The sequence below is a fragment of the Pelodiscus sinensis genome, chromosome 31 (genome assembly GCF_052426305.1).
Source record: "Pelodiscus sinensis isolate ZL-2025 chromosome 31, ASM5242630v1, whole genome shotgun sequence".
Taxonomy (NCBI): Eukaryota; Metazoa; Chordata; order Testudines; family Trionychidae; genus Pelodiscus; species Pelodiscus sinensis.
The window spans coordinates 14191306-14322419 of record NC_143082.1 but is presented as its reverse complement, the minus strand read 5'-3'; the positions used below and the strand labels follow the sequence as shown (position 1 = coordinate 14322419).

The 131114-nt window shown below is 53.5% G+C and overlaps 4 protein-coding genes across 13 annotated transcripts; 2 read left to right on the top strand and 2 right to left on the bottom strand.

Moving 5' to 3' along the window:
- The first annotated feature begins 27862 nt into the window (after positions 1 to 27862).
- On the top strand, positions 27863 to 100774 carry CTDSP2 (CTD small phosphatase 2). Of its 8 annotated transcripts, XM_075901716.2 has the most exons (11): positions 27863 to 28139; positions 54457 to 54594; positions 55188 to 55357; positions 71283 to 71480; positions 92927 to 93075; positions 94145 to 94183; positions 94863 to 94964; positions 95988 to 96044; positions 96510 to 96602; positions 96822 to 97007; positions 98124 to 100774. In XM_075901716.2, the coding sequence occupies exons 4-11, from the start codon at positions 71468 to 71470 to the stop codon at positions 98247 to 98249; spliced, it is 765 nt and encodes a 254-aa protein (XP_075757831.1). In that variant the 5' UTR covers positions 27863 to 28139; positions 54457 to 54594; positions 55188 to 55357; positions 71283 to 71467; the 3' UTR covers positions 98250 to 100774. The 8 variants fall into 8 exon arrangements, with proteins under 8 accessions (XP_075757831.1, XP_075757832.1, XP_075757827.1 ...); XM_075901717.2 differs by lacking the exon at positions 54457 to 54594; XM_075901712.2 differs by lacking the exons at positions 27863 to 28139; positions 54457 to 54594; positions 55188 to 55357; positions 71283 to 71480 and adding an exon at positions 74381 to 74659 and having other exon boundaries at positions 92837 to 93075.
- Positions 100775 to 103584: 2810 nt separating this feature from the next.
- AVIL (advillin) lies at positions 103585 to 117609 on the top strand. 2 transcript variants are annotated; one of them, XM_075901720.2, is made up of 20 exons: positions 103585 to 103803; positions 105590 to 105669; positions 106300 to 106374; positions 107023 to 107219; positions 107479 to 107587; positions 108337 to 108447; positions 108726 to 108931; positions 109248 to 109326; positions 109825 to 109923; positions 110041 to 110194; positions 110367 to 110467; positions 111448 to 111585; positions 111693 to 111851; positions 112451 to 112630; positions 112748 to 112893; positions 112969 to 113113; positions 113618 to 113806; positions 115527 to 115595; positions 116343 to 116474; positions 116836 to 117609. In XM_075901720.2, exons 2-20 carry the CDS (start codon positions 105604 to 105606, stop codon positions 116947 to 116949), a joined length of 2469 nt encoding a protein of 822 aa, XP_075757835.1. In that variant the 5' UTR covers positions 103585 to 103803; positions 105590 to 105603; the 3' UTR covers positions 116950 to 117609. The 2 variants fall into 2 exon arrangements, with proteins under 2 accessions (XP_075757835.1, XP_075757834.1); XM_075901719.2 differs by lacking the exon at positions 103585 to 103803 and adding an exon at positions 104249 to 104407.
- A 1833-nt stretch (positions 117610 to 119442) lies between these two features.
- Positions 119443 to 126117, bottom strand: TSFM (Ts translation elongation factor, mitochondrial). The gene is made up of 6 exons (XM_075901721.2): positions 125962 to 126117; positions 125355 to 125507; positions 122414 to 122542; positions 121877 to 121999; positions 121047 to 121131; positions 119443 to 120072 (listed from the first exon to the last, which is right to left on the bottom strand). The coding sequence occupies exons 1-6, from the start codon at positions 126013 to 126015 to the stop codon at positions 119630 to 119632; spliced, it is 987 nt and encodes a 328-aa protein (XP_075757836.2). The 5' UTR covers positions 126016 to 126117; the 3' UTR covers positions 119443 to 119629.
- Positions 126118 to 126807: 690 nt separating this feature from the next.
- EEF1AKMT3 (EEF1A lysine methyltransferase 3) lies at positions 126808 to 130098 on the bottom strand. Of its 2 annotated transcripts, none has more exons than XM_075901722.2 (3): positions 129835 to 130098; positions 129096 to 129207; positions 126808 to 127700 (listed from the first exon to the last, which is right to left on the bottom strand). In XM_075901722.2, the coding sequence occupies exons 1-3, from the start codon at positions 130066 to 130068 to the stop codon at positions 127309 to 127311; spliced, it is 738 nt and encodes a 245-aa protein (XP_075757837.1). In that variant the 5' UTR covers positions 130069 to 130098; the 3' UTR covers positions 126808 to 127308. The 2 variants fall into 2 exon arrangements, with proteins under 2 accessions (XP_075757837.1, XP_089630801.1); XM_089774675.1 differs by having other exon boundaries at positions 129096 to 129174.
- Positions 130099 to 131114: the final 1016 nt, after the last annotated feature.

Sequence of the window (131114 nt, the reverse complement as noted above, 5' to 3'; positions counted from 1 at the left end):
CGGGAGCGGAAAAGAGGCACAGAGGAGAAAGAGGCAGGGGGAAGGAGCCTGGAGGGGGGAAGGGCGTTGAGGACCGCAAACGCCTTGAAGGAACCCCAGGAGGGCAAGGAGTCTGGTGAGACGGGGGGGGGAGGAAGCGACCCAGGGCAGTGAGGGGGGGGGGGAGTCAGACACATTCATTTAGCATTTTAGGGGGTCGTGGTATCACAAAGTTTGAGAACCCCATGGTTACTTGACTAGTCTATAATCCGTGGGGGGCAGGGCCAGCAGCCCGTGCGATCCGGCCCCACTCCCGAGGAGCTCCCGGTCACTTTGCGCTGCTGCCTCTGTATTCGTGGCAGCAGGGCGGGGTGCCAGGCGGGAGCCAGTCCACAAGGGGAGTCAGTTTAAAAACCTGCTCCCCTCGTGGACCAGCTGTCCCTTGCCCATCACTACTGCTTTGGATACAGAGGCAGCAGCTCCTGTGCACGGGGCTGTCTGAGATCCCAAACCCAGTGCAAGCCAGAACTGAGCCTGGCTCCTAATATACTTTAAATGCAGAGCCAGAGCAGGGGTAGGTCCCAGACCTGGCACAAGCCAGGACTGAGCCAGGCTGCTGATCAGCCTGCTAAAAAATTTAGTGAGTGGGTGGGAATGTGTGTAGTCTATAGCCTTAACCTATAAGCTTTTGCTTATTGGTTAATCTGTTAATAGACTATATTATTACATCCCTAGTGCAGAGCCAGCAGCCTGTAACTGCAAGGGGGGGGGGGGGGGCGGGTTGTCCGAAGTACCTCCACATTATGCACATGCATATTCATAAGCCAATTTCATAATGCATATGGGGCCTGTCATACTCCTGAGAGCAGTGCTTGAAATGAGCCTCATACCCTATAATTTGTGTGTGTCTGTTATTTTGTGTTGTGTGTTCCCTGTAATGTGTGTGTTATTTTGTATGTGGGGGGGATGTGCACTCTGTGGGAAGAAGGTACTTTTGTGGCTCCCACATGGCATCACTGAGAAATAACTAAATATGTCAGCGTGCGAGTGGCTGGAGCATCCTGCCATCAGGCAGAAAACATCGGCCTGGCAAAGGTAAGTGACTTTCAAAAATTGGTTAGGTTTTTGGGAGGATGGGTGGTTTGTGTTTGCGGGAGAGGAATAAAAATTACAGGAGGAAAGAAAATGTTTGAGCTGACTGCATTCCTGTTGTGTGGGGCTGCTAATTATGAGGGGCTGTTTTGTTGGGCCAAATAAACCATTTCATGGGGTGCAAATCTTTAAGGAAAGGGAAGCCCAGCTCTCAAAATGACATAGCAGAGAGCTTGAAATGATCTGTGATGGGCCCAGGGGTACTCAAGCTCTCAGCTATCCCATTCAGAATGGGGTATCAGCCCTGAGCAACTACTGCAGTAGGTTATGTGGGAAAAGTAAAATGAGGAAAATATCGTGGTGTAGTTTATATCTTTAATGCGATGCATTGTTTTGCATTTGGTTTTGGTTTTTTTAAATCACATGTCAGGTTTTAGCTCTACACTTCTCCTTTTCTCTCTCTTCTGGTACCTGACCTGTGGTTCTCTGTCTTCAGGTCCCTTTCTTTTCCACTCCTCTGTACCAACTACCTGGTTCCCTTCTGCTTTGAACATGCCTACCCATTGGCAACTCTAGTTCCTCTCCTGATGGTAGCTGGCTCCCCTTTCATCTCATTTTGCTCCAATGTAACAGCATCTCCTGACAGAGATGGCTCCTCTTTGTGTCCAGCTGCATTGGCAAGCATTCAGGCCATGAGAAAGGAAGAAAAATCATCCTGTGACGCACCGAATTACTTTATTTCAGGGGTTCTCAAACTTCCTTGCACCAAGATCCCTTTCAGACAACAAAAATTACTTCACAGCCCCAGGAAGGGGAAAGGAAACCTCAGCCTGCCTGAACCTCACTGCCCCAGGTGTGGGGCCAGAGCCAAACCTGTTTGGCTTAAATGTAGATTTAGACCATACTTCGCTGTCACTAATGATCCAAATTGTTGTTAAGGATAAATGTGGTTGTTTCAGTGTGAGTGTACCTCCAACAGGACACACCTCAGTCACCAAAGAAAGACCCATTCACAGTGCTGTTGCAGCAGCTGGTACTTAAATGCCTGAATGATATATTTAAAACATTAACATGAACAAGATGGCAGCAGTACAAGGAACAGTTTGCTGTTAGTGATGATGGGGATAACTAGCAATAACTCAGCCACCGTGAAGCAAAAAAAAAGACTCCTGAATTTATTTTATTAAAAAGGCCTGAAAATGTTACCTCTTCTAAAATATATATCTACTAGAAGATTTATCTGGCATTGCTCATGTCTTTAATTATTTTTTGTTTGTCTTCATTTCAATCAGTGCTCTGGGGTGGGGCTGGAGATGCGGGGTTCAGTATGCAGGCTGCCCTTGGAAGAGAAGACAACCCCAGCCCTCATGCAATGCAGCAACTTGGGGCCAGGTGAGAAGTGCCTTTCCATGGCCATTGCAGCTCAGTAGGCGCTGCTGGGGCAGGGTGCATGTCCCCCAGCTGGGGCAGGTCCAGGGTTATCTTCACTGCCCAGCCAGAGTGAGGAATGCAGCAAACTGTGCACTTGTCCCTCGTTCCCTAAGTAAGGAGGACAGCCAACCACCTAGGGGGTGGGAGAGTTGGGGTTGGTGCAGTCCTAGATGGGGGAGAGCGTGCTCCCCAGCCAGCCTCTTTCACCTGCTTGGTGATTCTCTTTTCTGTATGGTTTTATGAGAAGCAATCCCTTTCCAGGCACATTCTATTTTCCTGGAACAAACAAACCCTTACTTTTTTTTAAGTTATGATAAAAGGAAGCTACATATTAAATTTGATGGTCCTAGCTCTTGCCATTTAGGAGCTCTTGGAGAAATGGATGGACAGACAGACAGACAAACACTCTCAAACATATAGTCGATAATTGATATAAAATAAATATATTCAAGAACATTCACTGAACTAGGAAAAACAAGTTTCTCTGATGCTTTTGGGAGTTTTCCAATTTAAGTGCTACGCTAGCTATATCCAATTGCAACAGCTGAAAGCATAGAAGTTACCCAGGCTTTACAAAGATAAAGATATTGGAGGAAGGAGGATATCCAGGAGGGGGAGCAGTTGCCAAAGGGGAGTGAGGAGAACATGCAGAGACTCCCCACCTAAGATTAATGAAGTATTTATTCTGTGCCTGTGAACCATATGCTCACACAGCTTCATCCTCCGAAAGCAGTGGAATTTGGGCATGCAGATACCTACAGGAGCTCTCACTGTTGCTATGATTTCCTAGAAAGTATTTCTGGCATAGCAAAACACCTGCTGCTATAACATCCTGTGAATTTGTCTGCTCTTCCAAGCGTTATCTTTTTCAAGGACAATGTAGCAGGAAGTGGAAGTAGTGACTGAATAGGTGTCAGTCTTCTGAGTGAGTACTGACCCAAAGTCTCACCAGGATGTTAGGGGGCAATTCACCGCTGGATGTGTTATTTTGAATATGGTAAGTATACCCAAACCCCTGACCATTTGTCATTATTAAAGATGACAGAGCCTTTTGTCCTTTGCAAGAACAGGTGTATGAAACTTGGTGTCTTGTCTAAATTCCAGTGCAGCTAATTAAGAACAGAAGAATGGCCATACTGTATTAGACCAAAGGTCCATCTAGCCCAGTATCCTGTCTTCCAACTGTGCCCATGCCAGGTGCTTCAGAGAGAATGAACAGAACAGGGAATCATCAAGTGGTCCATCCCTGGTCACCCATTCCCAGCTTCTGTCAAAGAAGCTAGGGACACCATCTTTGCACATCCTAACAGTTACATCCTGGCTAATCTAAAGATAGTAGAATCAAGTTAATGGCACATTCATGAATGACAAGAAACTGCAAAAACAATGAGTAAGCCTGTGGCACCTTAGATACTAACAAAAATATATATAGGTTCATAAGCTTTTGTGGGTAAAACCCACTTCTTCAGATAAGTTGGAGTGGAAACAACAGATTTCTATATATATATATATATATGTGGGCTGGAGATGTCCCATTCATAGCTTTTGAAGTAAAAATGTGAATGTCAAAGGGAGGGGAAATTGGTTTATAGTGTGTTAACTAGTTAATATCTTTATTCAAGCCCAGGGTGATAGTGTCAAATTTGTAGATGAATTTCAGTTCAGCAGTCTTTCTGTAGCTTGGTTGTAAAATTCCTTTGTAGAAGAATGGCTACTTTTAAATCCATGATTGAGTGTCCAGGCAGGTTAAAATGTTCCCCTACAGGTTTATGTGTGTTACCATTCCTAATGTCTGATTTATATCCTTTGTCATAGAGATTGTCCAGTTTGGCTAATATACATGGTATTGCTGGCACTTGGTGGCATATAACAATCAGAGGGTGTGCAGTTGTAAAACTATGCCAGCCACATGGTCACACACATTTTCTTTCATCAAGTGTATGTTGTATTCTGATGCCAATAGATTTGGACTCCAAATATCTGAACAATGAGGAGAATCAGTTGCTGGATGCCAAATATCTGAACCATGTGGTGGGGTTTAGAGGGATGTGTCATTTTCCATGGGAACTAAATATGGTCAGGCAAGAAACACTGCATTGTACGGCTAGCAGGACTGAACCTGTGATCACAGATGGAAGTTTCTGTAGCGTTTGAAGACGCGAAACTATGAGTAGTCATAATTTTAGAGATAAATATGTGAAAGCTGCCAGACAGGTTAGAGACAGGTAAGGGACAGAGTGGAAATTATTTGAATTCCCCTTTTTACAAATTTTACAGCCGGTACCCAGCAGGTGGCATCATCTCCTCAAACTGACAGTTAACAAAATGGAATGTCGATGTACTCTATTTACCCAAATGCTGCTTTGTCGGTGGTTTTTTATGTAATTCCCTTTGCATGCTAATAAACTGGTTAATGAGAAGAGAAAAGTAATGGTTCTGGATCTTTAGGTTGTTATCCAGAGAATGCGTAGCCAAGGATTATTGAAGCAGGCAACACACAATTAAAAGACAAGTGTAAAAAATAAAACCTTAGAGCAATCTAATTTCTTTAGCTTCATATTTTGATCCAAAAGAAAATATATAATCATTTTTGTAATAGCTGAGAGTGACACCTCCCAGAAGCCACAACACACATCTAAACAGGTAAGGCACAGATTCAACCCCCAAGACTCCCAGGAACAAACAAAAAAAAAGACCGTCATTCCAGATTGCTGGCATGGCCCCTCTTGGACTTTTATCCCTATTGCAACACCACCAGATTGATGTGCTGTATTTGGCAGCCTCTCTGCAAGAGAGGCCCAGGGCGGGAAGGGTAGAAATGTTGCAAATCGGGAGGAGAGGGAGCTCAGAAACCATTAAATGCCGTTTCTGCCTGATCTGCATCAAACCATACCAAATGCAGTTTAATTGTAGTCGAATTGGTTCCTCACCTTCCTTGTATCTCTCATACCAAATACAACAGTCAGGCCAATACTTCTTTGAGCCCTAACATAAACAAAAAGAAGCTCAAGGACAGACAAGAGGAAAGGAGGGCAGTTTGAGAAACCTTTAACATCCTTCTTATTAGCTGTATACTGAGATTTTTTTTTTCAACAATTGGACTAAAATTTGGAACAGACAGGTAAATCTGAATGAGACAGAAATTCAAAACTGATTACTTGATTTATTTAAGTTTTGGAAACATCCGGGAACTGCAACTAAGATGGGGACCCCTTGATGCAAGGTATCCTAGCAACACCTGAGGTCAGAGTTCCCTTTCCAAAAAGCTAACAATGTTAAAAAAATCCCTAGCCAAATAAGAAGGAAGAGAGGGATACAGTCAGATAGCTACAAAATGAACTACAGGTTGAACCTCTCTAATCCGGCATTCTCTGGTCCAGCAACATCCATGGTCCAGCATGATTTTAGTTAGTCAGATGTCCACTTATCATGGACACTAACAAAGAAGGTCGAAGCTATGATGAGCTTTTGTGGGCACAACCCACTTTATCTGAAGAAGTGGATTGTGCCCACAAAAGCTCATCATACTATCAACGTTTTTGTTAGTGTCTAAGGTGCTGCAGAACTATTTGTTGTTTAAGTTTTTTCACTTATCATGGGTGTGGCCAAGTTTCCCACAGTTCCATACAGTTTGTTTACAGCCACCTGCTGTGGCTCTTAGTGTTCTGTGCTGTTATTTAGCTCTAATTTACCCCTACATGTCCCAGTAAGCAGTGGAAGTGCTGGTAATGTTGCTAGACAATACTGATCTCCTGTGGTCCGGCAAATTCTCTGGTTTGGCACCTGTATTTGATTTGATTTTGACAGCAAGTCTTTGTGGTGTTGGTGAGGTTTTTTTTAAGATATTGTAAAGCAGGGGTGGGGAACCTAAGGTCCAGCTCTGGCTCCCGAGACTCAGGCTCCTCCCCCAGTATTGGGGAACCCATGCTGGTGTGTCATCCCCACGCCTCTCCCCATAGCTCCCCCCGTGGGTCTGATTCACTAACACCAGCTCCTCAATGTGGGGAAGGTGGGGGGAGCTCCGAGACTTGTGGGCCAGAAGTCAGGCAAGCCAGATCCGATCCCCAGGCTCTGCCTAGAGGGTTCCCTCCTAAAAAAAATCTACTAGCCTGGCCCCCCCAGGCTCTGGTGTGAGGGGGTGTGTGTCTTTCTGCTTCTCAGTCAGGGGCCCCTGCTGTAGAAGTATGGAAGAGCCAGAATTTCCCACATCTATTGTTTCTGTCTATCAGCAGTCTATTCTAATTAAGGTCTTATTACCTTGTATCTGAGTACTTATTCATAATATGCATATCATTATTTTATTCAAAATAAGTATGTCAATGCTTATTAAAAACTCCATGCCAGCATTCCAGCACAAAAAGCAGTCCCCCAATAAAAAGGGGGCATATCCCAGCACTCCTGAGTTACCTTCCAGCAGCCCAACATTTAAACAACCCTACAAGAAGCAAACCGGTTTGTGGACCACAAGTGCTTATCATGCAGTAACAAATCCCTTATGCAGCTAAAAGACGTGTCTGTAAAGAAGGGCTTCTGTTCCAGATGCGCAGGAATTGTTATAAATGAGGAACATTTATTTAAAATTATGAACAGTGACATGATTGTGCCCTTTCGATATGGCAGTGTCAACTATACAGCTGTACGTGTGTCCTCTAAACTAGCATACATGCACACAAGAAGATTGGCCAAATCAAAAATAAGTCCAGCAGTTCAAAAAATGCCAGGTAATGAAGGAAGACAGGAGGGAAATGGCTGATCTGTTAAAAAAAATTGTGATCGCCTGGTTCATGAAGGAGTTAATGAACAGACAGACACACAGACGGACAACCTCTCAAATATATGGTAGATTTGGCAGGTTAAACACAGCTGCTGAAGACTAACGTAAGGCCATGTTGCTTCAGCGACATGCACTGATAAAGGCAAAGCAGAATCAACTGCCACTTGCATACTGCCAATCATTGTCATTGTGAGGCACAGCTCCACTTCCATCCACCCGAAGCCCTGCCATCCCAGAATAAACAAGTCTCTGCACACTCGTATTCCTGCCCATTTGTGTGTGCATGGGCACACAACCCCTCCCTCCCCAACACACACACTGTCTCTACCACAGACACACATCATTCCCACTGCACTCACAGGCACCACACACATGCTTGCCTTCCCTCACACATAGCAACACAATCATTTCCCCTGTATAGATGCATGGGCTATTTCCCATTTCTTTCCCCCTGAAAACCCACATCTTCTCTGTTGTGATCGCTGCCCACATAAGTGCACATAAAATCACTTGCTATTATTTGAATTGATAGTGATGTGTCTAATCCTTCCCTGAGAAAAAAATTTATACCCTACCCCATCCAAATACGTACCAAGATTTATCTACAGATTCAAAGGCATGGCAGTAAATTACTGTATTTACTGGGATTGCCCTATTCTCTTCTAGCGTGACTCAGCTGAGTTAAGGCATTACACCAGAGAAGAATTTGGACCAAGGTGCGATTTGATTTATTTTTGCTAGCATGAGATTCATCACAGGTCATTTTTATATCCAACAACAATGTATGTGTTTGGGTCAGTTCTGACCTTGTGGCTGTGTCTAATGCTTGTAGGACCCAGTATTCTTTCTGTGGATGCGACACTTGTGAAATGAAGCCACTTACTCCTCGCATGCCCAGCACGCAGCTACGGTGGTGGCTGGCACCTCTAAAATGGACAAGATACTGTGTTCACAACGGATAGCCACTCTTGCATGCTGGGGGAGATGGTGGTTGCTTAGGAACAGCAAAATATTTGGTGACTTTGTTTCAGAGGATTGTAAGCGGATGAACTCCTTCGGTGTGCATATGGAAAACAAACAAAAACAACCAAGCTGTTCATAGCTTTCCAAAGACGTTTGTTCTAGGATGTGTGGCATTAGAAAGTTAATTCCATCCCGAATTAAAATTTTGGTGTCTTCCAGAAGATGTCTTCACATGTGCCAATGACATCTGTCTGAGTGAACTACTAATCCATCAAAGTGGTCATGCAGCAGACTCTTTCAGAGACCTACCCCTGTCAATGTGTGTGCACCTGATAGTGCTTTTCACCAACCAACAGGAAGTTTCACCTTGTAGGAGCAGCATATCTTCTGTGACAAATACTGATGCTATTAGGGGTAGAGATCTGAGTCCACTCAGCTCCAGAGTAGGCACGTGTTATTTCAGTGAAGCCAGTGGAGTATTCTTACTTCAGGGCTGATCTAGCCCAGAATTTTTGTCTGCTACAGGTTGAACCTCTGTAGGCTGGCACTCTGGTCTGGCAACATCCATGGTCTGGCATACCAGATGTCCACTTATCATACATGTTTTCCGCAGTCCCATAAAGTTTGTTTACAGCCCCCAGTCTTGGCTTTCAGTGTTCTGTGCTGTTATTTAGCTCTAATTTACTCCTACATGTCTTCTCAGAGCCCAGTAAGCTGTGGAAGTGTTAGTAATGCTGCTAGACAGTATTGGCCTCCTGTGGTTTGGCAAATTCTCTGGTTTGGCACTGGTCAGGTCCTGGGGGTGCTGGACTAGAGAGGTTCAACCTGTATTTGGAAGATGATGTAAAAAAGAAGAAAAGAGTAAATAATTGGGGGAGGAAAGGGCTTTATATCCCATGTGTTAGACTGTTAACGACTTTTATAGCAGAGGAAGGCTCTTAGCGATTTGAAAATTCCTGTGTTTTCTCTTCCCTTTTCAGCTTACCGATCCCCCCCAAATACAACGCTCTGTGAAAGCTGTGTGCAACACCTTCAGCCCTAGGGTTGCCAGGTGTCCAGTTTTCTACTGGACAGTCTGGTATTTGCACCATCTGTCTGGTAGAAAAATTCAGAAAATACCGGACATGTGCAATGTCTGGTATTTTCTGAATTCCCGGCTGGGCGCCAGACGGAACGCTGGCGGGGGCGGGAGAGTGACTGGGAGGCGGGGCCACGATTGGCACTAGGAGCCTCTGGTCACGTGCAAAAGCTGGGGGTGTCGGGGGCTGGAACTCCCCCCGCCCAGCTTCTGCACACAACCAGAGGCTCCCAGCTGGGAGGAGGGGCCGCAATTGGTGCTGGGAGCCTCTGGTTGCGTGCAGAAGCCAGGCGGGGGGGAGTGGCTCCCAGCCCCTCCCCCCACCCCGCCCGGCTTCTACGAGCAACTCGAGGTAGTGCCTGCCGAGGCACAGCCCATTGGACTCTGGCTGTGGCCAGTGGCTGCACGCCCCCCCCCCCCCCGCCAGCTCTGCTTCCTACCCCCCTTCCTCCGGGTTCCCCCCTCCTCCCGTCCAGCCCCGTGGTCCCCGACCCTCCCCAGCTCTGCTTCCCAGCCACCCTTCCTCCCAGCCCTCCCCCCGTTCCTGCCGGCCAGCCCTGCGCCCCCCCCCCCCGTTCCTCATGGCTAGCCCCGTGGCCCCTGGACACACACCCCCGCCAGCTCTGCTTCCTGGCCGGCCCCGCCCCCCTCCCAGCCGATCCCTCCACCCCCCCACCCATGATCAAGTATGTCCGTTTTTTTAGCGGGGTCTACCTGGTAACCCTATTCAGCCCTGCTGCTTCAATATTAGTGTCACACATTGTGAAGTGTTGCGTGAAATGATTCATTGTCTCAAGCTCCTCACTGTTCCTCGTTTTCATTCAGTACAGCTACAAATTATATGCACTCACCCTGAATTTCTATATGGTGACAAAGTGGAGGGGTTCGAAGGGGCTGCATGCAGAGGGGGTGACAGTGGCCCTGGGGGCTACTGGTGAAAGACTTGAGTGGAAGGAGCATTTGTTATTACAGGGACCAGCACGGAATTTGGGACCCTGTGCTGAGGCCTGGAGAATGGAGACCAGGAGACCCAGCTTAGACAGCACAGCCAGTTCTGGCCAGTGGGAGGATAATTGGCTGTGAGGAGAGAACCTAAGTGACCTGGCCATCTGGTTCCACCCAGGGGGGAATAAAGCACAGAGGAGAAGAGAGGGGCTCAGGTGACCCTGTTTATCTGGACAGAAGACAATGGATGGAGGCTCTGCTGGAAGAAGGGGGCTTCTGGACTAGGCAGAGGGAGCAGGCAGAACCCACCTGCCTGCAGGGGAGACAAGCGTACTGTACTGGGCCCTGAGGATTCCTGTGCTGGGTTCAGATGCTCAATAAACTCTCCAGTTTTATGTTTGCCGAGAGTCACTCCAATCTAGAGAACAGGGCTGTGTTATTCCCTCTGGGAGCTGTGAGTGGATTCCTGGGGCGGGGGGACACAGCAAGAGACAGCAGTGCTGGTGGCTCAAAGAAATGTGGTCCCAGGAGGTGGAGGGGCTTAATCCCCAAGAGAGAATGGACCCCTGAGAAGGGCTGTCTCGCTGAAAGCCCCTGCAGACTGTCTGCAGAGCGCTTACGCGTCGTATTATTTGTGACAAGGCAGCAATCACTGGAAATCAGAGGCGGCCCGTGAGCCTAGGCAAACTAGGCAGTTGCCTAGGGCGCCGCTGGCCCGGGCGCCCCATGATTATGTCACGGCCATTGACGGCCATGCAGGCAGGGGTGCCAATCGCGGCTTCTGCCTGGGGCGCCAGCTGCCGCAGCCGGCCTCAGGCTGCTCCTGCTGGAAATGCACACGACAAAGGGAGAAACAGCCTTCTGTCACCCTGGGGTGACCTCTTCCGAAGCGTGTCCCCTCCTCTACAGGTCTGCATTAAGGATGTTGAATATCGGTTAATCGAGTAGTCAAATTAACCTCGTGAATTCTTATCGGTTAGTCGACTGTTCTATAGTCCCCGGGTAGCCCCGGTTCAGGGGGGAGGGGTTTGAACACCCAGACCTGGCACGAGCCGGAACTGAGCCGAGCTGCCTGCCTGACTCCTAATACACTTTAAATGCAGAGCCGCAGTGGGGGTAGGTCCCAGACCCGCCGCAAGCCGGGACTGAGCTAGGCTGCTGGCCAACCTGCTAAAAATTTACTGGCAAGGAGTGTGGGGGGGGGGGGGGGGAAATGCATGTAGTTTATAGCATTAACCTATAAACTTTTGCTTATCAGTTAATCGTCTAATCGACTACACTGTTGCATCCCTAGTCGGCATAGGATGGGAAGGGATCTGAGCACAAGTGGAGGTGTGTCAGACAGAATGAAGATTAGTTGGAAAGCTTACGGAAGGACAAGAGTCAGAGATTCAATGTCTTCTAAAACAGCCTCTGGAGACTTGAAATAAACATCATAGCAGATACTCTTTGCTCTTTAGCACAAAGGCTAAGAATTCTTAGTGTATCATTTTAGGTTCCTTTTCAAAATGCCATCCAGCCAGCAAGCCAGCCAACTCCGCCTATAGAATTCTTATTTGCATCCACTTAGGTTTTACTTTTGTAGATAATAGCTTTCTGGCTTTGCTATCTGAGACAACGTCCTGTTTCCTCTTAATAGTTTCTTTAACAGTGGAAGCTGAATGTAACCCACAGGAGGAATGAAACCATCAGATTTGATCTATCTTCTCCTCTCTGGCTGGACTGACTCACCCTTTCTTTCTCCCCTGGCAGATAAATATTGAGTTTCATGCTCTTTCACTATCCATGTATCTCAAAAACCAAGGCGTTGTCTTCTTTCTATTGACTTTAAGATCCTGGGGTGCTTTCTTAGAAGGAAAATGGTTTCCCTTGATTGCCAACATTTCCCCGGCTAGGTAGTGAGCAGCCTGTTCACCTAGCTGTCATAATTCATCACAGATGTGGCTGCATTTCAATGAAGTTGTCTATGGAGAGCTCATGGCATGCCCAGAATGACTGTGTTCTCTCAAACTTATTCTAATACTAATAAAAAGAACATAAAAACGGCCATATTGGTCCAGACCAAAGGTCCATCTAGCCTGTCTGCCGACAGTAGCCAATGCCAGGCACCCCACCCCCAAAGGAAATGAACAGAATAGGGAACATCAAGTGATCCATCTACCATCGCCAATTCCCAATTTCTGACAGAGGCAAGGGACAGCTATTGAGGGCTCTGTCCTCCATGAATCTATACAGCTCTTTTTTGAACCCTGCTAAAGTCCTGGCCTTCACAACATCCTCTGGCAAGGAGTTCCACAGGTTGACTGTGCTTTGCGTGAAGTACTTCCTTTTATTTCTTTTAAACCTTCTCCTATTCATTTCATTTGGTGACCCCTAGTTCTTATGTTAAGGAAACAAGTACATAACTTTTCCTTATTTACTCTTTCCATACCTGTCATGATTTTATAGACCTCTATCAAATCCCCCCTTAGTCTCCTCTTTTCTAAGCTGAAAAGTCCCAGTCTTTTTAATCTCTCTTCATATGGCAGCCGTTCCAAACCCCTCGTCATTTTTGTTGCCCTTTTCTGAACTTTTTCCAATGACAAGATAGTTTTTTTGAGATGAGGCAACTACATCTGCATGCAGTATTCAAGATGTGGGCGTACCATGGTTTTATATAGAGGCAATAAGATAGTCTCTGTCTTATTCTCTATCCTTTTTTAAACGATTCCTAAAAGATGTCACGGACATCTCTCCCTGGATGTGTGTGTGTGACACCAGAAATGAGGCCTGACTTTGAAATGGCTGACGGAAAAAGAGACCCTGTACCTTTAAATCCTCAGCAAAGGGAGAAAAACAAGCTGTGATTTATATAAGCTGGGTAATCATGTGATTTGCAGGAAAGCTCTCTCCCTCTGCTCCCTCCCCACACTGGCCTCCAACTGGCATGCAGCTCAGTTCCAAGAAAGAGGCACCAGCGTTGAGGCCTGGGCAGGGGGCGGAAAGCAGGATGGGAGGGAAGGGGGGTTCATTCAGAAAGAGAGAAAGCAAAACAACCAGAAGCGAGGCGGGAAAAGAGAAGGAGGGGAGGGAGGGGCCTCCGCATTGTTTTCATTTCTGCAATTCTTTGCCCTCCATAGCGCTACAATAATCAGAAAAGCTGGTTTTCTGTCTCTCACACACTTACCACAACTCCTAGCTCAGTTCACAAACCGATCTCGCCAGCAGGTTATTTATATTCATGCTAGCAGGGGTAAAAAAAAAAAAAAATCTCAGACTGTTTCCAGAATTCTGGTGGTATCCAGTACCCATGCAATGCAAAATCAGCCAGGAAGAAAGGAGCGATATCTTCATGTCTTCTGCATTCATGTGTGTGTGCATATATAGCTCATATTTACCCTTTGATTAATTTTATTCATGAGGCCCCGGAGGTATTTTATTCATTTAGTAATGATTAAAAAACCCACAACTCCATGGCTATGTTATTAGTGTTATTTTGGAATAACTGATGATATTCTGAAATAACAAAAAACGGGTCTACACTGCAAGCCATTATTTCAAAATAATGTCAAGCTGGAGGACTCCTGGTAATCCTCATTTTATGAGGAGTAAGGGAAGTTGAAGAAAGAGTGCTCTTCCTTCAACTTCTCGCTGTGTAGACAGCACCAAAAGCCGAGTTAAGCTACTTCGACTTAAGCTACGCAATTGACGTAGCTCAAGTTGTGTAGCTTATTTTGACTTTAGACCTGCTGTGTACCCCATATGACCAGGAGCAGAAGCAAATAGTAGATAATTTTTTACTGAAAAGTAGGAAGAAGGAGCCATTTATAGAGCAGAAAAGATCTTCTTCTTCTTTATGATTAGCACATAGGTTTTTTGCTTCTAGTGAGTTGAGCATGGCCTTTTAGGTCAGTGCCAAAAACAACAAAAACTCAGCTTTGGAGATGCCATTACCGAACTATAAACACCAGCAGATATTTCTTTAAAATATCATGGGGTGGAAGTAGTGAACAGAATTGAATTTGTTTTACTCCAGCTGTTCTGGTTGGGCAGAATAAAATCTAAATATTCCCTGCGACAATTTAGCTCACCCCTTCCAGACTTTGGGCTTTTGTTTTTAACTTTGCCTCCTTCCCCATAACTCTCTAGGTGATGAGAATGTAATTTAGGGCAATGACTTTATGAGGTAACGCTGGGTGATACACTATCAGGAGATGCTATACCCTCTAAGTGTCTGAGTCTTTTTACCCATTGGCAACACAAACTCCAGTGGGATAATGAAATGTTGGTGAAATTTACAGCAGTATTGCCACATTTGCAAAGGGCATGTCAATGTAGCATCAGGAAATTCACATTTGCTGGGCATCATGAGGAGTGAGTATTATTGCTAGTTTCTCAGTTCTTGAGGGAGAGAGAAAGTGTCTTTTTCCTTTTTGTTTGGTTCTGTAAACATGGTGGGAAACAAAAGAAAACTGAGTAAGGGGGAAGTCCCTTACCACCGAAAAAATGAGTTGCTGATTGCTTATCAGAGACATTTTGCAGGGCTCACTCATCGGCTTCAGTCTGTTAGGTCCTTACATTCTGTTCTGTCCTTCAGCCCCGCGGGGCAGCCACATTATAGATTTCTTTCCCTCTTTCACTCCAGGGGCCATTTTTCACTCCTCTTGGAGTTCGTGGCTGCATATGTTTGTTGTGTTCTGCCAAGAGCTGTCCTGCCAGTTTGCTTTGTCCTGCCAGAAGTTCCATCCCTCAAACTGCTATTTTTCATAGGTGTAAGCAGCATGTCTGAAGACCCAGCATGGGTGATATTTTTTGGGAGGAGGGGAAATAAAAGCTCGTAGAAAATGAGCTTTATGGCTCAGAAATAACAGGGGGTGGGGCTTGAGGCCCGGAGACACAGCGCCTCCCCCTTTTTATCTTTCTACCCATGTTACAGGAGGAAGCATAATCCAAAATTAGCCTTCAGTAACCTACATTTGAAAAGCAACAGTCAGAGCACAGCCATTCTGTGATCCATAAGCAGACTCTTCTAGGAGCAGTTGAACTGAGAATCTCATGGCAGGGTATGAGGCCATAAGAAAGTTCCAGATGAGCGGTTCTTTGCCCTTCCTATCCCCTAGTGTTTGTGACAATTAAGGGTCTTTCCTCCGCCTTGTAACTAACTTCAAAGAAATAGCGGCAGCTGCTTTTCCTGTCGCATGGCTCAGAGATTTGCAAAGGCCACGAGACCTTGGTCGGTATATGGCATACACATCAGAGGGCTACAGACAGTTCAGTAATGTAAAACATAGACAACTGGAACACTGCTTAAAAAGTCTCAGAAGGATATCCGTGCTAGTCTGTAGCTTTAAAAACAATGTGTGGTCCTGGGGCACCTTAGAGGCTAACCAAAATATAGAATCATGAGCTTTTGTGGGCACAACTCACTTGAAGAATCCTAGAATCCTAGAACTGAAAGAGACCTTGAGAGGTCATCAAAGACAGTCCCCTGCCCTTAGGGCAGGACAAAACACCATCTAGATCATCCTTGGCAGGTGTCTGTCTAACCTGCTCTTAAATATCTCCAATGATGGAGATTCCACACACCCCCCTAGGCAATTTATTCCAGTGTTTAAGCACCCTGACAGGAAGTTTTTCTTAATGTCCAACCTAAACCTCCCTTGCTGCAATTTAAGCCCATTGCTTCTTGACCTATCAGAAGTCAATTGGAGTGGATGCTACTTGGAGAAATCACAGATGAATTGGGGTGCATCCTGCCTGGGGAGATCCCCAATGAATTGGAGCGGATACTGCTTGTGAGAGATCACATTTTCTTATGGCTATGGGGCACTGCCACATGAAATTGGAGCAGGTACGCCAACGAAAATATTGCCCGGCTGTGAATCATGTTAGCAGCTTGCCAGGAGCTTGAGGACCCCACCTAAGTGGTATATTTATAGAGGAGGAGATCCGCAAACCCCAGGAAAACTGGTGACATCAGGCACATAGAAAGGAGTTGCCTTATTGAATCAGACCAACTGGCCCACCTCCTTTGTTATCCTGTCTTCTGCATTGGATTGTGCCTGATGCTTCTGAGGACAGAGAACCCTCCAGAATATGTTATTTGTTTAGTGTTATACGTGGGAGGTGGAGGAATGTAAATTCATTCCTGCTCCTTGAAGGTGATTAGCTGATGTCCTTGAAGTGGGATAGTTGATGGCTCTTTTCATTCTTTTAGCATGCACATTTATAAATTCTCAGAGGGGTCCTCTGTTAGTCTGGCACCTTAGAGATTAACAAATTATATATATATATAGTATCATGAACTTTCACGGGAAAAACCCACTTCTTCAGATCCATCTGAGGAATTGGGTTTTGCCCATGAAAGTTCATGATACTATATATATATTTGTTAGTCTGTTGGGCTGTGTCTACACTGGGGCACTTATTCCGGAAAAGCAGCCACTTTTTCGGAATAACTTGCCAGCTGTCTACACTGCCCGCTTGCTTTTCCGGAAAAGCAATGACGATCTCCTGTAAAATTGTCAGTGTTTTTCCGGAAAAACTATGCTGCTCCCATTCAGGCAAAAGTCCTCTTCTGGAAAAACTGTTCCGAAAAAGGGCCAGTGTAGACAGCACAGTAGTCTTTTCTGCAAAAAAGCCCCGATTGCGAAAATGACGATTGGGGTTTTTTTCTGGAAAAGCACGTCTACATTGGCCACGGACGCGTTTCCGGAAAAAATGCTTTTCTGGAAAAGCATCCTGCCAATGTAGACGCGCTTTTTCCGGAAATACTTATAATGGAAAACTGTTCCGTTTTAAGCATTTCCGGAATAAGTGGCCAGTGTAGACACAGCCTAGGGGCATGTCTATACTAGGAAACTATTCTGAAATAACTAAAATTGATTTCAGAACTCCTGAAATAACAAAATTGAAATAGTGTGTCCTCACTATAGGGAAGCCTTGAAATTAGTCCAAGGCAGGCTCCGTTAATGTGAACACTCTACCTTGACTTAGAGCCCCACGAAGCACTGGCAAGTAATTAGTTTGAATGACTCTGGGGAGTAGTTACTTCGAAATAGCAGTAGCGGAGCGTCCACACTACTGCTATTTCAAAATAACTATTTTTAAATTAGTGTTATTCCTCGAGGAAAGCAGGAGTACAGATTTCAAAATAAGCGGCTCATTATTTTGAAATAACGGGCTTGGTAGTGTGGATGATCCGCTTATTAATTCAACCTAAGAGGAGTTATTTCAAAATAAAGCCCTAGTGTAAACCAGGACTAAGGTGCCATAGGACTACTTGTTACATTTATAATTGTTATTAATGCCCATCCAATTATCCAGCCCTAATCTAAAGTTAGAGAAAATAGAAGCCCCCCTTCCTCCATCCTCTACTCCCATCTCTTGCTGCTGCTCCGGTGAATGCATTCTCCCAAATGGAGAAATGATTTCTTCTGCCACAGAAAATGTGTTTCATCTGGAATACACTCCTGCTCTGTGGGGAATTTGCAAAGACGAGACAATGAACAAGTTCAGACCAGGCTTTCGTTCAATGACAGGCGTGTGTTTGGTCAAAACAACAAAGAGAAATAGAAAAGTGTGCAAAAAGGTTGAGCTAGCAAAGCACAGTGGATCCAGGTGTCTAGTTGTACCCCCCACACCTGCTGGGCGTGGTACTGTCCCACTCATTGGCACTGAGATTACTGACTTAGAGAGAATAATGAATCTACTCTATGGCTACATCTATACTGTGCATTGTTGCACGAGAAGATATGCAAATAAGGCACGGAGTGAATATCGCCTCATTTGCATACCTAATGCACCGCCATTTTTGCCGAAGGGGGTTTTGCGCAAGGAGCTGTCTACACTGCTCTTTCTTGCGCAAAAAACCCCTCTTGCGCAGGAATCATTCTTCCTGAAAATAAGCAGCAAAACGGCTCCTATGCAAGAGAGGTTTTTTGCACAAGAAGAAGCGGTGTAGACAGCTCATTCTTGCGCAAAACCCCCTTCCGCAAAATGGCATCTCATAAGGCATGCAAATAAGGCATGACGATATTCATTCCCGTGCTTCATTTGCATATCATCTTGTGCAGCAATGTGCACTACAGAAGTAGCCTACAGCATTAGGTAAGGGGCAGCTGGCTTTTAGCTCATGTGGAGGCTCTGTCACAGGTCGTGCGCACGCTTGGCCCCTCGGTCTCTGGGGAGGACCCCCCCTCTTCAGTGCGGCAGCCCTTTCTTGGGGCGCCCACTCCAGTCCAGCGGCAGCGAGACAGCCCTTTCTCAGGGATGCCCACTCGAGTACAGTGGAAGTGGGACAGCCCTTTCTCAGGGAGTGACCCTCTCTTGGGATGACCCCCCCTCATCTGGGGGGTCCGCCCCTCCACCTCCGGGATGGCGCCTCTGAGGGCCTTCAGCCGCCTGCCTCTGCTGTGAGCTGCCTCGGGGGGGTCCCCTCCCTCTGGACCCCCCCAGGGCCTCCACTCCCAGAGGGAACAGCGCCCCCCTGTTCCCCAGCTCTGACTCCCAGCCAGCACCAAACAGGAGGGTTTATTGAGCTTTGAACGCAGCAAAGGATCCCTCAGGCCCATAGGTCTGGACCCTCCGCCCTGCACGTCAGTCTCCCCTGCGGCCCGCTGAGCTCGGCCTGCTCTGCTCCCTGTCCTGAACTGCCCAACAGTCTCCCAGCAGAGCCTCCAATATCCCCCAGCAACAGCCCCTCCCCTGTCCAGTGTCTCTCTCCAGGTAAGAGGGTCGCCTGGGCCCCTCTCTTCTCTGCCTCCCCTCTCCTCTGTCCAATGTTTTCCCCTCGTTGGGACCAGCTGGGCCAGTCGCTGGAGTCTCCCCTCTGCCGCCCATTGTCTGTCATCTGACCGGAACCGGCTGTGTCCTCTGAGTGGGATCGGCCGGTCACCAGGGCACCAGATGCCAGGGCTTCAGTTCTGGGCTGTTCTTTGCAAGGACAACATCCCTCTCCTCTTATCACATGAAACCAGTAACATGCGGGCACTGAGCCCCCCTCTGCATGAGCCCCCAAAACTCCCCACTTCCTCACAGGCTCATGCCCTAAGCTCCAAAGATCACAGGTTTGATCCCACCAGTCAGCTTTACATAATGACATGTATGGTGTCAGGCAACTTCACAGAGCTTGTCTTTTTCTTGCTCCTTTACTTTTATATTTTACAGTTTCTTTTATCCTTGATTCCTTAGCTTTCATTTTCCTCTTTTCCCAGACAGCCATGGCAAAGGCAGGCTAGGATGCTGGAACTAAATGGCACAAGGAAATTGTTGACGCTCGGGAGTTTTGCCTTTCTGGGGACCTCTCACATTTGAATGGGGTCACAACTGAGATAAGCTTAGGGATCCTCCATTAAATCCCTAGATTTGAGTTAAAAAAAAAACTTTGCACAAAAAGCACAGTTAGAAAGGTCTCGGGGGATTTTATCAATTTCCTAAAAATACCAGGAAATAGTTCCTATGCTTTGTCTGTTTGCTGCACAGATCCTTTTCAGCTGGACTCCACAACACATACCCAGCCAAATGAAATACTCCTAAATCCAACATTAAAAAAACCAAAAAAGCTAATGTTAGCAACCCATCTCCAATGTTTGGTAGCTCATATAATCATTAGTGCAAAAAATTATGAGGGATAGTCATAGGCGATGGGTGCCTGCTGAGGATGGAGTACAGGGAAGGCCACCCACAGGAACAGGAAGGGATACCCCTTTTAGCAATTAAAATGTTGGCAGGGGCATTGAATAGCCTTGCATTCGCACACCTCCCAAGTCCTGCCACAAGTCGCCTCTGGGGATAGTAACGTTGGGAACTATGTTTAAAGCATCCTTTTGTGGTTTGGTTTGTGTCTCTTTCCCCTCCTCCCATGCATTATTTTCTTAATCTTCATCTCTCTTTCTCCACTTGACTGGAAAGAAACAAGCAGCTGCACATTTTAGCCAGCTCCCATCGTGGGCAGATCCCAGTTTACTAGTTTTGGCCATTTGATTTAGGGTTAAGAATGGGACAAGAAGTCATTCTGTTTACACCCATCTTTCCCTTTCTCACTCTTCTCTCTTGTGGCACCTCTCCGTGTTCACCTAGGGTGTGTCTAAACTACATGGCTCCATTGATGGAGCCATGTAGATTAGGCTGATCGGCAAAGGGGAATGAAGCTGCGATTTAAATAATCGCAGCTTCATTTAAATTTACATGGCTCAGCGCGCTAGTCTGGATGCTCCCGCGCCGACCTGAAAGCCCTTTATCGACCTCCCCGTTATGCCTCGTAGGATGAAGTTTACCAGGGAGGTCGATAAAGGGCTTTCATGTCAGCAGGGGAGTGTCCAGACTGCCCCGATCTGCTGACAAATAGCTGATCGGCAGAGTGGGGCAGCCATTTAAATTTAAATGAAGCCGCGATTATTTAAATCGCGGCTTCATTTCCCTTTGCCAAACAAACAAATCTACATGGCTCTGTTGATGGAGCCATGTAGTCTAGACGTACCCTAAATGTTTAAACCTTCCTCCTGGTCTGGAATCTCACCCCCCAAGCCTCAAGTGTGACATGACATAGAAGTTTCAGGCAGTGGCCATCTTAGTCTGGGACACCTTAGGGCATGTTGACACTACGTGGAAGATCAACGCTGCCGTGATCAATCTTCTAGGGTTTGATTTAGCGGGTCTAGAATCTGGGGGGAGGGGTCTGTCGGCACCGATACACTTGTTCCTCGTGAGGATTAAGGGAAGCCGATGGGAACATTTGTTCCAATTGGCCTCCCGCTGTGTGGACAGCACGGAAAAATGATGCAATTTACATAGCAATGTAATGTGTGTAACTGGAGTTGCGTATCTTACCTTCCAGTGTAGTGTAGACCAGGCCTCAGAGACTAACAGATTTATTAGGGCATAAGCTTTCGTGGGTACAGATGAGTTGGAGTGGATGTTACAGAAGCAAGGGGCTATATAAGGAAGAAGTTGCTTGTGTTAATGAAGCTAATCAAGTCAGGGTGGAAGTGACGCATTCACTGACTTGGGGGTGGAGATGTGACTGACCAGAGAGAGGACCTTGCCTTTGGAATGCCTGAACCAGCTGAGATCCTTATTCAACCTAAAAGAGGAAAATGCCCACAATGTTGTGGATTATTTTCACCAGTGAAAACCTGAGTCCCAATTGCACAAGGAGCCCTCGGGAGCAGGGGTGGCCCGTGACTATAGGCCGATTCAGCTGTCGCCTAGGGTGCCACCTTCAACGGGGCGCCCGGGGTGCCCGATGATGATGTCTCAGGACACCCGGGGTCCCCGATGATGACGTCACTCCATTGGCTGTGCTGGCGGGGGCGCCGATCGCACGTTCTGCCTGGGTCGCCAGCTGCCACAGCCCGTCTCAGGCTGTTCCTGCTCGGGAGCACAGTCTGGCTGAAGCAGTGCTGTTTGTGCACTCATTATCAAGCTTCTCATCGTATACCTTGTGAGTGCAAATCTGGAGTCCTGGCTTTGAAAGCTTGGTGCAATGTGGAGAGCAGATTCCTTTCACCGTTGAAGTCCTTTAGCCTTTTTAGCCACAGGAAAAGAAAGTGCATGAGAATATCATTAGTCATAGAGCACTAGAACTGGAAGGGGCCTCGAGAGGTCATCAAGTCCAGTCACCTGCCCTCACAGCAGGACCAAGCACCATCTTGACCATCCCTAATAGACGTCTGTAAAACCTGCTCTTAAATATCTCCAGTGATAGAGATTCCACAACATCTCTAGGCAATTTATTCCAGTGTTTAACCACCCTGAAAGTTAGGAAGTTTTTCCTAATGTCCAACCTCAAACTCCCTTGCTGTAGTTTAAGCCCATTGCTTCTTGTCCTATCATCAGACATTAAGGAAAATAATTTTTCTCCCTCCTCCTTGTAACATGCTTTTAGGTACTTGAAAGTTGCTATCATGTCCCCTCTCAGTCTTCTCTTTTCCAAATCAAACAAACTAATTCTTTCATTTTCCCCTCTTCGCTCATGTTCTCTAGACCTTTCATTATTTTTGTTGCTCTTCTCTGGACCTGCTCTAATTTCTCCACATCTTCTTTGAAATACGGTATGCAGAACTGGACTCAATACTCCAGTTTAGGCCTAATCAGCACAGAGTAGAGCGGAATAATTGCTTCTCGTGTCTTGCTCACAACTCTCCTGTTCATGCATTCCAGAATCAAGTACAACAGCTATTGCTTCCATAATTCTCTGAAAGGTAATAGGGATGTGAAAGGTTAACGAGTTAATCAGTAGGGGTTGGAGCAGTTCCCCACCACTTGCTACAGGCAGGGGCTGCTCTGGCCATCCGGCAGGAGTGACCCCCCTGCGCTCCTTAAATCGGTTAACTGGTTAAACATTACATTTAACTGGTTAACCAATCAAAAGTAACCCAAAGTCACTCCAAAATTAATGGCACCCCAAGCATCGACCATTCAACAGTGCAACACTTCACTTGGGTGCACAGTAGTCCTACAACATATAAAAGGGAAGGAGGACCAGCATTCGCTCTAATTGTTTCCATCTGTGGGTGGAATAAATTTTGTTATGTGCACAGAAGCATGTGCAGTTGTGCACCACCAGCAGAAACACATGCTGCTGGCTCTGGGAGCTGTGGGTACTCTGCTAATCAGCTAGGCGGCACCTGACTCTCTCCTGGGCTGCTCAAGAGCTCAGTTTACAGGATACACCGGAGAAGACGTGCAATTCTATTTAACAACGTACCTTTGTTTGGGAAACAAAGCACTTGAGTCTATTTTAAAGCTACTGACAGCTTAGGGTCAATGTCTGCTCACCTAACTGTGCTGCACAATTGCTTTGAGTATTAGAAGGAGCCAGTAAGTTTAGGTAATACAGACCTTCAAAGGCAAACCAGCAATGCTTATGTAGTCAGGGAGATTATGTAGATTGTAAATATACTAAAGACTCCGTGTGCCAACTAGCACTGATGGAGCAGCCTAGTTCAGAAATGAGACACCATCCATTAGAAAAACAGGCTTTAACATCTTTACAATTCTGCTGGTTTAATTACCTTCCCTTATTCCCTCCCTGCACCCCGTCCAAACAACTTAATGCCACTCCTGGACAGTGGACAGACAAATTTTGGTTTGGTAGGATGAGGCTAATTCCTCTGAAGGTTGCTAGTGGGAAAGGCTATTTAACCACAGTGCTGTCTAAAATTTCTCCTTGTTTTCCCCCTTCCCTGTGTAAAAGTAAAACGTGTGGTAATTCCAGAGCTTCGAGAGATGAAACTAAACATCTGACTCCCTGGTAGCAAAGGGGCCCTCAAGAGGTAAAGCTGCAGCAGACTCAGGACAGAGAATCACTTACTAATTCCCAGGGAAAATATTCTTGTTTCACAGCAACCCCTGAAGAATTTCCAAAGCTTTGAACCAGAAGAATCGTGGATCTAGTATCTGCCAATCTTCTCCACTGCACCAAGAAAGCCTCTCATTATTGGTGTTTGGGGACTTCAGAATGCATCCTTTCTCTCCCCCGTCCAATGTTCCTTTCTGGATAAGCAGTAAGGAGAGGACACACCACAAGTGAGGATTTTGGCTGAATCCAAACGCTGGATGACAAATTCGATTTAAGATATGCAACTCCAGCTACAAGACTTGGGTAGCTGGAGTCGATGCACCTTAAATCAAATTTCTCCAGCGTCCCAACTGCAGGAGGCTGATGGGAGAAACTCTCCTGTTGACTTCACACACTCCTCATGACCCCATGGAGTCATGCACGGACGTACGGACAAGTCTTTGTAATTATTTCATCTTCATTAGCCACCTTGAGGGAGGAAAGAAACATGATCTCTTAGGGTATGTCTACACTAGCCCCCTAGTTCGAACTAGGGAGGCTAATGAGGGTGACTGAAATTGCAATGAAGCGCGGGATTTAAATATCCCACGCTTCATTAGCATGTTCCCGGGCGGTCGCCATTTTGGAAATTGACTAGCCCGGAATAACTGCCCACGTCTACACGCGGCAGTGAAACGGGAGTTTGAAGTAAAGCCCTTAATTTGAATTAGCTGTTAAACCTCATTCCAGGAGGAATAACAGCTAATTCGAGTTAAGGCTTTACTTCAAACTCTCGTTTCACTGCCGCGTGTAGACGCGGGCAGTTATTCTGGGCTAGTCAATTTCCAAAATGGCAACCGCCCGGGAACATGCTAATGAAGCATGGGATAGTTAAATCCCGCGCTTTATTTGCAATTTTGGTCACCCTCATTAGCCTCCCTAGTTCGAACTAGGGGGCTAGTGTAGATATATCCTTAGATCTCTTCTATCTCTAGTTTCTATGATTTGATTAGTTGATTTCAGCTTACAACTTTAGACAGGCAAGTAATGCTTAACTAGTTTTAACATACATCTCTGCAGTGCCAAATTCAACATAAACTTTGCTCAGCTTCTCTGCAAATTCTAGCTGGTTCTTCAGCAGGACAGAAGTCTGACTCAACATGCCCACATGTTCCTGAGAATTAGAAATACAAGGGCTGATAAAAATTATACGTCTGCTATGTACTTGAGAGAGTTTGTCTGTCTGTGCCTCTGTGTGTGAGTCAGTCTGTTTATTATAAAACTCCTCCTAAATGTTAAGAGGTAGGACTGCCAAATGTGGTAGGCAGCTTCCTCGTATCATAACTTAAAGCAAGGTCGGGGTTTGGTTTTACCAGGACAATGGGATGTGCTTGGAATGGATTGCTTTTCAGAAAACCATCCAGAAAAGAGACAGGATCACCAGACAGGTGACAGGGGCAGGCTGGGGGCATGCCCCACCCCATCCAGGACTGCCCCAGCCCTGAGCTTCCTACCTCCCAGGCACCCTTTAGGGAAGGTGGGGGAGGCTGAAACTCCCCCTTCTCCTCCACACATACACCCTAACATTTGTACAGGAACATTGCTGGCTGTTCCCATAGGAGAAAGTGCAGCGTTTGCCGCATGCCTCACTCTAGCTGGGGAGTGCAGGTACCCCTCCCCCAGCTGTGGCTGGTGGAACCACAGCAGCCATGGAGAGACGCGTCTCACCTGCCCCCAACCTGCTGTGGTGAGAGAGGGGTGGGGGGTGTCCTCTCTTCCCAGAGCAGCCTGAACCCCTCCTCCCCAGCTCCACCCCAGAGAAATGATTCAAATGAAGCCTGGACATTTTCCTTTTATTTCCCCCCACAAAAAAATTACTTGAGTTAAGGACCCGAGCAATGCCGGGTAAATCTTCTAGTACATAAATAAATGAAGACACCGATCTTCAAACTGAGATTCTATTAAAGAGTTTTGCCCCCCAGATGTGCAGAGAAGGAGCATGGCCAGTAGATCTAGAGCAGTGATTGTTCCCCATTATTCAGCACTGGCGAGGTCTCATCAGGAGTATTGTGTCCGATTCTGGGGCCCCCATTACAGAAAGGAAGTGGACACATTGGAGAGGGTCCAGCAGAGAGCAACAAAAATGATTCGGGGGCTGGAGCACATGACCTACGAGGAGAGGCTGAGGGATTTGGGTTTGTTTAGTCTGCAGAAGAGAAGAGTGAGGGGGGATTTGAGAGCAGCCTGCAGCTACCTGAAGGGGGGTTCCAAAGAGGATGGAGAGAGGCTGTTCTCAGTAGTCACAGATGACAGAATGAAGAGCCATGGTCTCAAGTTGCAGCGGGGGAGGTCTAGGTTGGATATTAGGAGAAACTCTTTCCCTAGGCGGGGGTGAAGTGCTGGGCTGGGTTCCCTAGGGAGGGGGTGGAATCTCCATCCCTAGAGGTTTTTAGTCCCGGCTTGACAAAGCCCTGGCTGGGATGATTTCGTTGGGGTTGGTCCTGCTCTTAGCAGAGGTTTGGACTCGATGACTTCCTGAGACCTCTTCCGGCCCTAGGATTCGATGATGCTGTGCTCAGACCGTCATAACTCAGGTATGAGCGAGCGGAAAAATCAAAGCATTCCTCAGATAGTTTGCCCCTGGGCAGCTCGTCCAGCCAAACCCTTCCTACTCCCGCACACGCTAACAAGCACCCCACACCGGGGTGAGTCCTGGGCATCGGCACGATCCCTGCACACCATGGCAAGCCCCGCCCACTCAGTCAGGCCCTGTATAATTGGCCAATTTCCAGAGACCCTGCAAGCCCTCCCCACAAGATTTTTCCTTAGACTGCAGCGGGTAGGATGATGACTAAGCCCACACAATATGTTTTACATGAGAGCGGCAATGCAAGATTTGTGTTTGATTCTTCCGGAAGCTGGCAGTCTGCCATTTTTTCCCAAGTACATGTACAGTTGCTTAATGATCCCCTTTTGTACAGTCGACATGCAAGAAGGTGAGAAAAGGGAGGGACAGAGGGAAGGGACTTTCATTGTCCTTTGAAGGATTAGGTAAAGAAATATTTTAAGGGCATCAAATTTTCTTTGTGTCGTTTCCTCCTCTCCAGAGGCGGAAGGCATGGATGTCAGGGCTGCATGTGATACAGAGGGTACGTCTAGACTACAGGGTTTTGTCGACAGAAGTTTTGTCGACAAAGCTTCTGTCGACAAAGAGCGTCTACACTACATTCAGTTCTGTCGACAAAGCAAGCTGCTTTGTCGACATGGCAGTGTAGACGCAAGGACAGTTTACATGCAATAACGCTTTCTGTCAACAGAACTCTGTCGACAGAAGGCGTTAGGCCTCGTGAAATGAGGTTTACCAGCGTTGACAAAACTGCTGAGTTCTGTCGACGTTATGTCGACAGAACTCAGCGGTAGTGTGGACGCAGGTATAGTTTTGTCGACAAAAGTCCACTTTTGTTGACAAAACCCTGTAGTCTAGACACATCCAGATAGTCTTACTGTCTCTGATAGAACCAGGCCAAATACACAACCCTCACATCATGTTCTTCTCTGTCTGTCGCATCTTCCTGTGTTCCTGGAGCGGATTAAAATTGGATGTGTCATTACAGGGTAATCAGAAGAAATGCTGAGTTCACTACAGGTGGGTTGGGATACCCACTGAGCCCTGTTCCATGTGGACCACAGAGTCTGGCAAACTGCGACCGTCTAGGGAGGAGCCCTGCAGAAAGGGATTTTGGGGTCAGAGCGGACCACAAGCTAAATACAAGTCCACAGTGGGACACTGTTGCAAAAAAAGCAAACAGGATTCTGGGCTGCATTCACAGGTATGTTGTGAGCAAGACCCGAGACGTCATTCTTCTGCTCCGCTCTGCTCTGCACTGACTGTCCCAGCGTGGAGGACAAACCTCTTGCATGACGTTCCTGCCGGTGCTTTCTGGGGCGTCCTCTGAATACTGAACTTCATCAGTGTGGTCTAGCAGAGAGAGGACTTACTGGAACTCAAGCAAACTGTGCTACTCCTGTCTCTGCCACTGTCCTGCTGGGTCACCTTGAGTGAGTCACTCCCTCTCCCCCTTTGTGTGCCTCAGTTTCCCAGCTGTAAAATGGGGATAATGCCACTGACCTCACTTCATAAATCACTTTGTGATTTATGGTAGACAACCTCCTCTCTGAGAGCTAGGGGGTGATGTTTATCACTATTCCTTGGGACTTTTACAATGATGAATCTACAAGTTTAGAGTTAGGGATTTCAGCACTAGCTCAGGATTGAAACGGCCATGCTAGACATTGTCTCAAGCTTAAGGGGTTTTTCCTTTGCGATTACTGACAATAATTGCTTTTTAATAAGGACTTTCTCCATTACTGTGTAAGATCTGCAGAGGGCGACTCCCAGCTGAGACAAGCGACATGGAATTCTTACCAGCATGTTGACAGAACTCAGCACAACACGGACGGACTCAGCCCGGGAGGGGATTCCCAAGAAAGGCCAGTTAAACACCGCGCCGTCCTGTTCTGCTAGAGGTGTGTGACTCCCAGCTGAACGCAAGGCCCGTGGGAGATGACTTCCAGAGGAGACTAGCCTAGTCCAGCTTCTGTCAGCTCAAGCCAGGGTAAGCTGCCTTCTCAATGACTTCATAAATCTGCTCCATACCACGGTCCCAGTTTGAGTCTGGGCTGCGGGAACACGAACGCCTCCATCCTCCAAGTCCTTGTGGGGGTCTGCAAAGTTGGGTGTGAGCAGAGGCTATGCATAAGTACAGGTCAGGTGAGGCGCTAAGGTGAGGTCCCCCATGCACCCACTCCCTTAGCATGGGCGGTGGGTAATGCAGGCAAGGGAAGGGAATGCCTTCCCAAAACTGCCTATGCTGCCCAGCCGCCCAGGCTGGGGGGGACTGGAATGGCAGCACATAGCAGCCCAGTGGCCCGGAGAGGTTGTTTCCTGCCGATGACCCAAACACACTGTCTTCCCCCGCGCCCGCCCTGCATGCGCGTGCACACACACACATACACTCTTCCTGTCACACTCTCCCTCTCCCCCGCACTTCAGTAGAAAAGCAGCTGTCAATGGAGCAGGATGACCATGGAGCACTGGGATCGGGAAACCTGCATCCAGTGACACTGCCTGCTCCATGGGGCACTGCAAACTCTTCCCGCAATGCACTGCTCTAGGGGGCATTGCAAGAGCTGCTCACGGGGTATGCTCCCCCCGCGTCCCCAAGAGCACAGAGTGGACACACAACAGCACAACAGCAGTGCTGCAGTGCTCTGTGAGCAGCACTAACTCCTGGCACTTTCCATCTGCCAGTATAGACAGAGCCTAAAACATAGCCCTTGTCTGCACAGCTTCCAGCATTCAACAGGGTCAAATGCAACTGATGGAGCAGGCTGTAATTGGGTGGGGAAGGAAGAGGGCGAGGATGGTGGTAACTGGAACACAAGATCTCACCAGTCTTCCCAGCATCATGGCTCTGCTTTTCCAGCAATTACTTTTGCAAAAGATAACTGATGCTGTTAGCCCTCATCAGCTGCGCCATCTGTAGTAGACATGCCATTGGCAGTGTTCCCTGTAAGCGGGGTGCTTGTGCAGCCACTCAGGAGAGATTCCAGTGCTGCCCGGCAGACTAGCAGAGCACCCACAGCTGGATTTGTGTGTTCACTGGTGATGCACATGACTTGGCACATAAAATTTATTCCACACGTGGATGGAAAAGATGAGCGGAAACATTGGTCATCGGCTATTGGAACCACTTCAAAACAAGTTATGGTGCGGATACTTTCCTTAAGACCTGTTGAAGCAATAGCTGCATGTGAATAAATGTATACAGGCGCCTGATAAGGCTTAAATGGACACCAGCTTTGTAGAGCGGGATTCTGTTAGTATCATCCACCCCTGGGGATAAATACAGTTCCTTACAGTCTGCTGAGGGGAAGCCAAAAGACAAGGAGATGACAGAACACAACTTTAAATGTTCTCTGAGAAGGTATAAATATAATAATGAGTCATTGGTGAAGCAAAGTTTCAGCTTGAAGAAAGGAAGCTGTTATAGAATCATAGAACACGAGAACTGGAAGGGACCTCAAGAGGTCATCGAGTCCAGTCCCCCGCCCTCAGGACTAAGCACAGGCTAGACCGTCCCTGATAGATGTCCGTCTAACCTGCTCTTAAATACCTCCAGGGATGGAGATTCCACACCTGTTCTTCAGGCTTACATGTTCTGAGGTTCTTTGCCAAAAATGCAAAGTATTGGGGATTTGAAAGAGATTCCAAATCTGCTCTTTGAATCAAGTCCTGCAAGCTCCACACAATCATTTACCTGTCTCTATTTTTGTGTCCGATTGGCTTCAGTGGGAACTTCAGTGTAGCTGAGCGTATATTTTAGCTCTGGGTTTCTTGACTTTCTTTATTAAATATTTGCATCGGGAAGTGTTGCCATTTCTAGAAGTAGAGAGACACAAGGCAGGGGCAGATTCTCAGGGAAGATGTGGACAAATTGGAGAAAGTCCAGAGAAGAGCAACAAACATGATTAAAGCCCTAGAAAACATGACATGACTGATGAGGGAAGATTGAAAAAATTGGATTTGCTTAGTCTGGAAAAGGGAGGATTGGGAGGGGACATGTTAACCATCTTCAAGTACATAAAAGGTTGTTACAAGGAAGAGGGAGAAGAATTGTTCTCCTTAACTTCTGAGGACAGGACAAGAAGCAATGGGCTTAAATTGCAGCAAGGGAGATTTAAGTTGAGCATTAGGAAAAACTTCCCATCAGGGTGGTTGAGCACTGGAATAAATTGCCTAGGGAGGTTGTGGAATCTCCATTATTGGAAATTTTTAAGAGCGAGTTAGAAAAACACCTGTCAGGGATGGTCTACATAATACTTAGTCTTGCCTTGAGTGCAGTGGACTGGACTAGATGACTTCTCAAGGTGTCTTCCAATCTTATGGCTCTATGAAATATTAGACACAGAGCAAAGCCCAGGATAAATATAAAGTATTGCTCTCCTGGGATGTTAATGAGAAGTTGAAATTCTCTGGACTAGGGATATAAAAAGGGTTAAAAATACTATCCATGTAACTGATAACAATTTAATCGGATACAGGTTTAAATGCCAGTATTTTTTAACCTGATCGCAGCCTGCCTTGTGGGGTCCTAGTAGTTGCTGGCTCCCATGGAAATTCTATTTAAGGGATGGGAGGCAATCAACAATCATCTGCAGCTGCCTTTTGAAAACTGCCTCCCCTCCCTAAGAGGACACAGAAGGAGCTGTTAGACCCAGGTCAGAGAAAAGATCAGCTCAGACTTGAAGGATATTACCTGAAATAAGGACTAGGGTGAGAAATACGATCTGTAACCATCTCTCTTAGTGTATGACGCTGAGCTGGCCTGTTTTGTTTATTTTAGATTAGTAACTTGCTTTGATCTGTCTGTTTCCACTTGCGATCACCTAAATCCTACTTGTTATCAAACCCCAGTGTAAATAATTGTTACTTGGGAGGGGGAGCAACAACAGTGCATATTTCTCTTTCATTGATAATGAGAGTGAACATCTTCAGGAGCTTTCTTGGTGTAAGACTTTCATGCAGAGTAGAATGGATTTGTTTGGGGTTCTAGAACTATTTGGGGCTGTGTTCCTGGGTGCTGTCAAGTCCCTATAGTTCAATGGTTCTCAAAGTGTGGTGTGTGGGTGTCAGATAGAGGGGCCGCAGGCTCGGGGCTTGCCACCTCCTGCCATGGGGAGCCTGTGCTGGTGCTCCAGGGCCCTCCCCCTCCACATGAGGATGAAAGTGCTAGTACCAGCTTCCCACTGTGTGTGTGTTGGGCGGGGGGGGGGGGGGCAGAGACTCACAGGCTGGATCTGACTTGCAGGGTAAGGAAGTGGCTCTATGCTCAGCCAGTTCCTCTCCCCCAGGTAGGGGAATGGAAGCACAAGAAACTGCTTGTTTGTAGGCTTTCCCTGCTGCTCCCATTGGCCAGAATCCCAGCCAATAGGAGCAGCGGGAGGTGGTACCTGCAAGTGGTGGGAGGCATGGAGCCAGGTATGCCCCCTCCTCATGCCCCAATCCTGCACCCGCATCACCCTCCCACATCCCCTTCTGGTCAACACCCCACACTCCCTCTGTATTCCTGCACCCTCCTTCCCAGAACCCTCCCACCCTCAGCCCACTTCTGCACCCTGCCTCCTGGCTGGACCCTAAACCACTGCCCTCTCCTACACCCATTTTGTCATCACAGGTGGTTGGCTGGTGGTCCACGGAAAGGTCTGCATTAGGGTTGCCAGGTGTCCAGTATTGACCCGGACAGTCCGGTATTTTCACCTCCTGTCCAGTAAAAAAAATTCAGAAAATACCAGACACCTAAAATATCTGGTATTTTCTGGGGTGTTTTCCCTGCCAGGAGGCGAAAATACTGGACACCTGGCAACCCTATGACACACTCAGCAAATGGGCCTCCTGTCATTCCACAGGGGCTTGTCTTGTGGCTGGAACAGAAAAACAAGATGGCTGCCGGCAAAAAAAGTCTCCTCTTAAAGGGGCCATGCTGATTTTTTTTCTCACAAACTTTGGTCTCTCCCCCCCTTTTTTCCGCCCCTCAACAGAATTTTTTTTTGCTGGGGGAGGTGTTTGGTGTTTTTGGTTAAACCATCTGGCAACCCTGGTCTTCATTGAATGGGGCGGGGGCCGAGAATCACTGCTACAGTTGAACCTTCTCAGAGCTGTCATCTGCATCTGTGTTGTTCTGCTGGGAGACTGTTACCCCAACTCTGTGCCTTTGCCAGGGGAGACCAGAGCTTCTGGTCCAACAGGACAGGGTGGTGGGATGTCCCAGAGGGTGGGATGTCCCAGAGGGTCAGTGTCACAATCAGCACGCCGGGGGCAGTCTCAAGAGGATATCTGTGATCCAACCAGTCACACACCCCTAATGCAATGGGCCAATGTACAGTTCTGTAATGGCGCAAGGCCCTGCTTTTATCCACACCTCTTTGCAAAATGGTGAAATGTTTCATAGTGCATTCCAGACCTGCTGCAACACGACAGCCTCTGATGGGTCCTGCCTGTGGCTTTGTGCATAATGTGTGTTGTTTGTCTATGGCCTTGTGTACATTGGCACATTTTGTCACCGAAAACTGCCTTTCGGTGACAAAACAGTGAAAGTGTTTACACTACAATGCAATCTTTGTTGGGAAACACACCCAGTTTTGGCACCCAAAAACTTCCACCCCGAGAGAAACTTTTGTTGTTTCCTCTCCCTTTATTGTCGACAAAGAGCCAGGGTAGACTCTGCTGTTTGTTTTGTAGAGAAGACTGGCTTCCGCCAGTATCCTACATTGCCTGCCTTGATGGCTCTGCTCAGTGTTGTATGATCTCTGCTGCCCTGCAGCCATACACCCCTTCCCTTTCAAAGCTCCAGGAAGTGTCTGACAGCTGAGTGAGCTGCTCCGTGTGGGGAACAAACAAAGAGCAAATCATTGGACTGCTCCTGTTCTGCCCGGCTAGGAACCCAGCGGCAGGCAGGCTGCTGCTGAGGGGGAGGGCAGGAGAGACGGGATCAGCTCTGCCTTCCCACAACACTGCCCTGTGGGGTGCTTACCCACAATGCTTTGCTGTATTTGTCAACAGGGGAGGTGGCTGTGAAATGTCAACAACGGGAGGCAGGAAAACTGGTTTGACTGGTTTTCACTTTTGAAGATTTTTGCATGTCAGCCTCACTCTTGTCGCCAAACCTCCCCAGTGTAGACAGAGCCCATGTTGGCTGTTCACTCTGGACTGGCTTCAGAACTGTTTTCCAAATACACATGGTACAGTGGATTTCTGGAGCAGCTAGTGCAGACTGTCCAAACTCCATTGAAATCTGTGGTCCTGTGCTGCTTTACACCAGCTAGGACTCCATGGTCCCTAAGCCTCAGCCCTGACTCTAGAGAGACAGTTGGGGAGGTAGAGAGGAAGCACGTGCTGAGGGAAGGGGGGGCTTTTCAACTGAAATGGGACTTTGCATGTGAACACTCACATTTACGTGCCAATTTGAGAGTTCTCCAGGGGCCCAGAACTCAAGTGGAATATCTGAACTTAGCCCCTCGTCTCTTCCTAAAAGGTATTTGGTATGCATTGCACTCGCAGCCGCTCGCCTTACTCTAAAGACTCTAAAATTCCAAAATAAAAAGTTCAGGGAAAGCAAAAGCCGGATAAATAGCCCCAGTGATGCGGGCTGAAGAGCTGGAAGCTCTATTCATGTATTTAGAAAGACGCCGAAGCTTCGTAATAGCAGCTGCAGCACAAAAGCCTAGCACATTCATTCGGAGCCTGCCAGAAATAGGACTGCCAGGCCTGAAGTATCACTGCGTTTCATTATTCTTTAATGTACGTGGCCATGGCCACTTTATTACAGACTAGGCTATGTTCTCTGTAACTGCTCTGGAGTGACAAGGAATTCGGGCGTTCCCGGGAAGGGAAAAGAAGCAATACGAGGGGAGCCTATGGACTTTCATGGACATGTGAGCTAATCTGCAATATCCTGGTCTATGAGAGAGAGAGAGAGGTTATATTGCATGTTTATTACGTTGGGAAGGGAGAGGAATGGGACCCAAGGATCAGAGACTTAAGGGTTAAACGGAAGTGATCTTAAAGGGCAGGAAGAGATCCTACATAGGTGTGGATGGTGGACTTTGAAGGGCTGGGCTAGCAGATGCAGTGCAGGGCCAGTCTAGATCAGTGATGCTCAAACTTTTTGGCCCTCGGCCCACCCTGCTCAACCTAGACCTTTCTGTGGAACGCCAACCATCAACACCCATGATGATAAAGTGGGTGCAGAAGAGGGTGGGGATACGGGGTGTGGCCAGGAGATAGGGCTGAGGATGGGGGGAGTCTGGGAGGGGAAGGTGCAGGAACGGACTGAGGATGGGAGGTGGGTCTGGGAAGGAGGGTGCAGGAGCGTGGAGGGGGTGTGGCGTGTCAGCCAGAGGGGGGGGCGCGGGAGTGTGATTGGGCTGTGGGGTCTGGGCATGGGGGGGGGCACTTACCTGGCTCCATGCCTCCCACCATTCTCAAGCACCACCCCCCATGGCTCCCATTGGCTGTGATTCCGGCCAGTGGGAGCAGTAGGGAAAGCCTCCCAGCAAATGGTTTTCCGAGTTGGGGGGAGGGGAAGCGGCAGTGTGCAGAGCCACTTCCTTACCCCGCAAGCCGGATTCAGCCCGCCAGTCTCCACCCTCCGCTGCAGTGGAGGGAGGGGGCCCGGAGCATCAGCCCACCTGCAAGACAGTCACAAACCACTGGCGGTCCATGGACCACACTTTGAGAACCACTGGATTAATGAATTCAAGGTGTTAGCCTCCTGCTGAAATGGAAACCATGCATGACCCTGGCTGGAGCAAGGTGTTAGGTTTTAAACCTGCTACCTATTCATTTCGTTTAGTGACCTCTAGTTCTTATGTTATGGGAACAAATAAATAATTTTTCTTATTCACTTTCTCCACACCCATCATGACTTTAGAGACCTCTATTCTATCCTGTCTCCTCTTTTCTAAGATGAAAAGTCCCAGTCTTTTTATTCTCTCTTCATATGGCACCCGTTCCAAACCCCTCATCATTTTTGTTGCCTTATTTTCCTAAAGTGCAGACACTTTATGTTTGTGGTTGAGTTTTATGGCTCTTGCTGCCAAGCTTACAGAAGGGACTGTAAAAATGACATGCCGCTCTTCCATATCTTTCCCCCTCAGTGATTTCCAGATAAGTAGGCTGTGTCATTTATAAATCAAAATCTTCCAGCTGGCAGCACAAGATCAGCGTCGTCTCGGAAAATCAAGCTGTGCTCTTCCTACGTCCTACATCACCAACAGGAAAGATTCTTGAGTCTGAGCTTAGCTGACAATGCATTTGAAAATGAGGACTCCAGCTTGCTCCTTTACATGTTGATTGGTCACTCAAGTGTGGATTTGAAAATAGCCATTCTTCTACAAAGGAATTTCACTGACCAATTACTGAGCGAGTCTGCAGAACTGGAATTTATCTACAGATTTGACACCGTTACCCTGGACTTAAACAAAGACATTAATTGGTTGGTGCACTACAAAGCCAATTTCTCCTGCCATTAACATCTGCATTTCCACATCAAAAGCTACATATGGGACACATCCAGCCCGCTTAATTGTCCTCATTAACATGTGTCCTACAATTGAAAAGTACTTCCGCTGTTTTATATAAATCTCTTGATTTCTGTTATTCCATTCCAATTCATCTGAGGAAGTGGGTTTTGCTCACTAAAACTCATGATTCTCTCTATATTTTTTGTTAGTCTCTAAGGTGCTGCTATAGGACCACTCGTCGTTTTTACAGAATAGTGGTTATTCATGAGCCATATCGGTTACTGAATCTGGGCGAGAAGGGTGTAAATCTATGTAGATTTTGAATATATTGGGAGCAGGGGAGTTTCTCTTATTCAGTGTTTGTACAATGAAAATATCCGCCTGATTGAGGGATGTAACACACATTTACTTCAATAATCTAAGTGTCTAGGTTACCTTGTTTTTCCCTTAAACTTGCATGTAAAGTTGATTCTTACAGTAGATAGTATGCTATTTTAACATATACTAAAAGCAGGTGAAATAGAAGGAAACACTCATAATATGCCGTATAATACTTTTTCCGACCTGAAGCTTACCCTGTCAGCAGACTTTAGACATACATTGTTGTCCTATAGGTGTTACACATGGGTAACACCCTTGATTTTATGCACGGAGATCCTTCCGGGAAGGCTTTGAGAATCTTACATTGTTTTGTGTTTTCCATGACTTGCTTTTGTGGAATTGTGGCAGGTTATCCTGTAGGGCTGTGCACCCTGTATGAGTGTGTATCTCCCAACGTAAGAGCGGCCACACTGAGTCAGACCAACGGTCCATCTAGCCCAGCGTCCTGTCTGCCGACAATGGCCAATACTAGACGTCCCAGAGGGCGGGATCAAAACAGGTAATCGTAATTTGTGATCCCTCCCCTGTCACAAGATTGTGAGGCTGCTAATCAACCTGGGAGGGAGCATCCATTGAGACCAAACTAAAGGGGAGAAGGACAGGTGACATTTTCTTTTGAAGGAATGCCGTCACTGTTTTAGATAAGCCAATAATGAAAAGGTGGGGTTCCACAAAGTGTAGAGCCAATAAATTCCATTATACAATCCTGCTTTGCAGACTGTGGTGCCAGATAGTCTAAGATGCAATGCTAAGTATTTTTAACATGCCAGGAAAATACATTAAGATGCTGCAGACTAGAAAAGTCTCTACACATTTCTCTTGTTATGTCCACTTATAACTGTCAGTCTGTTATTCTAAACGTGATCATCGGAGTAAAAAAGTCCAAGAGGTCGCTGTGTTAGCTTCTAACTTTGAAAACAATGTGGGTGGTCCTGTGGCACCTTAGAGGCTATCGTGAGCTTTCGTGAACAAAACCCACTTCCTCAGATGAACAGGAGTGGAAATAACAGAAACCACCAAACAAAAGGAATTTCATCACCCAGTTAGAGAGAGTCTGCAGAACGGGAATTTACCTGCAGATTCAACACCAGGGCCGGCTTTAGGTCGATTCGCCCAATTCCCCAGAATCAGGCCCCGTGCCTAAAAGGGCTCTGCCCCCTTAAGCCAGAGGGCCCCACACCCTAAACCCAGAAGGGTGCTGGGTGCGCTGAGGGAAGAGGCGTCGGCCCCAGAGGAGGAGCATGGTGGCTTCTGTGCGTCACGAGAGGGGGAGTCAGCCCCTGGCTGGAAGATGGGACTCTGCCCTGGAGCTGGGGATTTAAAAGGGCTGTGATTTGTTTCTTTGTGTGTGTGTATTTGTTGTTGTTGTTGTTTTGGGGGGTTTTTTTGGTCAAAATGGTTCGAATTGAGCCCTGTACTTCCTAAAGCTGGTCCTGTTCAACACCATTACCCTGGGCTTAAACAAAAACATTAACTGGCTGGCACATTACAAAGCTAGTTTCTCCTACCATTAACTTCTGCATTTCCACATCAAAAGCTATGAATGGGACACATCCAGCCCTCTTCATTAGCCTCATTAACACGGGTTCTACAAGTGAAAAGTACTTCTGCTGTTATACATATCTCTAGGTTTCTGTTATTTCCACTCTAGTTTATCTGAGGAAGTGGGTTTTGCTCACAAATGCTCATGATGCTAAATATTCTGGTTAGTCTCCAAGGGTACGTCTAATCTGCAGAGTTTTTTCTGAGATACCTCTGGTATCTGGGAAGAACTTGCTGCATCCAAGGAACTATGCTCTGAATTTTTTTTTTTTCAGAAGAGCAGACACGTTTTTTCGGCATCCCTGTAAACCTTGTTTTACGAGGAAGAAGGGATGTTCTGAAAAAAGGGTTTTTTTCCCAACATTTGGCCCAGTGTAGATGGGCCTAATGCTGGAAAAGCCTCTTCCGAAAAAGGAAGCGGAGAAAGATATGCAAATTGTAGTTCGCAATTTCCTAATCTTTTTTCGGAAGAACTGTGTAGTTTAGACACAGCCTAAGGTGCCACAGGACCACTCGTTATGATTATCCGAGGTTAATAGAGTAAAAGACGTGATCAGTCCTAGGAATTGGAAGCGTGCTAGCTTTCTAATATTTTTAGCACATGATTTGTTTCATTTTCAAATTAGAAATGTCTTTTGTGGCTGGATATACAACCCCTGCAGAGTCTGTTTTAATCTCCTTGAGGCCAGGAAATTAGTTTGATCCTCAGCAGGGTTTGATCCAGGGAATTCATTTAATCCTCAGCCAGGTGCCTCTTCCTGGCTGGTGTCTCCCCTAACCATGCTCTACATTCATGTCTGGACCCGTGTGGCTTCCAGGTCGTGGCATCCTCTTCTGGACACTGCCCTCCAGCAGTGCCCACAACAGTGGTCTCTTGCCCCCTTCTGGGGGTTGTATTGGCTGTCCCCCGTTTTTACTGTCTCGGTGGCCAGCTGTGGCCTCCAAGCCTCTGTCTCGGGGCAAGCCACAGTCTGTATGGGTCACACCTTGGTGGTAAGGTGAGAGGAAGGGGAAAGGGGGAACCCAGGCCCACCCACTACTCTGGGCCCCGGACCCTCTGGCAGCAGCCTTGTCCTGGTGTCCTCTACTCCCCTTCTCTGCCTCCTCTTCCCTGCGCCGCTTCCCCTGTGACCCCTGCACCTCCTTGCCCCTTGTGTCAAGGCCAGCAGCTTGACAGGTATCAGGCTGGAGCCTTTGCCTCTAGTTCCCTTGAACCTGCCCAGCCCTGCCTCTATCAAAGGTGCCTTCTCTGAGGGAACCCATCCTGCACTTGCCCTGGTCAGGACCCCAACTGCCTCTCTCTGCTAGGCAGCTCCTTATATACAGGACTGCCCCAGCAAGCTGTCCTGATTGGCTCCTTCCAAGCCTGTCCCTGATTGGCACAGGCTCTCTCTTGCCTGCTTTAACCAGTTACACCGGGATTCCCCAGCCCTGGCCACGTTAGGTAACTAGGGGAAGCAGAAGGATGTTAGTCATTGCATGTTCCTTTCCTCCTGTTCCTGATGCAAGTAAGGACTAGCCGATTAAAAGGTTAAATGGAAAGGGCCATGGCTCTGTGCAGTGTATTTTATGGACTTAATGGCCGCTGAATTACTAAATGGCCTAATGAGCTCCAGATGGGGCCCCAGAGTTGTATCTCGACAATCAGAAGAAATAAATACAGAAGTTTACCCTGCAAATCTGAGCTAACTTCAAGAGCAGGGCCTCAATTAGCACTCTCACTCGCTAGCGGCCCTCTGATAGCAGAGTGATTTAGGAGGCGATCGATGGGACGCTCTTGGCTTTCTTCGTCACAGTGCACTTTGCAGACCTCGGGCAAGAGTCAGGCTTTGGTCTGCTGGAAACAGGGAGTTGTGCAAGCTGCCTGTGCAGCTTGGGCTGGAACCATACAGCGAAATCGGCCGCGCTTGCCCGTACACCAAGGGGTTCTCAAAGTGTGGCCCGAAACCGTCTTGCTGGTGGGCTCGGGGCTCACCCCCTCCTCACAGTGGGGAGCCCGCACTGGTGCTCCAGCCCATCCCACCCCCCACACGAGGTTGGAGTGCCAGTGCCAGCTTCCTGTGGTGGTGAAGAGGGAGGGGTCGTTAGCCTCACAGGCCAGATCCAGCTTGCGGGAAAGCAAAGATTGGAGGGAGGGGGGAATGGCTCCTTGCTGCTGGAAGGGGCAGGGCCTCAGGCAGAAGGGGCAGGGCAGGGGCAGCCAGCCCTCAGCACTGCCCAGACCATGCCCCACCCCCGTGCTATCCAGAACACGCCATGCAGAGCTCTGCACTGCACAGGGCTCTGGCGGGGACTTAAAGGGCCCAGGACTCCGGCTGCCTGTGCTTCCCCTGAGGTGGAGCCTCAATAGAGGGACAGGTCTGGGTCCTCCTACCAGCCACTGGGGATGTGGCCCAGTCCAGGAGGAGACAGGGATTTGGGAGTTGTGGAGAGGTGTTCCATCACCCCCAGAAGAGGAACATGTACGGGGACATGGGCACGGGTCCTGGAGTGAGAGGAGCCGCAGAACAGAGCGAGAGAGAGAGACCGAGGGATGGCACGCAAGCATGGGAACGGGCATCGGCCCGATGAGTTAATCCCCAGGGCGGCCAGGAGGAGACACCAGACTATCGGCGAGTGGTGCGCCCTGCAGCCCTCACAACCAACTCTATATGGACCAGTGTGGTTGGCAACAGTCCCTGTGGCAAAAAAGGATTAAACCGTCAACACAGGAACGGCCGGACTAGGTCAGACCAAAGGTCCATCCAGCCCAGCGTCCTGTCTGCCCGCAGTGGCCAACGCCAGGTGCCCCAGAGGGAGGGAACACAACAAGGAATCCTCACGTGATGCCTCCTCTGTCTCCCACCTCCAGAGAAACAGAGGCTGGGGACACCATTCCCACCCATCCTGGCAAATAGCCATTGATGGACCCAACCTCCTAAGTCTGTCTAGCTCTTTTTTGAACCCTGTTACAGTCTTGGCCTTCAGAACATCAGAAAAAGGAAAGGATCAATTTCCACATGGCATGCTGTCTGCGTGGGGATGTCCAACTTTCCCGATGCAGCCCCAGAGGCAGCGTGGGTGGGGAACTCTGTATCTCATTTCCTTAAGCCACGGTGACAATATTTAAAATCACTCCATGGGCCCGCCTGAGACGTCCCCAACTAGTTTCTTCGATCATGCTCCTCCTCCAGAGAAGACCAGCAGATTCCTTAAGAATCAGGAGGGGCCAGTCTCTTGGCTGGAGAAGGTGCCTCCTTCGTACAATGAGGAGCAGGTCTAAAAGCAGAGTAGAGGGACTTGGAGTTGTTGATGCTGATCGTCGCATAGCAAAACCACAGTGAAGCAATTAAATGTTAAGCATTCCAGAAGAGTTCTCATGCTTTACAGTTGCCATTCCATTACATTACATTACACTTGCCCTACTTCCAAAGGCATAATGAACACACTTCCAGAATCTGGGTGTTCCCCAGACTGGAAGGAAAAAGTGGGTCCAGCCAGCTGTTCCTTTACAGCCTTTGAGTCACAAAGGGGTGAAGCAACTGCTGGCCTGAAATATCATATGTACAAAGCCGATGTGCCCCAAAGGTGGGAGAGCCATACTTGGGCTAAGCCTAGGCTTGGGACTCAGAAACACTACCTTTCTAATCCTGCCCTGGCATGTTTTTGCCTCAGTGGCCTTGGCTAAGCCAGTTTTTGCCTCAGTTTAACCATCTGCAAAAGGAGGAAGATGGTTACCTAACTCACAGGATGTGCTTGTAAATGCAGACAACCTATGGAACCTGATAGGTGCTCAGGAAGGAAGATTTCGCTGCCATTTCCAGTCATGTAGGAAGTGAGCAAGGAGCTAGTCCTCACAGAGGTTCCTTGACAGAGCAGTAGTAGAAGGGAAGATTGGCACATTACAATCCTGCAGATGGGAACTGCAGGACAAAGGACTTGAACTCTTGCCTTCTGCTCATGCCCATGTCCAGTTATTCTCAGCGGAGAAAACCCTGGTTTGAAACCAGAAAAACACGCAGCGTCCTCTTCAGTCTATTCTTGCACTTCAGAGTATGTAGATCCAAGTGCTAGCTCTCGGACAGGGGTTTTCAATTTTTTTTTTCTCATGATCCATGTGAAGAAAATTGTTGCTGTCCCCAGCCCAACATAATTTGACTAGAGTATGGGCTCCGGGGTGGGGCTGAGGAGGAGAGCTTTGGGGCATAAGTGGCTTTTGGGGCGTCCGGGCTGGGGCAGGAGGCTCTTACCTTGAGCGGCTCCCAGTCAGCAGTGCACGGGGGAGGGGGACGGCTAAGGCAGCTTCCTGCCTCTCCTCGTCCCGCCGACCATGCTGCACCCCAGAAGCAGCCGGCAGCAGGTTCCCAGCCCATGGGAGTGTGGAGCTAGTGCTAGGGACAGGGGCAGTGCATGGAGTCCTAGGTGGTGGGGAGGGAGAGAGCACACAGGAGCTGTGCCTACTGCCAGCTTATTCTGGGGCGCAGCGCAGTCTGCGGTGCCAGGACAGGCAGGGAGCTGCCTTAACGCCCCCATTGCTCACCGGATCCCCTGCAGCAACACGACCCAGGGCCTGACATTCCACGGCCCAGAGCTGGGTCATGACCTGTAGTTTGAAAAGTGCTGCTTTAGGGCTACATTTTCACTGGTGAAGATCCCACTTAAGTTCCAAATTCATGTTTTGTGCCTTGGAACAGATCCTAGATTTGCTCCAAACTGGCAGTCGGAGCAAAAGGAATAAACAACTTGTTTCTAGACGGAGCGTGCTGTGAGTGGATACTTCATTCTATAGTCTGACACCCACATTAGAACTGAGGCTGGTATAGACACTAATTAGATAATGATTCAAGAGGCAACTATTGAGTTTAAATCATTCCGGCCAGTATGGGCTTGCTGCCACCCAGGCAGAACCAAAACGCATGATCAGTTTCGAATTCCAAAGTTAAAACTCTTCATATGGCCCTAAAAGAATTAGTTTAATGCCTTCTTTCCCACCATCTGCCCCTGCTGACCAATATAAAATGAGCTTCTTTCAGTGTTCTACTTTTACATTTTTCTACCCATATAAGACCAGTCAATATAGCACAATATATTCTGGAATTGCAGCAAGTTCTTTCCCATTTTTTAGGGCTGGGCCATTTTCACACAGGTTCTGGTATAAATCTACTCTGGCAGAAATGCCGAAAAAGCAACATAATGAAAAGCCATTAAACTCCTACTGATAGTTTCCATATCAACACAAAGGCTTATGTGTATGATCTTGTTAGCAGCAATTTTGAGACTTCAGAAAAAGTTATGATTTCTGTAGACAGTAACTCAGAATAATCAATGAAATTCATTCAGGCTCCAGCTATAATGAGTAGGGTAATGGTATTTTTCCATCTTGACCTGCGCAATGAACTATGTCCATAACACTTAGCAGTCTGCTATAACTCCGTAACATCTGCCTATGGGGGGAAGATATTGCTCAACTCCCAGGAATGCATAGCCAATGTGACAGCAATAGGAAATAACCTCAGATGTTATAGTGAGGGCCACAAAAGGGCAGTGAATTCAAAACAGAGACTGAACGTAAACAACTTCTTAAGTGCGCAGGATTCCTGCTTTGCAAGGTTTCTGAACAGGGAAAACGCCAATCATTAAATAAGTAAATCAGATGATTGTTCAAAGGTTTTGTCCAGATTATTTTTTCTCCTAAACAATGGAATTTAACATTCTTTCAACTCAGTTGCTAATGACCGACAGTAAAAACGCAGTTAATTGAGCATTTTCTGCAGACGTTGCTGCCGGGTGTTCATTTTGTGTTTTGTGGGTACGTGTGAAAATGTTGGGCTGGGTTTCTCTGTGTGTGAAATGTCTTACTATAGGTTTATGGGTCTCAGTGGGGTCACCCTGTTAGTTTGTAAGTTTAAAAACAACAAGTAGGCCTGTGGCACCTTAGAGACTAACACAATTTTTTTTTTTCAAGTCTCAAATTTTTTTTTCAAGTCACAGGACTACTTGTTGTTTTTATATATTTTTGACTGTCAAGTGGCCAGAATGGGTGTGTGTCCAGTTTTGTATCCGAGGATGATTCTAATACACGTCAGTTTTTAGCACTGACCTTGTAGCTGAAATCTGTACCAGACAGGTGAATATAAAATAAAAAAAAATAAGAGAAAAGTCAATGGGGAAGAGACGGAAATATTTTCTGAATAGCAGTACTGAGGGTGTTTTCTCAAAATGGGAACAAGTGTTATAAAGTGGTATCGTCTCATTTGGATTCCTCTCCCTATCAGCAGATGTTCTGTGTGCCAAGATGGGGGTGATCTAAACTGGTCTGACTAACATCTAACTCAGACTCACACCCATTTACCAACACGCAACACTCCTCAATGCCTTGCACAATTTGTGGGCCAAGCTAAGAGGTAGAGTGTGAGTCTAAACCTGACTATTGCACAGACTACTTCGTTGTCAGAGAAAGCATGGTCCAGTGATTAAAGTGGGTTACTGGTTATCCGGGACTCTTGGGTTGGATTCCTGGATCTACCACTGGCTCTATTTTTCGGACAAGAAGCAATGGGCTTAAATTGCAACAAGGGAAGTTTAGGTTGGACATTAGGAAAAACGTCTTGCCTGTCAAGGTGGTGAAACACTGGAATAAATTGCCTAGGGAGGTTGTGGAATCTCCATTGTTGGCGAGACTTAAGAGGAGGTTAGACAGACACCTGTCAGGGATGATCTCTAGATGGTACTTAGTCCTGCCATGAGGGCAGGAGACGGGACTTGATGACCTCTCAAGGATTGCATGGATTCTAGGATTCTATACCTCACAACAGCTCTGGCTGTGGCTGATGAATCTCAGAATAAATTTCTTGAGTCCAGCATTTTCAGTGGCAGGCTCTGAGCCATGACATTCTGTGTTGGAGACCCAGGTGAGCCAAAACCCTACCCCTCGGAGGGGGCTTTACAAGATACACCCCTTTGCACAGGCCTTTCCTTGCAAGGTGGAAGGCTCATCAGCATCTTTTCTGGAGACAAAATGAAAACCAACGGCGGAGGGAAGCTGGGTCAGTGATGCAGGGGCAGAGATCTTGGGGGAAATCGGGGCTTTTAATCTGTGCACCTGGCATCTGGATAATAGGGTGATGTGTTTATTAAAAATTCAGTTGATAGACTCGATCCATCCCTTAGTTCCATCGCTAAACCCTCTCCTGCCATTTCCCCAGGCCTCCCCTCCCCCCGTTCCAAACAACCCTCCTTCTCCCCCTTGTGTCAAGTGGGGAAGGACAGGGCAGCTGGTGACTATAAAAATGAGAAGCTCTGGCCCGTCTCAGGCAATTTTTTACTGCATACAAGGGCAAAGTGGCCCTAAGGCAGTAAGGGGCAACCGAGGCTAGTGAGTGGGCTGTATGAGTGGCCCTCCTTCATCTCATGGGGCTGCAAGGTTGTCGTCACCAAGACGGGAGAGGGCGGTGTTGCTCACGGCACTCGCGTGGCTAGAACAGGCGGGGGGGGCGACGGAACCGTAGCTGTGCTTTGACCGGACGCAGAGGGCGTTCAGTGGTGTGTGCAGTCAGTGCGCGCCTCACTGTGCCTGCCCTTGCTTTATGTGCATGTCACTTTAGAATTATCAGTAGGGAAAAAACGACACCAACGAAAACCCACGGAATCTCGAAACCCTGCACGTGGGCAACAGTAAACACAACGTCTCATGGGCCCCACATAGAACCCCGATGGGCTGCATGTGGTTTTCGGGTCACAGGTTGCCCACCGCTGCCTTCGGGGTGCAAGATTCCGGCTCCTAATTTCTCCTCAGGATGAAAGAGAACAATTCCCCAGGCTGTTCCACAAAGTATTTTTTCTCCTCTTAGATCCTTGTCAATGGGCTCTGTTGTGGGGGACGGACTGAGTTTCTCCCGATCGGGTGGCTGCTTAAGTCTCATCCCTTAGTCTGCTGATGCTTGTGGAGAGATGTCACCACTCAGAGTCAGAATTCTCCAACATCTTGGTCTTTTTCCACCCCAGTGAGGGGCGATTCCAGCTTCCATGGCAGACAGAGAGAGAATTTGTAAATTGTCACTTGAATATGCAGAAGAGACCTTTGACCCCAGAGGCCATGACCTATGTTGGTTGCCAGAGCCCGTGAGTTCGGCCGTGACCTGCACATTCCCTGAAGAGGACAGCTGGCCATGCCTTTGGGATACAAGCCAGAAAGTTTTGAATGGCTCCCTAGTGAGACAGGGGCAGGCAAAAGGAGCAAGCAAGAAAGGTGGCCCGACACTCTATTCGGCTTTGGTCATTTTTATTCACAGGAGACAATGGCTTCCCATGGGAGCCATAGCTCCCAATGACCCTATCCATTCATGTGGAGAAGGACAATGCAATAGTTCATGCTCCCCTGAGAATTCCCCATGCAGTAGTTTGCACTGCGCACGCCTGTGTCTGTTACGCTTTCAGAAAACATTTTGCAACGCTAGCCCTTGAAGTGAGACCAGAAACTTCTCTCTTGCGTGGGACAAACTCCAGATTCCAAAGTGTGGACAGAGCCATCCCTCAGTGTTCTGATAATGTGCAGAGAAGCGGCTTGAATGCAGTGTGGGGTCTGCCAACCCTCAGTAGCTTGGGCTTACCAAGGTTCATCTCAAGCACACGTTTGCTGAAAGTGCAGAGCTCAGACCATCTGTGAATTAGGGATGTGAACAGGTAACTGGCTACCTGGTAAGCATCACCCTTACTAAGGCTATGTCTAGACGGCAGGCTTCTTTCAGAAGAAGCTTTTCCAGAAGAGATCTTCCAGAAAAACTTTTCTTTTTCCGAAAAAACGCATCTGCACAGCAAAAGTGCAATGAAAAAACAATCTGCTTTTTCTAAAGATAGCATCCACATTTGATTGGACGCTCTCTTGCATTTAAGCTGAGATTACTGGGGACAGAGTGGCCACCAGGGCACCTGTGCTTTTTCCTGGAGGCCTCTTCTTTCGAAAAAATCCGCTCTTCCCCGTCCACACATGCCTTTTTCCGAAAAAGCTTTTTCAGAACAAGACTTCTTCCTCGTAGAAAGAGGTTTACCGCTGTCGGAAAACCCCCTCCGTTCTTTTGACTTTCTGTTGAAAGAACGCAATAGCAGTGTGGACGGTCATTTTTCTGGAAAAAAATCTGCACTGTAGACATATCCTAAGTGATGCTTATTGGGTAACAGTTAACCAGTTGCCTGGGAGCAGCCCCCCACCTGTTGCTTCCACCAGGCTGGAACAGTTCCCCACCGTGGATTCCATTTAGTCGGGATAACATGTTAGGGTATGTGTACACTACCACCCTAGTTCGAACTAGGGTGGTAATGTAGGCAACCGGAGTTGCAAATGAAGCCCGGGATTTGAATTTCCCAGGCTTCATTTGCATCTCGCCGGGCGCCGCCATTTTTAAATGTCCGCTAGTGCGGACTCCATGCCGCGCGGCTACACGCGGCACGGACTAGGTAGTTCGAACTAGGCTTCCTATTCCGAACTACCGTTACTCGGTACCGAAACGAGGAGTAACGGTAGTTCGGAATAGGAAGCCTAGTTCGAACTACCTAGTCCGTGCCGCGTGTAGCCGCGCGGCACGAAGTCCGCACTAGTGGACATTTAAAAATGGCGGCGCCCGGCGAGATGCAAATGAAGCCCGGGAAATTCAAATCCCGGGCTTCATTTGCAACTCCGGTTGCCTACATTACCTACCACCCTAGTTCGAACTAGGGTGGTAGTGTAGACATACCCTAACCGATTAACTGCTTCATCGGGATTTTACATACCTAGAGTGACTCTGCTCACTTTCAATATAGTAGAATCAAGGTGCCTAAGGCATTGCCTGCACCATAAAGGGGGTTGACCTAACTTACGTTGACATCCAGACGCCGCAGCCTGTGCACGGCTGGCTCCTACTGCCGGCAGTACGCACACTCACCGGGAGCGCTTGTATCGAATGTAATCTCAGTGTGGGGCATTGCGGGATGACTCTTGAAAGCCAGTAACAGCTGACGTAAGCAAGGCAGCGTGTACAGTGACACGGCGTCAACCTAATTACATTGACCATGACTCTACGCTTCTTGGGGAAGTGGTGTTACTAAATCGGTGAAGAGAGGTGCTTATGTAGGTGGGAGCCAGATCTAAGGGAAGACATTTCCATGGCTAGGTTGATGCAAGGCATCTTACATTGACATAACTATTTAGCATAGACCAGGCCTAAGAGAAGTCAATACCAATTTGTGGGGGAAGCCTGCTGCCTTAAGTCTTCATATTTGTTCTCTAATATCTGGATCCAACTAAACAGTGAAGGTGAAAAGGAAAGAAACCAGAGAGTTCTATATTTCATGGTTTGTTTGTTTGTTTTCCTGGGACTCTCTAGTCCTGCACTCTCTCTGGTCTGGCAACATCCATGGCCCGGCATGGTTTGAGTTTGCCAGATGGTCACTTAGCATGGGCATGGCCAAGTTTCCTACAGTCCCATAAAGTTTGTTTACAGTCCCCAGTCCTGGTTCTCAGGCCAGGTCTGAACTAGACCCGGCAGGTTGGCTTAAGGTACGTAGCTCCATCTATGTAAAATACATAGCTGGAGTCAGATTATCATAAGCCAAGCTTAGCGGCGTTCCCACAGTGGAGGCAAAAGCTCCCATCAGCTTCCCTTTCTCCTCACAAAAGCAGGAGTACTGGATGCCGGCAGGGGCACCCTCTGAGTTTGATTTAGTGAGTGTAAACTAGTGTTGATCTTCCGCGGAATGAAGACAAGGCCTTTGTGTTCTGTGCGATTTGTTAGGTCTAAGTAACCTCTAAGAGCCCCAAACAACTTTTAAAACAACGAGTAGTCCTGTGGCATCTGAGGGTGCATTTACACTCCAGAGGAAGAGTGAAGCTACCACTGTCGATCTTCCAGGGTTCAAATGAGTGGGTCTAGTGAAGACATGCTAATTTGATCTAAGAAGGGCGCTCTGGTCGATGCTGGTTGTCCTGCTTCCACGAGGAATAAGGGAAGCTGAAAGGAGAGCGTTCTCCCTTGGCTTCCTTCAGTGTGGACAACGCCAAACATCGAGTTAAGGTTCTTTGACTTCAGCTACGCAATTAACGCAGTTCAACTTGTGTATCTTGATTCGACCTTAGCCTGTAGTGTAGACATATCCTTGGAGGCTATCCTATCTATCTATATAAAAAATATAGTATCATGAGCTTTTGTGGGCAAAACCCACTTCTTCTAAGAGCCCAGGAAGCAATGGAAGAGTTAGTAATGCTGCTAGGCAACTGACCTCCTGTGGTCTGGCAAGTTCTCCGGTTCACCGCCAATCAGATCCCAAGGGTGCTGGACTAGAGAGATTCAACCTGTACTGTATTTTCATTATTTTCTGTCTTTTAGCCAGTGTTGTCTTTAAGTCGTCATTGTCAAGTCCAAGTCGAGTCTCAAGTCACTTTCAAGTCAAGTCCCAAGTTGAGTCTCAAGTCTTAATTTTAAACATGTCAAGTCACTTTTGTATAAGCCATCAATATCGGCATTTTCGGACAATTTTTTCACCAAGTCGACTTAACAAAATTAGCAAGTCTCAAGTTGAGTCTCAAGTCACAAACAATGAACCTGAGTCGAGTGTCAAGTCGAGTCACCTAGGTGACTTAAGTTGGATTCGAGTTCGAGTTGTGAGACTCGAGTCAACAACTCTGCTTTTAGCTTTCTACCGGGTGGGGCTGGTGGGTGTTGCTGTGTGGCCTCAGCCAGTGTGGGTGGCTGCCTGACATCTCAGCCTGAGCTGGCTGTAAAAAGAGTGCTCACCATGGCCTATTTGGTTACAGGCCCTTTTCATGCCAAGCTAGCCATTGGTAATACATTGTGTGTTTTTGTTTTTACAGCAGGCTGCCAAAAACTTTTGCTGACCTCCCTTTTGCTTTGGAAAAATGAGAAGCTGGTAACACAAACAGTTTGCTGCCCAGTTCGCAAATAGTGCGACAAAGCTGGTTAGACCTTAAACCTTGAAAAACACCAGTATCCCTTCTCTGGATCTGCTGCTTCTTCAGGTATTTGATAAAAGAGGGGGGTCACTGTTCAATTAAATCTCAGAGGAGGCAGCCATGTGAGTCCGTAACTTTAAAAACAACGCATAGTCCTGTGGCACCGTAGAGAATAACAAAAATATATGTATCGTATCATGAGCTTTTGTGGGCAAAACCCACTTCTCAAGATCATCTCACCTTGAGGTTGGACATTAGGAAAAAGTTCCTAACCGTCAGGGTGGTTAAACACTGGAATAAATTGCCCAGGGAGGTTGTGGAATCTCCATCACTGGAGATATCTAAGAGCAGGTTGGACAGACACCTGTCAGGGATGATGTAGGCGGTGCTTGGTCCTGCCGTGAGGGCAGGGGACTGGACCTGATGCCCTCTCAAGGTCCCTTCCCGTTCAGGATTCTATGATCTGAGGAAGTGTGTTATGCCCACAAAAGCTATCCTATATATATATAGGTCTCTAAGGTGCCACAGGACTATTCGCTGTTTTAATTGATCAATTAAATATAGGAGAGACTCAGAACATTGGTTCCTTTGAAAAAAGAGCAATTTCTAAGGCATTTTTCTCTCTAGTTTTATTATTGAAGACATTCCTTCTGTGTCTCATTAGGGCTAAGGCAATGAAAATAAGCAACAGCTACCGTTATTCTTATGTGGCTTCCACGTGAGACATTGAGCTTATCTAAGGACAGGAAACTCAATCACTGGTCATGTGTCCAAAATGTTCAGTAACATTGGATGTGATGGATGAGATTAAAACTGGGGATTCCCCCGTCTCTTGTTTCTGTTTGTATCTGCCTGCCCTGGGATACAGGAAAAAGTGGGATCCATCATTTGGGAACAGTCTGCACCGTGAAGCCCCCTCTTTCAGAGCCGGCACTTGGACACTCTCCCCGACTCGCTATGCAAGGGCGGGCAAATCTTTTCTGTAGCTTTTTCCCAGCTCCAAAAGGAAGGTGGTGGGCAGTGCTCCCTCTAAGTTGAGCACTTGTGCGGCCGCTCAGGAAAGATTCAAATGCCGCCCAGCTGATCGCAGAGCGCCCACAGCTGGGTGGTTATTTCCAGAGATGGTGCACATTCACACATGCCTCGGTGCACAAAATAAATTTATTCTGCACCGGTGTGGAAAAATATCTGCCCCTGGATGGAAAAGATGAGAGGGAACACTGGTGGCGATACCTACTTCCCTAGAATTATAGAATCCTACGGCTGGAAGAGACCCCAGGAGGACATTGAGTCCAGCCCCCTGCCCAAAGCAGGATCCTGATGGATCATGGGAATGAATCCATTAATACCTGTGAGCAGCCACACAAGGCCTGGAAGAATGACAGCGAGCGGCAGGTGTGAGGCCAGAGAGATACTGTTGGGCACGTGATGTAAAACCCCAGTGAACGCTGAGCCCGAGGCATGTCCTTGAACCTTTTCTCCATGACTTTTCTGTTGCCCCCCCTCCTGTCCTGTGCTGACGTATTCCACTGCGTATCACTGAGATGTGATGCTCCGATTCCTAGCACGGTTGCCCAGCTTACCCTACTGCTGTGACGGGGGCAAAGTTTGAACTGCAGACCAAGAGCTCCAAATAGGGCTCTGGTTTCAAATTCTGGCTGTCATCCTGGTCATGAGGAGATGGTGGGACGGGTCTCCAGACCAGGGTCAGTGCAAACCAAGGTCGCCCCCCCCTTCCTCCTTCCCGTGTGGCTGGCTGCCCACCTGGCTGCTTGCGAGAGCTTGGAGCACATACACTGCCAAGCGAGAAGTTCTGGTCTTCACAACATCCTCTGGCAAGGAGTTCCACAGGTTGACTGTGTGCTGAGTGCAGAAAAACTTCCTTTTGTTTATTTTAAACCTGTTGCCTATTCATTTCATTGGGTGATCCCTAGTTTTTATATTGTAGGAATAAGTACATAACTTTTCCTTATTCACTTTTTCCACACCTGTCATGAATTTATAGACCTCCCTCTGGGGCATCTGGTATTGGCCACCATTGGCAGACAGGATACTGGGCTAGATAGACCTTTGGTCTGACCCACTATGGCTGTTCTTTCCCTGTTCTTCAGGAACTGTCACAAAATCCTTACACAGGAGTGTGCTGAGAGGAGGCAGAGTCCAACTGTAAGCTAGGGACCAAATTCACCGGTATGCTCTGGCTACTTACCCTGCTCCAGTGATACAAAATATCCACAAAGCCAATAGAGCCACGTAAAGTTGCCCTAATATTGGTGAATCTGGCCCCAAATGTCTAGCGACTCATATGACAAGGGCGAGGCTCCATTCCTTGTAAACTACTTGGAATCTTGATTGCTAAATTAGCTTCCTCTAAGTCTGTAGAAAAAACTCAAACTGCCAGTGCAGCTGGAAAGATACAATGCAGAGTCTCTCCTGCCTGGCTCATTTTTCAAACCCAAATTCCTTCTGGGTCCCTGCTACCTTTTGTGGAGCTGGCACTCGCCTCCCTAATCTCTTCTCCAAATTCAAGAAGGAGTTCCTTTTATCAGTCAATCCCGAGTCAGGGCGGCGAGGGACCAGCCCACGTGAAAACCATAAGCATCGGACCCCACAAAGGGCCTTGCGAAGGTACCTTTCTTTAGTCTCCATCCCATTAACAGGGGAGCCATTCTCCTGGCAGTCTCGTTGCATAACAATGACGCTGGATTTCAAGGCCACACAAACAAGCGAGTCCTTTGGTGAACCCACCTCGCAGAGGGAAAATTCACAGCAGCTGTTTCTTTCTTCCCCCCCCCCCCCACCTTCCCCCCTGGCCTCCCCACCCTTGTGCAGCGCACACGACTGTTCTGCTGCCAAAATCTTTAGCCCCACTCACAGACTCGAAACAAAAGGCAGAGTCCAAATCGCTGAAAGACCGCTCTGATTCTGAACATGGGCTCATGTCTTTATTTCTGAATCCTACGCAAAGCGGGCCTGTCTCCTCTCAGCCTCCCTCATCTAGTGTGATCTTTCTACAGACAGATTGTAAGGAAGAGGCCCCACATGGCCCTTTGCGGTTTCGTACCGGAGCCAAAAGACTGAGAAGGTTTTTGAAGTGTAATTATTTGATGGGATAAAATCCAAAGTATAGGGGACTCCATCAGAACAGAGCGATTAACCAGATTGACTCGGATTCTCATCCCAATATCCAAGGTATGAAACATACTAGAATCACTCCTGCCACCTGGAAGTGTGAAATGGAACATGCCGGCGTCAGGTCAGCCTACCATGGTCAGATTTTGTGCATTCCGCTTCCCTCTTGCTCACGACACCCCCGGCTATTCCAGTGGTGTGCAACTCCTTGAAGCCAACCCTGTCTTGAACCCACATCCTATTCCACAGACCCCACGAATCCAAGTTTGGAAAAGAGGAAAGTCTGGTTGTCTCAAATGGTACTTTTTTTTTGTGCTGTACTGGGGACGCAGCGAAATCTCTTAGGCTGTGTCTACACTGGGCCACTTATTCCGGAAAATCAGCCGCTTTTCCGGAATAAGCTGCGAGCTGTCTACACTGGCCCTTGAATTTCCGGAAAAGCAACGATGCTCTACTGTACAAAATCAGCCGCTATTCCGGAAAAACTATTCTGCTCCCGCTCGGGCATAAGTCCTTATTCCGGAACACTGTTTCGGAAAAGGGCCAGTGTAGACAGCCCAGTAGTCTTTTCCGGAAAAAAGCCCCGATCGCGAAAATGGCGATCGGGGCTCTTTTCCGGAAAAGCGCGTCTACATTGGCCACAGATGCTTTTCCGGAAAAAGGGCTTTTCCGGAAAAGCAGCCTGCCAATGTAGATGCTCCTTTTCTGGAAAAACTGAAAACGGAATAGTATTCTGTTTTAAGCAGTTCCGGAAATTCATGCCAGTGTAGACACAGCCTTAATGTGTGACCGGATAATCTATATTCAAACTAGAACAAACAAAGATAAAAGGCTTACCAGCTCTCCTCCTCAGATAGCCCCACAACCAGAAACAGGCCAGGGGAGAGAAGCACCGTTATTGTCATATGAGACTACCCTGAAATTCCGCATTCTTATTAACATGGCTTTTACACTCTGGCTCTGAATTCCCTGTGTGCGCCTCATTAGTGTACCTGAGGAAGAATATCAGAGCCAGAAAGGAACCCTAAATTTACCGTGGAATCATAGAACACTAGAACGGGAAGGGACCTCAAGAGGTCATCCAGTTCAGTCCCCTGCCCTCACGGCAGGACCAAGAACTAGCTAGACCATCCCTGACAGGTGTCTGGCCAATCTGCTCTTAAATCTCTCCAGTGATGGAGATTCCACAACCCCCCTAGGCAATTTATTCCAGTGTTTAAATTAGACAGGTAGAAAGTTTTTCCTAATGTCCAACTTAACCCTCCCTTGCTGCAATTTAAGCCCATTGCTTCTTATCCTATCCTCAGAGGCCAAGGGGAACAATTTTTCTCCCTCTTCCATGTAACGCCCTTTTAGGTACTTGAAAATCGCTATCATGTCCCCCCTCAGTCTTCTCTTTTCCAAACTAAATAAACCCAATTCTTTCCATCTTCTCTCATAGTTCATGTCTTCTAGACCTTTCATCATTTTTGTTCTTTTATAGCCTATATATATAACGGTGGATCTTGCCACGTCCGCATGGTTATGAACAGTTTCTCAATGCTGTTTTCTAGTCATTGATTAAACTGCATATTTATTCAGCTCTAAACTATGCTAGAGAAACGATAATTGCCACACTCATGTCTTTTGGAAAGAGAGCCATGGGGCGGGGGGAGAGGAGGAACCTATAGCAGCTAAAAAACAGATTTCTTCCTATGAAAAAAATTCTAAACTGGGGAGCATCTTTAGTCTTGAAAGCCTGGGGCTTGGTTGGAGGGAGTGTAGATTTATAACAATAATCCTACACCTTTTCTTGCAAGGGTCTCAAAGCATTCTCTAGAAGGTCATTTGAAAACCTCACAAGATAGATGATTTTTCTCTCCATTTTACAGATGGAGACACTAAGGCGTGGATGGTGACTTTAAGTCCATGCAGGAAATCAGTGGCTGAGGTTAGGATTTAGCATTCCCGCCTCCCAGGCCACGCCTCTGCGTGGAAACCCAGGGTACCTGCCAGCTGAGACTAGAAATGTGAGTGCAAACTTCCAGTTCTCTGGGTGCTTTCATTTTGTCGTCCATGCGGCGGTTGGAAGGGCAGTTTGGAAACCGCATGCGCTAGGACTGGGAGGTTCGTGTAAAGAACACAGGCAGAACTGTAATTTCTACTGACCCAAATGCTGGGGACGTGTAAGGGTGCAGCAGATGATATGACCAGAATCACATGTGAAATGTAGGTTGCAATGTGAGAAGGGGATTCTCCCCTCTCTATGTCCCTCCCCCCCCCCCCCCGATCTGTGATGGTTTCAGTGCCTGGTGAACCACAATCTTGCTTCACTTCCAGGGGTTTTGATTACAGAGTGTGGGTGTTTTTTGAACAGCAGAGCTCAGTGCCAATGAAAATAGCTTTGTGCTGATTACAGGGGCAGTTTGCCGCGTAGAATTCGTGGTGTGCCTGCCTGCTCACTAGGCTCCCCACGCTGCTCGCTCCCAGCTCCGGCTCTCTCCTTAACGCTGGCCCACCAGAATGACGGGAGAGACGAGCAGCTTGTGAAATGTTAGATTCGCCCCAGCCAGACTAGCTTCAGGAAACGTTAAGGCTCAAAGCTTTGTTCTCTCTGCTTCAGTCCTAGGAATTGCTGGGGCACGCCGGGACAGGACCCTAGAAAAACTCTAATGGGCAAGCTCTTTGAATAGGGCTAGCTTCTGGGTCCAACCCCTTGCAGTGTGTTGGGACCCAAGAATCAGCCAGCAAGCCAGAGACCAGCTGCACTCTGCGATCTACAGCGGTGACCAAGTAAGGCAGTGGTTTTCCAAGGATGGATCGTGACCCCAGGACTGGGTTGCGGAATGTCGGGCCCTGGGTTGCGGAATGTCGGGCCCTGGGTCGCGTTGCTGCAGCGGGATCAGGTGACCAGTGGGGGCGCTAAGGCAGCTCCCTGCCTGTCCTGGCACCGTGCACCCCAGAAGTGGCCGGCAACAGGCCTGGCTCCTAGGTGCGGGGCAGGGAAAGCACATGGGGCTTCATGCACTGCCCCTGCCCTGAGCAGTAGCTCCACACTCCCACTGGCTGGGAACCTGCTGCCAGCTGCTACTGGGGGCAGCATGGTCTGCGGGGCCAGGAGAGGCAGGAAGCTGCCTTAGCCCTCCCCGCCCGCACCGCTGACCGGGAGCCGCTCAAGGTAAGCGCCTCCTGCCCCAGCCCTGATTTCCCCCCCCCAAGCCAGAGCCCCCTCCTGCACCCCAAAGCTCCATCCTCTGCCCCACTCCAGAGCCCGCACTCGGGTCGCGGCATCCGTCATTTTCTTCAGCTGGATCATAAGAAAAAAAAAAAGTGAAAACAGCTGAAGCGAGGTCCTGGGCATGACTTGAGGAGGCAATTGGATGGAGTGGGTGTGATGGCTTGTGACTAGCTCTCAGCGCTTGAGTCAGTGGCACACAGCTGCTCCCTGCCTGGGAGCGAAAGGCACTCAAAGCAACAGGAGCCTTTGCTCAGCTTCTGCACTGGGGCTCGCTAGAAACACAACCCCAGCCAGTGGTCCTGCGTCACCTTAGAGAGACACGAATACATATCGAATCATGAGCCTTTGGGGGCAAAACCCACCTCCTCCGAGGAGTTGGAGTGGAAATAGCACACCCAGGTATATATACCAGCAGAAGTAGTACCTGTCAATTGGAGGACCTGTGTTAATTAAGTGGGCCAGGTGTGTCCCATACATAGCTGTTGATGTTAAAGGCAGGAGGCATTGGCTCTGTAATGCACCAACTAATTAATGTCTTTATTCAAGCTCAGGGTAACAGTGTTGAATGTGTAGATCAGGGGTTCCCAACCGTTTTCGGTCCCCGTACCTCCTTGGCTTTTAGTAAACCTGCCCATACCCCCTATTCCACATGAAAGGAAATAAATTCTAGACTCTAGAATCCACAACTTTTTTCACTCACACTACTACTTTTGGAATATTTCAATTAGGATAATCTAGTTATTTACCAAATATTCCCCGTACCCACTTGACAAGCTTCTCGTATCCCCTGGGGGTATGTGTACCCCAGATTGGGAACCCCTGGTAGACAAATTCCAGTTCTGTGGTCTCTGCCATCTCTCTCTCTGTAATCATGGAATCCTAGAACACTAGAACTGGAAGGGACCTTGAGAGGTCATCAAGTCCAGTCCCCTGCCCTCATGACAGGACCCAGCACCATCTAGACCAACGGTTCCCAACCTTTTCCAGATGGGGACCCATTTTGACAATTCAGGAAGACTCGGTGACCGAAGGCATTTCAAAAACGGGGGGAGGAGGGAAGGGCCAAGCCACCTGGGGAGACACATTTCAAAAAGGTCACCAAGTAATGGCAACCCATATTGGGCTCCCGACCTATAGGTTGGGAAACCCTGATCTAGACCATCCAATTGGTTAGTGAAATTCCTTTGTAGAAGAAGGGTTGCTTTTAAATCCAGGCTTGAGTGACCAGGCAGGTTCAAATGTTCCCGTTCATCTGATGAAGTGGATTTTACCCACGAAAGCTCATGAGTCTGTATTTATTTATTCGTTCCTCTCTAAGGCTCCACAGGGCTGCTTGTTCGTTTTGTGGTCTAGCAAGCCCAGATCAGGGGAGTATCTGAGCAGTGGGTAACAGGAAACAAAATTTCTCACAGTAGAACCCCGATGGGCTTCAGGTCGCTCATCACTGATCCAGAGCATTTCAGGCGTCCACACCACCCGGTTCATCTTGAGCGTTAGATTGTCAACCGTGCGCGGGCAGGAGGCATAATTGATATGCAGATTGTTTGCACAAGCTCAGGCACCAGCTTACTGATTAGGCACACTTGGCTCTGAGCAAAACACATACACAGCAAAAATCCCTCCTCCAACGCGCCTGTAATCAAACAGACAACCACAGAGAATGCAGGTGGCATTGGACAGCCCAGAAAAGGGAATCCTAGAATCCCAGGGCTGGCAAAGACCTCAGGCGTCGCCGAGTCCAGCCCCCTGCCTGAAGCAGGGACAACGCCAACTCAATCACCCCGGCCAAAGCTTTGTCAAGCCGAGACTTAAAATGCATTAGAATAGAATCATAGAATCATAGGACTGGAAGGGACCTCAAGAGGTCATCGAGTCCAGCCCCCCGCCCTCAAGGCAGGACCAAGCTCCGTCTACACCATCCCTGACAGATGTCTATCTAACCTGTTCTTAAATATCTCCAGAGGAGATAGTTGTGTGCTTATATATTAATTCATTTAGCTAAATAATGCTTCTCCCATGGTGCAGTAGCTGACCTCAGTCCTCAAGAGGTGACATCAGTTTGAGGAGGATCAAAGCCAATATTCCCTCTAATCTTTTCCATCCATGTGCGGAATACATTTTTTCTATGTGCACTGAGGCATATGCTAATGTGCACTACCCATATAAACAAAAACCAAGCTGTGGGAGTGCTGGTAATCAACTGGGCAGCATTGCAATTTTTCCTGAGCGGCCGCACAAGCACCCAGCTTACAGGGAACAGTGATCAAAGCCATGATTGAAACCCCAGGTCCCCCAGCCCACAAGAGAGAAGTCCTGCTGCTCTTCCAGGTCAGGGTCTTCGAGCATTGGCACGGTTATCTGAGGGGAAATGCAGGCTCCACAAGCATTCCACTGAGCAGAGAGCTCATAGTATTCTCGTTGGCCTTTGAAACTCACTGTCCAACCCTGGTCCATGGTGACTGATAACAGAAGGGAAGTTCCCCAACCAGGCTGGCTTGGCAAAGTCGAGTAACTCAGCTGGAGAGGCTGCAAGTGAAATCGGCCTGTTTTGCTTTGCCGAAGTAACCCATAAACACAGGGCTTGGTGAAACCCAATCTGCTCCTGTCGCTTCCCTATTTAGGAGAACACCCTGGAGTCTGCTGCTAAATTAACTCCTGACTCCTGGAGTATGATGTCACATGACCTTTATGGTATAAGGTTATCATACATTCCAGAAATGTAGCCAATGAGAGGACGGGAATCTGAGGTCATTTCTGCCTCCCTTTCCTATTTATTTCTGTTTGCCCTTATCTCTAAATAACAGTCAAGCTATAATTTCCCATTTGACATTCGATTGTAGAGGAAAAGTTTCAGAACTGTTTCCTTCCCCCCTTCTCCCGCCTCAGATCTTACTACAGTTTGTGATTTGTAGTAAAATAGCAACTCATCAAGAAGGGGGGAGGCTATTCTACACACACATTGTAAAAGTCCATTACTACACTGAAAAAAATCAGCCTAACTAGACCAGACAGACAGAAAAAGGCTCGTTGCCCCCTTTTTACACGAGAAAGTGAGGTCCATGGAGTGACATGCCCGTGGTCACATGGGAAGTCTGTGGCAGAGACAGGAAAACTAAACCAACTTTCCTAAATCCCTGTCCAGTGTCTCCCTGTGTTATGTCTCAGCTTGTCTCTCTGGGCTTATCTCTTATCATATCTGGCCACCTCTTTGTGGATCCCTTTCAGGAAATCTTCCCTTCTCTTACCCTGTATGTTTTTGGTTGCCATGTATTTGGTTGTAAAATGCCTTTACCCCCATCTCTAGCTATGAGCCTCAAACTCCTACGACCTGAGCACTTTCCCAATTCAGCATTGTGCAAGCCCTCTGGCATCTTCCAGATTTCCCACTTGAAATGACTAGGGGATTTTAAAACCCTTCCGTTGGGAGGCGTAAAGGAGATTATTGGGAAGGCCTCAGCAGCAAGAACAAGCGATTCCGAACCTGGCCAGGGGAAGCAGGAGAGATCGCCATAAAAAAAGGGCTTTAGCTCCTAAATACCCCTACTTGTGCCAGTGAGGACTGGCAGACACTGGAAAGAAAACGCAGAGAATGGGGATAGAGGCTTTTGACATGTGTCCAGCCTGCCATAATCACTGTTATTTCTATCTATATCCAGCCTGCCACCTGGGGGGGAAGGAGGTGGAGGGCAGCCGGAACCCCAGGCCCCTTTGAATTGCTGCAGGAGCACTATAACACTACTCCATGCGGCTTTAAGGGCTGGGGAGGGGGCCAGCGCTAACTGCCCTTGGCCCCGCCCCTTCTAGGGGTGCAGAACTGCCCCCCCCCTTGCTCCCAGCCCTACGGTGGCTGTTGACCCCGCTGCCTGTTTCTATAACTTTCAGAGAACGGTGTAGAGCAGCGGTTTTCAAAGTCCAGGTCGCGCCCCAGGACTGGGTCATGTAGCTGGAGGGTAGCCAGTGGGAGCTGGCTTCCTGCTCGTCCTGACCGCGCTGTACCCCAGAAGTGGCCAGCACCGGTTCCAGCTCCTAGGCGGGGGGGGGGGGGCACAGGGCTCCACACACTGCCCTCCCCCGGAGCACCAGCTCCCATTGGCTGGTTCCTGGCTATTGGGAGCTAGGCGGCTGGTTCCCAGCCAGTTGGCTCAAGGAGGATGGTGCCTGTGTATGGGAGCCGTGCGCGGCGCCACAGGCGCACCTCTGCCTAAGACTCAGATCTGTGGCTGGCTGCTTCTGGGGCCCAGCGCAGGCTGAGGTGCCAAGGCAGGTGGGAAGCAGATTTCGAATCCCGGCTGCTCTGCTGACTGGGAGTCGCTGGAGGTGAGCCCATGCCCAACCCAGCGCCTCAATTCCCTGCCCCCACCCTGAGCCCCCTCCTGCACCCCAAACCCTTCATTCCTGACCTCACGTTGGACCCAGCACTCTAGTCAAACGCTATAATTGCGTTGGGTCATGGGCAACAGCAATTGTCTTCAACTGGGTCTTGAGAGAAAAAAAGTTTGCAAAGCGCTGGTGTAGAGTGTTACACGACACACGAGCTCTGTGTTTAGGGTCAACAGAGTAATCTGGTATGTGCAGGGTAGCCTGTACCTTGCTAACGTACAATAAGCCAATGTTTATAAGAGCATCACATCAGAACAGCCAGACCAAAGGTCCATCTAGCCCAGTATCCTGTCTGCCAACAGTGACCAATGCCAGCTGCCCCAGCGGGTGTGAACAGAAGAGATAATCATCAAGTGATCCCTCTCCTGTTACCCATTCCCAGCCTCTGACAAACAGAGGTTAGGGACACTATTCCTACCCATCCTGGTTAATAAGTATTGATAGACCTAGCCTTAGTTTATCTAGTTCTTTTTTGAACTGTTAAAGTCCTGGTCTTCAGAGCATCCTCTGGCAAGGAGTTCCACAAGTTGACTGCGCTGCATGAAGAAAAACTTCTTTTGGTTTGTTTTAAACCTGCTACCTATTCATTTCATTTGATGACCCCTAGTTCTTATATTATGGGGAAAAGTAAATAACTTTTCCTTATTCACTTTCTCCACACCAGTCCTGTTTTGATAGACCTCTAGCTAGCATATCCCCTTTGGTTCCCTCTTTTCTAAGCTGAAGAGTCCCCGTCTTTTTAATCTCTCTTCATATGGCACCTGCTCCAAACCCCTCATCGTTTTTGTTGCCCTTTTCTGAACCTTTTCCAGTGCCAAGATAGCTTTTTTGAGATGAAGCGACCACAGCTGTAGGCGTATTCCAGTTTTTCAGGGGCTGCGTAGAAAGGGCAGCCTGTACTCCTGCCTGCTCACCTCACAGCCACATTCTGGGTCCTGCCAAACTCAACTGTCCTAACAACGTCGAGTCAGCTGCAATTGTAGCTCCTCGTTTCTTTTCCTCCTGACTGTCCATTCACGTATTTCATGAATTCCAACCACCTGAGCCGACTCTTGTTTAGCAAAGCAGCCACTCCCTTCATGTCCCAAGGGAGTCCTGGCTTGTTTCGCTGCGGCATTTGACCAGTCATTCCTGCACGTCCAGAAGAGAAAGGGTGTGGAGTGGGGAATGAGGGATGTGAGAGAACGGGTGTCTTGTGATTGGTTAAAAATTCAAGATGTGTTCCTGCTTTGGAGCTTGTCTCTTAGGGCTCCTTTGCACTTCCTTATACACACCACACTGGGAAGTGATTTAGGGCCTTAGGAACACAAGTCCATTGATTTTCAGTGAAGCGTTAGCTCCTAAGTTACTTGGGCACCAGTGTTCCCTGGAACCTAAGTGCTTGTGTGGATGCTCAGGAGAGATTCCAATGCCATCCAGTTGATTAACAGAGCGCCCACAGCTAGTTTTTGTTTATACTGGTGGTGCACCTGCCATGGTGCATAGAGAAAAAAATTATTCCACACACAAATGAAAAACTCCACACATGAAAGACTTGATGGGGGTTGGACTCAATGTCCTCCTGAGGTCTCTTCCAACTCCATGATTCTATGAACACTCAGGCTGGTCAGCGTAGGAAGAAACCTCAACAGGATGTTAGTGTCCCGATCACCACCTTGCTAGCTGCCGCTCCCTTAACCCACTTAGTGCTGCTGTTGTACCTCTGAGGTAAAAGGGCTTTCCTTATCTACTAACAATTCTCCTTGAAAATCCCCTGCCAGGCCCACACAGCACATGCAAAGGAGTTTGCCAGAGTCTGCCTGTTGTAGCTAGAAGTTGAAGTCTCACGTGTTTCTACCTTCCTGGGATGGTCACTTTGCATATCTGTGCTCGTTATTTTACCATGGTGACCTTTGATGTGCTGGATAATCCAGCAGTATGAGAATTCTGGTTTGTTTCCGTGTATTTGCAAATTCTCCTTCTAGTGACACTTAATGCAGAAGCCCCCACCCTAAAGACTCCTATGAGCATGTAAAGCCCCATATGAAGCGAGAGGCCCTCTCACGAAGAGCTTCCATTCAAGACAGATGATTAACAGAAGGGTTATGCGCAAGACACAAGAAGTCAGTCTTCCTTTCTACTCTGTGCTGATTACTCCTCAGCTGGAGTACTGTGTACAGTTCTGGGCACCACATTCCAAGAAATATGTGGAGAAATTGGAGAAATGCAACGAAAATGAGTAAAGGTCTAGAAAACCCGACCTGTGAGGGAAGGCTGACAGAATTAAGTTTGCTTAGTTTGGAAAAGAGAAGACTGAGAAGGGACATGATCGCAGCTTTCAAGTACCTGAAAGAGTGTTACAAGGAGGAGAGAGAAAAGTTATTCTCCTTAATGTCTGATAATAGGGCAAGAAGCAATGGGCTTAAATTGCAGCAAGGGAAGTTTAGGTTCGACATTAGGAAAAACTTTCTGCCTGGGTGATTAAACACTGGAATAAGTTGCCTAGGGAGGTTGTGGAATTTCCATCACTGGAGATATTTAAGAGCAGGTTGGACAGACACCTGTCAGGGACGGTAGAAGATGGTAGTTTGTCTTGCCGTAAGGTGACCTCTTGAGGTCCCTTCCAGTGCTAGTGTTCTATGATTCCATGAAAATGGGAAACATAATTATCCTCATTCATGCTACAAGTCACTCAGATCAAGGTGCGTGAGGACAATATAAGCACTTTCTCGGCTGACTAGACATTCTAGCATGATGCTTCCTTTTCAAGGCCACCCTCCCTTCTAACATCAGCTGAAACTGCCGCTGAGAGTCGAGTGTGCTGTGAATTGTCCGAGGGTCCCACTGCATACGGCGCCTACGCACACAAGAGCTTGCAAACCCAATATATATCACGTATTTCGGTCCTCACGTGCAAAACCAGACCATTCTTCCTCTGCAAAGATTTCAAAGCCTGAAGTAAGAAGGCTGGAGTATTCTGGACCTATTGACGTGTATATTATACATGTGCACACAAATTACATATAGGTAGGCATATCACATGTGATCTAGTTTCTCTCAATACTGCATAAGTGCTTGGGGAAAACTAGGTCAAAATAACAGTAAACCTCAGTTGGAAAAAGGCCGCTATTCCCCAGTAGGAATGTTATCCAAATTAATGAAAGGTTCATGCCGGCTGAAAAATCAGAGCCATCAACTTTTCCCTTCTTGAAAAGGATCCACCTTTTTACTGCTTTCTTGTGCTCTCGGAATGGCATTAGGCTATATTACATGTTTCTTACAGGAAATTCCCGTCTAACTGCCAGAAGCTTGGAGTGGACGACTGGGGATGGATTGCTCTAAATTGCCATGCTTTGTTCATACTCTCTGATTGGTCTGGCTCTGGCCACTGTCAGAAGATCAGATGCTGAGCTAGATGGACCATTGGTCTGCCCAGGAGAGCTGCCAGACTCACCAGACCCCTGGGCTAGGGTGAGAGCAACCCTGGCTTCATGCTCCCGGAAGGGGCGGAGCCTCAGACAGGAGGGGTAGAGCCAAGGCAACCGGTCCTCAGTGCCGCATGGAGTATGCTGCGTGGGGCTGTGGTGGCCATTTTAAGGGCCCAGGGCTGAAGAAGCCCCTGGCCCTTTTGAATAGCCAGGCCCCGGGGCAGTTGCCCCTGTCGGCGGGCCTGGGTCTGACCCAGTATGGATGTTGCGACATTCTTAAGCAATGTGACCTAACAGATACTGCACTGGGCAGGCACCACATGACCTGGATTCTGTTCCTGGTTCTGCTGCTGGGTGACTTTGGACAAGTCACTTTGCTTCGGTGTCTCTGTCCATGGAGACTGATGAACGGTACAACAGCTGGAAGGTGCTGGGTACTGCTATCTGCCTACGGCTGCTGGTGGGGATGCCTGTTTATTTTACTTCCCAAACCACTGGCTTTCCATGTTCTTTGTGCTCCTCTCTGTGCTGAGCTCCCCCTTCACCTTGGAGAGGAGAGCCAGGGCAGGAGGGTTGATGTATTCACAATCACACAGCGATAACCTCACGCTTGGAACTGTGGGCTGCCCCCAAGACCTGATCTCAGTGGCCAGTGTACCGTCTAACCACGAGGGAGAAAGAAAAGGACAATGCTGTTTCATCTGACGCTGGGAGATAAGACTGGAGTCTCTATTTGTCACTCCTCGTCATAAGAACCCTCGCCTTCCATATGTGAAGTTGACAGACAATTAACAAGAAACTATATTCCTGATAAATGACGAGTCATCCTGTGACAGCGTAGAGACTCACAAAAATATGTAGAATCATGAGTTTTCCTGGGTAAAACCCACATAGAATTGTAGAATACTAGTACTGGAAGGGACCTGTAGAGGTCAAATAGTCCAATCCCTTACCCTCACGGTAGGACCAAGCACCATCTAGACCATCCCTGACAGGTGTCTGTCTAACCTGCTCTTAAATATTTCCAGGGATGGAGATTCCACAACCTCCCTAGGCAATTTATTCCAGTGTTTAACCACCCTGACAATTAGGAAGTTTTTCCTAATGTCCAACCTGAACCTCCCTTGCTGCAGTTTAAGCCCATTGCTTCTTGTCCTATCCTCAGAGGTTAAAGAGAACAAACTTTATCCTCCTTGGCTTTGTCTAGACTGCAAGCCTCTTTCGAAAGAGAGCATCTAGACTGCACGCGGAATTTCGAAAAAGCAAGCCACTTTTTTGAAAGAAAGCACCCAGTGAGTCTGGATGCTCTCTTTCTAAAAAGCCTGTTTGCTTTCAAGAACGCCTTCTTTCGAAAGAGCACTTTCGAAAGAAGGCGTTCTTCCTCATGGAATTAGGTTTACCACCGTCGAAAGAAAAGCCGCATTCTTTCGATTTAATTTCGAAAGAACGCGGCTGCAGTCTAGACGCAGGTGAAGTTTTTTCGAAAAAAGGCTACTTTTTTCGAAAAAACCCCTGAGTCTGGACACAGCCCTTGTGACACCCTTTTAGCTACTTCAAAGCCACTGTCATGTCCCCACTCGGTCTTCTCTTTTCTAAACTAAACAAACCCAGTTCTTTCAGTCTTCCCTCATCGGTCATGTTTTCTAGACCTTTCATCATTTTTGTTGCTCTTCTCTGGACCTTCTCCAGTTTCTCCACATCTTTCCTGAAATGCGGTGCCCAGAACTGGACACAATACTCCAACTGAGGCCCAATCAGCGCAGAGTAGAGCAGAAGAATGACTTTATCGTGTCTTGCTCACAACACTCCTGTTAATGTATCCCAGAATCATGTTTGCTTTTTTTGCGACAGTGTCCCACTGTTGACTCCTATTTCACTTGTGGTCCACTATGACCCCTAGATCACTATACATAGAGTTCCTTCCCATGTTGTATATGTGAAACTGATTGTTCCTTCCTAAGTGGAGCACTTTGCATTTGTCCCTATTAAACTTCATCCTATTGACCTCAGACCATTTCTCCAGACATCAGCTGAGGAAGTGGGTTTTGCCCACAAAAGCTCAGGATACTATATATATTTTTGTTAGTCCCTAAGGTGCCATAGGACCACTTGTTGTTTTTAAAGTTATAGACTAACACAGCCTCTGAGATTTTGTACCCCTGATACTCACACAAGTTTGCCAGCCACTGGCAGGGATTGCTTGAACCAAAAGGAAACATGGGCCCTTTCTTGCCCACAGCTCTTGGGTCTGTATCAAAACGTATTTGGGGCCTTTCTGGAGTTGGGGAGGTTACATTCTGACTTACACATCAGATGAGAGGGGAATTGTTCTTCTCTTTTTGTATCTGTGGTTGGGGGTGTGTTTTATGTTTTTAAAGAGATGTTAATGCTGGTCCCAACCTGATGGGGCTGGAAGTTTAAACCTTCCTCTCTTTGTTCTCAGAAGAGGCACAACATGAGGCGGGTCCATGTATAACCTTCCCCAACCTATGCTTCAGGCATCAGCCCTAACTCAGAGGGAACCCTTTACTAGGAACTATTCTCTACGACACATTTCATCCTTGGCTTTGCTGCTGAAACAGCCACGAAGGGGCCACGTTGTGGTGGTGCCGGCTTGTGATATGCTTTCTAGAAACAGGCCTACAACAAGACAAATAATTTCTCACTGGGAACCAATGTTTCCCAGCAGCATGTGTTTCTATTGGTGGTGCACACCTGCACATGCCATGGTGCACATAACAAAATGTATTCTGCACATGGATAGAAACATTAAAGGGAACACTGCCAGTTCAGGTGAGGACAACGTGGATCTGGGATTTCCTTGAACCAACATCTCGATGTTACTAATGACACAGGTGGCCTTCAAGAGGAGAAAGGATTGGCAGAGAGAACGGACTTAGATGTAAATAAAACGACCACCTCCATTCAGCTATCGTCTTGCTTTGGATAGCAAACACTGAGCTCTCCATTAACAGTGATTTGATGTGCAAGTGGGCGTCCTTCATGATGTTACCCACGTGTTTCAAATCGACCCATATCCCCGGATACCACTTCACACTTGTTGTATCCCACTTGTTGGCTAGTTCATCTTCATCCCCTCCAAACAGGCTGTCCTGTTTCCATTATTTTTGTCCATTCTCTGCGCTCACGGCCCTGAGGGGGCGAGGACGCTGCTGAAACGCGAATGCTGCCGCTCACGTGCAGGTCTGCAGCTGAAAGAGCCACCATGGGGTAATTAATTCAGCCTAATTTATCATCTGCAATTACCCACTCACTATTTACCATTCATTTCTGAATGTGTTTACAATCCAATGTTTATTAAGTATTGTTTGTGTGAGGAATCTCCCATGTGTGTCTAATTGCCTGCTCTAACGTATGGAGATGAATTCTCCTGAGTCTCCACTCGGGGCATGGGAAGAACCGAATCAAACGAAAACAGGGAACTGTGGGCTCAGATTGAAGCTGTTAATCTACCAGTGACTGTCTCAGCAGTGAACTCAAACCCTAGCAAGCCACAAAGACTGGATCAGAGAGGTCCCCACCACGCTGAAGCCAAGTGGCCCAACTATCTCAGAAAATACAGAGGAATAGATAACCTCTCTCCTCACAGAATATTCTTGTCCTTACTCTGGGGCACACACAGGGATCAGCTTTACAGGCCGGACTATTAGCTACGTCCTGTCCTATGGTCTGTTGCACCAGTGAACCTCTCAAGTTCCTGGTGCTTGCTTCCTTCATACCCCATTCGCTGACGTGAACCTCTGTGGCATCTCTGGGCATATACTCCAGGGCCTTGGGGTCTGCCCATTCCACCGCGCCCCCACCCCCAGCATTAAGTTCCTCCCTCATCTTGCAGCAACCAGCCAGAGAATCCTAGAATCCTCAAACAGGAAGGAACCTTGAGAGGTCACCACGTCTAGTCCCCTGCCCTCACGGCAGGACCAAGCACCAAGACCATCCCTGGCAGGTGTCTGTCCAATCTGCTCTCAAATATCTCCAGTAATGGGGACTCCACAATCCCCACAGGCAATTTATTCCAGCCCCTCACCCTCTCAGACAGCCATGGCCTCATCACAACAGGTGGTTACTTAACAGTTGGGAGCACTGTGAGGCTGTGCGACATCCCCTTCTGTAGGAAGGCAGGCGGATTCAGAAGGCTGGTGGTTACGGCTCACTGGTGGTAAAGAAGCCCTGGAGTGGCTGTGGTCAGTGACGAAGGCTGGAAAAGACTCTCGGGGGACCAAGACCACTCCATGACATGCTGGAGCCTTGGCCACAATTGGTTGGTGTGGAACGTTGAAGCGGCCCGTTAGAGAGGATTAGGCTGGGATAAAGCATCACAATGTTCCCTCTTTTTTTTTTTCCATCCGCTTGTGGAATAAATTTTGTTATGTGCACCAAGGCATGGGCAGCTGTGCACCATCAGTAGAAACACAGGCTGCCGGCTGTGGGCACCTGAGGTGCTCTGCTAATCATCTTGGTGGCATTTGAATTGCTCCTGGGTGGCTGCCCAAGTGAGCAGCTTACAGGGAACACCAGGGTTGGTGAAGGCTTTCACACATCCAAATTGACGGGAAACCCCTCCCCTTGAGAGAACGAGGAAATTCCAGGAAACTGTGGGACTAGCTAGAGTGTGTGTGGGGAAGAGGGTGTCAAAAAAAAAAAGAGGAGAACCTAGATAAGTCACAAGCCAGGAAAGTAAGTCAGGGTACGTCTACACTGCACGCTTATTTCAAAATAAGCTGTTCTAGAATAGTTATTCCAAAATAGCTTATTTCGAAATAGCACAACTATACTGCAGGGAAGCCTCAAAATGAGTCCGAGGCTTCCCTAATGTAGACGTGCTGTCTCGATTTAAAGCCCCAGGAAGCACTGGGGAGGAATAACTTAGAATGGCCCTGGGGAGGGAATATTTTGAAATAGCAGCAGTGGAGCGTCTACACGGGCCTTATTTCGACACAGCTCTTTCGGAACAGGTGTTATTCCTCGTAGAAGGAGGGTTACAGATTTCGGAATAAGCCGTCCGTTATTCCAAAATTATTTTGAAATAATGGAAGGGCTGTGTAGACACTTGCATTATTATTTCAAAATAAGGCTAGTATCCCAGATGGAGTTGGTAGAAAAGAAAGGGAAAACACAAGTAAAACGGGCTAATGACTGAGTCCTGTACTGATTTCTGAGTCCTGTACCGATTTAGCCACTGAAGAAAGAGACTCCTATGTAGTCTCAGGAACACAGCATGAGAATCAGCCTTTGGACAAACAAGGGACAGAACAAAATATCCTAGAGAGAGAAAGGAAAACAGAACCAGTTGTAGAGCAGCGGCAGGTTAAAGACAGAGATCCAGAGAATGGGAGATCCTGCCGAATATCCTCGGTGTGAAGATAGATGGGACCAGACCAAACTGTGAGGCTGCTTCCACCCACACATTGTTCTTTGTATGGGTGAGTGTCAGAAAACACCCATCCAGGGGCTGGGAAGAGACCCACAGGTGGGATCCACACAGAGCCTGGGAGAGCTCAGACCAAGAGAAAACAGCACGGAGAAGAGGAGGCCCTGGACGAGAAGAGAAGGGAGGCGTAACAGTGTGGGCTCTAGGGATGTAAAAGCCCTACTAGTTAACCAGAAGTGGTAAACATCACCCTTTAAGATTAACTAGCATCCCTAGCAGGCTTGGGAGCTAACTCAGCCCCCTGTCACTCAAATCCCTTCTAGTTATAGCAACTGTGGGTACTTTGAAAGATGAGCATTTGGCAGAAAAGGCCAATGAAAGGAATGGAGGGACAGCAGAGGGGCCAAATGGATAGAAGTATCCTTAGCAGCTAGGCCTGCATACACCAACTTGGAGAAAGTGCTGGGAGGAGAGGCTGGGGCCTGAAGGAAGGCAGAAGTAGACAGGACCATGGATAAAGTTCCAGATGAGACCTTGTGATGCTTCGGTATTCCTTCCAGGAGGAATTACTTTAACACAACTTTTAGCATCTCTACTCGGATGGAAAATCCCCGCCTTTCTCCCTCCCGCCCATACATTTTAAAATGAAATAATAGTTGATGACTCCAAATTACAGAGGACAGAGACATTTTTGTTAACAACTCAGAATTCCTTTAAGGCAAAATTTTATTTTTCTCTGATAACTGGTATATCAGAGACAGAGAGGAACAAATAAATCTACTTCAACCCTGGGACAGCTAAAACAACAGCCTTGAAGTTGGTCTTCCTCCATGTATTCCCCACCACTGCCTGCACACACAGCAAATGTCCACTCCCAAACCTTTTTCTGCTAGGAACACCGCAAACTAGATTCAGATGTCTGCTCTGCCGAGAAGTAGGATGTTTTCAAATGGCCTCAGCGAAAGATGTGTTTGTTCTTCATGGGATGTGGTGTTGGGGTTTTTTTTTTCCCTGTTTTTTTCCAGAGTTTGACACTAGAAATCCTAGCAAAATTCTACACAGAAGGATCTGTTGATTCTGAGTACAGGGAACAGCTACTTTTAAATTTATCCATAAATGTCTCCAGCCTTATTTGGGGGGATGATGTCAGCCTATAACCCAGCAAAGTCAGACCATGTGGACCAGCAGCAAAATTTTTTATCACAGAGAGTGCTTATTTATGTTCAGGTCGATGTATGAGTTAAACAGGTTTAGGGGATTTTTTTAAACATTGCAACAAAAGCTTACTAGCCCTTTATAAACTGGTTTGCCAGCCTGCCTCTTCCAGAGTTCCCAAAAGATTCTTTTGTCTGCTGATTTCAGTTCTACTTTCCATTTTAAAGGTAGGCTCGGAAAACCTAGATTTCTATCAGTAAATGTTGATAAACATCAACTTCACCATCCACACACAAACTGAGAAAAATATATTTCCATTGATAACAACAGAGAAAGACAGATAGGCAAGGAAGAAAAATGCTGTTTGAGAAGTTATTAGAGTTTGATTTAAGGATATTTACTTTGTGTATTTCGACGTGTGGTGGTAACAAGTTGTGTTTTTAACAATGAAGGAGCTTTAATGTCTTGAAATCAAACAATGGCATTAAATAGGTGGCTGGCCTGCCCTGTCTGAACCCCCACCCTGCAATTATGAAACTTTCAAGTGAGAAACATTGCAGGGGAGGGGAGAGGTTAAACTGGAAATCCCTTGAAATTATAGATATGAAACACTGAATTCTGACAAGCCGGTTTGTAGGACGTAGCTTGTTAGTACATCGTCACTGGGGCCTCCCTGACACTCGACTGTCTCTTTCTCTGTCTCTCCCGGCCTACTGCCTCATTTCATTCTGTGCACTAGGGATGTGAATGGTTAACCCATTAACTGGTTATGGTTAACTGGTGGTCAGGGCTGACTGAACTAGCCCACCTGCTCTGATGAAGGCAGAGGACTCTCTAACCCAGCTGACCCACCCCACCATGCCCCCACCCACCTCTATTTAAGCAGTTAACCGGTTAAACATGATGTTTAACCAGTTAACCAATTAAACAGGATTTTACATCCCTAGTGTGGGCATCACTCAGAGAGTCAGCTCTGCCAAAGTGTTCACACTGTTTGTGCCTAGCTCGGATTTCCCCAGCATTCATTTCAGGGAGCAGCTAGGAGATGATGGAACGCCAGCCGAGGCTTTACCAAAACCAGGTTCTCTCCTCCACCTTTGTGATGCATCTGCCTCCTGACCCTCACCCTCCTCCCTCTGCTTGCAGCCTTTTCATTTGGGCAACCCAGGTGAACAAGATATGGGCCACCACCAAGAGAGAGAGAGAGAACGCGGCTGTTTGACAAGCGAATTCCCAGGAAGCAGGCAGTGTGATTATTATCCTGAACAGGGAAAAACTCTCCAGCCCTGCAGGATGGAGGAGTAGCTGCAGATGAGGTTTATTGACATGAAATGCTAATATATGGTAAGGATTGAAACAGTCCTGGTCTTCTCTCCCTTTGCTGCTTCTTTCAGCACTGCCTGGGGCTCCCTTTTTTTCCTGAGTCCTGACTTTACTAATTGTATCCCGACGTTGTCTCATGGCCTGGTCTTGTATCCGTGTTTTTGTGAAATCAGGAAAGATTTATAACAAGGGTGGGCAACCTTTCCTGTGTCGGGGGATTGACCCAATAAAAATTGTATTGGTGGTCCACATGGGTTCACTTCACCGGCCCAAAGAGAGAGACAGCAACTCGGGGTTACTCCCTCCATCGGGGCAAACCATGGCTCCTAGCTTCAACCCTGGGGGCAAGAAGCCCTGAGCTCCTGCAGAGAGTGGGAGAGGAAGCCCCAAGACTCAGTGCTCCCCCATGGGGCTGTAGCTGCAAGCTCTGGCTCACCTTGAGCCTCCACCCTCCCTCAGTGGGTGAGTTGAACCTGGGTGGCCCATGGGCCAGATGAAAATGAACAAAGCTCCCTACCCTTGATTTAGAGGCTGCTGGGTTGGGCCCGGGATCCTGGAGAGACGCAATACTTATCCAATAAGTAGGATTTGAATTCAACTGCTGTATAGGAAGTTGAGGGATTGTGTGTAACACATCACAGGTGGTGCTCTTGGAGAAAGTGAAAACAGTCTTTTTCTTTTTCCCCCTTTTTAGGGGGCTGAGGGGCTTTTAAAACATAGATTCATAGCTTATGAGGCCAGAGGGAGCTGTTTGTGACCACCTAGTTTGACTTCCTGCCAACACAGGCCATAGGCCTTCTATGAATGAAACCCTCTAGCTCACAGAGTAAATCTTTTAGAATAAAGCATCCAATTTTGATTTTAAAATGGCCAGTCATAGAGAATCTTCCACAGCCTGTAGTAAATTGCTCCATGATACCACTGGGGTAGTGTTCTAGGTGCTCCCCCAAGGCAGATTTTGCCATGGTGCTCTGTAATCAGCCTAATTGAATAGAGAAGACAGGACTATGCAGCACTTTATAGACTAACAAGATGGTTTATTAGGTGATGAGTTTTCATGGGCCAGACCTCCTCCTCCTCAGATCAAATTGTGGAAGAAAATTGGCATGATATATACCAAATTTTCTTCCACAATATGGTCATGCCAATTTTCTTCCACAATCTGATCTGAGGAAGTGGGTCTGACCCGCGAAAGCTCATCACCTAATAAACCATCTTGTTAGTATTTAAAGTGCTGCATCGTCCTGTCTTTTGTTTCAGCAAGACCAGACTAACACGGCTACATCTTTATTATAATTGAATAGAGATGAGAGTTGCTGAGACCCTACTCACTAGAATAACTGCTCCCCAATGCCATTGTTTCTGTAGGGTTGCTCCTCTGTATTTAATATGAGTGTGGCTATTCTTGCTCTATTTTATCCAAATTAGCTCGAGCTAACAGCTAGGAAAAAGGCACCTGTGTTCTTTACGGATGCTCTCTCTCTCTCTCTCTCTCTCTCTCTCTCTATATATATATATATATATATATATATATATATAAAATAATAAATTTTACCCAGGTTAGGGAATGACAGAACTAAGGTTGTACAATCTTATATTTTTGTTCTGTGTTTATACAGCAGGCTCCACAATGATATAATCATGAATAATTGGGATCATCTTTAATTATGTGATCATACAATTCATTCCCTGCCTAATGCCATGCATAGCGGATGGGGTCATTGCTGAATATTTTTTTTGATCCTTCTCATTGTACATGTGGCTCCTGATGCTGGTCAGCAACTAAATCCTGCACTGAATACAGCTCTGTAGATTTCAATCCATGAGGCCTGTCTGTCTGCACTCTGAATGAGATTGGTGTGTGTGTGTGTGGGGGGGGGGGGTAGTTTACAGGAGGGAAAGTCTATGTGGTAACAGGGATCCAAGAAATCTATTTGCTACAGGGCGGGGGGGGGGCACTGAATCTACATTTTCTTTTACAGAGAATATTTAGTTTTTATACTTTCTGGAAAAATAAAAACATCTACCACAGAACCCTCTTTATATGAGGGTTCTGTGATCCAGCTTTCCCTTATTAACCTGCATGGAGGCTCCTAAGGCGGGGCTCCCTGTTGTGACTGGGGTAAGTGAAATTCAAGGGTTCATTTTAATTGAGGAAAAACAGATTTTTAGGTTTATTTTTAAATAAGGGTTTTTTCCCCATGGAAAACTAGAAACGCTGATCTTAATGCATAAGGACAAGGGGGGCAAATTAAGGTTGCTTGAGAAGGCACCCCCTCCCCCGCGACTGTCCTTTCCTGGAGATGAGGGGGACCACTAGCCAAAGTGTTGTAGAAAGCTTTTTTCCCCTAAGGGTGCACTACACAATCTTGCACCTTCAGCTCACCAGGCAGGGTCTCTCTCTTGCACAATCAGGAGGGGGGAGGAGTCCCTTGGCCTTGCCCAGATCACTTGGAGGGAAAGGGGGGACAGCCCCCAGCGAGAGAGGCGTGTCCGCCCCAACCCACTCCCTGGGCAGCTGGAATGTTTGTTAGGTAAACACCCCATAGTAAGCGTTCTAGCCACGCCCACTTCCCGGTGGCCAATCCGAGCGCGGGAGCAGTTTCAAGGCTTCCCCACTCTTCGCCGTGCAGCGCCGCTGGACCGATACAAAATAACAAAAGCTTCGAACGTTGCAACAAAGTAACGGGGGGCGCGTTCCTTCCCCACCGCGTGCGCCGCCTCGGGCTAGCGGCCGCCCCCTACCCTGTACGCAGCGTGGTTAGCCCGGGGTGTGTGCTCCGCAGGTCGGGCGCAGCCTGCCGTGGGAGCCCGGTTGTTTATCTGGAAGAGGGAGGGGGAGCCTGGAAACCGCGCCTGTGTCCCATTTCCTCTGGTGTGTGTGTGTGTGTGTGTGTGTGTGGTTGGCTTTTTTTTTTTTTTTTTTTTTTTTTTTGCTCCAGCCCCGGATTCTCCATGTTGGACCCGATCTGAGAAGCCCCGGAGCCGCTGCTCGGCTTGCATGCAGCGTGCTCCAGGGCACTGCCACGGAGGACCACCCCACACCTCCTACACACAGCACCCCCCGCCCCTGGGCCTCTTCCCTCCCCCAACCCCCTCCCGCCCAAAGGATCCCCTGGATCTGTGGGATTGTTAGATGGAAAGCGGTTCTATCATCACCCAAGTGCAGAGGGAAGAAACCCTGGTGCTTGCAAAACAAGGTAAGGGAGAGAAAGTTAGAAACTTTGCAATAGGAGGCAGGAGGCATCTCTCTCCCCACCCCCCTATTTTCACCCCCACCTCCCCAATCTGTGCGGGGGGGAGTCAACTCCGGATCTAGGCAAGGCGGGGGCGAAGGGGCTGTACCGATCTGTGCATTGGGGAGGGGGCGTCTCTCACACCTTTCCACGCTCGGGATCCGCTCTAGTTAGCGATCTGGGGAGGGGCAAGGGGGGGGGGCTTTGCTCTTCCATCGCTGCAGCTTTGCGGGGCTCTTCGCCACCCCCTTAATTTTGGCTAAAGGGGCGACTCAGCCCAGATGCCAAAGCCTCTCTTGACCCTTAAATGTCGTTGCGATTTCTCCCCCCCCCCCCCCAGTTCCTTCCTGCCTTTTCTCCCTCGCTGGGGTGGGCTTGTTTGTGTCTCTGATCGACTCGCTTCCCTCCTTCCTCTTCTGTCCTGAGCGGCTGGGATTTGGGGAATTTTCACAAACATCCTAGCGATGTGAAGAGGAAGGCATTCCAGGGGCTGCCATGCATTCCCACCCCACCCCCACCCCCTGTCTGCGGAGCCCACCCCCTCTCTGCTCAGCCCTGGATTTTATTGCATTTGGAACGATATTTTTTCCCCCACATGCCACCGTCTCAAGCCAGGTTGGAGCTACATGGCTTCCCACCAGCTGCTGTTGGGTCTGCCTTGGCCTTGCCTGCAAGTAGGGTGATCAGACGCCCAGATATTAGGAGCTTTGTTTTATACAAGCAGCGATTCCGCACCCTCCCCCACCAATAAGAAATGTTTTGGGGTTTTGTTTTGTTTTGTGTTTCCAGGCTTGCTATCTGCTCACCCTGTCTACAAGTGGGTGCGCTCACAGGCTGGGGGGGAGGGGGTGCCCCCTGCTTTTGCTGCTAACTTTGCAGGCTTCCCCAGAATCCAGATCCCTGCTTGGTTTCATCATGCGGGTTGGGGGGACACAACGATTTAAAAATTGATCCTCTGGCTTTTGTAGTGGAAACCGAGCGAGTGGGGATGTGCCTTTGATGGGTCGCTCGGTGGTCCCGGTCTGCTTCGGGGTTTACTAGCCGCTAGTTTCAGCTTCGCTGCAGGTCATAACACCCCGTGGGGTGGAGGAGTTTTTAAGGGGGGGGACTAGATCTTTGGAAGGCTGAGAGCCCTCCCTCAGCTGGGCAAAACTGTACTTCGAGGCTGTGACTAGAGGAGCAGGAATAATGAGTTCATTGTGTATTGGGTGTTTCTGATTGCCCTGGTGATGCGTTTGTTTGTGTGCAACAGAACATGGAATTGTCTCCCCCCCCCATTTTTTGTAATGCCCTGGGGTTGCGTGTGGGTTAATGGGGGGCATCAGTTCTTCCTCTGTGTTCTTGAGGAAGCCAGAGGTACTCCTTTGCGGGGCCAGAACTTTAGAGATACCCCCTACCCCCTCTGCAAATGCACCGCACCCACAATTGGAGCCCCACTTTCCAATGCCGCTTTGCTCCCCTTTTTCAGGCATCTCAGCAGAGGGCAGTTTTCTCACAACCGGGGCCCCTGGCAGCTCTGAATTGTGACACTTCACCACTTGGGTGTCTTTTTTTTTTTTTTCTTCCAAAAGAGCCAACCCTTCCCATCCACCCTCGGAGGGTGACTAAATGAGCAATGCCCGTGGGTTGGGTGCACCCTGTGTTTTGAAACTGATGGAGCTGTGCAAAAGTGCAGTATGTTTTGTCCCTGGGATGCTAGAAATCAGCGACCTGCCTTTACGGAGTGAAGGGAGCCTGTTTTCCACCAATCCCTCTTGCTGTTGGGAGACCTCTATCTACAAGAGAGCTAGAGACGTGTCTTGAAGATGCTGTTCTCCCTGGCACCCCCACCCCCTTGGGTGCCCTGGTTGAGAGAGAGAGGTTTAATTGAGTGCCAGCGTCTAGTCTGGCTTGCCATGTTTCAGGGAAATGGAGACACATGGCAGTTGCCAGAGAAGTGCTAATTTGGGTGGCAAAATCCCTCGGAACAAACAAGTTGGCTGTATCGGAAAGTCGGTGGTGTACCTTGCTGGAGGAGACCTTGTGTGTTCTTTTTCCTTTTGTCTCAGTGGGTGGCACAAACCAGGAGATGAATAAGTCTGAAGTATCTTTACCAGTAAAACTTGATCTTTATAAGGAAGTGGAACAAGTGTGTGTGTGTTTGGAGAGTGATTAACTTGCAGACGGGAGCCTGGGCAAGCAAGGAGCTTTGGATCCCTTCTTTGCTGGCATGGCTGGGTACAGTTGGGGTTGAGGGCAGACAAGGTGGGGTCCTTCCCCCCCACACACACTTACCAAGCTCCTAGGGGTTTTGTGTGCTGCTTTTCCTTTGGATTCTTTTGGACCTCAAATGATCCCTTCAAAAAGACAGTTTCCCTAGCCAGTGTCTGAATTCCCTATTATCTGCGTAATTGGAACAATGCGAACGGTTTGTGACATTGGCTTTTGGCAGTGCACGGGCCTCTAAAGTTGAGGTTTCTCTGCTTCTGTGCTTGTTTGTTTTCCTTTTGGTGGAGTTTACCCTCTGCAATTCATTAGCGTGGTTTCAAAGGACAAGTTGTGGAATCTTCAGAACGTTAGTGGCACTCAGAAGGGGAGCTGTGTTAGTATGTAACTTTCAAGACAGAAGTCCTGGGGCACCTTACAGGCTCCCAAAATATACATAGGAGCATGAGCTTTCGTGCGTAAAACCCACTTCTTCAGATGATGAGCTGGAACACACATAACAGAAACCAAGTATTATCAATATTGATTTATAAATACTTGGGTTCTGTTGTTTCTACGCCAGCTCATCATCTAATGAAGTGGCTTTTTCCCACAAAAGCTAATGACAATATGTATTTTTGTTAGTTGGCTCCTGGGAGTCTATTAGACGCCATTCCCTCCTCTCCTGATCAGCACTGAAGATAGTTTGACACTCCTGTTGTCTTTCCCTTTTAAATTAATCCCAGTAAGAAAATAGTATTAGGTCCCTTAATTGTCTGACAAAATAAACAACCTTTCACTTTTAGAGGTTTAGAATCTTTGCAGACGAAGTTTTCTCGATGTTTGCTCTTGAAAACATAGAGGCCCGTTTTAAAAAGGTACTCCTGCTGTTTGTGGGTGAGATTTATGGACTTGGTAGGAGCAGCTTCTGCTACCTTTGGGATGTTTACAGAACAGCAAAGTGTTAATGGGGTTTTCTCTCCTTAAGAAGCTGTGATTTATGTGTAAGTGGGGGAATGCCCGTGGAGTTCCCCTGTATGTAGAGTCTCCTTTCTCTTTCAGCTGGGGCTCTGAATGTGCAGTAGCTTCCCGGTCAGAAAATGTATTTCCTCCTTGTCTAATATATTTCTTTGCGGGTTAATCAAAATATGGGCACTGTGAGGTTTTACTCGGTCAGCAGCACTGTGGCTCTGTGCGCGCGCATTTCTTTCCCTCCCTCCCCCATTTCTAGGAACTTCCCAAACAGATATTTCCTCTGTCCCCCCTCCCCCCCCAAACAAGTGATTACTTCTGAAATGTCCCCAGAGCTGATCCTTACGGAGGAAAGTATTCCTTCCATATATCCTTTGAGGGCTCATTCCCCTCAGAGCCATTGATCCTCCATACCAGGTGCACAGACGCCACCCCCTTTCTGGAGTGGTTGGCCTTCCTAAGGGCTGGGATTGGGCAGGGTTGCTTTTCCCTGTGGCGTTATTCTCAGGGCTGGATTTTGATTGCTGCAGGGGCTCAGGGCTTCTGGCCGTGACAGCCATTTTTGGAGTCTGATCAAACAGCAACGTGATCGTGTTTTGAAAAATGCACAGCAAATTGCAGTGCTCGGGGAGGTAACTGACGGGTGCGTGAGGCCATTTTAAGATGCATTTTAACCGGCCCTTTCAGTCTGTTTACAAAAGAATGGCTCGGAAGCTGCACCAGTTGACTCCTCTTTCCTGAATCGCGCAAAACAGCTTTCCCCTCTGATTTTATCTGTTGAAAGAGAAGCCTAAGAACCTTGCTGATTGTGAATCTGATACTAAAACGTGCTCCTTGCAGTTTTGTTCCCCCCCCCCCCCCCGATCAATAGTTTGGAAATATTTCTTGCCTCCATTTGTTTCTAGCTGTATTTGTGTGGGCAGGGCTAGGAGCACCGGTAACACGAAGACTAAATGTACATCAGGAACGATTATCTAGTGGTTAGAACAATAGCTGTGGACGTGGGACACCCAGTCTTTGCCATAGACTTGCTTTGTGACCCAGAATAAGTCACGTAAAGGAATAGCCACAGAAGTCGTTAGCAATGTTCCCCCTCATTTTTCCATCTGTGTGCAGAATACATTTTGTTATGCGCACCAAGGCAAGTGTGGATGTGCACTACCAGGAGATATACATGCTACCTACTAATCAGCTGGGTGGCATTTGAATCTCCTGGGTGGCTGCCCAAGTGCTCAGCTTGCAGGGAACGCTGGTCCTTAGGTGTCTACCTGCCAGATTTAGTCACCTAATATCCCAGTTTGGACTCCACCAGGATCCCCACAACTCCCGCTAAACCCTGCCGGTGCCTAAGCTCACTGGGCACCTAACTTTTCCGGAGAACCGTTCCCGTGGTGCTTGTGTGCTATGAAGTTGCACCGCTGTCTTCCTCTAGGCACCTGGATGCTTCTGTCCTGCCTAAAGGGCGGAGTGATTAACAAACTGGGTGGGCATCTCCGCCTGCCTACAGTGCTGGATGTGGTAGGCAGGCTGAGAAGCTGCCTCCGGGGTCAGATCCCGGCTGGTATCCAGCTGGAGGAGGAATCGGTGGACAGGAGAAGGGATTTGGACGGGGATGGCCCATCTCAGCAGCGAGTGTGCTAATCGCTGCGCAGGGGGGTATTCGGATGGGGGCTCTGTGGACGAGGGGGGGGGGCTCTGTGAGGCCACCCATGGCTGCAACAGAGGCACAGCTGGGACGTTCCGTTCCTGTGGCGTCAGTGCGTGTTCCAGCGAATCCGAGAGGCGGTAGCTCGGGGTCGATGGGAGAATTCTTCCTTTGGCCCCGTTGCAGTGGGGGTTTGATCGGCCGAACCACCTTGGGCAGGGAGCGAAACGTTTCACAGCCCTGAGCAAGGTAGCTAGGCCGCTACCAGGTTTGGGCGTAGACCAGGCCTTGGTGTCTCCTGGGGAAGCTATTCTGCTTTGGTTAGACACTTGGTCATGGGGCTAGCCTGGCGGTCAGGGCGCCCGCCTGGGAGGTGGGAGACAGCGGAAGGGAGTTTCCCATCCGAATAGTTTCAGTGCTTGGAGCGCTCTCCCTTCTCTTCACAGGGGCGGGGCAGGGGGGATTGAACCTGGATCTCCCACATCCCAGGTGAGTGGGAGGCAGGCAAAGCACACCCCCAGGCATTAGCCTCTCCCATTGGCTGGCTGAGGTGGCTCCCCACCTACCATCCTGGCCTTGCATGGCGCCCGTTCTGTTCCTCCCCGTTCATTGTCTAGGGAGCCCGATTCAGGCCTTGTGGGGCAGATTCCTGGGCTGCTAGAGGCTAGGTGCTGTGCTGTTGAGTGTTGTGTTGCTGAGTCCCCGTTGCAGCACTGCTGTGTCTCTCGGGGGATTGTGAGGAGAACCGTGTGTGGCACAGTAGCGAGGCCATATAAGAACCCAAGGGCTTGTGAATCCTCGCACCCTGAGGCCTTGCCCTCCGGAAGCTCAGACAAGAGAGCATCACATTGGTCCCTTCTGGTGTTCTCACTGGTGCTGGGATTTCCTCCCCAGATGGAGCCATGCCAGTGTGAACCCCCTGGAATAAATGGGGATGGCACCAGGAGTTTGCATTGCCTTGCTGCAGCTATGTCGGGGCAGAAATTCCAACACCAGCAGTGCACTAACAAGGAGTGGTCCTGTGGCACCTTAGAGACCAGCAAAAATATTCAGGATCATGAGCGTTCGTGGGCAAAACCCGCTTCGTCAGATGAGCTGGAGTGGAAATAACAGAATCCAAGATATATCGATAGATATGTATGTGTAGATCGATAGATATAAATCAGCAAAAGCAGTTACCTGTTAATTGGAATACCTGTGTTAATGAGGCCAATTAAGCAGGCTGGATATGTCCCAAACAGAGCTTTTGATGTGACAATGTGGATGTTAAAGGCAGGGGAAATTGGCTTTGTAGTGCATTAAGCAGTTAAGGTATTTGTTCAAGCCCAGGGTTGGTCAGATTTGTAGATGAATTCCAGTTCTGCCGTCTCTCTCTGTAATTGGCTGTTGAAATTCCTTTGGAGAAGAACGGCTGCTTTTAAATCCATGCTTGAGTGTCCACGTAGGTTAAAATGTCCCCTACAGGTTTGTGTGTGTGGCCATTCCCGATGTCTAATTTGTGGCCATTTATCCTTTGGCGCAGAGAATGCCTGGTTTGGCCAATATCCATGGCAGAGGGGCATGGCTGGCACTTGACGGCACAGATCAGAGGATGTGCAGTCGCACGAGCTCCTGATGTTGCTGTTCGCGCTAGAGCGTTACAGTCCTTTGCCGTATGTATCAGAGTAGCACTTGACAAGGTTGCAGACGAAGTGGCCTGTCGTGCCGGGCGCTGCACAGAGACGGGAGAAGCGACCGCTCCCGCTGCAAGGATTCTACAAACCAGAAATAACGTGGGGGTTTCCTGCATCGCTGTCAATGGTGCGGCCCTGCTGTGAGGGGCACAAGGCAGCAGGGGGTCCAGTGCATTTGGGAGGGGCGCAGCGGACGTGCAGTGATCGTGCTCTGGCTGCAGAACACAGCCGCCTTTATTCCTCTTAAATACATGAGTGATCCCCTCCTACACCCCCCCCCGTCCCCCTCTCAGTGAGACTGGTGGGGGGAAACCAGACCTTGGTGTGTCACTGGGATGGGCAGCGGACGGGTCCCTTTGGCCTCATCTGGCGGGTGCCTTGCAGCCTCCGTTGGTGGGACTGCTAGTGTAGAGACACTTTCCGTGACACAGAGCCGTCTCTCACACCCTAAAGGTGTGAAGTGGCAGGCTCAAGTGGCCCACAACAGACAGGAACCTCGTGCCTTATCCACACCAGGGCTACTTTCTCTCCTCAGGACCTTGTCTAGTGTTAGCAATGGGAAATGACTCGGAAAGAAAGTTAACGTCGATAAGCCTCTGTGCTCTTGGGGCATGGAGCTGGGGAGCTTGTTTCTGGTTGAAAGAGTCGCTGGTTTGTTCTGGAAGACTTAATAATCCGTAGCACTTACATGCACACTGCGCACTAGTGCACATGCTTTCCTCGCACGGTGGTTGTGAGCTGTGTTCCCTGTAAGCTGAGCGCTTGGGTGGCTTCCCAGGAGAGATTCAAATGCCCAGCTGATTGCAGAGTGTGCATAGCCAGCAGCCTGTGTTCCTGATGGTGGTACACATCTGTGCATGCCTTGGTGCATATGATAAAATGCATTCCGCACATAGATGGAAAAAATTAGAGGGACCATTGGTTGTGACCGTTTCCCAGAGAGGTGATTTGCCTGGTGTTACCATGGGGGTTGTAACACCGGAGACCCTGGCTCCCAGCTCCGTGTTCAGTAAAGAGCAGTGGCACAGATGAGGCTGAAGGTTGGGATTCTCCAGGTGGGAGGTAGGTGCCCCAAGGCCTGGCCAGGAGGCTGTTCTCAGCCACATACTAGTTCACACTTGTGAGGTCTCCTTCCGCAGCCGGTCAGGAAGGAGAATTTGCATTGTAGCTCTTCCCTCTCCCGACCTGTGGCTGAGGTTCAGGTCAGGGCTGCACAAGAGCCTGTTCCGGCTCATCCCGTTTCCCGGCTGACACCCAGCAATCGTTGCCACCCTGGGTCACCAGAGTCTCCCCAAATCACCTTGAACTAGTTTTGTGATCTGCCTAAGGCAAAGGGGGAAACAAAGGCCCGGGGGCTGCCTCTGGCCGCTGGCTTGCCTGGATCCAGCCCTGCGGCTCAGGGCTCTCCCCCAGCACAGGGGAGTCCACGCTGGTGCTCCAGCCCCTCCTCCCCGCCGCACCACCACTGGGTTGAAGCACCCAAAGTCTTCTAGGCTGGGCCCCCCGGCGGCTCTGGTGTGCGAGGGGAATGTGCGGAGGGCCCGTCTCAGTCGGGGGGCATGTCAGCGAGGGGTTGCTGTGGGTTTTTGTTTGGTTTTTGCTTTCCACTTCTGTGCGGCCCCTGACCCCAAAAAGGTTCCCCGTGCCCGCCCTGAGGCGAGGCTGGACAGGATGAGACAGAGGAGGGGGCTGTCCCAGTCCTGGAGAGCTGGGGGTTCTCAGCCTTTTCCTTCCAGAGGTCCCTGTAACGGGCTCTAAAAAGGCCTGTGGGTGCCACGACTTTTTCCACGTATAAAAGCCAGGAGCAGTGTTAGGAGGCGGCAAGCCGGGCGGAGGTCTAGGGCCACACGGAGCCTCAAGAAGCTTAAGTTGCTCAGGGTTCATGGGGCTTGGGGCCCCCGATTTCGGCTTTCTGCCTGGGCCCCAGCCCCTGGCGGCCCTGCATGGCAGACCCCCTGAACCCCGCTTGCAGGCTCCGTGGTGGAGAGGAGTGGGAGGTAATATCTGACCCGCAGGCTGAGATCAACGGAGACCCGGAGCGTTGGCTGGTCTGGGCTCCTAATGGAAGGGACCCGCCTCGCCCACGCACCGGCCTTCTCCCCGCAGCCTGCGCAGGAAGGACGTGCTGGGAAGCCACAATCAGACTTGGAACTAGCTGGTGGGCGGAGGAGACTTATCCGGGAGATTCCTGCCTCCCTGCTGGCTCTTGCTCCGCAGGTTTCAGCTGGGGCAGGGCGTGGTGGGTAATTGAACCCCGGCGTCTCGGGTGCCCGGATCGCCTGGTGGAACGTCTCTGAGTCCTGGCGGAAGCTGGGGCATCGTGCGTGGCCGGGCCACTCCCCGTATGCCAGTGGCTTTCGTTTCAGGGACTGAAAGGCGTTTCCTCCAGCCCCGGGTCTCTGCTCCAGCTCAGCGGTGCTCTGCTGCCCGTCAGACCCTTCACCGGGGCTTTGGTGGGCCGGGCTCCAGTGTTTGGGGGGCAGCTGAAGTGAGAGGGGAGCGTTGGCGGATTGGGGCGAATGCCAAGCTCTGGCATCCACCGGTTCCTGAGAGCGTTTTGGCTGGGAGCCTTGTTTTGGATCTCCCGATTCGTTCCAGGGAATGAATGAGCCACGGGGACTGGTGGCCTTTTTAAAAAAGGAAACCCCGCCCTGGGGGTCTGCCGTTCTCCGGAAGCACAGTCGCCGGCGTAGGGCGTGGCGCTGTAGTGTGACAGCCGGCAGGCGCGGTTCACTGCCGCCAGCGTTCAAACCATCGGAGCCCCTCTGAGCTTTGTCTGTCTCGGTTTCCGCTGGGCTTGGAAGTTTCCGGGCTCCAATCCGTCGTTTCCCAGGCCGGCTGCCGGAAACCCCGAGCGTATCCTAAGAGCAGTGCGGCTCCGGCCTGAAAACATGTAGAACTGCCGGCAGACTCTGCCTGAGGCTTTGTCTACGCTGCGCGCTTTAACGAGCAGCCGCGGCAGCGGGGCCATGGCAGCGCCTGGCGGAGGGGTCTCCCAGCGCACTCAGGCTGCGTCTACACTGTAGCCTTCTTGCGGAAAAGCTTATGCAGATGAAGCTCGGCGTGGACTATCGCCACGCTTCATTTGCATAATTAATGAGCCGCCGTTTTTGCGCAAGAGGCTTTTGCACAGAAGAGCAGCGTCGACGGCTCCTGTTTGCATAGAAACCCTCTCTTGCGCGCAAACGGTGGCTCGTTAATTATGCAAATGAAGCACGGCGATAGACCACGCCGAGCTTCATTTGCATACGGTTTTCCGCAAGAAGGCTACAGTGTAGACGCAGCCTAGGTAAAGCACCACTCCCCAGGCAGTAGCGCTCGGCGTTGGCAGTGCGGCTCCCTGTGCCGTAGCCTGGTTTACACCAGGGATGTGAAAAGTTAACCAGGAACCGGTGTGGGTGGCGCAGCTCCCCCCTACCACAGACTGGAGGCTGCTTGGTTTAGGGGGGATTGCCCTGAAAGTTGGGAGCTACTCCAGCTGGGCTGGAGTGATCCCCAGCTCGGATCCCCCTTGAGCCAGTTACGTGTTAGGTTCACCGAACGTTTAACTGATTAACGGGGATTTTGCATCCCTAGCTTACACTGGTGATTTAGCGCTGTCACTAGCTGGGCTGGGGGGGGGGGGTGTTTTCACATCCCTGCGCCAGAGCGCTATGGGGCAGTAAAGCCCCCGTAGTTTTAGTCCTAATCCCTAGATTGCTTCAGGGCCTCATTTCCTGCCTGGGGGGTCTGGAGAGAATCCGAGTGTGTTTGCTCAGAGACTTACAAGCAGCCATGCCCGGTACCTCCAGCGCCCGGCCTCCTCCTGCAGGGCTGTTGCTTGGCGGTTGCTGGAGGTCGGATATTTCGCTCCGACAGGCAGCCAGGGTGCTGCTAAAATGGCACCGCTCTGTTCTCCCTGGGCCCTGCTGACACCCTGCAGGGGGTGAGACAAGTGTTAGGTTCTTCCTGGAACAGGGGAGACCAGGGACGTAAAATCCCAGTTAATTAGTTAACCGGTCAACCTAATAGTTAACCTGTTAACCAGCGAAGTGGGTTAGCCCCCAACCAGTTAACTGGGACTGAGGAGCACTACCCGTTTCGGGTGATGCTTCCCGGTTAACCAGGTAACCAGTTAACCTTTCCCATCCCCAGGGATGTTTAACACACACTCCTTTGAAATGTCCCTTCCCAGCCTGGCTGGGGAACACACGGGATCCCTCAGCCCCCAGAAAGGAGCAGCCTCCGCCAGGCCGCCCGGCTCTCCCGCTTCCGTGCGGGGAGAGGAGGCGGCCGGCAGGAGGCCGCTGTGGGCTGTGTGGACGGAGCACGCCGGCGTGTGGACGGGCCGAGGTGGCGTCTCGGCCCGGTGGAAAGCCGCCCGTGGAATTCTCTTTTGGGGACTGGGAAAGAGCTCTGAAGGCGTGGATGGCTCTGGAGTGGCCAACCCGCTCTGTCTCTGTCCACGGGGAGACGGGCCGGCCTGGGGGTGCCACGGGGCGTGGGAAACGTGGCCTTGAACTGGCCAGGGGGTGGCGCTCCCCAGGGAGCCGGGTCTGTGTCACGGCGCTGGGCAAAAAGCACCAGGGGATTGTAGCCGGTTGTATGGGTGGGGAGGGCAGGCGATGGAAGGGGAAGGTCCCTCGTCTAACCGCCCCCCATCTTGGGAGCTGCAAAACCTGTGCAAGGGGAAAGGTGCCTTGTTCTTCCTAACCCCCCACTCCCGTTCCCAGGCCAGGGCTCTCGAGCGTGTGAATAATTCATGTCGCGGGGGTCCCACTCGGGGCTCTGGCTCCGGGCGAGGGACTTTCCACTCGGATTCCACGCGTGGGTAGCTAGTCGTCCTGTCCCCCCCCCCGGAAGGGAGACGACCCCACAGTTCCTCCCCCCCGACTTTGTAAGCTCGCCCCTTCCCAGCGAGCAGCCCTGCTGCACGGGGCCCAGGCCGGAGCCCCGAGACGCTCAGCGGCCACACTCAGTGCGGTTTGGGCGCCGAGTCGCCGGTTCGTGGATGAATTCGCTTCGGGGCACGGCGCTCGCAGCGGGGCCAGGCCAGTGGGCCGCTGCGGGGACTCAGCCCGTCAGCATCAGGGGCTGCAGCTGAACTTGGCCCCAGCTGCAGGGTGCACAGAGGGGTCCCCCCCCATTCTGAGGATGGGCTGGGAAGGGCTGATATCCCATCTGTGGTCCCAGTCCGCACTGACTGGAAACGGGTGGAAGAAGCTTATTGGGCTTCCCTGAATTTGAGATTCCCACCTGCCCTGGGGCAGCTAGAAACCCAGAGGGGCAGTAACCGGAGAGGCCTGAGCCTGGGATGGGTGCTGGCTGCATTAGTACCTAGGCAGTCCCTGGCCGCGCAGCCGGTGAGAGGCGTCTGGCAAAGCCAAGTGCGGGCAGGCTGGGGAGCAGGATGTGGGGGGGGCCAGAAAGCGGGGTGCCCTCGTGTGCCTCATAGACAGTAAATCATGGTCCTCTTGTGCCAAAAATGGGCTGCCCAGAGGCTGACGTATGAGTGTCTGGTTTCTTACGGGGACAGCATGAGGGGACTACACTGAAGTCCCCCCCCACCTCCCCCCGAGGACGGGGTGATGGTGCGTGAGGGGAACCCAGCTGCCAGCAAGGCGTGTGTCTTGGCTGGGCCTGGCCCTCTCGGCGGCTGCGCCCCGCCCCCCATCACCCTAAAGCACTTCGGCTCGGGAACCGAGCGAGCAGCTACCTCGGAGTTGATGCCCCACCCTGCTCCCTGCGAGGGGTCCCCAAATGGCGGGGCAGAGCGGGCAGCCCGGGAGCCCCCCACCCTCTGCCGCTTCCGGCTGGACCTGCCAGCCCTGGGCCGGAAAATCCGGAAAGTAAAATGTGAAGCGGGCGAACGAGCACCGGGACTCGCTGACGGGGGCTGTAGAAAAACCGGGGCTGCGGTTCTCGCTGGGGCGTCTTGCTCAGGGTGTCTCTAGCTCCAATTGCAAAACCGTTTCAATCCCTCCCCCCCCCCCCCCCCAACCATTGTGGCTGCACTTGGCACCCAGAGCGCTCAGGGCAGGCGCCTCAACAGCCACCAAGAGCTGCCGTGGCCGCGTCCTGCCCTCCGGCTCCCCGGACGGGATTTCCTACCGGCCAGCTGGATCGTCCGCCGCTTGCTCTGTGGGTCATGAAGGAGGCCAGGACACCTGGCCTGTCCCACGGGCCGCGGAGTCCAGCCACAGCCATCGCCGCAGGGAGCTCTGGGACCTGCCCAGCCGCATCGCCCTGGCCAACCACGCGGGGAACCTTGAGCCGGATGTATCCTTGGCCTGGGGGTGGAGCTCGAGTGGCATTGGCACGGCTGTGAGCAGAGCCCTGCCAATCCGTGGGCACCTGCCTCCGGGGATGTGGATACCATGGTGCCAAGGGGGTGTGATCGGGGACGTGCGAGGGAGGCTGCTTTTGGTGCTCCCCAGGCTCGCGGGGGACTGGAGGACTAACCATCGTGCCGTCCCCACTGCCCGTCCCAGCTCCCAGACGGGTGTGGGGCGTCTGACAGTGGGACCCCAGTGGTGTCTGGATTCCATTTTTTATAAGCCTCAGCCGCCACCTCTTGCCTTGTGCCAACCCTCCTGCACCTTTTCCTCTGGCTCCATGTCTCTCCCTCCTGGGGGGGGCTGTATCTGACTTCAGCCTTGGCTATTTTGAGAGCCTGACTCATGCACTGACCTTCATCGCCGTCTCCCCGAACGTTGGCGTGCCTCCGCCTATACGCTAGGAAATACGGTATTGTGGAACCTCCGCAGTCCGGCACCCTCGGGACCTGACCGGGGCTGAACCAGAGAATTTGCCAGACCACAGGAGGCCGATATTGTCTAGCTGTGTTACCAACACGGCCACTGCTCGCTGGGCTGGGAGACGACATTGAGGGGTAAGTTAGAGCGAAATGACACTGAGAGCCGGGACTGGGGGCTGTAAACAAACTTTATGGGACCGCGGGAAACTTGGCCACACCCGTAAGTGGCCATCCAGGAACTCGAATCGTGCTGGACCACGGATGGTGCCGTTCCAGGGAGTGCCGGACGAGAGCGGTTCGACTTGTCCTGTGGTTTCGCCAGACAAGACCCTAGGATGTTGGAAGTGCGCTGGATCCTCCACCTGGGAGCCACGTGTCCCTGGCCGAGCCTGTGACAAAGGGGCTGGATTAGCAGCAGCTCGGTCAGCTTGGAGACTGACCCGTGGCGGAAACGTGGTTGTGAGGCGCCGCCGCCCCCGCTCCTGTCTGCGTGGCTTTCTCCTCTTCACGGCACCGGGCGCTGCATCCCTTTCTGTCGACAAAGGGAGGGGTGGGGGGGGGAGCACGGATTTGCTCCTGGGCTCGTCTGTCTGGCCGACAAACGCCTCGCGGACTCCAACGGGACGGTAAGCGCCCGTTTAACCGGGACGGGAATTTAAACTGGAACAGTTCACCAGAGGCTGGAATGGATCCTCCATCCTTGGCCCATTGGGCTCCGGGTCAAACAGGAGGGAAGCGGGGCACGTCCTATGACCTGTGCTTTGCAGATTAGGTGTTCCTGGTGGTCTCTTCCGACCCGGGAACCTTCTAAAATGCTTTGGGATGAAGCATTCCTCAAAAACGCCTCCCTCGGGGGCACCCCGGCAGCCCGACCCCTCTCCCAGCATGGGACCGGATGAGATTCGCCTGCCTGCTGCTGGAATGCACCGCGTTGGAGGAGACGTGTGTGGAGGAATTTGCACCTGGCGGCGCTTTGGGGCTTTCTCACTTGGGGTATCAAGCCCACCTGGGCACAAGAATCGTGGCGAGCAAATCAAAGGCCAATGGTTGCTTCCATCGTGGAGTCTTGTCGGGCTCCAGTGGCCTCTCTCACCCTCTTCTGCCTTCCCCGTGTCCTCCCCCTTGAATTCCGGCTCATGCTGCCGTAGACAATGCAGCTGGGTGGTTGACTTTAGCCCCAGGCTGTCCTCTCGGGAGGTCCTGCTATGGCCACCGTTGGCAGGACCTGACGCTAGGCCATGCCAGCGTGCTGGCTCCCCCCTGCTAATAACGCTATTGCACCTCGCCTGCCGTCCAGGCTCTTCCGCCGCCACCAGCCCAGCAGCTATGACCTGGCCGAGAGTCTGGCAGCCCGTGTCCATCGCTGGGCGGGTTGGCTCTGCAGGCGGGCGGTGTGGAGATGGCTTCCGGCATGGGCTGCACCGGATTCTCTGTCGCCAGGGTCTGCCCCCACCACCGCAGCCGGCTGAGCTGTAACTGCTCCTGGCAAGCGAGGGTACGTGGAGGGAAACCCGGCGCTGGCGCCTTGAGACCAGGATGGGCTTAGGTTAGGCTTCAAGGTGAGCATAAAGCTCGGGAAACAAGGAGTGATCCTGTGGCACCTTAGGGTATGTCTACACTCCAGCGTTCTGTCGGAAAAACGGCCGTGTTCCCAACAACCCCGGAGTTACGTCCACACTGCAATCCCGTTGTTTCGGGAAAAAATCGAAAGAGCAGAGGGGGCTTTTCCAACATTGGCGAACCTCATTCTACGAGGAAGAAGCCTTTTTGTGGAGAGCTCTTTCAGCAAAAGCTGCGCGTGGATGGGGAAGAGGGAAAAGCCCAGGTGCCCTGGCAGCCCCTCTGCTCGTAGCAATCGCAGCTTCCACGCGAGCGAGCCTCCATTCAGGGCGGACGCTCTCTTTCGAAGAAGCAGATTGCTTTTTCGATGCACTTTGGCAGTGTGGACGCGCTCTTCTGGAAAAGCCTGCAGTCTAGACGTAGCCTTAGAGACTAACAACAACAGATGCAGGCGCTTGAGCCTGCGTGGGCAAAACCCACTTCCCCAGCTGCGCTGGGCGGGAAATAAGGAACCCAGAATTTCTAACAGGAAAAAGAAGGGAGAGGGCACCTGTCTATTGAAGGACCGGTGCTAATGAGGCCCGTTGAGTGGGCTGGAAGTGTCCCATACTTCGTTTTTTATGGCCACGAGGTGTTGGATGCCGGGCAGGCTGGCTTTATAACGCCGCATCCAGTCCGAGGCTTGGAGAGCGGAGAAGGCGCCTTGAGCAGCGGCTGTATCAGCCAGGCGGCCGCCTCCCCTTGACCCAGTGTGAGAATAGAAACCCCCAACCTGGAAAGATTCCCCCAGGTGAGGGTGGCGCTGCGGGTCTGGCACTATTGGCGGGAGAAGAGAAATAACCGACTGGGTCCCAGGGTGGTCGGAAAGGTCCCCAGGACGCTGGAGCCGTTTAGAGGGGTTTTAAAGGTTGGTCTACATGGGGCATGTCCTGCCGAATGAGACCCCAGGTGCCTGCCTGGGGAGGTGAGACTGCCTTAGATTCCCACTTGCCTTAATCCGGAGCAATTGTCTTGTGTGGACACGCTATGGGGTTCTCCTGCTGCAGGGCGGTGGCTCTTTGCTACGTTCTGCTGTGCTCTAGAGGTGATCCGATTTCCCTGCCGTGACTGTTAAGCGTGGAGCGGGTGCATCGGGGGTTCTCACGTCCCTTAGGACCAGCCGCTGCTGGACACGTTAGGCCCACGGGCTGCTATGGTGGCGAATCCTCTGTTCCCAAGAATTCTCCCCTTTACCCTCCAGGGACATGTGCCTGGCGTTTGGGGGGTTGCGAACGCAGGCATGGGGCCGGGACCGTCTGCTCTGGGGAGACTTGCGTTTGCGCACGGCCTCGGGTTCTTGGTTGCTGGCTGCGCCTCTGCAGCTGGTGCCGGAGGGAAAGGGAGCCAAGGAGCCGCCTTCGTGCCGGGGCTCGGCTCAGCAGAGGAGACGGGCGACGCGTCTGGGCCCGGAACGAAGGGTTTTCAGGAGAAAATGTTCAGAGCCGCTTGTTAAGAGGCTCGGACCAGGGAGAAAGAGGAAATGCAGCTGGCGTTTGAAATTGCGCTTAGTGAGGGAAAGGCCTTGGGCGGGTGTGTGGGGGGGGCCCTGGGTGAGTGTTTGTGGGGGGATGTGGGGTGCTGCTGCTGGGTGAGTGTGGGGCATTGCTGGGTGTGTTTTTGGGGTGCTGCTGGGCGTGTGTGTTTTTGGGGTGCTGCTGGGTGTGCGGGGGGGGGGCTGTTTCGTTCCACCCTCAAAAGCTACCCCAGGGTGCCTGCCAGTTTGCACCTTGCATCCCACTGGCTGCTGCCTGCCCCCTCAGCGCCTCCCCAGCCCGGCAGGGGATTATCAGCAAAGCAAATAGCAGGTTTATCATTAACCGGTCCCATTGGCTGGGCTCCCTGTGTGTCGGCCAAAGGTCCCAGCCCCCCCTCCCAGCTGGCATGGCCCTTGCAAGGGGTCGGGAATGAGCCCAGCCCCTCGGGGGGCATCTGTAAATGGGGGCTGGCTGGCACAAGGGGAGCGTTTGCCCTTGCTCCACAGGGCAGGTTTGATGGACTCTCAGGAGCTGGCCAGGCGCCCCCTTCTGCATCCTGGGCCTGAGACCGGTGCCTTGGTGCGGGGCCAGGACTGGGGAAGGGAGCCGTCCCCGAACACCACTGGGCCATTAGTGCCATGTAGCCACCTCTGTCCGGGTGCGGTGCTGGCGACGGAGGAAAAGCTGCGGCTGTTATCGGAGCGGGCTGGGGACTAGACACGGGTTATCGGTGGGCTGGGCTCACTGCCGGCCCCAGGCTCCTCTCCCCGGTTCTCTCCAGGATGCAGCGGGGAGGAAGCCAGCCAGGTGAGCCCTGCCCCCCGGTGTGTGCTGGGAGCACAGAGATGTGGTGCATTCAGCCCGCCTGAAAAAGATCCTAATTGCAGGAGAGATGAAGGGACTTGCCTGAGGCTACGTGAGGAGTCAGTGGCAGAGCTCACACGCTGGAGGGGAGGAAAGCCTGGGTGCAGAATAACAACTGGGGAGGGGCGGTGGAATTACGGGCCCAGGGTTGGGGTGTAGCGATGCAGCTGCCGGAGCCAGGCGAAGGAGCCGCTCCCAGGCGCAGCCTGTGGCTCTCTGTAGGAGAGGTAGGTCCTGCCGGAGGGAGCGTACTGACCCCTATGCCTGCTCTACCCTGGGGCTTGGGCCTTTTGCTTTTAGTCTCTTTGGGAGGGCACAGTGGCCTGGAGATGCTGCTGTCTCCCTCCTGCTCCCCCCTCGCCCGGCTCAGAGCTGGGCCTCGCTGCCCTGCGAACAGCTGTCTGGTTTCTTGGGGGAAAACCTTGTGGAGTGTGTGTTCTGCCGGAATGGCTGGATTCCCCCTCCCCAACCCCCCCGCCGGGGGCTGCAGCATCTGTTGCCTCCAGCCAGTGCCGATCACTTGGCTATTGGTCAGCGAGGAGGCCGAGAAACGCGCCCTGTGTGCGCTGTGGCTGCTTCCCCATTGACTCTGAGCCGGGGCTGTTTATCTCACTGGCTGCACTGGCCTGGCACGTCCCCCCCCCCCCCCCATTCCCGCTTCACACCCTCCCCGCCCTTCCCAGCTCCGGACAGCACCGCACTGCCAAGATGCTGGGCCCGCGCGGGTCTGCAGCGCCACCTCCTGGCCGCTGCTCAGCATTGCAGCCCTGGGCCCGGGGTCGCAGCCTGACGGGCGTTGGGTGGGGTGGGCTACTTGGGAAGGGCATGCGGTGGGTGGGACGGCAGCTGGATGTGTGAGGAGTGAGGGCTGAATCCTCTCCATCCTTGAAGGAATTTCCCACAATCCTTTGCTTTCTGCTGTGTGACTGTCGTGGGTAGACCTGGTGCTAAGCTGCCCCCCAGGCTGGGAACAGACCGGATCTTTCTCCCCAGATCCTGCAATATCGAGAGATCGATTGTGGCCCTGGCTTTGCGGGGGACCCTCCCGCTCACACCTGGCTCTGGCTCTCTCCCTCGCTCCAGGCTTGGCGTCCAGGTCTTCTCCCAAGAAACCGCGCGGCCGGAACATTTTCAAGGCGCTTTTCTGTTGCCTCCGCGCACAGAATGTCGGGCAGTCGGTCTGCGGAGGGGAGCGTGTGCTGCGCAAGGAGGAGGCCAGCACCATCGCCAAGGTGAGGGGGCGGCAGGGCTCGGGGAGGGGGCTGGCTAGACACCGGTGGGTTTCCCCCGCGGGCCTGTCTCTCAAGAACGAACCTGCTTCGCCACCGATTGCAGGGAGCCCAGGAGTCCGTTGCTGGTTCTTACTCCAGATGTGATTGAATGGAGCCTGATCTAGGTATAGCCCCCCTCCCCCCCAAAACGGCACCGATCTTCCCCCAAAACTCACAGAGCGGGCGTGCGGGGACCCCCACCAGCTGGGGTGGGGATGTTCCTCCGGGAGGCTGCATCGGGTCCCCTCTCCGTAAACGAGTCACTGGAGGTCGGGGGTTTCCAAACGACGGGGCATGACCCAGGGCTGGGGGAATGTCGGGCCCTGGGTCACGTGGCTGCAGGGGGGATCAGGTGAGCAGTTTGGGGGGTAGGCTGAGGCAGCTCCCTGCCTGTGCTGGCCCTGCAGGCTGCGCCCCAGAAGCAGCTGCAGCAGGCTCGGCTTCTGGGGAGGGGGGTGAGTGCACAGGGCTCCGCGTCCTGCCCCGAGCACGCGCTCTGCGCTCCCACTGGCTGGGAACCTGCTGCCCCCACAAAGCCAGCATCCCCTCCTGCACCCCAACGCTCCGTCCTGCACCCCAACGCTCCGTCCTGCACCCCAACGCCCCGTCCTGCAGCCCGCACGCCGGACATGTTCTGTCAGGTCGTGGCATCAACAATTTCCTTCAGCTGGGTCATGAGAGAAAGAAGTTTGCAAAGCGCTGCTGTATGCCCATGGGGAAGCGGGGAGGTGTTTGTCACACCCGGACCCCCCTGCCCTTCCCTGCTCTGTCGTATGCCCCACGTTCTCCCGCTGACCTGGCGCGTGGGCTGAGACTCAGCCGCCTTCGATTGTTCCTGAGCGATTTCGCTCCCCTTCTCGCAGCTGAGAATTGCTGGGCGCCCAGGGCACAGAGCCGAGGGGAGGTCCGTGCCCGGATCAGGGCCGAGGGGTGGGGGTTAGTCTGTGCAGCGCGCTCGGGGCCGCGCTGTCTCGGCTGCTGCTGGCTCCCACCCTAATTCCTAGGTTTCTCCTCTTCGTTCCCGCTCCAGTCGGACCTGCTGCAGTGTCTTCAGTACCAGTTCTACCAGGTGTGTGCAAAGGAGCTGCCATGGATTGAGGGGGTGGGAGGGGGGGCTAAGATTCCCAGTTCCGATCCCCCGAGAAAATATCCCTTCCTCTCCTGCGGGAACAGGACCCAAGCCAAACCCCCCTGGTATCCGTGGGGGTCCAGTGGGCTTTGTGCTGGCGTGGGCTGCAGCCTAGAGTCAGCCGCCTTCCCTGGGAAAGCGGAGCCGCTCAAGGCTTCAAAGGCTGGGCCAGTTCCCCACGCGTCCCTGAACATCTGCTGTGAGCCAGGAGGGGCAGGAACGCAAGCCCCGTGCTCTGGGTGTCCGGAAGCCTCTGACTGCCAGGGACACTCCAGGCCCATTCTGTTGGGTCGCGCATCCACAATTGCCTTCCACGGGGTCATGAGAAAACCGGTCTGCAAACCGCCAGGCTAGACCGTGGATCTGACCCAGCCTGGCCGTTCCGTGCCCCGGCCCGTGCAGCCTGTGGCAAGGTCTCCCTCTGGGAATGCAGCCTGGGCCGGCTTGGAGAAGTTTTCCTAGAGGCGGCCAGTAAATCCGGCGCGCTCTCGGGGTCCTGCGGAGGTACCCCACCCCCGATCACCAGGTGGGCAGCCTCTCCCTGCTGGCCCCCAGTGGCTGTCGGATGCCCAAGCCCCGTGCAGCCTTCTCCAGCATGGGGCTGTCTCTCCCCTTGCAGATCCCCGGGACATGCCTGCTCCCCGAGGTGACCCAGCAGGACCAGGGCAGGATCTGCGTGGTGATCGACCTGGACGAGACGCTGGTGCACAGCTCCTTTAAGGTGCCCCCGCATGTTTGCTCGGGGGAGGGTGGGCAGAGGGCGGCTGCTGATGGGAAGAGAGGGGGTAGGGGCAGGAAAATGCTTCATCCAGCTCTCATGACCCCCCCCAACTGGGGGCGTCTGGGGCTGGAAAAGGGCTCGGACAGCCGGGGGGTGGGACTCCCCTGAGCACCTGCGGCTGAGCAGCGGAGCAGCTGGTGTGTAGGGGGCTCACGCCCGTTTTCACCAAACCAGGGGCGGGTGCGCTAGGCAGGGGGAGGCGTTGCCTTCCCGGACTGCCAGCCTGGCCCCGCCCCCAGAACGCCTACTGGAGCCAGGTGCCTTCCACCCTCCCCCAGCGCAGGGGCCACGCCCCACCCCGCCTCCCCATGACGCTGGGGGTGCGGCCTGGGCAGAAGGGGCGGGGTGGGGGTGGGATTGGGGGCTTGCCTCCCCCAGCCCCACCTTCACCCACCGCCCATGCCCCCAATTCTGGCAGCTCATTTGCAGCTGGGCCGCAGACCTGAACTCGGCCCCCCATCACCCCAGGAGCTGGTGGTCGGGCCCTGCCCCTCTTACTCGCCCGGACCCTGCTTCCTTTGAGGGACACGCTCCCCCCAACCACCCTGCTCAAGTGCAGGCCAGCTGGGGGTCTCGGAGCCCTCTGCCCGGGGCTGCTGGGCCCAGGCCTGGAGTGACACATGCTGAGGTCAGAAGCTGTGTCACGTCGAAGAGCCTTACCGAACCTGCGGGGATCTCACCAACGGGCCGATGGAGATAGAAACCCTCCAGTTGTAGATTTGCATGGGGACCGGTGCGAGCAGACTGTGTCGTCTTTAAAACGGCGGCGCTGCTTAAAAACGAGAAACGTTTTTCTTTTGTATTTAGAGGCCCCCTCGTCATCTGCAGCCCAAAGCCGCTGCCTTAGCTCGCGCACCAGTCCGGCGCGGGCTGGGCCTGCCCCCCGGGGGTGCTGGGGGACCCCTCGCTGCTTCCCTTCCCTCTCGTGCTAATCCCAGCCCCCTTGCTTCCTTCCCCCCACAGCCCATCAACAATGCGGACTTCGTCGTGCCTGTGGAGATAGAGGGGACCATGCACCAGGTGAGCGGGGCCCTCTGACGGAGAGGGCAGGGCGGCCATCTGGATCCGGCCCAGGAGCGGGGCCCCTGGAGGATCTGCGGAAGGCCACAGCCCGGTTCAAGTAATCCAGGATAGGCTGTTACCAGGCAGCACGGCCTATTCTTGGTTACTTGTTTCGGGAGGCGGCCGCTGGCGCCGGAGGAAGAGGGGCCGTCGGGGCTGGGGGAGAGGAGGGGTGACGGGGACCCGGCTGAAGGCCCCTGTTGGCAGCAGCGATGAGGACGGGGCTGTAGCCGGGGCCCCTTGAGCTGGCGCCCGACGGACAGCTGGGGACCACGTTCCGTCTGCTTGAGAACCAGCCCCAGACGAGTAGGAGGCCAGCGGATGCAGGGAGCCTGAGCCAGCCCCCACCCCCCAGCGGGCTGTCTCCCCCCCCACCCCCGGGCATCTCTCCTGCCCCCTGCTGACGCCCCCTCCCCTCCCCAGGTCTACGTGCTCAAGAGGCCCTTTGTGGACGAGTTCCTGAGGCGGATGGGGGAGCTGTTTGAATGTGTCCTGTTCACGGCCAGCCTGGCCAAGGTAAGGGGGGCTATGGGGGTGCTCCCCACGCCGCCAGCCTGCAGCGGGCACAGGGGGCGTGGTGGGGGAGGGGTTCTCTGCACTGCTAGCTAGGTGAAAGCGGGGGGGGGGGTCTTTTGAGCTAGCCCAGCTGCTCCTGCTGGCCCCGGCATAGGGGGATGGCAGGGGCCCAAGCCCCCCTCCCCGTCCCGCTCTGAGTGCACCCCGCTCTCTCGGCAGTACGCCGACCCGGTGACGGACCTGCTGGACCGGTGCGGCGTGTTCCGCACCCGGCTCTTCCGGGAGGCCTGCGTCTTCCACCAGGGCTGCTACGTCAAGGACCTGAGCCGGCTGGGTCGGGACCTGCGCAAGACGCTGATCCTGGACAACTCGCCGGCCTCCTACATCTTCCACCCGGAGAACGCGGTGAGCCCCCCCTTCCCCCATCCCCGGGGGCGACAGCCGAGCCCTTGGAGGATCTGCCTGGCCCTCCCTGACCCCCCGTGATGGGCCGGGCCGGGTCTAGGCACAGCTGAGGGCTTCTGCTCAGGGCGAATTGCTCAAAACGCGGGGCTCCTTGCAGCCCCAGACCGGAGACCTTCCCAAACAGGCCACAAACCAGTCACACCGAGCGCTCCCGCTGCCAGCCTGGCCAGCCAGAAGCCTCACGAGCAAAACCCCTCAGACATCCCAGCTCTCCCTGTGCCCCAGTCAGCCCCAGGCCTGCCCACAGGTGAGGGGTTATAGACCCCGATCTCACCTCCCCCAAACGGGTTCTTCCGGTCCCTAGAAACCAGCCAGTTCCCAGGTCAATTTACACTCTGGATCTTACCCAAAGATCACGCTGAGCCAACCCTCTAGAATCTAACATCTAAAGGTTTATTACTAAAAGAAAGAAAAGGCTGAGAGGGAGGTTAAGGAAAATCCATCACATGCACCGAATCCCCCAGTTCTCGATGCAGGCTCTTAGCAGAGATGTTCCAAACTGCTGGCTTAAAAGTCTCTGGTTACATCCTGTGTCGGGACGGGTCCACGGTTCTTCCCGGCTCGTTGGTCCCTGCAAGGCTGCATCTGGGATCAGGAGCTGAACTCGAGACCAGATGGAAATTGCCACGTAGCACTTTTATTCCTCCCCTGACATCTTCCTGGCCAGAGCAGGTCACATGGTTCAGGGATCTGTCGTCCTTTCACATGCTTGCAGGTAGCCAGACACATTCCTCCAGGTGTGTCTGGCACTTGGAGATCTGTGATCCATGGAGCCTCGCTAATTAGCATAGACATTGAACGAACATTCCTCGCCCATTGCTCTGCCGCAGACAGACAATTTCCCACCATCAACCCAGAGTCCATGGTGATAACTCCGCATGCCGGTATTCGACACGCACGTGAATGGCACAGCCAGGCTCAGGAGAACACGAGCTTTCCTGTGACACCCGCATGGCCCCTTTAGACAGACTTTTGGGGCAGCCCCCCATGGGTGCAGCGGTGATCTGTGGAATCCAATAACGGGACCCCCCCCCTCCCCGTTCCTGGCTCCCGCAGGTGCCCGTCCAGTCCTGGTTCGACGACATGGCGGACACGGAGCTGCTCAACCTCATCCCCGTCTTCGAGGAGCTGAGCGCCGCCGAGGACGTTTACACCAGCCTGGGCCAGCTGCGGGCGCCCTAGAGCCTCGGACGGCCCCTTTCTGCAGGGGACTTTCACTCAGTGCCTTCGCTGCCGCCCGGGCCGCAGGGCGGAGATCTCAGCCCGGCCGGGCGGCCCCCCCGCACTTGGACTCATAAACAGGGCTCTTGACTTGACCGGTGGCCGGGCTGGGAGTGGATTCCGCAGGGAGGCCTGGCTGGACGATGCTGCCGTGGGGGGGCGTCCCAAGAGCCCCTCACTGCCCCGCGGGCTGCTCTGAGAGTAGCTGCCTCCTGCCAGGGCCATGCCCCCCGCCGTGCCCAGTGCCGCCTGCCAGCATCTTCCCTGGGGCTTCCTAGCCTGTGTCTTACTGCTGGTGCCGGGGGTGGGCCGGAGCCCCGCCTTTGCCATCTCCCCCTCCCAGCATCTCCCAACGTGGAGCCACTGAGCCAGTGCCCGTAACCCCCCCCCCCCCCACACACACACACGCCTGGTGAGGCCTCCGGGGCTGGAGCCTGGCCTGTCTGGGGTCAGCCCCCCTCTCCTTGGCCCTCAGCCTGCTCCGACCAGCCCGGTGGGGCGCGTGGAGCCGTCTCCGCAGAGCCGCCCCGGCTGGGTCCCGCGACCCAGCAGCTGCTGGCGCCCCGAGCTGCCGCGTGCCGAGACTCGGGCCACTTGGCTCCGCTGGCTGCTGAACGAACGGGTCACTTGAAACCAAAGCCCCACTCCACGGCCCCTGCGGGGGGCGGCCCCATTGGACACGTGCCCCGGCAGCACGCAGCAGCGCCCCCCAGCACGGGGCCCAGCGCGCAGCCCTGCCTTACCGCTGCCCTCCAGCCCGACCCAGCGGCCTGCCCGAGGGGCAACCGTCCGGCCCATGCCCGCCGTGGGGTGCCAGAGGGGTCGGGCTCCGCAGGGGTCTAGTGGACAAGGCCCCGGGCTGGGTGAGGCCTTCGGCTGCCCTGGTCCCTCCACTTCGGGAAAGGCCCCTTGGCGCTGACCCCCACAGGGGACGAGACTTTGGCACCAGCCCCCTCCAGCCGCTCTGCGCTGTGGCGGCTCCCCATGTCTCTGGCCACCAGCTCTCTCCCCTGGCCGGCCCGGCGAGAGGGCCCCTGCGCCGAGTACCAACCTGCAGCGCCGGCGCCGCGCTCCGATCTCCCGGCGCCGATGCCCCGGTGCACCCCCAGCATGCGGGAGCCCCCCGAGTTCCCCAGGCATCGGCCAGGACGGAGTTTGTGGCAGGGCGGCGGCCGCTTGAGTCAGCGCTGGCTGCTGGACGCTCCGCCGCTGGGCGTGGGCACCCGCCGCCCTTCCCTGCCCACGCCTCCCGCCCGAGGCCCCGGCTGCCGCTCTGCCCTACGGCATGGGGGCCTGGCGCACGCTCGCCAGGCTGCCTGTGCTGGGCTGTTACAGCCTCAAGTGCCATTAGTGCCCGTCTAGGGCCTGCCTTGTTTACCGTGAGCAATAGCTGGGGGGAGCCGAGCCGGCTGCTGCCCGGCCCAGGCTGCCCCCTGCCAGGCCTTGCCCTCCCGCCGCCCGTCCCGGGACGCTCTGGGGTCACTGCCAAGCCCCAGACCCAGGAGGGCACCATGGGACCAACGCTCTGAGCCCCGGCCTGGCTGGATCCTGGGACAGCCTCCCCCTCCCCCTTCCTCCGGCCTTTAGGGAACGCTGTTTCCGGGCCTGCTGGGCTGGCAGCCTAGACTTGGGGTCGGGAGACCTGGGCCAATGCAACCCCGTCTCCCTGGCCTCACTAGCCAAGCTCCCTTCTAGGGGAGATCTTAGTTACAGCCCGGCTGTGCCCGGAGGGGCCCCTGCTCTGCACATTGTAGAGGGAGGGAGCCGTGAAGTACCAGGACAGATGGGGGGGGGGAGCCCCAGCTTGTACAAAGCCAGGTTTCCTCCCCCTGCCCCCCAAATTCCCTCCCTCCTTGGGAATGTGACTCTGCCCTGTTGAAATCTAGGCTCCCCGGGTGCCTGTCCCCAGACGGGGGTGGCTTGACATGCCCCTTTTCGGCTGTGAAATCGGTCCCTGGGTTTCTTCTCTCCCCTGGTAAGAATCCGGGGGGAGCTGCCACACTCCTGTTTCGGAAATTTCCAACGGGTCACTGCCCACCCCCGGGGCACCTCCCCCAGCACCCGGTCTAGTCCCACTACGATCCCTCGGCTGCTGGCTCCACCGGGCCTCTGCCCAGTTATGGGTGCTGCGGGAGACCCCCACGCGGTGTCCAGGCCATGAGCCCGGCTCGCAGCCCCCAGGCCGGGGGATTCCAGCAGCCGGCAACCCCCCCCAAAAGCAGCCTCGGAGCTGGGCACCTCTGCCATAGGCACACACTCACCAGCTGCCTCCGGTTTGCCTTTCCCGTGGGGCCGCGGTGAACCAGCCCCATAGCTCTGCTCAGGCCCCACCTATGCGGTGGGCTCTTGCGGCGGGAGGGGGGCGTCTGTGCACGCCGTGCCCCCCCCGGGCGTAAGGACGGGTTGCCGTGGTGACGCGGTCACTGCCTTTTGTTTGTTACACTTTTGTCTTATTCGAAAGAGAAAAAAACCAAACTTGAAGCTGACGCCAGCGTCTCGGCCTCTTCCTGGGTTTGGGATCTTCGTCTCCGCGGCGATTCCGGCTCGCGGGTCCCTGGCTCTGCGCGAGCGGCGTGGCGGTGCCCCCTGCGGGCCCGTGCCAAGGGCTGGGAGCTGCAGGCGGATCAGTCACGGCACCCTAGAACGGGGAGGGGCCATCGAGTCCCCTCCCGGCAGGACCTGCCCCGTGGAGACCAGGCAGAATATCCGCGGCCTGGGGACGCAGCAGGGAGCCGCAGGCAGCCTCCCGGCTTGGCCGCCCCCCCCCCCCCCGGCCCTTTCGTTTCACAGCTTCCTGCGCTGCCCCCCACCACGCCCGTTGACCAGTTTCTAGCCAATGGGAGGGCATGACGCGCTGCCCCCTCAGGCTGCTGTTAACCACGCGCATGGCCCCCTGCAGCTGGAGAGGCTGCCTGAGAACCTGCCAAGCTGCTGGCTGGGAGTCAGTCAGGTAAGTCCCCCAGCCAGAGCCTGCCTCTGGCACCCAGCCCCTCCCTCCCCCACCCCACTGCCCCCCACCAAACCCAAACTCTCTGCCCCCCTCCCAGACCCTGCGCCCTAGCCCCCTGCCCAGGTCACACCCCCAAGCTCCTGCCCCCCAATCCGTTGCCCCGGGTCACATCCCAAACCCCTGCCCCCCAGGTCACAACTGCCTTCCCCCAAACTCCCTCATAGACCCCGCACACCGTCCTGCGCCCCAATCCCACATGCCAACCTCCATCCCAGATCCTGCACCCCCTCCGTTAATATCACGGGAGAGCAGCCCTCGGCCACTTTCCAAAACCTTGGCATGGCCCCTCCCCCATCAAAAATGATTGCCCATCCCGCACCCCAGGCCCAGCTACCCTGCTCCTTGTCACACCCTTTTAGGTCCATGAAAGCTGCTCTCACGTCCCCTCAGTCGTCCCTGCGCCAGCTAAACAAACCCGATTCTTTCAGTCCCTCGGTCGTGTCTTCTAGACCGTCCATCCTTCCTGTGGCTCTTCTCTGGACCCTCCCTCCTACGTCCGGGTGTGGGCCTGGCCACCTAAATACAAGGCAGATGAAGGGCAGCAGGGGAAACTGAGGCGTGAAGCAGGGGTGTGTTTTGCTCACAGCAGCTGAGCCAGGAACGAGAACCCAGAGCCCCTAGGTCACGGGATGGAGCCGCCTGGTAGGCCACGCTATCGCCACGGAGGAGAAAACGGGGCGTCGGGGGGGAGGTGTGGCCGGGGGCCAAGGCTCTGGCAGAGGCCCTGGGGGTGGGAGCTAGAAGTCCCTGCCGGAGGCCCGGTGGTGCTGCTGACTCCTGGCAGGCGGGGGCTGCCCTGTTCCGGGCCCCGGGCAGAGGCTGCAGCGTCCTCCCCCCTCCATGGGATCGTGGCGCCAGGTGGGAGGTGCAGGGCGTGTGCTGGGAGCAGTTCCTGAGGCTCCATCCCGCACCCCGGGCCCGGCTGCCGCTGGGGGGTGGGGTCACCAGCCAGTCGATCGGGATCTCCCGGGAGATCTGTCAAACGCGGGCGCTTCGGCTGCCCCTCCCCCTACTGCTGCGCATCTCCTGCCCCTTGTCTTAGCGCTGCCCCCCCACCCCGGGAGCCTCCTGCTTGCTGGGCAGGGCGGGGAGACGAGGGCGGATGTCCAGGCGCCCCCTCCCGCCTGTATCCGATCTCAGAGCAGGGCGGGGAGACGAGGGCGGATGTCCAGGCGCCCCCTCCTGCCTGTATCCGATCTCAGAGCAGGGCGGGGGCACAACAGGACTTGGGAGGGAGTTTGCTGGCTGCTCTTGGGAGTGGGGGGGGCTGCCTTAGCCCTACTGCACCCCCCCCCCGGGGCCACCTGAGGTCAGCAGGGCCCAGTCAGAACCCCCTGCCCTACCCCCGAGCACCCCTCATCCAAACACCCTCCCACAGCCTAGAACCCCTCAGACACCCCACGCGCCTGCCCCGGACTCAGCGCAGAGCCCCCCTCGCTCTGCAAATCCCGGAGCCCAAGACCTGCCTTAGCGCTCGGTCCAGGCCCTGCGCCTCCCCGCCCCTGCGTGCAGCCAGGGGCCGTCCTGAGCTGGGCCAGGAAGTAGCCGCCGGCTTGAACCCAGGGCCGCTGAGCTGGCATTGGGGTGGGCAGGGCGGCTCCGGGCAGCCACACGGGCCAGGCTGCTCCATAACCCGCCGCTGCAGGACTGGTCCGCGTGGCCCCCGGCAGCGAAAGCCGCTTCGTTCGGCTGGGCCCAACGCGCCGGCTGCCCCTTCAAAGGGCATCCAAGCCCTCCGGCCGCGGGGAGGTCGGGGGAGACGCCCGGGGCCCTGCTCTGGCTGCTGGCTGATTCCACCTCTGCGGTTCACTCCCCCCTCCAGCCATTGCTGCAACCCCCTCCCCAGCTCGGGGATCAGCTTCTCCACCGCTCTCCAGCCTGGGGGCTGCGCTCGCATGCGTGACCCCCCCCCCCCTTGAATTATTAATCAGCCCAGCACTTTAGAAAAATCAATAGGAAATGGGCGTGGAAGGAGGCGAGGCCGGCAGTGCCTGCAGCGCACAGAGACACACACACACACACAGCCACACACACACACAGCCACACACACACACAGCCACACACACACACACACACACACGGACACAGCCACACACACACACACACACACAGACACACGAGGTCAGCAGTGCCTGCAGCACAGACACACACAGCCACACACACACACAGACACAGCCACACACACAGACAGACAGCCACACACACACACACACACACAGACACAGCCCCACACACACACAGACCCACACACACACCCTGCCGCCCCCTATGCTTTGAATAGGCACCCACAGCTGCTTTCCCTCTGCTTTGCCTACGGCGCGCGGGCGCCCGGGCTGGCACCCAGTGGCCGAGCTCGCCGACAGGTGGCCGAGATGCAAACTCAGGCAAATCTAAGGTGCAGGGCCGGGCGCGCCGGGTGAGGCGGCACTGGACTGGGGCGTGCGTCCGTGGCTGGCCCAGGCGGTCTCCTCGACATCCGCTCGCTGGGCAGGGCAGGGAATTCAGGTGAGTCCAGCTCGGGGCGGCGGTAGGGGCCAGACCTGCCGTGGGCTGGCGCGGAGCCCAGATCTGGGGGGGTGCGGTGGTGGGAGGGATGAGCCAGGATCTGCCAGCTGGAGGTACCAGGCGGGAGGGGAGGGTGAGGAATGGCCGGAGGGCTCCATGCCAAGTTGGTCAGTCTCAGTGAGCGGGTGGGACACGTGGTGGGGGACAGTCCGGTCCCGGCGGTTCGCCCAGGGGGCTCAGCAGTAGGAGACGCCCGCCTGGGGGACGGGGCATGGGAGAGGGTCAATGTGATGGCAGGAAAGGGCCGCCCGGTCTCTGCCAACAGCCCCGAAAGCAGCACATTCCCGGCTAATCAAACCCAGCTGCGGGTGTCCTGCCGCGGCCGCCCGGCTCCCTGGCTCAGGTTACTCCATCTGGCTTCCATGCCTGAAAACGGGGGGGGGGGGGGGGGGAGCGGTTCCAGTTTGGGCTGCCGGGAGCCCAGCCCTCCGAGCCACCCTCCTCCAGAGCCCGCAGGCCGGGCGTGGCCCTCCCTGCAGCACAGCAGGCAGCGTGGACACAGCAGGGCCCACGCCCAGGCGGGGAGAGATTCCCCGGGAGGCTTGTGAGTATCCGCAGGGTGCCCGTGGGTCGGAGCCCTGCTGGGTGGCCTGGGCAACTCCCCCATCCCGGAAAAGGGCGGGGAGGCCAGATGCTCCCGGCCCAGCCAGGACACTGGCGCTGCCTTGGGATCCTGGTCTCTGGGGGGTTTCTCTAGGGCCGGGGTGGGGAACCTCAGGCCTGGGGGATGGATGCAGCCCCCAAGACTCAGGGCTCCCCCCAGCATGGGGGAGCCCGCGCTGGTGCTCCAGCCCCCCTGCTGCCCCCCATGGGACTGGAGCACCCAGCATCTACTAGCCTGGACCCCCCCAAGCTCTGGGGTGGGAGGCGCATGTGGGGCGCGTCTCAGCCAGGGAGGGGGTTGGTTCTTTGCTTCTCACGTGTGTGCGGCCCCTGACTGATTTTTCTGTGGGTCAGCGCCCTTCCCCCCCCCACCCCACGGCGGTTCCCGGCCCCACAGCGGTTCCCAGCCCTGCCTAGGGTGTGGGGAGACAGCCCACGGCTTGGAAAGCTGCTGGCTCCTGGGCTCCACCCAGGCCGGGCGGGGGGCGGGGGGCGGGGGGCTGTGCCGTGTGAGTGCGCCGTTCAGACGGATTGTTTTGGGTGGCGCAAGGACCGGCTGGGTGGGTCCCCCCTGCCCCCACCGGGTCCATCTGCTGCGGGGGGGAGGGAGGCCCCGGCTTGCTGGCGAGCGGAATCCCTCCTTAAAGGGGCCACGGAGCCCTGGCTGACGTGACTCGGGGAGACGTGGCGGGGGGGGTCCGGAGGAGCTGGTGCCACGGGGGAGCCCCAACCGCCAGGCACTGGCTTGTAGCATCCCGGGGGGGGGGGGAGGGGGCGGCGTCAGCAGGACTGAGGTCCGGAGATGGTGGGGCAGACCCCGGTGGCCCAAGACACCTGGGGCGGGCGGGTCCCTGCCTGGGTGGTGGCAGCTGCTTCGCCCTGGATCCGTCCCCTGCACGGGCACCCACGAGCATCCCCGTGGCCAGGCAGTCGGGGGCGGGGGCTGTCTCGTGCTGACGGTGCCACTCCGGTTCTATCTCTGCGATTGGGGGGTCCCCCCCAGCCTCCTGGGGGCGGGCTGCCCCCTTCGGCCCTTGCCTGCCCCCCCCCCCCGCGGGCGGCTGGTCTCAGGCAGGCACATGGGGGGGCTGCTCCGGGCCGACCCTCGTCTCTTGCCCGGCAGGTCCGCAGGGCGCGATGGCTCTGAGCAGCGCCTTCAAGGCTGTTACCAACATGCCCGGCCTCCTCATCTGGCGGGTCGAGGTGAGCGGGCGCGGCTCGGGCGGGCTCCCACCGGGGGCTGGGACCCTGGGGCAGGAGGAAGGGGGCTGGGACTGGCTGATGCTGCCGGTGGGCCCCGGGCGTTTCCTTTCCCCGGGACGGGGCGGTGCCCTGGGCTGATCCCAGCTCTGGTGCTTTATGCTCAACGTCCCCTCCATGCGGCGCCTGCTGGAAGGACGGTTCCTCTTCGCTGCCAGGCCCGAATGCTGGTGCTGGCATTGCGGGCTGCTGCCGTGCCCCGCCCCAGAGGTGGCTGCAAGCCAGCGATGGACGTACAGGGCTTCCATAAACAGCCAGAGGTGGCTGCGGCCAGTGGTGCATGGAGGGGGGGGTTCCCCTATAAACAGCTGCCATGCCCCTCCCCAGAAGCAGCCGCACCGGACTTTGATTTCCTGTTGCCAATCGGGGGCTAATGCTCGCTCCCGACTCCAGGCATCCATCCAGGGCTCCCGGCTGGCAGCCCCTGGGCTCGGGCCAGGGAGAGCTGGGCTGGAGACGGTGCTTTCACCCAGGGCACCATCAGGGGAGCGGCTTGCGGGGCACCCGGGGGGCTGTTGTGAGCCCCCTGGCTCGTGCCGGGGCAAGTCTCAGCGCACTTCTGCCTCCTCCCAGAAAATGGACTTGGTGCTGGTGCCTCCGAAATCCCACGGCAGTTTCTACGAGGGCGACTGCTACGTCCTGCTCTCGGTGAGTGGCCCCAGCCCGGGGCCCCTGCCACCTCGTGCCGGCTCCCGCGTGGGGCGGGGCCCCTGTGGCTGCATCCGAGCGAAGCAGAGTCCGTGACGCCCCCAAATCCCGACAGGTTGGGACTCGTGCCAGGAACCGGCACTGGAATCGGAGTGATGGGCCCTGGGTCTCTGCTTGAACCCTGACAGGCGTGGGGTGCACAAGCGGATCGGGGGGGGCTGCTTTGCCAGGCTGACTGGCCCATTTCCTCCCTCTGCTTCCCTCTGCCCTGGAGAGCTGCGGAGAAGGCCAAAGGCCATGCAAGGAGGGGAGGAGAGGGAGGGGCAGGTAGCTTTGCAGCAATAGGATGACCAAAGGAAATGCCCTGTGCGATGGTCTGTTAGTCTGCGGAACTCCCTGCCACATGATTTGGGGGCTGGTTAGGATTCGTGGCATGAGTGAGGATTCAGCACGGAGGGTTTGTTCCTGTCTGGGGGCAGGCGCTGACCAGCCGATCTCCGGCTGGGGGTTCAGGTGGCGAGGTGTCAGGGAGAAATCCCTCCTGCCCCATGCAGTGCAGAGCAGGGATCCAGGCGTGGCAGGCCGGATGCTGGTCTGAGCGGTGGGGCAGAGGCAGGGCTCACTCCTCCGGCTCTGTCCCTGCTGCAGACCCGGTGCTCGGGCAGCGGCGTGGCCTACGACATCCATTACTGGGTCGGGGAGGGCTCCTCGCGGGACGAACAGGGCTGCGCCGCCATCTACACCACCCAGCTGGACGACTACCTGGGCGGGGTCCCTGTGCAGCACCGGGAGGTGCAGCGCCACGAGTCGGACCTCTTCAGAGGCTACTTCAAGCAGGGCGTCATGTGAGTAGGTGGCCGAGGGGCCCTGGTCTCTAGTGGGTCTGACCCTCTGCTCCACGGGGCGCCGGCTGCCCACCCCATGGGGGCGTCCCTGCCCCCACGTGGGGGCATCAGCCGGCAAGCGGTGCCAGGAGCCATGGGCACGGCTGACGGGGCCGTGCTTGTTGGGGTGAGGAGGGGGCTGTTGTCCGCATGCACGTCCGCCCTTCCTGCCCGGCGCCGTCCCTGCCCCGCTCACCCGCCGCCCGCTCCTCTCACCCAGCTACAAGAAGGGCGGCGTGGCCTCCGGGATGACGCACGTGGAGACCAACGTCTACAACGTCAAACGCCTGCTGCACGTCAAGGGCAAACGGACCGTCACAGCCACCGAGGTGAGTCTGGGGCCCGCAGCTGAGCTGGCCCGGGCCTGGGTCACCACCTGGCTCCCGCCAGGCACTGCCGACCCCGTAACCCTAACCCGAAAGGAGAGCTTAAGAAAACAGGGACTTTTCAGCTTAGAAAAGAGGAGACGAAGGGGCGATCGGAGAGAGGTCTATGAAATCGTCACCAGTGTGGAGAAAGCGAAGAAGGGGAAGTTATTTACGTGTTCCCATCACATAAGAACGAGGGGTCACCAAAGGAAATGATTAGGCAGCAGGTTTAAAACAAACCAAAGGACGTTTTTCTTCACGCACCGCACAGTCAACCTGTGGAACTCCTCGCCGGAGGATGTTGTGAAGACCAGAACTTTAACAGGGTTTGGGAAAGAAATAGATAAATTCATGGAGGTTGGGTTCATCAATGGCTGCTATTAGCCGGGATGGGCAGGGATGCCGAGCATAACCTCTGTCGGTCACACACCAATTCCCGGATCGGTTCCCTCCCTCTGGGGCACCTGGCATTGCACAGGACTCTGGGCTGGATGGACCTTGGGTCTGTTCCTGGCACACCCGGTACCATTTCTTCCTGCCCTGAGGCCGGTGCCCCTGCTGCCTTGGCGCTGGCCTGGTCCCTGCCTCCACCCTCCCAGCATCCGCAGCCTGGCGGCTGCCCCATTGCCCCCCTACCAGCCTGGCGGCTGCCCCCTGCCCCCGATCCTGCACTGGCATCCTCAGCGCCTCCTCTTGGCTCCCGGGTGCAGGTGGAGCTGAGCTGGGAGAGCTTCAACCTGGGCGACGTGTTCCTGCTGGACCTGGGCAAAGCCATTCTCCAGTGGAACGGCCCCGAGAGCAACACCAGGGAGCGGCTGAAGGTAGGAACCGGACCCAGGCTGCCCCCCTGCTCCCTCTGCTGCAGGGCAGAATCCCCCTCCCCCCGCATCTGGCCTGGACCCAGGACCCCGCAGCCCCTTCCCCAGGCCAGTTCTCACTCCTCTCTCCGGAGACCCAGGCTGGGGGTAGGAGGGTCCTTCCCCATCCCCATCCCCTTCCCAGCGGTTCAGACAGCTCAGGGTCTCCGGGGCGGGGGGAGGCGTTTGCCCAGTGCGCTGCGGGGCGCCAACGATGGCTCTTTTGGGGGGGTTTCCTCTAGGCCATGCTGCTGGCCAAGGACATCCGGGACCGGGAGCGCGGGGGGCGGGCGGAGATCGGGGTGGTGGAAGGCGACCAGGAGGGCGCCAGCCCGGAGCTGATGGCGCTGCTGGAGAGCGAGCTGGGGGACAGGCCGCGGAGGATCAAGCCGAGCACCCCGGACGAGGCGGTGGACCAGCACCACAAGGCCAGCGTCCTGCTGTATCGGTGAGCGGGGGCGAGGGGCGAGCACGGAGCCTCCCCCGGCCCGCTGGGCGAGGGCGTTTGCCTGGCCTGCTCCCTCGCTGCCCCACCCCCCGCCTTTCCCTCCCGGTGGGTTTGGGTCCCTGGGATCTTCCTCCGCTGGGCACGGGGCCCCTCGTACGCCCGGCGACGTCACAAATCCAGCAAGTCTGTGTCCTGGCTTGGCTGCGGCACCGCCGGGCCGAGCGCAGGAGGAAGGGTCCTCGGAGCCCAGGGAACGTTCCCATCGGCCCCGACCCACCCAGCCCCGCTGGGAATCAACCCGCCCTCCTTTCTCCAGCGTCTCGGACTCCGGAGGCAAAATGCAGGTGCTGGAAGAGGCCGCGCGGCCGCTGGTGCAGGACATGCTGAGCCACGACGTGAGCGCGAGACGGGGGCTCCGGGGCATCGGCAGGACGTTCTCCGTGGGCGGTTTGAAACCCACCCTGGGGGGGTCGCTCCCGTCCCCCCGTTTCACCAGCGCCCTCCTCTGCGCGCCCGGCCACGCGGGCTCTGCCCTGTCTCCCCCCGGGGCTGGAGCCGGCGTCTGGGGTCCCCGAGGGCTCTGCTGGCTGCCCCGTGTCGGCTGGCTTCCCACGCTGCCCTCTGGAGACGCGGCGGAAGGGACGGCGGAGCCCAGCCCGTCTGCCAACCCCTTTCAACCCGGCGGCTGGATGGTTCCGTGCACTGGGGTGCAGCCAGGGCGCCCCCAAACCGGCCTGGGGTGCGCAGCAAGCTCCCCCTTTCCTGCTGCCCTCGATTGGATCCCTCTGCCCATTAATACCCCCCGCCCAGACCCGCCTCTGCCCCTTACAGGACAAGGCAGCCCCCCCACCCCCCACCCCGGCCAATCAGCAAGCGCGGCTTTTCCTCCCCAGGACTGCTACATCCTGGACCACAGCGGGACCAAGATCTACGTCTGGAAGGGGAAGGGGGCTACCAAGGCGGAGAAGCAAACGGCCATGGCCAAGGCTCTGGTAGGCCCGAGGGGGCGGGCGGGGGGAGGGGGGGGAGTTTGGGGCCTGAGGTGACAGCGGGGGGGAGGGGCAGGGCCATGCTGCTGACGGGCGCCTTGCCGCTCCCCCCCCCCGTAGGAGTTCATCCACATGAAGGGCTACCCCCCCAGCACCAACGTGGAGTCGCTGCACGACGGCGCCGAGTCCGCCATGTTCAAGCAGCTGTTCCAGTCGTGGGCCGGCCGGGAGCAGACGGTGGGGCTGGGCAAAGCCCACAGCATCGGCAAAACGGGTACGGGGGGGCCTGGCGGCAGGGAGACGGGGGGGGGGGAAGGTGGCTGGTTTCCGAGCTCTCCCCCCCCTCCCCTGCCGCGGTGCGGGGAGACGGCGCCAGGCTGGAGGCCACACGCCGCCGGCCGCCTCCCGCCAGGTTGGGGCCCAAAGCCCGGTGCTTCCTCCCGCAGCCAGGGTCAGCCAGGAGAAGTTCGACGCCAGGCTGCTGCATGTCCAGCCCGCGCTGGCTGCCCAGGAGCGGATGGTGGATGACGGCGACGGGAAGGTGGAGGTAGGAGCCCGAGAGCCGCCCTCCCGGCACGACGGCCGGGCCGGCTCCTCCCCCCTGTGCCTGGCCGCGCGGGGGGCTCGGCGGCACCTGGGGCTGCAGGCGGAATGCCCCCTCCCCCGCTGGGATCGGGGCGCCGGGCCCCTCTCTCCGTGGGGTGCTCAAGTGGGGGCGTCCCTGGGTGCCGGGACTCGCGGCGCACACAGAAGACACCGCGTAGCTCACGTCCCTGAGTGGTCTGTCCCGCCCTGGTCAGGTCCCAGAGCAGGGGCGTGCGCAGGTCTAAAAACGTGGTGGCTGCTTTTGGAGGGCCACTTCCGGGCCCCTCTTGCCAGAGGACTTGGCTCTCCCTGCCTGGGGCAGCTCGATCTCACCCAACATCAAAGGTCCATCTGGCCCAGCGTCCTGTCTGCCCACAGCGGCCAGCGCCAGGTGCCCGAGGGAGTGAACAGAACCGGGAATCCTCATGGGATCCGTCTCCTGTCACATTTCCAGACACACAGAGGCCAGGGACCCCATCCCCGCCCATCCTGGCTAACAGCCACTGATGGACCCAACCTCCATGAATTAGCTCTTTTGTGAACCCTGTTAAAGTCCTGGTCTTCAGCACATCCTCCGGCGAGGAGTTCCACAGGTTGACTGTGCACTGGGTGCAGAAAAACTTCCTTTGGGTTGTTTTAAACTCACCCCCATGACCCTCGGAGCGGGCCTATCCCACCCCAGCCAGAGGAGCTGGCCCCCTGCCCAGGCCCGAGAGAAGTTCTGTGCCCCTACTGGTTGGGGGTGGGGTGGGGGTCGTGCCCCTGCTTGTCCTCCAGCCCTAGAGGGAACACGAGCAAAGCCCCCGCTGCTGTGGGTCTGGGTGGGGGCAGGGGTCCTGCTTTGAAGGCCAGGTCCAACGCCCGCCCTCACCCCGGGCTGAGCCGGCGCCGCAGCGCCACGACTCCCACGGTAACACCCCTCCCCCCACCCGGCGGCGCTAGGTCTGGCGGATCGAGAACCTGGAGCTGGCGCCGGTGGCGCCCCAGAGCCACGGCTGCTTCTACGGCGGCGACTGCTACCTGGTGCTTTACACCTACGCCGTGAGCGGCCGGCCCCGCTACATCCTGTACATCTGGCAGGTGGGTAGGACCCGACCCCCCGTCTCCCGCCTACGGGGGGGCCCCAGAGCAGCTCCCCCCCCCGCCCCGGGGCACGGCTCTGAGCCGGCTGCTCTGTGCCCGCCCAGGGGCGCCACGCCACGCAGGACGAGCTGGCGGCCTCCGCGGCCCAGGCGGTGGAGCTGGACCGGCAGCTCCAAGGGGAGCCGGTGCAGGTGCGCGTGAGCATGGGCAAGGAGCCGCGGCACTTCCTGGCCATCTTCCAAGGGAAGTTTGTCGTCTTCGAGGTACGGCGGGGCCGGGCTGGCTTGGATTTCCCAGGCGCCGGGGCTGGGGCCGGTGCTGTTCAAACTAGAGCGAGCTGCCGCGGTCAGGGCCTCATTGCGCCCGGGGCGGCGCACACACTGAGCCAAAGGCAGCCTTGAAAGGGCTGTCTAAATGGACGAAGAGAGGGAGGGGAAACTGAGGCACAGAGCAGGGTAAGGGACTTGCCTAAGGTCACCCGAGAGGTCAGTGGCAAAGCTGGGGGTGGAACATAGCCGTCCTGAGCCCCACACCTCAGTGCCTCAGTTCTGGGGGGGCAGAGTCTCCCTCCCCCCCTCCCCCAGCCCCTTGTTAAAGCAGCCTGGTAAAGGAGCAGTAACCGGGCAGGGGCTGGCGTGTTTCACGCGTGAGTATTTCCCGTCCCTCCGGTTGGCCGGCGCCAGGCCCAGCTGTCGTGCCCCCCAAGCCCTCTGCAGCGTGAGGATCCCCCCATCAGCTCTCCCCCCGCCCCACGCCTGCCCATGCATGTCTGCACCCATCCGGCACCACCCAGCCCCGCTCTCTCGGGGGCCTCCCTGGGGCTCGGCTCAGCCGCCCGGGGGCCGCCCCCCCTTCCCTCTAGGGCGGGACCTCCAGGAAAAGCGGCCGCGCCCCGGAGCCCCCCGCGAGGCTCTTCCAGATCCGCGGCACGGCCCGGCACAACACCAAGGCGGTGGAGGTCCCGGCGCGCGCCGCCTCGCTCAACTCCAACGACGTCTTCCTGCTCCGCACCCCGGCGGAGCACTACCTGTGGTACGGCAAGGTAAGGGGGTCGGGGGCGGGGGTCGGGGGCGGGGGGGGGGCGGGGGCGAGCCCACCCCGGCGGGCGTCCCTCCCCCGCCACCGCCCGCCAACGCCCGCTCTGCTCCTTGGCCGCCAGGGCTCCAGCGGGGACGAGCGGGAAATGGCGAAGCAGCTGGCGGCCACCCTGTGCAGCGGCCCGCAGGAACCCGTAGCCGAGGGGCAGGAGCCGGCGGCCTTCTGGGACGTGCTCGGCGGCAAAGCCCCGTACGCCAGCGACAAAAGGTACCCGGGCGAGGCGGGGGGAGGGGGCGGCGGGCGCCGGCGGCGAGGCTGGCTGACGGCGCGGCGTGTCCACAGGCTGCAGCAGGAGGCCCCCGATCACCCGGCCCGGCTCTTCGAGTGCGCCAACAAGACGGGGCGCTTTGTGGTGACGGAGGTGACCGACTTCGGCCAGGAGGACTTGAGCGAGAGCGACGTGATGCTGCTGGACACCTGGGACCAGGTGCGCCCGCAGAGCCAACGCCAGCCCGTGGCCGGACACGAGCCGCTGAGAGAACCTGGGGGGGGGGTTAATTCACGCCACGTCAGCGGGGGCAGCGTGCGTGGCCCGGACGTGGGACAGCCGTGGGGGGCGGGGGCTACAGCTCAGGGCTGAGGGGTCCTGGTGGAGCCAGATGCCTGGCGAATGACCGTGGTGTTGGGCTAGCGGGGGGTTGGGGGGCGGGTGGAGCTCGGGGTGGACTGGATAAGGGGGGGCTGTGGGTCTGGATCGAGAGGCTGCCCCTGCAGAACTCTGCGTTGCTCTTGGTCCCACAGTGCCAGGCGCTTCTCTTGTTCGCTGGGCCCCAAATTCACCCATCCTGGGCTGAGCTGTGTCCGTGCCTGGCGGGCTGGAGCTAGGAGCCGCTGGCTGGAGGCTGGACTCCCAGCCGCGGTGCTACGGGCTCGGTGGTGGCCCGTTCCTGGCTGCTCCGCCTTGCCCCCAGCCAGCGGTTTCCCCTTGCAGGTCTTCTTGTGGCTCGGGAGGGACGCCAACGCCGCGGAGAAGGCGGCCGCGCTGGCCACGGCCCAGGACTATCTCCGCACCCACCCCAGCGGGAGGGACGCCGACACGCCCATCCTGGTGGTCAAGCAGGGCTTCGAGCCGCCCAACTTCACGGGGTGGTTCGGCGCCTGGGACCCGCACCAGTGGAGCGTGAGTCTGAGCACGTGGGGGGGCCGGGTGGGACGTGCCCCTCGGCCGCTCTGGGTGAGAGCACCGTCCCGCCGCAGCTCCCCCTCCTGCCCCCGAGGGGCGAATGAAACGGATCCTTAGGCACACAGCGGCGTCCCTGCCCCCCCTCCGCTGACTCCCAGGCCGCTGGGGGGCCTGGCGGCTCTGGGGCTGGCCTCTGTACTCAAGCCCCCCCCGTCGGCTCTCCTCGCGCTTGCGTGGGAACGCTGGAGAATTTCACGCGGGGAGGAGAAAGTCGAGGCTGGTCCCGAGAACTGGTCACTGGTTCCCCAGCAGCCCCGGGGGCGAGCAAACAGGTTGTGCTTTAACACCGCCCCACACAAACACCCAGGAGCAAAGGGCGGCCGCTACCCTGGGGGGCAGCAACTTGGGGAAAGGTGGGGCGGGAGGGGACGAGCCGCTGCCCGAGAGCTCCCAGCAGGAGGCCCTGGGCAAAAGCTCGACCGTGATCCCGGCCTGCGTCATCAGCCGCGTCTCACGGCGGAGCAGGGCGGTGATGTTCCCGCCTGGAGCGGCCCCTGCGGGAAGCCCCCGTCCCCTTGCGGCGCCAACAGCTCGAGAAGGACGGTGAGAAAGCAGAGACGGGCCGGGAGAACGAGCCAAGGGCTAGAAAAACCTGCCAGACGCGAAGGGCTCCATCGTAACGAGAAGACGGGGGGGTGGATTGGCCTATACGGCCCCCACGGCGGGGACAAATATTTAACAAGGGGCAAGAGCCGCCCGATCTAACACCCGCCACTGGCTGGGCGCTGAAGCCAGACACCGTGCGACTGGGCTGAGGGTACGTGAGCGCTGGAACCCCCTGGATGCGATGGGGCCTCCCAGGCGGCCGTGAAAACGGCCAGTGGAGGCGGGATCTGCTGTAGGAATTATTGGGGAGGCGGATCTTGGCCTGTGGCCCAGGGCAGATGAGAGGATCACGGTGGTCCCTTCTGGCTTGGGCGTCCAGCTGACAAGCCTCTCGCCTCAAGTCGCGTCCGCCTGCTGCCTGGCGGGAGGGGCGCTGGTAATGGCGGGGCCGGGCTGCACCCCCTTGGGGCACCTCCCCCTCACTGGGGCAAGACACTGCCTGCCCTGCTGTTGCTAGGCCCTGGCTAGTGGAACTAGTGGGCCTGGGGCACCTTAGACCAGTGGTCCCCAACGTGGTGCCCGCGGGCGCCATGGCACCCACCGGGGCATTTATGTGCCCGCCTAGTGACCAGGGCCAGCCCGAGCCAATCTTGAGCCCCGGGCGCCCCAAAAGGTTGAGGCCCACTGCCTTAGACCCTCACCAAACTGTACAGAACCATGCGCTTCCGTGGGCAAAACCCACTTCCTCAGATGAAGCGGAGCGGCAGTAACAGAAACCAGGAGAGCTAGATAATGGCAGAAGACCTTCCTGTCTATTGTAGGACCTGTGTTAATGAGGCTACTTAGGCGGGCTGGGTGTGTCCCATTCATAGCTTCGGACGTGGAAATGCGGATATTAAAGGCAGGGGAAATTGGCTTTGTAGTGCGCCAGGGATGGCTTTAAGCCCAGGGTAACGGTATAGCTAAATTCCAGTTCTGCAGCCTCGCTCTGTGATTGGTCAGGGAAATTCCTTGGTGCGTTTCGATCCACGCCGCTACAGGTTGGCGTGTTACCGTTTTGGACCTGGCTACGGGGGAGCCGTGCGGTTCTCAGCTTTGTGTGTCCTTGCAGGAAGGGAAGACTTACGAGCAACTGAAGGAGGAGCTGGGAGACGCGTGTGCCGTTGTCAGGATCACAGGCGTGAGTTGCCGGGGCGGGAGGTAAAGCGGGGAGGAGACGAGGCGGCTGGCACCGGATGGGACTCAGCTCAGTTGGCCAAAGATGGGGACGCTGCCCAGGAAGCAAACTGAGCACACGCCTGCCCCAGGGTGGGACGCGGCCCCTGCCGGGTCGGTGGCATCGCGCATGCGGCTACTCCCTGAACTCTGTGCCCCTCTGCACAGGAGTCTGCCCACAGCCTGGCTCTCAACGCCCCCACCCTGCCCACCGGCTCTCTCCTGCCTTTCTCAGTCGAGCCCTCGGGCCGTGCAGCTAACGCACTGAGCCCCGGCCGCCCCCGTGAATCACCTCCAAGCTGCTACCACTCCACCCCCACGTGCCGGGCCCTGCTCCTGGGCTCAGCGCGCTGAACCAACCGCCTCCTGGCACCTTCCAGCCAGAGGGAGCCCACCGCACCTGGTCCAGGGCCCACGTAGGGACGTGTTCACCTGCCGGAGAAATGCAGCCACCTCTGGGGGCGAGCGCTGCAGCCGTTTGACGCGGCCCAGTTCCAAGCACAGCCCATGGGGTCTCGTATCTAGACAGACCTCAAGGGACTCTGCAGGGAGGCTGAATGTGGGATCCCAGCACTATAAACTCCCCGGGCTCTCTCGTGGGCTCCCCTTGTTGACGTAGGAGCCAAGGCTCAGGGCAGAGAGAGGCAGGTGTCTCCGGGCTCACAAACGTGTGTGACAGGCCCTGGCCGTTTCTCCTCCCCGTGCTGCCCAGGATCTGAAGGGGACGGCGCTCACTCCAAGCCCCGGGGCCCAGAGCGGCGCCGCCGCGCAGACCTACCCTCTGGACGTGCTAACGAGCCAGAAGGATGAACTGCCGGGAGACGTAGACCCCGCCAAGAAAGAGGTGAGTTCGGAGGGACCAGGTTTTTGGGCCCCGATCCTCCCGGGGTTTAGCCCCCCAACTCCTACTGATTTCAATAAGCACCCAAGCCCCTTTGAGAACCAACCCTGGTTCTTGCTGTCTGCTGGGCCTGCTTCGAAGGTTTCAACTGACTCGGTCAACTTCCGTCTCCTCTTAGTGGGTAGGCGGCAGCCACTCAGCTCTCCGCCGAGTCCTGTCCCAGAGCCCCCTCGGCTGGGCAGAAAGGCAGCCCGGCTCCCATCCAAGCGGGCAGCACCCACTCCCCGGTTCCCCCCAGGCTACTGCGCTCCCCGCCCCCGTCCTGCCTCTGCTAATCTGCTCACCGTGGCTTCTCCTTTCCCAGAATTACCTCTCCCCGCGGGACTTTGTGGCCGTGTTTGGAATCGAGAGGGAAGAATTTGCTGCTCTTCCTGGCTGGAAACAGATCAACCTGAAGAAGGAAAAAGGGCTCTTCTAATGAAGCGGATGGTGTGCCCAGCCCGGAGGCGGAGACTGGACCAAGCCCCACTTCCTCAGTGTGGTACAGCCAGAAGCAAGAGGCCACGAGGGGTTGGGCGGATTTTTATTCTCGCAAGTATATTCAAACAGCTGATATTTTAGCTTTAGGCACACGGCGCTGGCCACTTCCTAGGGCTGTTGGGACACGGGTGGCACTGCAGCTTCCCCCGGCTAGCCCAGTGCAGGAGGCTGGACACCAAAATACACTTGAACCTCTTTAATCTGGCAACCCTGGGTTTGCCGGATTAAAGAGGTTGCTGGGCCAGGAAGGGCATGCGGGGGGGCAGGTATCCCCCGCTGCTTCCTGGCACCACCCCGATGCCATGGGAGCCGTGGGGAAAGCCTCTGGCAGAGTGCGTTGCTGCACGGCCGTTCCCCCAGCTGGCGGGCAGCACCGCACCACGGGTGTTCCCGAATGAGGGACGCGTGGCGGTTACAGTGTACGGAGGATCACTAGCTGTACCGACCGGGCCCTCCGGGTCGGTAATGTCCTCTCCCGAGCACCCCAGGCCCTGCAGCAGATGCTAGGGGCCGAGCGGCAGCTCTAGCAAGTCTTTTGCCTGCCTGTAGCCGCCTTGCCAGAGTCATTTTGAAAAATAAAGATGCAGCGTATGCCCCAGAGGCTGTGCCTTTAATGCTGGAGACCAAACAAGCTGGGGTGCAGAGGTGTGTGATTAACTGGGGTTTAATTCCCTCCTGCCCTCGGCCCTTCCACGTGGCTCTTCACCCCCATTTCCTCAGTGCCGTCTCTCCACTTGTGGACACGGAGTCTCGCCAGGTCCCTGGGCATGGTGGGGGGGCTGCACCACTCTCCCAGAAGGGGCGGGGCCTCAGGCGGAAGGAGGAGCCTGATGCTGCAGCAGCAATTTAAAGGGCCCAGGGCTCCGGTTGCCACTCCCGAATTTCCAGGCCCTGGGGCAGCTGCCCTCCAATCGGCAGGCCTGGCCAGGCAGTTAATCGAGTCTCCTGTGTCCTGGAATGAGGCCACAAGCTCCCCAGTGTCACCGCTGGCAGACAGTCCCAGAGCTGACTCCTCTGGACTGGAGGCAGCAGGGTCTCAAAATGCAGCCTCGGGCCTGGCTCCTGCTGTAGCACAGAGCTACCCGAGCAGAGAAATTCTGCCACACGTGGATCATGGCCCCTTTATCCCACACTGGAGCCGCCCACCCTGGGACAAACCAAGTGGTCACTGCTGATGGTGCTGGAGCAAAATGAAAGCCGCTCCAGGGAGCTAGCCAAGGGCCAGGGCCTAGCGGGCTCGGGTGGGTCTAGTAGGGGAGGGAAGCCACAGTGCTGCCCTACACGGGTATTGCCAGGGAGGAGATGGGAGGAAGGCCTAGCCTGGGCTTGTGGGAGTAGCTTCAGAGCAGCAGAGTGTGGGGTCAGCAAAGAGACAGCGCTCTAAATTGGGGTGGGCAGTAGGGATGTGAACTGTACCGGGGGTGCCTAGTGGGTAACGGTGAACCAGTGCCCAGGAGCAGGAGGCCAGGAGCCGGCAGCCCCATGTGGGGATGGCAGAACCTGCCGCCAGCCTCCCCCTTTAATCGGTTAACCCATTAAATGGGATTGTACATCCCTCGTGGGGCGGTAACTTTTTCGGGGGGAGCCACTCCAAGAACCTTGGTCAGTGATCACGGGCCCAACTTTTGTTACATTAATGGAGGAAGCGTGGGGTCTGGGCCGGAGCTTGGCTGCAGGAGGGGTCTGGGCCGGAGCTTGGCTGCAGGAGGGGTCTGGGCTGGAGTTTGGGTGCTGGAGGGGGCTCTGGGTAGAAGAGTGGGGCACAGGAGGGGCATGGAGTCTGGGACGGAGTTGGCGCTGAGGTGCAGGCTCTGGCCCTGGCCCTGGCCAGGAGGTGCGTACACAGGCAGCTGCCGGCCTGCAGCACCAGGGGGCGCTCACGCTGCCTGCCTGCCACGCTGGCCCCACACTGCTCCAAGCTGCCAGAGGCTGTGGGCCTCTGTGCGCTGCCCATGCCGGCAAGTACCGCCCCTGCAGCTCCCATTGGCTGGTTTCTGGCCAATGGGAGCTATGCGATGGAATAGGGGGGCCGGAACAGCCCACTGAGACCTGCTGCCCCCTCGCCCCACAGGCTGCACACGGACACATTTGCCAACAGCCTCCCGCCGTGGCACTTCCAAGAGCAGCGTGGCTGAGGCCACCTGAGTGCCCCACGGGGCTATGGGGCCTTTTCCTCCAGCCCCAGCTCAGGAAGTCCTGGCGAGGGGGAGGAAAACACTTGACGTTCTGGAACCAGCCCCCGGGCCATATTTTGCCCACCCTGCTCTACACGTCTGAATGCGCGAGGGTCTCTCCCCTGCCCCACAGCGTGTCGATCACAGCTGGCTGCGCACGGCGCTCGGCTCGTCGCCCCGCACCCAGCTCAGCCCTGCCCCTGCCCTCGAAGCAAACAGGCCGACCCACGTTACACAAAACGCCCACAGATGGGAGCTGGTTGCTCGGGGCCAGAGGCTGCATAGTACCACACAGCGACCAGTCTTTTAATGCTCTGCACAAACGAGGCCCCCGTGTTAAATGTCCAGCACGTGAGCAATTAATTCACCGCTGATCCCGACTCCTCATTATTTCCACATTGATCCAATATGCGAAACACCCAGCCCACGGCCGCAGCCAGGAGTTTAGTGCCCTTCCCGCTGCTGCATCAGCTCCACTTCTGGTACCTCTGTGTCCTCGCCGCACTCGAAGCGCACAAAGTCCACCACCGCCACGCCCTGGGGCTGCACGTACTGGCCCAGGGTGATGCTGGGGTCCAGCAGGAAAGGCTGGGCGAGCATTTTGGTCTCCGTGTCTCCGCCGGGCTCGTCCTCCAGAGATCCCACCGAGAGAGGGGCCATCCCTACAACGTGCTGGCCCAGCCTCCGGCCCAGATCGGCGAGGTTGGACTTGGCGCTCTGCTCCGACGCTTGGCAAATCACTAAGGCGCCGTATTTGCCAAGCGCCATGTTAGCGAGGGCAGGATTATCCACCGGCAGCGCCCCGTGGACGTAAGAGCCGATGTAGTAATTCGCTGGCACGGCCACCCAGGCAGCCCGCTTTAGAGCCATGTTCTCGCCTAGTTTGCCTTTAAAAAAGCCAAAACAAGGACGGGTCTTATTTCCCTTCGAAGATCCAGAGCAGGCGTCGCGTTCGCCGTGGCACTCGGCCCCTCCCCCCACCCATCAGATGTCAGTTTCCTTGGCAATTTTGCTGCTCGAGGACTGTAAGGGTGGAGAGTTGTCTCAATACAGGCCGTGGACCTGGCCCCATGGCAGTCGAACCCCGCCCCGATGTGGAACAGAAAACCCCTCCCCGTAAAACAGCCTGGTTAGCTCCCTGCTTAGTGAAAACGTTAAGTGGCTGCAAAATCCAGTTTAATCAGTTGTCCGGTTAAACCCACGTTTCTCAAACGGTAGGTCCCAACCCCCAGGGGGTCATGAGCAACTTCGAGGGGGGTCGCGGTATCACAAACTTTGAGAACCCCTGGGTTAAACGTTGGGCTTACTCAGTTAACCGCTTACATGGAGGTGAGTTGAGGGCTGCTCCCGCTGGATCTGCCCCACCCCATCCCTGTCACCATGGACAGAGGCTTCTCTGGCCAGGCTGCAGTCCCCCCCCACCCCCGCAGTTTGGTGGGATGCCGCACCAGGCCGGGCCCCTGGTTAACCATATCCAGTAAGCACCACTCACTAAGGGTGATGCTTACCAGTTGACCACTGCCATCCCTACAACATGCTGCACTGCTAAGAGGATGCCCGGCATCAGAAAATGCCCTGTGAAATACTTCACCGAAGTACCAGCGCCGCGTCCCTGCGGGGGTTACAGGGCAGTGCACGGAACTCAGATTTCATGGTCCCCAAGTTAAGCCCCCGGCACAAGCAGTTTCCTTGAGGCTGGAAACAGACACGACTTATGCCCTCAGGACGCGAGATGACAGCTGGAATCTTCCCAGAGAAAGGAGTTTCTCAGTCAGCCCAACTCAAGGCTGGTGGAAGCCACACAATCCCCCTCCCCTCCCAATTTCTATCTTCTAACCAGCATCCGGTACCAGACACTCACCTATAGCTAGAGCTAGCTGGTCACTGAGCAGAGATCCAGCAGGCCCCGTCCGGAGCTGAGAAAGCTCCGCTGCCTTCAGGAAATGCTGAAAGAGACAAGAGAAGCGATAATGCCGCAAGCCACGGGAGTCGAGAAGCGTGCCAGCCCCCACTGGTCACCTCCGATAGATGCCGCACTCGGCGTGGCCCCACACAGCACAGCCAGAGTTAATAGATAGCAATCTATCTATTGACTTTGATCTTTATCTGCTTAGATTTAGCACCCATTCGCCAGATATTTAAAGAAAAAACAGGAAGGGGGGTGGGAGACAGAGCATCATTCTCTCCTCCCACCTCCCCGCTTTCCCTTCTCCTATTTATTTCGAGTTTTCAAATCCCCTACTCTTAACTCCAGTCGTCTGAAGAAATGGGCTGTGCCCACAAAAGATCATGATCCCATCTACATGTTTTGTTAGTCTATAAAGTGCTACCAGGCCATTTGTTGTAATTTTCTAGTGTACACTAGTCCTCAGGCGACGTTCAAACTTTTGCTGACATGGCTACGTTGGTTAAGGGTGAACGTGGGGGGGGGGAGAACACACCGCCTAGACAACACAGTTGTAACATCAAAGCCACTGGCGTAAATACACAACTGTGCTACTAAAGTGCTTTTGTCAGCTTATGGTGCGTCTCCACTAGGGGGCGCTGCTGGAATAGCTATATTGGCCATGGTGCATAGAAAAGGCCAACATGTCTGGGGTTCCATGACATTATGGGAGGGAAAGCACCTATAAAAGATAGAGGGGGGCAGATGCAGGAGGCTTATAAGTACCTTAGACAGGTCTCTCTCACCTTGACATACGTGGTTAGCTGGTTCTTAACACCTTGATGGTGGAACATTGTCCCAGTTGCTGCTTGTTGAACCAACTGTTGAAACTTGACATTTCGGGCCACAAAGTCGGTCTCACAGTTCACCTGGTGCAGAGAAACAGCGGATTGTTCCGAAGTCGTGGTCTGAGACCTGCCCTGCCGCTTTTAGGATGGGCGTTATGCCAGTCAGAGCTGTCGCCAGGGATGTCAGCAACTCGACAAGACAAAAATTAGCCCCCCCAGTTTTTCAGAACAGGAAAAGCCTGTGGCTAGGACTATTCCCTTTAGGGTTTGTTCCCCTTTCTGCTGTTAAAAGGAATCCATTTCCTGTCATCTATATCACACGGGCCATGATTTGACTAGACAAATTTGTCTGTGATAGTTTCAACTCCCAGCTGCAAGTTAGAACGTAAGCACACAGGCCGGCTCAAGGGATCAGGAAGCTAGTAGGTTAATACAAATCCCTCCCTCCCACGAGCCAAGCGAAAGCATCTCACACAGGCACACAGAGGAGTTTACCTCCACCATCACCGCTGTGTTCCCCTCCTGCAGCAGCCCAATAAGGCCCTCTTTTGTCTTCCTGTCTTGCAGTTTGGAAGCTTTGCTCCATCCCTCCTTCTGGGCCTGCTCGTGCAGCCAGGCTTCTGCCTTTGAAGACAAAACCATGAAGATGAGCCAAATAAAAGCCTCACCTAAGTTTTGTAACACTCAGTGGGAAACAGCAACCTCATGGGAAAGACCACAACGGTCAGATCATATCCCAACAAGGTTCCAAAAAACCCAAGAAACTGACACCAACATAATGACACTGACCAACCATGCGGTGCAGCCACATTTGGGATGACGATCTGTAGGGCTGCTGGAGCCACACTGGTCCCAGAATAGGAAAGACAAGATAGGCAAAGTAGTATATTTTATTGGGCCAGTTTTTGTTGATGAAAGGTACAAACTCTTGAGCCACACAGAGCTGCTCTTTCGGTCTGGGGAAGAAAGCAGAGCGTTTGAGCTAAATACAAGTTGGGATAGATTGTTATGCAGGAGTCATGCATGTTGGATGTGGTCACTTGAAATGGAGTAACCGGGGGTTAGATTCGTATGCGTCAAGAATTTGAGGTGGGCAATTGAGGGGTAGCCAGCAGTGAGGTGTGTTACAAATTGTTGTAATGACCCACAAAACACGCTTTCCTGCTAAGTCCACGGCTTTGGGTTGCAAGCAGAGTTATGAACTTAAGTTCCCAGTCTTGTCTTTTGAAGGTGTTGCGCAGTTTGCTCTTGAGGACAGCAATGAAAGATCAGATATGGAATACAGCCTCTCTCCAACTTACGAACCGGTTACGGACCAAGCAATTGGTCATAACTCGGTTTGTTCGTAAGTCAGACCCCACAGAGTTACACGCGACCACGCTGTTCGTAAGCGCGGATCGCATTCGTAACTCGGGGTCCGCCATTTACGACAGTTTTGGTTGTAACTGCGAACGGTCGTAAGTCGACCGTTCGCAACTTGGGGACTGGCTATGATTGCTTTGAAACGTATTCACCCACAGGTGCTATGGCGCTTTTGTCTTTCACCATTTTTCCGGGCGAGTTCATTCAAGAGCTGAGTAATTGCTTTCACCCATATAATTGCTAGTGGGATATTTGATGCACTGGCTGAGGTACAGCACATGTTGCAGCAGGCTAGGACCTATGAAACTTGAAAGGTATGTTGGGGGAGTTGATCCTTGATCCTTGTAGCAGTAGAGATGTGTCTACAAGTTTCACATCTGCTCTGGCAAGGCTGGTGCTGCTTTGAGCTGGTGCATCCTGATCTGTGGGAAGCCTGCTTCTGATTATGAGTTTTGCGAGGTTGGAGTTGTCTGAAGGCCAGAAGGCAGAGATCAGGAAATTTCTCTCAAGATGTGGTCTTCATCATGTATGGGTGATATTTGTTTGATTATACTTTTTAGGGGTCCGGTGTGGGGCGGTAGGCGACAACTACGGGTGTGTGGCCAGTGGGTTTCTTTTTCTTGTATAGACATAGGTTCTTGCAGGTATTTGGGTGGCAAATGATCTACGTTGCCGGCAGAGTGTCCGGCTGTGTCTAGACTGGCCAGTTTTTCCAGAAAATCAGCCGCTTTTCTGGAAAAACTTGCCAGCTGTCTACACTGGCCGCTTGAATTTCTGCAAAAGCACTGACTTCCTACTGTAAGAAATCAGTGTTTTAAGCGGAAATACTATGCTGCTCCCGTTCGGGCAAAAGTCCTTTTGCGCAAAAGGGCCAATGTAGACAGCTCAGATTTGTTTTTCGCAAAAGAACCCCGGTCGTGAAAATGGCGATCGGTGCTTTTTTGCGGAAAAGTGCGTCTAGATTGGCACGGACGCTTTTCCGCAAAAAGTGCTTTTGCGGAAAAGCATCTGTGCCAACCTAGACGCTCTTTTCCGAAAATGCTTTTAACGGAAAACTTTTCCGTTAAAAGCATTTCCGGAAAATCATGCCAGTCTAGACGTAGCCTCCTTGTTAGCAAAGACAACTAAGTATGTGTATTTCCCAGACTTGCTCTTTGGAGCAAATTCCAGGGTAGCTGAATGCCTGGCTGTAATTAACAGATTTTTTGGTGTCTCTGGATTGCTTTCGATTGCTGGAGTTAAGTGTGGTAATCAATGGCTTCTTGTTCGTAGGGTTCCAATGTTGAAGCTCATTGTGTCCAGGAAGCTGATGTCGGTGTGAGGATGTTCTAAAGAGACTTTCACGGATGGGTGGTGGTTGAGGAAATTGAGGGAATTTAGATCTTTTACCCAAAGAATGAAAATATCATTGAAATACGTCAGGCAAAAAACTATGTTGCATTGTTTCAGAATTTTTTCCTTAACGTGGTCCATGAAGGATCATGGGGAGCTACACAGTTCCCCTGTTTGGACAAAATGTTTGTGGTTAAATGTGATGTTCTTGGGGGTGAAGATGACATGGAAGAGTTTAGCAATGGGGCTAGGGTGGATTTCCAAGCATTGTACATTATCTTGTATGTACAAGAGATGTTTTCTTTCTGACCTGCTGCTGCTGAGCTACTTATGCCTCGAAAGCAAGAAGTCAAATCTCCCATGCGTCTTTCAGTGTCAGCATGCACAGCTATAGAGATCATAACACCATCCAGCCCTTTTTAAAAATTAAGCCTCTGATGATCAGTTCCTCTAGGCTAGGAGAATACTGAACATAATTACTATGATACATAATTAGACCTATTGCCTTGGTATCTATGCCCCATCTCCGTTAATATGGACGGAGGTAAGATAAACCATTCAGTTTTAACTATATCCTTCCTTTTGTTTTCTACACCTGAATGCAGTCCCTTCTTCCTAAGAGAAGGAGCTCCAATCTCAACTCATTCACGCTGACGTTTTGAAAGGAGCCCACAGGCATTCGGCACCCAAACCCCCACTGAAATTCACTCCGCCGTCAGGGTGACATTCCAGTAGCTCTCACCTGCTTGGGGTTGCCCCTGAACTTCTCTAAGGCTTTCTTGCAATTCAGGAAGGAATAACCGGTTTTCTTCCTTAGCGTCACCAGCAGCTCCTTATCCGCCGCCAAGGCGCGGAGGCCAGCGTGAAAGAGACAAACCAGCTGCTGGGAAACGACCTATGCGGGGGGGAGAGGATAAAGTTGAAGTCGCACACGGGAGGCCCACGACGTGCTAAAGGGGCAAGGATCTAGGGCTGTAAAGGGCCAACCAGTAGCCCCATAAGGATGCCCCGTGACTAGCATCCTTACCAGGGTAACCAGCAGGGGGGGCTGTTCTGTCCAGACCCATTATCTCAGCACTAACCTAGTGCCCCCCCTTCCTGACCCCCCCCAATGTTCCCAGAGCCCCACGCTCCTCCCCCCCACTGAGGGTTTGTGCGCAGGCGCGGCGGGGGGGCGGGGCTCCGCGCCCCACGGGGAAAGAGCCCCCCCCACGGGGAAAGGGCCCCCCCCCAGGCTCGGGAGGGCGGAAGCCCGGGGGGGGTCCCAGACATCCTGCCCCCCCCCCCGGGGGCTGGGATAGAAGGGAGGGGCTCAGGTCAGCTCCTGGGGGAGCGCCCCCCCTCCTCACCGGCCACGGCCGGGCCCCCCCGCGCAGGGGGCCCCTCAGCACCGCCCTCTGCATCCCGCTGCCTGCCGGGGCCGGCCGCCGCGGCGCGCACCTTAGACGTCACGCCGCGCGCAGCCTATAGGGGCGGGGAGAGGCAAGCCCGAGGCGCGTGCGCAGGAGGCTCCGCCCCCGCCTCCCTCCGCGCGCTCTGGCGGCCGACTGCGTCGGCGCCCTGACGCCCTCGCGGAGCCGATTGGCCGGTCGCGGCGACTGATGACGGCGGCGGCAGCAGCAGCCAATGGCAGGGAGGCGGGGGAAGGAACGAGACGTTTCATTGGCTGTCCCTGTCTAGCCTGTGAACAGCAGTTCCCTTGCAGCCAGGAGGGCTCTCCCTGAGCATGCCGGGAAACTGGAGGACTTGCTCTTCAGTGCAGCCCCTCACCTTGCTGTGCCACTCTGGTGGGGCAAAGGGACCCCAGTCTGCCCCTCCCCCCCACTTGCCCAATGAGAATTTCTCCAGCCTGGGGAGGGGGGTCCAAACCAGATACACACGTTGCACAGTGCAAATCGGGCATGTCTACACCGCCCCACATTTCGAAATTACGTGCTATTTCCAGCCATCCCTGATCCCTCGTGCTGCGAGATTCACCGGGATGGCGAAATAGCACGCCCCTTATTTCCAAACAATATTTCCAAATGACCAGTTGCTTGTGATGATTCAGGGTAGCTATCTCAGAAATAGCTGTGCCATGTAGACGTAGCCTTGGGTTTCAGAGCCTAGCAAAACAGTGTGGGTGTACAAATAGGTTTTCTAGTCAGTTTGATTTTAACTCCCCCCCCCCCCTTACCACAATTCTCAAGGAGGAATGACACATGAAATCCACCTTTAATTCAAATAGGAAAGTTATCAAATATATATGTATATGAAGCCAAATGACAGAAATAAGGCACTGTGGTGTCTCTTAAGAGACATTTAATGCTGTTGGCGGTTGCTTCAAGTCACTTGGCCTCCTTCAAGGGCAGAAAGCCTTTTGGTTTGGAAGGCCAGAGTCCCAGGGATGGGCTCAAAATGTAGCCATCCTCTTAAAGATCTTTGTTTTTAGAACTTCCAAGGATAGCCAGAAACTCTGTCTCCCTCTGTATCTAGGTCTGGAATCCAGCATCTCTTCTCAGATTTGGGGTGGGGTGGTTGCTACCATCTTGGCTGCGTATTGCTGGCTGAAAGGAAGAATCCTGTCCAAATGCATCCTCCCCGTGTGCGACATTTTGGCTGCTGGTGGCTCACTCAGATTGTAGCATGGGTGCAGCTCTCAGTTGGGAAAAACCAAAGGCCACGTTGTGTCCATGGGTGAAAGGTCTGCCCCAACTTCAGCTATTCTGCTTGCTGGTGACTCTATATATGTTAATGTTCTCAGTTTCATCTCTATAGGCCAGTTCTGAGGTGAAGTGCTCTGGGAGCAGCCCATCATAGAACACAGCCGTGCTGTGCTCCTGACGCATTTTGGAAGACAGGTAGATGGTTGAATGCGGGCCACACAGGTGCCGGAGAGTCCTGATGAGCATGGGGTACGTGTCTTTCAGGTAGACGATGTCTGCACCCAGGATGAAGTCGTAGTCCCGCAGGAACTCCTCGTGGTTCAAACCCCACGTCAGAGCACAAACTCTGGCCCGAGCTAAATGCTCTGCAGGCACATTCCTACGGACGTTCTCCTGTATCTGCTTCAAAGCCAGTGGGAGATCTGTGAGTGTTACATCTCCTCCTGGAAAAGACAAGAGCAACCCAGAAGGTGTCGGTGTTGCTTAGCAGGAAAATCCAGCTCTCCTAGGATGCATCATCAGGATGTTACATGATTTTCTGCAGCCCCCTGGATCCATTACCATGCAATAGATCCATTTGTCTCATCTCCAGTCTGTCTATACATCCTGGCTAATGCAGAGGTACAGGCTGTACAGGTAGGACCTCCTTGGTCCGGCATGCTCAGAACCTGGGCAGTCCTGAACCTTGGAGATTGCCGGATATGGGGAGGTCAAGGCTTCCCTGCTGGTTGTCAGTCCCACTCCCACGTTACCCCCAGCCCTGTTAGGACTGTGCTCCCACCTGGGGATGGGGCTGTGCTCCCCACTGCACTGGGAGCGCCAGGCCCCGCCGCCTCCAGCCCCAGCTGTGCTCTCCATTTACGTTGACCCACTGCAACCAGGGCTACACTCCCCGTTGGGGGCTCAGCCCATGAATCTGGTCAGCTGGGACCCTCTAATCATATAATACTAGAACTGGAAGGGACCTTGAGAGATCATCAAGTCTAGTCCCCTGCCCTCATGGCAGGACCAAGCACCATCTAGATCATCCCTGACAGGTGTCTGTCTAACCTGCTCTTAAATATCTCCAGTGCTGGAGATTCTACAACCTCCCTAGGCAATTTATTCCAGTGCTTAACCACCCTGACTGGGAGAACGTTTTTCCTTATGTCCAACCTAAACCTCCCTTGCTGCAGTTTAAGCCCATTGCTTCTTGCCCTATCATCAGAGGCCAAGGAGAACAATTCCCCCCCCCCCCGTAATACCCTTTTAGACACCTGAAAACTGCGATCATGTCCCCTCTCGGTCTTCTCTTTTCCAAACTAAATAAGCCCAATTCCTTCAGCCTTCCCTCCAATTTCTCTGCATCTTTCTTGAAATGTGGCACCCAGAACTGGATGCAATACTCCAACTGAGGCCTAATCAGTGCAGAGTAGAGCGGAAGAATGACTTCTCATGCCTTGCTCACAACACTCCTGTTAATGCATCCCAGAATCATGCTTGCTTTTTTTGTGTGTGCGCAAAAAATCCAGCACTATTTGTGGTCCTGCTGGACCACGGATGTTGGTGGCCAGAGTCCTGGATTTTAGAGGTTTAACCTGTACTAAATAGGGGGCAATGTAAAAGCAGACACTGCCCTTGGGCTTCCACTAAGTTGCTGATGCGGTCTTTAGATGACCCAAACTGGGCACGCCTGTGAGCCATTGCCAGCAGGTCAGCTACAAAACCTTGATAGGCTTCTCTTGATCGGGAGTTGAGAAATGCCACAGACCAGATGCATCGCTCTGCCATCACCCCCCTCCCTCGCATCCCTCTCCTCCACACAATGTGTCAGCTCCACGGGCCAGCAACTTACATACCCAGCAGGGTGGCAAGGATACCCACGATGCCCGTCCCGGCGCCCAGCTCAATCACCGTCTTGCCCCAGAAGCTGAGTTTCTGCTCCTCAAAATATTTACACAGAGTCAGAGCCTTCGGCAGAGGGGAGAACAGAGATCCAGATGCAGAGCAAGGCCAGCCAGGGAGACACAGGGCAGGAGAGCAAAAGCATAAGGGAAAGAGAGGCACTTTAGGGAGAAACTTCCTCTAGAGGTTGGTTATATCCGCAGCAACCTGTGACAGGGCGTCTTGCCCCTGCCTCTGATGTACTGGCCATGGACAAAGCTGGGACTCTGAACTAGATGGGGACTGATCTTCCCTGGAAGCGCCCAAAATGGAGGGAGGGGTTTGCAGCTGGAGAATAGGAATTTTGTGATGGGGGAAACAATTAAGAGGAGGCAGGTTCCCAAGGGCAGGGCCCTGTGCAGAGAGCCCCCACTTTAACTGAGCCACCGGCCGCTCTTCATGGAGCACCAGGGTGTCCGGATCACACATGATCTGCTGAGCCACCAGCCCCTGCACCATGGTCTCTGGGGTGCCCCATCTCCGCAGCTGGGGGTTTCCAGCCCACTCCCCACATTCTCGCACCCCCCCCCCCGCTTTGCTAGACAGCCTAATGTTACTCCCCCTTGTCTCCCCCCTTTGCCCCAGGACCTCAGCTCCCCCCAGATCCTTCTCACCTCCCGCCCCATCCCTCCCCTGCCCCCCCCGCCCCCTCACCGCCTCCCAGACGGGCGCCGCCACCCCCAGCCGGGCCCCGTGGTGCTGGGCGATGGTCAGCACGTGGCCGCAGAAGCCGTAGCGCGTCTCCTCGGGGAAGGCGTCGGCGAAGAGCCCGAGCTCCCGGGGGAACACGGCTTCCAGCCCCTCGGGGCCGGCTCCCGGCGGCTCCCGGCCGGCGCCCGCCCCGCCCCGCTCCACGTGGCAGAAAGGCGGCTGCCTGGGAGCAGCCATCTTGCAGAAGGCGCCCCCGCCCGCCGATTGGATAAGCGGGGCCGTTCCGCGGCTCCCATTGGAGGACGGCGGCCCAGGGGGCGGAGCCTAGCCCTGCTCACCTGGGACAGGTGAGTGGTGCATGATGGGCGATTCCCAGTCCTCACTACAGCATCCAAGCCAGTGGCAGGGCCAGGGATCCATTGCACCTCGCAGGCAGCAGGGGAGCTAAGAGGGGAGGGCCCCTGCGGGCTGTGGATCCATTTGTTAGTCAGTATTGTTATTATTAAGGAGGGACAGTCTCAGAGCAGAGCCCCCCCGCGCACCAGGGGCGGGACAAACCCAGACAAGGGTTTGATTCGGGGACTGGAGCGCATGACCTACGAGGAGAGGCTGAGGGAGTTGGGTCTGTTTAGTCTGCAGAAGAGAAGAGTGAGGGGGGAGTTGAGAGCAGCCTTCAATTTCCTGAAAGGAGGTTCCAAAGAGGCTGGAGAGAGGCTGTTCTCAGTGGTGACAGATGGCAGAACAAGGAGCAATGGTCTCAAGTTGTGGTGGGAGAGGTCCAGGTTGGATATTAGGAAAAACTATTTCACTAGGAGACTGGTGAAGCACTGGGATGGGTTCCCTAGGGAAGTAGTGGAGTCTCCATCCCTAGAGGTGTTTAAGTCTCGGCTTGACAAAGCCCTGGCCGGGTTGATTTAGTTGGGATTGGTCCTGCCTAGAGCAGGAGGCTGGACTTGATGACCTTCTGAGGTCTCTTCCAGCTCTATGATTCTAGGACAAGAATTGGCTTCATTCCCCACTGCCCTTACCGACTGAGCATTCAGAAAGCCGAAGCCAGCCCAGCCCCCACGGTCCGCTCCGTAAAAAACCTGGCATGGCTTTGAACGTCATGAGAATGGTTTTAAACGTTGGGTTTTAGCAGCGGTGGCTTTTGCGTTCCCTCCAGGTCCAACCTCTGCAGGCAAAAGGCCTGGAAACTTGTTCATTTTGGGGAGGCCTCTCTCTTCCCCCCACCCCAGGCAGCTGAATTTATCTTGAGTCCAGCAGCTGGAACTTCCGGACCA

Bases quoted from the DNA above. Each gene is read 5' to 3' on its own strand.
- CTDSP2 (XM_075901711.2), top strand. From the start codon at position 75,291: ATGCCACCGTCTCAAGCCAGGTTGGAGCTACATGGCTTCCCACCAGCT. The intron at 93,076-94,144 runs GTGAGGGGGCGG...TTCCCGCTCCAG, and splicing joins AGGCCAGCACCATCGCCAAG to TCGGACCTGCTGCAGTGTCT. The intron at 94,184-94,862 runs GTGTGTGCAAAG...CTCCCCTTGCAG, and splicing joins TTCAGTACCAGTTCTACCAG to ATCCCCGGGACATGCCTGCT.
- AVIL (XM_075901720.2), top strand. From the start codon at position 105,604: ATGGCTCTGAGCAGCGCCTTCAAGGCTGTTACCAACATGCCCGGCCTC. The intron at 108,932-109,247 runs GTGAGCGGGGGC...TCCTTTCTCCAG, and splicing joins GCCAGCGTCCTGCTGTATCG to CGTCTCGGACTCCGGAGGCA. The intron at 110,468-111,447 runs GTAGGAGCCCGA...CGGCGGCGCTAG, and splicing joins ACGGCGACGGGAAGGTGGAG to GTCTGGCGGATCGAGAACCT.
- TSFM (XM_075901721.2), bottom strand. From the start codon at position 126,015: ATGCAGAGGGCGGTGCTGAGGGGCCCCCTGCGCGGGGGGGCCCGGCCG. The intron at 122,543-125,354 runs GTGAGAGCTACT...TTGTCTTCAAAG, and splicing joins TCAGGGGCAACCCCAAGCAG to GCAGAAGCCTGGCTGCACGA. The intron at 121,132-121,876 runs GTGAGAGAGACC...TGTCTCTTTCAG, and splicing joins AGCTAACCACGTATGTCAAG to CATTTCCTGAAGGCAGCGGA.
- EEF1AKMT3 (XM_075901722.2), bottom strand. From the start codon at position 130,068: ATGGCTGCTCCCAGGCAGCCGCCTTTCTGCCACGTGGAGCGGGGCGGG. The intron at 129,208-129,834 runs GTGAGGGGGCGG...CCTCTGCCGAAG, and splicing joins CGGCGCCCGTCTGGGAGGCG to GCTCTGACTCTGTGTAAATA. The intron at 127,701-129,095 runs GTATGTAAGTTG...TGTCTTTTCCAG, and splicing joins TATCCTTGCCACCCTGCTGG to GAGGAGATGTAACACTCACA.